Source organism: Medicago sativa, chromosome 2, assembly GCF_051527215.1.
Source record: "Medicago sativa cultivar Bolivia chromosome 2, Bolivia_mono, whole genome shotgun sequence".
In the NCBI taxonomy this organism is placed as follows: Eukaryota; Viridiplantae; Streptophyta; class Magnoliopsida; order Fabales; family Fabaceae; genus Medicago; species Medicago sativa.
Genome location: NC_140750.1, coordinates 22613782 through 22757960, shown reverse-complemented (window position 1 = coordinate 22757960; position 144179 = coordinate 22613782). Strand labels below are relative to the sequence as shown.

Genomic DNA, 144179 nt, shown 5'->3' with positions numbered 1-144179 from the left:
ATTCCTAGATTACAAAGGCAAAGATTTCTTATCTCAAGCATTTATAAATTCCACTTCCGTATCACAATATAAACCGTAATTCAATTTATAGATGGCCAATCAATAAAAGCATTAAGAACAGAGATAAGAGAAGCAATTCAATGAAATTCATCAATAAATAAAACTAGGTCAAATAACAATCATGTTCATCTAGGGTTACTCATCTCCAACAATGGAGGATTTAGTGACACATAGCAGCTAAACAAAAAGAAAGAGTGAAAGAGAGATTACAAGAACAATTCATGAACTCTTCTTGATGAATCTCCTCCAATAGTGCTCCAAAATCCCTTTCCTTGAGTTTCTATGTCTTTTTATCTCCAAAAACGTGAACACTTAATGAGAAACACCTCTTTTCTATTTATAAGAAGCTTAAAATCGGCCCCCGAGTGCCTAAAATCGGCCCCCGAAGGCCGAAAACTCGCGTCCTGAAAACAGCAAATCGGCGCCCGAACCAGGAGGGTCGGGGCCCGATTTTTCCAGAAGCAAAGCTTCTTATTTTGTGCTGTGAAATCGGCGCCCGAACCAGGAAGGTCGGGGCCCGATTTTGACTTGTGCTGGCAGCCTGAAATCTTCATTTTGAGTGCTTTTTAGCTTCAATATCTTGATGAATAACCCTAAAAATTACATTAAAAGTGTCTACAAACATGGTAATGACAGAGAGTCATCACAACCCCAAACTTGCATCGTTGCTTGTCCTCAAGGAACACACTAAAAATGAAAAATAACAGTAAAATAACACTTACTCCACCAAGGGTCATGTCAAAAGTTCACTCCTTAGTTAGCAATTGATGAGCTATCTTGCTTGGCAACACATCCAATCCACAACTTCTCGCAACAATATTGAAACAAGGTTCACACAGTCGACATGCAAACTACTATATTACCAAGACTTGAAAAGTTTCTAAGCATCAATCAAAGTTAATATCATGCACACACTTTTAAGGACTTTTTCGGTTATAACGGGGCTTAGGTTCGAGGTGGGATAATTTGGAAAGTAGGCTCAAGAAAAATAACTTGGAGTTAAGCATCATCCTACGGTTCTAAAAATTGAAAAACAAAGTTTATACCACAACAATTTTCAGGGACTAGAGATCATCAACATTAAATAAAAACAACTGATCACTTGTTGCAATTATGCATTCATTCAACGGCGCCAAAAACTTGATAGCAATTTTCGCAAGTGTACGAAATCGTTCAAGTAGTAAAATAAAACGGTAAGACCGAGTGTCGAACTCGAGGATCGCGTTATACTATTGAATTGTATTTAGACTTAATCGAACAAAAGGTTACGAAGTTGGTTTTTAGTGCAATAATTGAAATTGAACAATATAGAGATGGTTCAAATTAATAAAGAGAAAAGTGTTGGAGATGAGTTTTACTAGATGACTTATTTCATGTTATTAACCTAATTCTCATTATTGAATTGACTCACCTAATTGCTACCGAATCCTCTATAAAATTCGTGCCCTAATTCCTTAGTGACAGAAACGTTGACTCTAAAATAAACACCTAATTCCTTAGTGAATTTTAAGATTAGAATCAAGCATGAACGAACAAGGATTCATAATTGGTTCCAAGGGTTTGTATCTATTCCTAGATTACAAAGGCAAAGATTTCTTATCTCAAGCATTTATAAATTCCACTTCCGTATCACAATATAAACCGTAATTCAATTTATAGATGGCCAATCAATAAAAGCATTAAGAACAGAGATAAGAGAAGCAATTCAATGAAATTCATCAATAAATAAAACTAGGTCAAATAACAATCATGTTCATCTAGGGTTACTCATCTCCAACAATGGAGGATTTAGTGACACATAGCAGCTAAACAAAAAGAAAGAGTGAAAGAGAGATTACAAGAACAATTCATGAACTCTTCTTGATGAATCTCCTCCAATAGTGCTCCAAAATCCCTTTCCTTGAGTTTCTATGTCTTTTTATCTCCAAAAACGTGAACACTTAATGAGAAACACCTCTTTTCTATTTATAAGAAGCTTAAAATCGGCCCCCGAGTGCCTAAAATCGGCCCCCGAAGGCCGAAAACTCGCGTCCTGAAAACAGCAAATCGGCGCCCGAACCAGGAGGGTCGGGGCCCGATTTTTCCAGAAGCAAAGCTTCTTATTTTGTGCTGTGAAATCGGCGCCCGAACCAGGAAGGTCGGGGCCCGATTTTGACTTGTGCTGGCAGCCTGAAATCTTCATTTTGAGTGCTTTTTAGCTTCAATATCTTGATGAATAACCCTAAAAATTACATTAAAAGTGTCTACAAACATGGTAATGACAGAGAGTCATCACAACCCCAAACTTGCATCGTTGCTTGTCCTCAAGGAACACACTAAAAATGAAAAATAACAGTAAAATAACACTTACTCCACCAAGGGTCATGTCAAAAGTTCACTCCTTAGTTAGCAATTGATGAGCTATCTTGCTTGGCAACACATCCAATCCACAACTTCTCGCAACAATATTGAAACAAGGTTCACACAGTCGACATGCAAACTACTATATTACCAAGACTTGAAAAGTTTCTAAGCATCAATCAAAGTTAATATCATGCACACACTTTTAAGGACTTTTTCGGTTATAACGGGGCTTAGGTTCGAGGTGGGATAATTTGGAAAGTAGGCTCAAGAAAAATAACTTGGAGTTAAGCATCATCCTACGGTTCTAAAAATTGAAAAACAAAGTTTATACCACAACAATTTTCAGGGACTAGAGATCATCAACATTAAATAAAAACAACTGATCACTTGTTGCAATTATGCATTCATTCAACGGCGCCAAAAACTTGATAGCAATTTTCGCAAGTGTACGAAATCGTTCAAGTAGTAAAATAAAACGGTAAGACCGAGTGTCGAACTCGAGGATCGCGTTATACTATTGAATTGTATTTAGACTTAATCGAACAAAAGGTTACGAAGTTGGTTTTTAGTGCAATAATTGAAATTGAACAATATAGAGATGGTTCAAATTAATAAAGAGAAAAGTGTTGGAGATGAGTTTTACTAGATGACTTATTTCATGTTATTAACCTAATTCTCATTATTGAATTGACTCACCTAATTGCTACCGAATCCTCTATAAAATTCGTGCCCTAATTCCTTAGTGAGAGAAACGTTGACTCTAAAATAAACACCTAATTCCTTAGTGAATTTTAAGATTAGAATCAAGCATGAACGAACAAGGATTCATAATTGGTTCCAAGGGTTTGTATCTATTCCTAGATTACAAAGGCAAAGATTTCTTATCTCAAGCATTTATAAATTCCACTTTCGTATCACAATATAAACCGTAATTCAATTTATAGATGGCCAATCAATAAAAGCATTAAGAACAGAGATAAGAGAAGCAATTCAATGAAATTCATCAATAAATAAAACTAGGTCAAATAACAATCATGTTCATCTAGGGTTACTCATCTCCAACAATGGAGGATTTAGTGACACATAGCAGCTAAACAAAAAGAAAGAGTGAAAGAGAGATTACAAGAACAATTCATGAACTCTTCTTGATGAATCTCCTCCAATAGTGCTCCAAAATCCCTTTCCTTGAGTTTCTATGTCTTTTTATCTCCAAAAACGTGAACACTTAATGAGAAACACCTCTTTTCTATTTATAAGAAGCTTAAAATCGGCCCCCGAGTGCCTAAAATCGGCCCCCGAAGGCCGAAAACTCGCGTCCTAAAAACAGCAAATCGGCGCCCGAACCAGGAGGGTCGGGGCCCGATTTTTCCAGAAGCAAAGCTTCTTATTTTGTGCTGTGAAATCGGTGCCCGAACCAGGAAGGTCGGGGCCCGATTTTGACTTGTGCTGGCAGCCTGAAATCTTCATTTTGAGTGCTTTTTAGCTTCAATATCTTGATGAATAACCCTAAAAATTACATTAAAAGTGTCTACAAACATGGTAATGACAGAGAGTCATCACAACCCCAAACTTGCATCGTTGCTTGTCCTCAAGGAACACACTAAAAATGAAAAATAACAGTAAAATAACACTTACTCCACCAAGGGTCATGTCAAAAGTTCACTCCTTAGTTAGCAATTGATGAGCTATCTTGCTTGGCAACACATCCAATCCACAACTTCTCGCAACAATATTGAAACAAGGTTCACACAGTCGACATGCAAACTACTATATTACCAAGACTTGAAAAGTTTCTAAGCATCAATCAAAGTTAATATCATGCACACACTTTTAAGGACTTTTTCGGTTATAACGGGGCTTAGGTTCGAGGTGGGATAATTTGGAAAGTAGGCTCAAGAAAAATAACTTGGAGTTAAGCATCATCCTACGGTTCTAAAAATTGAAAAACAAAGTTTATACCACAACAATTTTCAGGGACTAGAGATCATCAACATTAAATAAAAACAACTGATCACTTGTTGCAATTATGCATTCATTCAACGGCGCCAAAAACTTGATAGCAATTTTCGCAAGTGTACGAAATCGTTCAAGTAGTAAAATAAAACGGTAAGACCGAGTGTCGAACTCGAGGATCGCGTTATACTATTGAATTGTATTTAGACTTAATCGAACAAAAGGTTACGAAGTTGGTTTTTAGTGCAATAATTGAAATTGAACAATATAGAGATGGTTCAAATTAATAAAGAGAAAAGTGTTGGAGATGAGTTTTACTAGATGACTTATTTCATGTTATTAACCTAATTCTCATTATTGAATTGACTCACCTAATTGCTACCGAATCCTCTATAAAATTCGTGCCCTAATTCCTTAGTGACAGAAACGTTGACTCTAAAATAAACACCTAATTCCTTAGTGAATTTTAAGATTAGAATCAAGCATGAACGAACAAGGATTCATAATTGGTTCCAAGGGTTTGTATCTATTCCTAGATTACAAAGGCAAAGATTTCTTATCTCAAGCATTTATAAATTCCACTTCCGTATCACAATATAAACCGTAATTCAATTTATAGATGGCCAATCAATAAAAGCATTAAGAACAGAGATAAGAGAAGCAATTCAATGAAATTCATCAATAAATAAAACTAGGTCAAATAACAATCATGTTCATCTAGGGTTACTCATCTCCAACAATGGAGGATTTAGTGACACATAGCAGCTAAACAAAAAGAAAGAGTGAAAGAGAGATTACAAGAACAATTCATGAACTCTTCTTGATGAATCTCCTCCAATAGTGCTCCAAAATCCCTTTCCTTGAGTTTCTATGTCTTTTTATCTCCAAAAACGTGAACACTTAATGAGAAACACCTCTTTTCTATTTATAAGAAGCTTAAAATCGGCCCCCGAGTGCCTAAAATCGGCCCCCGAAGGCCGAAAACTCGCGTCCTGAAAACAGCAAATCGGCGCCCGAACCAGGAGGGTCGGGGCCCGATTTTTCCAGAAGCAAAGCTTCTTATTTTGTGCTGTGAAATCGGCGCCCGAACCAGGAAGGTCGGGGCCCGATTTTGACTTGTGCTGGCAGCCTGAAATCTTCATTTTGAGTGCTTTTTAGCTTCAATATCTTGATGAATAACCCTAAAAATTACATTAAAAGTGTCTACAAACATGGTAATGACAGAGAGTCATCACAACCCCAAACTTGCATCGTTGCTTGTCCTCAAGGAACACACTAAAAATGAAAAATAACAGTAAAATAACACTTACTCCACCAAGGGTCATGTCAAAAGTTCACTCCTTAGTTAGCAATTGATGAGCTATCTTGCTTGGCAACACATCCAATCCACAACTTCTCGCAACAATATTGAAACAAGGTTCACACAGTCGACATGCAAACTACTATATTACCAAGACTTGAAAAGTTTCTAAGCATCAATCAAAGTTAATATCATGCACACACTTTTAAGGACTTTTTCGGTTATAACGGGGCTTAGGTTCGAGGTGGGATAATTTGGAAAGTAGGCTCAAGAAAAATAACTTGGAGTTAAGCATCATCCTACGGTTCTAAAAATTGAAAAACAAAGTTTATACCACAACAATTTTCAGGGACTAGAGATCATCAACATTAAATAAAAACAACTGATCACTTGTTGCAATTATGCATTCATTCAACGGCGCCAAAAACTTGATAGCAATTTTCGCAAGTGTACGAAATCGTTCAAGTAGTAAAATAAAACGGTAAGACCGAGTGTCGAACTCGAGGATCGCGTTATACTATTGAATTGTATTTAGACTTAATCGAACAAAAGGTTACGAAGTTGGTTTTTAGTGCAATAATTGAAATTGAACAATATAGAGATGGTTCAAATTAATAAAGAGAAAAGTGTTGGAGATGAGTTTTACTAGATGACTTATTTCATGTTATTAACCTAATTCTCATTATTGAATTGACTCACCTAATTGCTACCGAATCCTCTATAAAATTCGTGCCCTAATTCCTTAGTGACAGAAACGTTGACTCTAAAATAAACACCTAATTCCTTAGTGAATTTTAAGATTAGAATCAAGCATGAACGAACAAGGATTCATAATTGGTTCCAAGGGTTTGTATCTATTCCTAGATTACAAAGGCAAAGATTTCTTATCTCAAGCATTTATAAATTCCACTTCCGTATCACAATATAAACCGTAATTCAATTTATAGATGGCCAATCAATAAAAGCATTAAGAACAGAGATAAGAGAAGCAATTCAATGAAATTCATCAATAAATAAAACTAGGTCAAATAACAATCATGTTCATCTAGGGTTACTCATCTCCAACAATGGAGGATTTAGTGACACATAGCAGCTAAACAAAAAGAAAGAGTGAAAGAGAGATTACAAGAACAATTCATGAACTCTTCTTGATGAATCTCCTCCAATAGTGCTCCAAAATCCCTTTCCTTGAGTTTCTATGTCTTTTTATCTCCAAAAACGTGAACACTTAATGAGAAACACCTCTTTTCTATTTATAAGAAGCTTAAAATCGGCCCCCGAGTGCCTAAAATCGGCCCCCGAAGGCCGAAAACTCGCGTCCTGAAAACAGCAAATCGGCGCCCGAACCAGGAGGGTCGGGGCCCGATTTTTCCAGAAGCAAAGCTTCTTATTTTGTGCTGTGAAATCGGCGCCCGAACCAGGAAGGTCGGGGCCCGATTTTGACTTGTGCTGGCAGCCTGAAATCTTCATTTTGAGTGCTTTTTAGCTTCAATATCTTGATGAATAACCCTAAAAATTACATTAAAAGTGTCTACAAACATGGTAATGACAGAGAGTCATCACAACCCCAAACTTGCATCGTTGCTTGTCCTCAAGGAACACACTAAAAATGAAAAATAACAGTAAAATAACACTTACTCCACCAAGGGTCATGTCAAAAGTTCACTCCTTAGTTAGCAATTGATGAGCTATCTTGCTTGGCAACACATCCAATCCACAACTTCTCGCAACAATATTGAACGTTGGTCTGACGTTAAAACGATTTATAGAACTTGAGTTATGGTCAAATTACTGCACGTAGGTCACAGTGAATTTTTATGAATTTCAGCACAACTTTTTTCGAATTTGAAATGAAATCTGGTATTGATCGGTAAATAATTGGTCTTAGGTGTAAACACAAAAGTTGTAGGTATGGATGTTAGCTTTCTAATGCCGTTGGTTTGACTTCAAAAGGATTTATAGAACTTGAGTTATGGTCAAATTACTGAACGTAGGTCACAGTGAATTGTTATGGAATTTCAGCACAACTTTTTATATGAACCGTTAAACTTTCTCAAAATTAATATTAGGTTTAATGAAGTCTTTAAAGTGTATAATTGATAATATATTTATCAATTTGGGAATGTGAATGTTTGAGAAATGTTTTGGGTGAAATGGAATCGGAGAAAACGGGTTTTTGAGCTAAAATGTCGTTTTTAGTGATCACGTGAAATAAGCTATGTTTTGGCGATTGAACATGAGGTGTTTGAGTTTAAAATGATGAGTTATTTTTCTGTTTTGATTCATATTTTTTTTGCTGGAACATATTTTACATTGAATTAGGTAATTATGAGACAAACTTAGGATTTTCTCAAGTGAACCTTAGTGGAACATTGAACTAATGCTTGATAGTTTATAAGAGGCCTATGTTTATGCTTATGTGATTGATTAAGATTGAATTGTGATGAATCTAACTTGGTTTAACGTGAATATCTTTGATTGATGAAGTATTATATGAATGTATATGTTGTTGAATATGATGTTATGTGTTGTTCATGATTGATGAAGTATAATATGAAGGTATATGATTGATGAATATGATGTTATAAGATGTTGTTTATGATTGATGAATTATGATATTATCATGCGAAGATGTTGTTGTCGTCAAGTTGTTAAGGTGTTAAGATGTTAAGATGTTACGAAGTTGTTAAGATGTTATGAAGTCAAGATGTTAAGATGTTACGAAGTTGTTGTCGATGTCGTTGAAGTTGTTGGTTGTTGTTGCTGAGTTTTTGCATACTCATTTAAAGTTGGGGGCTTGATGCCCTGTTGAATGCATAGTCATTCATATTTAAGTTGGGGGCTTGATGCCCTGTGAATGTCTAATCACTCAAATAAAGTTGGCGGCTTGATGCCCTGATTGGTACCATATGCATAATTAAGTTGTCAAATTGATGAAGTTGATGTTAAGTTGTCGTTGATGAAGTTGACGTTGATGAAGTTGCCATTGATGTTAAGTTGTCGTTGATGTTAAGATTGTCGTTGATGAAATTGTCGTTGCATCTGTCGTTGATGTTAAGTTGTCGTTGATGTTGAGTTGTCGATGTCGTTGTTGTGTTGTCTAGTTGTCGTTAAAATTAACAAGATGAACCGTCATAATATTCCTAAAGGCTTAGAAGCCCTCCAGAAAGGCTCTAAGACCTCCAGAAGGGCTCAGGCGCCCTCAATAAGGGCTCTTGAGACCTTGGCGCTCTCGCCTTGAGGCACCGCCCTTCTAAACTTCTAGAAACCTCTAGAAACCACCTAAAATACACAAATACCCCTGTTGCTTGGGAACCAAGCAACCGAAACCCAAGCCCATGGCAGACTATAAATACTACTCTTGAGAGCATTCTCAAGGCATCCAATAATCAGTCTAAACTCTAGAATACGATACTGAACCCTAGTATCCCTTACCGTACTTTTTTTCAAGTACAGTTGGCGCCGTCTGTGGGAACCGGTAAAACTAACCCGGGCCACACCTCTGAATCGCAATCGCAGTTCAGTAAACAAAAACCCTATTCCCTGAATTGCACCATCGCCACCATCGCCTGAGTAGTGATGACAGTCATATTCCTGACCTTAGCATAATCTGATTTCTCTCTTCTCTCTCGTTTTTGTTTTTTGTGACTTTGATACAGCTGGGACGTTATTGGCGTAAAGGCATATACGACGCCAAAATACGATTTTCTACCGATCAAATGATTTATACTCCTTATATTTATATCGCACAATCAATTTTGAAAAAAACTTGACAGGTGGCATTCTTAAGGAAAAGAATATACAGCTGATGGTTAAATAAAGATCACGTTGGTTGGATATGTACCACACAAACTTGCTCTAAGTCTGGTTAAATTTTTTACGATTTGTGCTTTTTCAATTTGTGTTTTTTACTTGCTAAAACGCCTGCGGCGATCCCATTATTTCTTGCCCTCTCCGATGGATTCTTCTTTGAATCGTAATGATGCCGGTGCTATTAGTTCTTGCAGCAACTGATTATGTTATATTAATGATATCTCCAATTCTGTTTACAGGAATATTAGATGATTCGATTTTCATACCAAAATAGTTATTCTATTTTCTTATTTTAAATTTGATTGGCTTGATGTAGCCGGTGGAACAATTTAAATGATTCCTACTCACACAGTCTTGTCTGTATGGATTTTGCTATGTGAACTGATAATTAAAAATTGGTTTCTATGTGAAGTTACCTCCTTACCTTCTTAAATTGATATCTATGTGTTTTCATCTTTTTAGTTGGTGCATACCAGCACATGATGCTTTGATAGGTGTAAGTGTCAGCCTTTGAAACATTAACCCATGATTTTCTAGCCGAATAGAATTATTGAAATCATTTTCCCATTTCAATTATTTTATTTGGCCTAATTCGATCCGATTTTGTGGCTAGAATCTAAGTGTTTTCTTTTTTGGTTGGATTTCATGCTCTTTTCCAATTATCATTGAATGAATAAAGTTTCGGTGGATTAATGGACAATTTTTGGGGGTCCACATACTATAAATAATATAATGGACAATTTTTGGGTGTCCACATACTATAAATAATATTTTCTGGTAATATGGATGATAACTAACAACTTACATAGACAGCGTGCACACATATGCAGAAGAAGCTAATGGCAATATTCCGAACTTCGCCAACACCACCGAGGAAGATAGGTGGACGGATGACCACCTAAACATCGCATAAGTCATGATATCGTGTCAGGTGGTACCTTTCTAACACTGATATTCTCCGTTGATCCTTTTGTCGAAATCGGCTTCTGACCTGTATTATTTGAACCGAGTCGGACTTTAGTTCGTCATTTGTGAGATATGTATATAATTTGGCTATCCTATGCCTAGTATTTAATTTATTAGAAGTTTTCATATCTGCATTGGTTTTTCGGTGGATATATGCATTGTGATGCAATTGGCTTCTAGTTTTTTGCAATAATCATATACAATCAGGTCACGAGGAATGAACCCGGATAAATGCTCAAAGCAGCAAGGACCGAAGCGGCATCATTCAAAAGAAATTAACGACAAGGTTCTATATTCCTGATCTTTTATGTATAGGGCTGATATATGTCTTCTAACATTTCAAAAGTAATTAGTAACAACTCAGGACTTCATATTTTGTCTTCAATCGATATTATATTTCTCTAGCGCATATATGCATATTAAAGAAAACCATCCAGCTTCTATATTTCCTAAATTACTTAGTTTGATTATCATATGTTCCTCTCGGAGCATAAACGCTACACGTCACTGTATGATGTTATTTCCACTTTCACATATGTTTTCGGTGCATATATACTATAGATAATGACCTCTCAAAAAAATATGCTATCGATAATGTATATATATTATGTGGATAGTCAACTTTGCATTATGTGAACAGTAAAATAGGCGACTTAGTCCCAATTTAATAGGAAAAGGAAGAGAATAGCACAGTGGTAAGTATTACCTATTCGAATTACAGACTTTGTCAATAGCTTAATTATTTCAGCACCTTTTTACGGATAAATCAAGTAGATACAAGAAAAATTACTCTAGGTACCCCGAAGTAAAGTGTAGTATAGTTAAAAGGTCACTGTTTAGTAAAAACATAAATAATGGAGTAATAAGTCAGATTGGACAAAATCGACACACATAGAAGAATAAAGTTGAGTAGAAAACTTAGTTCCAACTTCATAGGAGGAAATAAAGACATAGAAATAGTGGACCAAAAATAAAGGGAAGGGCGAGATAGATCCAGATTAATAGGAAGAAGAAGAAAAGGAGTATAAAATAAAAGAACGAAATAGGCGAGCTAGTAAGGAAGTAGCGGGAAAACTTAGTTTCCAATCTAATAAAAGAGAGAAAAGGTTTCAGAGCACAAGATAATCAAATAGGAAGATTAGCAGTAGAATGAAAAATGTCGGAAGGGGAGTAGAAAATTTGGGCGAATTAATAAGAGAAGACAAGGAGTAATTAGTTCTCATTAAATAGGATGATGGAGACGCCTTTATTTTAGAAGTTCGAAAGTAACTTTATATTTAAGATTAACGATGATGTAATCGCCAATACGCATAGCCTGTTATCATCATAAATTTTTGTATATAAGTCGTATTTGTGATGTTAAAGAGTTTGACAATTGATTTGAAAGTGGCTAACATGACTTGTTCAAGTATGTGTGTAACATCTTTGTAAAAGGAATTCAACATAACAAGGTCGGGAGAGGACGTCAACGAAAGCGACAGGTTGGATGAACGGTTGGCTTGGTGAAGTAGCACTCATCCACATCAACATCAGTTTATAAATTGCAATAAAATTGGTTGGTGAATTAGCTCCAGCGGTGCGATAACATGGCGAGTTCTACAAAAACAGCTCCCTTGAAGCCATCTCGTATTAGGTATTATTGTTCCATTAAATTTCGTTGAGCACTACCTTTGCCAAGGCACGGTTCTACTTCTGCTATATGATAAAGGAAGCTTAGTTGTATTAAATTCGGTATTTCTACTAAAAGGTTTAGGAAGAGACTTTTTGTTGAAGAAAAGACATAGAAAATAATGGAGTGAGCGAATTAGTTCGGATTTAATGGGAGAATGATAAGTTAATAGGCGAGGTATTCAATTAGAAGAGTGGAGAGGAAAAGGAAGAGGAGTACAAAGCGTAGGCGAGCTAAATAAGAGCTAAATAAAAGAAGACAAAGAACAGTTAGTTCCCATTAAATATAATTGCAAATGATTAAAACTCTTTTATTTATTTATTTACTTTGGAAGTTCGGAAATAACGTTATATTTCAGATGAATAAAGTTTGGAAGGAAGACAAGCCCGCCAAGGGCGAGGCTAAACAAAACAAAAAGAACTCACCAAACAAGGCGCCATGATTAAAAATGCAAGGAAGCAATCGTCCCACCATTAAGAACATAAAGATGAAACACGAAGTTATTCTAACCTTTCTCAACCTTTGAGATTTGTTTTGCAGGTTTTTAACGAGGCGCCCTTTCCTTTTTTCATATATATGACTCTCTCCGCATTTTTTTCTTCTATTATGCAAACAGAATTCACTTACCAATGGCACGAAGATAAAGGATCCACGAGCCCCACAACGCCAACCTTGATAAAGGCTCTGGCTGGGTCGACACAACAACTCGCCTAACCTTCCATCAGAGTTGGAAGTGTAAAATAAAAGTCTTCCCTCAGAGTGGGAAGCAAAAGTCCTCCTTCAGAGTAGGAGGCGCCTTCCATCAGAGTTGGAAGTGTAAAATAAAAAGTCTTCCCTCAGAGTGGGAAGCAAAAGTCCTCCTTCAGAGTAGGAGGCGCCTTCCATCAGAGTTGGAAGTGTAAAATAAAAAGTCTATAAATATTCAAGCCACAGAAGAAAGGGATACCGCATCAAACATAGCTTGAATAAATATTCAAAGTCACAAACACCAAACAAATGAAGATCAACCGACAAAAGTCGCCAGGACATCACGCCAAATGTTGAGAATCTGAGCTCACACAGTCACCGGAGCATACGAGAAAATAAGCACGACAAAATTCAAATTGTTGCAAATCGCCGAAGCATCAAAAGTAATAAAATCGTTTATGTAAATCTCCAAAAACGAATTCAGCAAACAAAACCGACGCAAATTTAATGAGGAATCGCCATAAAAAAGTAAACTCGTCACAACAATACAAACCACTTCGCCTTGTTCCAAGACTCGTGCTTGGGGGGCTGTGAGTGATCAACCGATAAAAACAATTCGAATAGATACTCCATGGAGGTCTATAAAGAAAACGTAAAATCACCCTAGGGGGTTTCTCCAAGATTCGAACGAAAACGCCCAAAGGAAAAAGCATTAAGAAATTCAAACACTTCGCCTTGTCCCAAGACTCGTGCTTGGGGGGCTGTGAACCACCAAAACCTTTCTAAAGACTTAATGATCTCTAGGAGATCCAGTCCCATGTTGTCATCACTTCGCCTTGTCCCAAGACTCGTGCTTGGGGGGCTGTGAACCGTCATAATATTCCTAAAGGCTTAGAAGCCCTCCAGAAAGGCTCTAAGACCTCCAGAAGGGCTCAGGCGCCCTCAATAAGGGCTCTTGAGACCTTGGCGCTCTCGCCTTGAGGCACCGCCCTTCTAAACTTCTAGAAACCTCTAGAAACCACCTAAAATACACAAATACCCCTGTTGCTTGGGAACCAAGCAACCGAAACCCAAGCCCATGGCAGACTATAAATACTACTCTTGAGAGCATTCTCAAGGCATCCAATAATCAGTCTAAACTCTAGAATACGATACTGAACCCTAGTATCCCTTACCGTACTTTTTTCAAGTACACAAGATGATAATAAGTAATTATGTGAAGCATGGATGTTGTATAATTGTTGTTTAACATTGTTAAATTTGTTGTTATTTATGTTGTCAAATTTTGTTGAAGAATTATATGCTTATTATTAATAAATGTGAAATCTCACCCCTTCTATTTGAATGTTGCCCATACGTTGGTAACGTGCAGATAACCGGGATTAGCTGTTGATGTGAGTTGACTCTCTCACGCGTCGTCTTAGGGATGCTCTGATACGTAACAGGATGGGGATCTTGCTTTGTTTCCTTTTTGTTACGTGTCTTTAAGAATTATGTTGATGAATTGAAATGGATTGTTTAATAAGTTGTTTTTGATGTTGAGGCCTTTAGTGCCAAGTATTTGTGTTTAAACATTTAAGAATTTTTCCGCTGCGACATATTTGAAGTTATTGACAGCAGATGTTTTAAATAAAGAGTAGACTTTAACTCTATATATATTTGATTTATGTTTTAAAGAAATGTGACATCCTGTTTTAAGTTGAATACTCTGATTATTATGTATTATTTTACATGTTGGGAAAACGGGGTGTTACACTCCACCCACAGGCAGGCCAACCCCAACACGGTGGTGGACAAGATCCGCCGCCGTAGAATCCACAGCAGGTCGTCTCTGCCGCACAAGAAGAAAAATGGCGCCGATGGGTGAAATTCATATGATATCTAATCGTGTATGAGATGATCAGAAGTGTTGTTATCTTTGTTATAACAATGCTTTATTCTTCAGCAGACAGGCGAGAAACGAAGAAAGACACCCGACCTCCTCGTCCTCCTCGTCGCCTATAAAAGTGTCAGAGTAGAAAATGTTAAGAAAGTTTAAGTGTTTTGTTTCACTGACTGACTTTCAACAATACCAAATAATTTATGTGTATCCGAAACTTGTTGGTTCTGAATTCTGAATGAAAATTTTGAGCTTTATTTCTGAAGAAAAAAAAATAAAGAAAAAATTGTTGTATAAGTATAAATACTTATAAATAGTAAATATTCAATCAACTTCAAATCCTTCTTCCCACCTGTCACGGCTGAAATGGGGGTGAAAATGTTTGCCATCTTATCAATTGAAAGAAACAGTAATGTGCTAAAAGAACAGAATAGTTGTATTCTCACAACTAAGTCCCACTTATATAGTTAAGAGTTAAATGTGTTGTTGGCTATATGATTTGGCCTTAAAGGAAGATAACACTTGTCTGGTTTTGGTTTTGAAAAAACCAAAATAACGTGCATGGACATTAAACAACAGTAACACGCTAGTTATTTGATTGGTGGTGTAACACCCCGTTTTCCCAACATGTAAAATAATACATAAATAATCAGAGTATTCAACTTCAAATGGAATGTCACATTTCTTTAAATCATAAATCAAATATAATTAGAGTCAAAATCTGCTCTTTATTTAAAACAACTGCTGAGATCAACTTCATAATATATCACAGCGGAAAAATTCTTAAACATTAAACAAGTACTTGACACTAAAGGCCTCAATCATCATAAACAACTTATTAAACAATCCATTTCAAATGGTCCATCAACATAAATCATAAAGACACGTAAGAAAATGAAGCAATGCAAAGATCCCCATCCCGTTACGTATCAGAGCAACCCTAAGACGACGCGTGAGGGAGTCAACTCACATCAACAGCTAATTCTGGTTATCTGCATGTTACCCACGTAGAGGCAACATTCAAACAGAAGGGGTGAGATTTCACATTCAATAATAATAAACTTATAATTCTTCAGCAGAATTTAACAACATAAATAACAACAGATTTAACAATGTTAAACAACAATTATACAACATAAATGTTTCACATAATTACTCATTAATCAACTCATTAAATATAATGGCAACTTGACAACACGACAACAACATCGACAACTCAACATCAACGACTTATGCAACGACAACTTCATCAACTTGACAACTTAATATCAACGACAAAATGCAACGACAACTTCATCAACTTGACAACTTATATGCATGTGGTACAAATAAGGGCATAAGCCCCCTTCTTTAGGGTGAATGACAAAGCATTCCAGGGCATAAGCCCTCTTCTTTAGTTGAGCATAAGCTCCAGGGCATAAGCCCTCTTCTTTAGGGGTGAATGACTAAGCATTCCAGGGCATGAACCCTCTTCTTTATTGGTGATGCATGGACTCAACATCAATACTTTGACGACCAACAACTTCAATGACATCGACAAACAACTTACAACTTAAACGACATTGACAAACTACTTACAACTTTGAAGACATCGACGACAACTGTGGTAACGACAACGACATCGACTTCACGTCATAATTTCATATTCATCAATCATAAACAACGTCATATAACATCATATTTAAACATCAACAATTCATCATATAACATCGTATTCAAACATCAACAATTCATCTTATAACATCGTATTTAAACATCAACAATTCGTCATATAACATCGTATTTAAACATCAACAATTCATCATATAGCATCGTATTTGAACATCAACAATTCATCATATAACATCTTTGTAAAAACATAATAAATTATACACAACAAATTTTCAAGTCAACCAAGGCAACTGGAAAGATATCACAATTATCAACAACTTTCATGTTTATACCAAAGACCAATTCAAAACAGAAACGTGTGAAACAGACGCAAAAACATGAAACAGAGAATGATGTCACCGTGCAATTTCGCTAAGACCTCCTTGGAGTATTTTCATCATAACTCAAAAACTAAAATTCATTTTCACGTCAAACCAAAAGCCACTGGAAATCTAACAATATTATCTAAAACTTTCATGTTTACACAAAAGGCCAATTCTGTACCGATCAATACCAATTTTCATTTCAAATTCGAAAAAGTTGTACAGAAAGTCCATAAAAATTCACTGTGACCAACATGCAGTAATTTGACCATAACTCAAGTTCTATAAATCGTTTTGACGTTAGACCAACGACATTAGAAAGCTAGCATCCATACCTACAAATTTCGTGTTTACACCTAAGACCAATTCTGCACCGATCAATACCAGTTTTCATTTAAAATTTCGGGCAGAGATGAAAAAAATCAGAAAAAGCAACTTATATTATTCAAACTTCACATTCATTCAAAATCATCACAATCAACAACAACAACTCAACATAATTCATACCCAATTCATAATATGACATTAACAACAACAATCATCAACAACCACAACTCATAATCATGAATCCAACCACAAATCAACAACAACATAACATAAATCATCATTTGAGCATAATTCATCAAGTATCCAAATATATATACCAAGAGCATGCAATTTCATCATCAACAATTCATTTATCAATAAATTAACATACCCAAACATATCACTACAACTGGAGCATGAATTTCATCAATTAATTTGCAATTCAAAACCCTAACTTCTTTTCAAAACCCTAACTTCTCTAATCATCAAAATAAAACAACAACAAACATGTTAAACCCTATTTCAGAATTATAAACCCATTATTAGAGAAGTTAGTCCCACCCTTACCTTAGATTGGTTGTCAACAAGGTTCTACAGACTTCTCCTTTTCTGACTCTTCTCTTCTCTAGGTTTCTCCTCTTTCTCCAAAACAGTTATGCACGTAATATAATTTTCTAACTCTAGCTCTCCTTTTTATATAAACCTTAACCTATTTATTTTCTCTTAATTCCAATTCTGCCCCAAAGCCTCATTATTCTAAATAATTATATTTCTCCACTGAATATATTCTTCCACTAAATATATAAAATAGGGGCTACTAATAAATATCAACACACAACGAAAATATCACTTATCAAATATATCAATCAAATTATAAAAAGACTCTAAACTCAATCAAATAAATAAATAAATAATAAAAATTGGGCGTTACCGGTGGTAAGTGAAAAGGCAATACAATTGATATCTGATAAACCTATTAAAGATTGTGGCACACTTGATAAATGATTAATTGCAAAACCTGAAGCATTTATGACTATTTAAGTAATTGTGCAATTTGTCTGCACACTTCAAAATTTAGTTTTGGTTTCTCAGCCATTGCACGCGCATTACTAACCTCAATAAATTCAGAAAACACCTGCACCAAATGCATTAATTGAGGTGACTCTGTATATTCACTACATGTAAGAAGATATGCACAAATACAATTAATGTGACTCTTGAAAATATATGCAAGCACATACACCACACACAAGATGATATTCACTACATGTAAGAAGATCTGCACAAATCATTTCATGTTCTTTGATTTAAGATTACATCATAAGACAAATGGAGAGAATTAAAAAAGTGACATCATAATATATAATGGAAAGCGACAAATTCACAAAAAAGCTATTGATAACTATTTTGTTAATCAAAGTTACTTATTTCAAATCACAATCATAGCATTATTTCCGTGATCTATACAATATGAATTGCATGAAGGCTAGTTAAAACTAAAAGTGTCTTATTAAATAACATATCTGTTTTATATCATCTTATGATGTAACATCTTCCAATTGATTTGGACTTGCTGTCTATATTTAATATGAGAATTATAATCTTGTTATGTTTGCTTTTTCGATTGGTTTGAACATCATATATCGTATTGTGTCTTGCACTCACATTTTAAGATGATATGCGTGAGTTATAAAAATTTGATGAGAGTAATTTTCAAATTAAGAATTCAATTATGACTATGAATTAGCGAGGCTTATGCACTGTACTGTTAATAGTTTATGACATATCCTTGTTCATTTTTTTTATGGCTGCAAGGGCTTATAGAACAATATAAATTACTGGTAAACAATCATCCATAAATTGCATTTATATTAATAGTCAAACGAAGAAACATTTCAATACCATAAATTGCATTGAAATTAAAAGATAGTACATTAAACTGGAAAGATAATACCATAAGTTGCATTAAAATGAAAAAATAATTCAAAAACATCTAAATGAGATATACGACTGAGATTGAAGGAGTGGTTGGCATATGGGATTAGCATTAATTACGTATTAGGGAGGGAAAATGAGGAGGGATTAGGGCTAACATGCCAGCTTGGCAAATCTAACTTTTATAATAAAGGATTTTACATTCAATTGATCGTATGGTAGAATGTAAAGAAAAATTGTTGTATGAGTATAAATACTTCTGAGTAGTAAATATACAATTCAATTAAATCTTGAGAAAATAATCCTTAAACCCCATTGAGTTCTTTCTAACGATAACACCATGGTGTTCAAAGAGGTTAATTAGATTGCTAAATTAAGAAGTCATTCAAGGCATGGGAAACAATATATTCTGGAGTTGGCCTCGATGCTCAAAATTTTGGAGAAATCCATGTTTGCTATTTTGATTATGATAATTTAAGCTATTTATTTTTAGGGTTTGCTAACAAGTGCCCCCGAGACAATCTCTAAGAATTCTAAAATTATAAATTATTATTTAAAAAATCAAATGTTACAATTTCCAATATGTTTAATATACAATCAAGGAAATGGAAGCTCAACTCAAAAACATGTATGCTCTTTAAGAAAATGGATCTCTCCATTTTTCTTGTCTCATATTTTCTCAAGTGTCCACATCTCTATACTTAAATCTTCGCTTTTGTAAACTCTCTCTCTCTCTCTCTCTCTCTCTCTCTCTCTCTCTCTCTCTCTCTCTCATAATGGATGGTGAAGATTTCAACGGATTTTATTTAACATTGGATGATTCGCTCCAATTCTTTGAAAATGGATCATTTCCATGGCCTCTCAAAACAAGTAACAGATTACAACAAATTAAGAAAGAAATTATAATTTGATGCAACCACATACATATATATATATATATATATATATATATATATATATCATCATCATCATCATCATCATCTTCATCATCATCAAAACGCGCAACGAGCGGGTCTACATCTAGTTTAAATTGATTTTCTGGTTTTGTTCTATTTTGTTGTTTGTGTGGTTCACCAATTTTTTCCTATTCATAAAACTTTAGATAAATTAATGTTTTTCAATTATTTTAGTTAAGACACTATAATGATAATTTCAAAAGCAAATTAATGAATTTCAAGTTTGATCAGATAATTGAATCCCCAAATCATACTTGTGAATGCATTTCCTTTTCATTCCAATTTTTTTTGTAAATATAATTATCATAAAGTAATATTCTTATATTACATTTGGCTGTAACAAATGACATATCTTATAGATCCTGTACACATAAAATCTGAATTTTGAACAATATCTAAAAATCTGGAACTCTGCACAAAATGGCAGGCACAAAATAATAAATAATCTTATTGATCTTTATACAAAGTAAAGAAAGGAAGAAGGGACTATACATAGAAAACTTGACCAACATTTAAGAGACTCTCATGAGGAATATTGAAGATCACACTATTATCTCTGCATATCTTCCTAAGAAATGCATATATATAATCAACAACTATTTTCTTGTAGAATCTTGAATCCCTACTAGCCCTCACAACTGTGTTTCCTAGAATGTGAACAACACCAGCTTCTCTAGAGTTGTTTAAAAATTCAAGTTCATCAACCTCAGTACAGTGACTGTTAGAAGATTGAAAAGTAACATTCACATTTGTTGGAGATCTAGCAGGACCTATTGAATCTACTGATGAAATTGAATAATCCGTATTGCTCAATGAAGTTGTGTTTCCATTGTTATTCAACATGAAATCTCTTGATTGTTCGGTTTGCGGTTCACATGGACTGTATTCCGAATCAGAGCAACCTCCCATCATTGACTCGAGTCGAACAAACATGAAAAGGTTGTCAAAGAGTTTTTTCTCGAAATCATCGTCTTTCTTATGTAGGTCTTTATATCCATATCGTGCCACACAACGAAAAATGTGGTAATTCTTTGGTCCAATACGCTTGACAAGGAACCGCTCTTCTTCTGGGACTGTGTAGACAGGAAGATATTTGACACAAACGAAAACAACAACGGAATGGATCGCTGGTAGGTTTGTAATGAAATGAGAAAATATGTGGGGAACTCCACTTGCAAGCTCTGTGTAGACTAGGCCGATTCCAGGGACACGGACTAGTCCTAAACTGGGACCGAGCCCGAGAATCCATGCCATTGAGACTTTGCTATGCAATTCAAACTCGTAGCGCTTCACCGTAACGTAATGCCAAACATACATAACAATCAGAAATACTCCGGCAATTGCAAGGGGTGCCCAGCCACCTTGATTGATTTTGAAGAGTACAGCCGAAAAATATGTGCATTCCACAATCAATGATAAGCCAGTGAACACAACAACGAGAATCCAATGGCAGTGCCAAACTAATATCATGACCAAAATCATCAGCAGTGTTGTCACCAGCATGACTAACACAACTGCAGTGCCTTTCATTACAAGGACAAATTCGCTTGTTAATAAGCATAATAAAGTTCTTAAACTTTGTTTACTGGTGTAAGATCTAGTATATCTTCTTGGTTCACTTAAACCGTTACGTTAGTTATGTTCAGCTAGTCTTTTTTCAGTTTTATTTTTTTTATGAGCATCATATATCCCACTTTTATAGACAACATACGATCATCTAATGAGAAAGTAAGCCTTCCATTGCTGGTTGATGATAAACTGCATATTGTTGACAACATGTAAGCCTTCATTCAGCTGCATGATTATTTCTGTACCACTATACCCCTAATTATGTTACACTTTGTGTGCGACCTGTACTAAATACTATGATGGAAACATAAACTAATTATGTCTCCTCAAGGGTAAACTTGCAAAACAATACTAGTTGTCAACAAATTTGATGTTACTAACAACTTTCTTAGTTCCCGTGATTTGGTCAACGAGTCCTATATTTAGGGACGAAGTTAGTAGTTCTTAGACCCTTCAATGTAAAGAAATTAGGAAAGGCCCTTTTTAATGTCGTAATGATTAGTTCCTATGTTCCAAATTTTCAATGTATTTTTCTATATCTCCTTTAGATGATTTCATATCCTCCTACAAGTTGCATTTTCTCTCTCCCTTATAATAAATTTATTTCTTAATAAAAAAAAACATGAAAAAAAATGGCTCACAACCTTATGCGAGGGAAAAACTTACCATAAGCATTTCCAATCTGGTTTTGATTTTTAAAACCAGCAGTAACAGCAATGCAAAGAACCATAAGGATCCAATTGATATCTGGAATATATATCTGGCCGAGGAATTTCTTTGATGTATGCACAACTTTGACTCTTGGAAAACATCCATGAGCAAGGGCTTGCTTGATGACTGAAAAGGTTGCGGTGATTGTGGCTTGGCTTGCAACTACTGCTGCTAGTGTTGCAATTACAAATACCGGCCAGTATATTTTTTCTGCAGAACTAAGGATAATTAACATCTAACTGATGAAAATCATTGCATGAAGAAACAAAAGCGCATCATTCTAAATAAAACTGCACCCAATTGATATGCTTGCGGTGATTGAAAAGGTTGCGCATCATTCTAAATAACTTGCTTAATTGCTTAATGATTGAAAAGGTTGTGTTGTTTCCAATAGGTTTATGATATTCTAAATGCATGGCTATTAGTATCTTACAATATATGTGTGTTGTATCTCAATTCAATACAATTCAATACAAAACTGAACCCAATTGATATGAATCCCTACTATGTAGAGATTTTGAATCCTATGTAGAGAAGATTTTGAATCCTATGTAGAGATTTTGAATCTCAATTCATTGTATCTCAATTCTATCTCAATTCACTATCTCAATTCAATACAAAACTGAACCCAATTGATATGAACCGGCTTGTACGGTGAGGAGTGCCTCCTCTTCTATATAAACTCTTCTCAGGAATCCTATCTATCCGATGTGGGACTAAATCCTACCGAGTGTTGGCTGCTAACACACCCCCTCACTCTTCAGCCCAGTCCAATGGGCCTGAAGCGGGGACGATGCAGGAAGCCCAACGATAGACCCGATAGGCTTTGATACCATGAAACGAAAATCGGGGACTAACTCATCCTTACAAAACCGGCTTGTACGGTGAGAAGTGCCTCCTCTATATAAACTCTTCTCAAGAATCCTATCTATCTGATGTGGGGCTAAATCCCACCGAGTGTTGGATGCTAACAAGAATCACTACCTAAACTTAGTGTATCCATCTTTTTTTTTTTTTGTCAACTTTGTAATTGTATACTTGGTCACTTTTCTTTTTCATTTGATTTACGATTTGAATATTGAATTATTTTGAGGTTCTATATGATATATCAGCTTACAGTTTTGCTATACCATTTGTTTTTACTTAAAATGTAATTATTTTATCGGTGATGCATCTTACGATTCATAAATAAGATTCTATTCACAATTCGAAAAAAATAGGTCTCCCAATTCTTGATTTGAATCTCGATTTGATAACTATGCTCAAACAGAAATTTCGATGTAGAGTGTGACAGATATAACAAACCTGGAATAGAACGGTAAAACACATCTTGTGAATGATGCAAGTTATTCACCAGATATGCAGCCTGTCCAGAATATGCTAAAAGAAGGCAAGGAAACACCACGAGAGTAAACGCAATTTGTACAGATGAGACTGGAAAATTGGCTAAGTCGGCAAAAAGAGCTTCTGTCCCTGAAAGCAATCATCACAAGTTTTCGATTTTGAATTAACCGTTTACCTTATTGAATAATTTTAAAACACAAGAATCAAATCAAAAGCTATCAAAATTAAACAAACCTGTTATGCTAAGCAAGATTCCACCAAGGGAAAGCCAACCATCTATGTGTCCGTTTCTTAGATACCGATACACGTAGAGAGGCGAAAAGGCTCTTAAGACACTGCCACCAAATCTCCACAAGTTGTAAATACCTATACCTCCAATAAGAAGAAACCAAAGCAGAACAATTGGAGCAAAGAGCCAACCAACTCTATCTGTACCATAACGTTGTATGCTGAATAGTCCAACTAATATTACAACAGCAACCAGCACAACTACTCCTGTAACACCAAGGCGGAAAAAAAAGAGAAAGAAGTTTTTCAAGACCAATGAAAAAAAACTAGAAACTATAATCTCATATTCATAGTGGAAGACATAAAAGATTAATGTATGTTAAAGGTGTAGTAGCATACCGCTATCGACTTCAGGTTTGTTTACCTTGATGCCACCAGCAGCAGATAAAACTACATAAGAAAATTTCATAATGAATATGTTGAAGAAAAAAAATAGAAACAAATTTTTTCAGCAAAAAGGAAAGAAAAATGATCGGAGGAAGTATCAAATAAATAGGAAGAAGAAGATGATTCCGACAGAAAACATACCAGATATAGCTGGGGCAAGAATACCATCTCCAATCACCATGCAGGTACCAACAAGGACAAGAATAAGAATGGTACTTTTAATAAATTTGTGTTGCTCTAACCATCTTTGAGTTTTAGCAGCAAATGACTTCTCATTGAAGGTAGTCCGGCTATATGTTGTCAACTTTTCATCGGTATGATGCTGGTTGGGAATGATCTTTATATTTGCATGTCGGCAGAGCAAGGAATAAAGAGCCAGTGTTCCACCTGCTCCATAGATGTAAGCTTGGTTAAACTTAGTTACACAACATATGAAATAGCTTATTTACAATGTATTTGAGTGCATGTTATGACATAAGCGATTGTGTAGCAAGGAAAAATTTATCTAGGCCCTCCAAAATCCTCCTCGAATACATTTTTTGAATTCCTCCAAATTAGATGGATTCTGTATTATGAAGGGAAAAAAATGAACTCCTCAAAGCCCTCCACTTACCCCTTCCTTTTTTCTAAACTCCCAAACAGACCCTAAAGTTATAATAGTATTCCTTAGTCCAACCATTAATATCCAAATTAACCAAACAGTTGGAAAACAATACATACCTTGACCATTGTCGTTTGCTCTTAATACAATGAAAACGTATTTGAGCAGCGGCACAAGAGTAAGAGAGTATATGATCAAAGAAAGAGCTCCAATCACTTTCTCCGGATCATCAACTCCATAAGGAAATGTGTTATAGAAAACGTATAAGGGTGAAGTTCCCAGATCTCCATAAACGACACCAAGACTTTGATATGCCAGTCGTAGAAGCAACAGCGCAGAAAACTTCTGAAACAAATCGAAATAACATAGATCGAAGAAAATTACTTAAAATCACTTAAAAGACATGTTGTAGACATCAAAATTTCAAAGTTGCAAATTGCAGTACCCTATCCTATGTAAACAAAATAGAACTCAGAAAAAGAAAAAATGTTAAAAGAATTTGCATCATACTTTTTCTCGGTACATATTTCTGAGCTTTCCTGCTTCTGCATCCATTGGCTGGTCAAATTTCTGTTGCAAATCCCACATACTACCTTTGTTATCATTCTCTTCATCAATCTCTAACGGTGAAGTCATTTTGAACTTTCTTCAATAACTTCCAACTACTAATTTCTGTCTGAAATCTCACCAATTACACAATAAAGGAAAAGAGAGAACTAAGATGCAGGAATTTGAAAAGGAGACGAAACTATCCAAATGGGATGGGATGGAAAATCTCTTAAATCATTCAGGCAGAAATTGAATCTTCCATGGTGAATTGATGCATACACGTGGGTGTAATTGATGGAAGATCCGATTGTGATTCAAGAGGAGACGGAAAGAAACAATAATGAAACGGGACGTTACAAGTGTAAATTTCAACACAGCTGCATGCGTAAGTTTTCTCCTAAACTCTGAATAATATATAATATTAAAACTATATTGTTTAAATTATAAATATTAAAACTATATTGATTAAATTATAAAAGTAGAAATTTTAAGAACCACAATAATGGTTCTATTCTGGTATTGTTTAATTTTCTGATATTGTTTGATTTGTTGCTTTTGTTAAATTTTGGTGTTCTATTTTGGTGTTAGATAAAATATTTTATAATGTTAATATATTTTAGGTTTATTAGCAGTTTTGGCCCCTTAAGTATCACGAAGTTGCAATTTTAACCACTAAAAAAACAATTACAACTCAACCTCTTAAATATTTGCCCCTTTTGCAAATCAACGCACATGTAGTGAGTAGTCGATCTTTATTTAAAAAATAAATATAAATGTCATTCGTGTATTTGTAAAATAATAAAAATAAAAAAAGAATGAAAGAGTGAACCACGTGAGCTTCCTCTTCATGAGAAAAATCTTCATCCATTCCCTTCATCACCGTTGCTGGTACCGGGGTGAAAGTGACATCACCGTTGACGGAAACTCGCCGGAATCTTCATCCATTCGGCCATTCCCTTCATGAGCTTCATCAACCAACCCAGAATTCCAAAAAATTCATCAAATTTATCACCTCCCAATTTTTCCTAAATCAAATCACGTCGGAGAAAGATTAAAACCTAATGGAGAACTTACTTTCTCACCATTTTAGCTTCCTTCTGGGCAGGTAGCTCCTTCATGACGTTTCTCTCCGCCGTCGCTTCGCATGTAATGCTTTGGTTTCACTGTGATGTTCCTGCGAATGCGATTTTGGGTGAAGAGGAAGCTCAGACAAAAGATGATCAGATGGTGATTTATATCTATACTTAGGAGGTTAAGTTGTAATTGTTTTTTTCAAGGTCAAAATCGCTCCTTCGTGTTACTTAAGGGTCAAAATTACTATTTTTTTTTTTTGTTACAAAAAGTTTAGGTGGGTTCGGCTCCGGTCACCACCAGGGTCAGGGCACGCCTCCGGGCCCAAAGGGCACTTATAGAGGTACTTACAGATCACCCACCAACACTGCCCTCACATCGGCAGAGGGAATCGAACACACAACCTTCTGCAAGGAAGTGGCCCGTTCCTTACCAACTGAGCCAACGTGTGTTGGTGTCAAAATTACTATTAAACCTATATTTTATTTTGGCAGAAAAAAAATACGATAAACCAATAATGCAGAGGAGTACACACTCTCACGATTTTGTGTGTATACATGATAATGATAAATATGATTATTGATAATGATTGTAATGATAATTTGGTCTTTACCTTGTTAAAAAAAAATAGTTTAGTCCTTACCCTTAACTTCCCTCACGTCGTACTATATGTAGACATTTGGTAAAAAAAATCAGAAATATGCATGACATTTGGCTTTTTTTATTTTATTTTTATGAATGGAAATCGAACAATAAATACTTTCTATAGGTTACAACACTCACATACATTATACACAAACAACATGTGATAAACCATAATAGTCAACGTGCCTTACTTCGATAGCTCTTTCAAAAGAATACATGTATAAGTTTTGTCTAAAACTTATTTGATTTCTTATTCTTATAAAGTCAAACACTTAAGATTTTTTTCTTCGGTTTAATTGTACTTTTGGTTCCATTATTTTACTAAACTTAAAAATGATACTTTGTTTTAATTTCAACATTGAGACAATAACCTACCTTTTTTGGCTCCAAAAATCATCATCTTTTAAGGCAAAAAACATTGGTTGGGACAAACATTAGAGGGATGAAAAAGTTTGATTTTAAAATAGAAGATCAAAAATGCAATTAAGCATATTTTCTTAGTTTACCTCAAAACAACTTAGTTAGCATTTTCAGGTGTTTAATAATGGATACTATTACTTTTTTGGGTTAATTAAGTAATTGGTCCCTGTAAATATTCAGAATTTTGTTTTTAATCCCTATAAAATAAAATCACACTTTTTAGTCCCTCTAAAAATTTTCATCAGTATTTTTAGTCCCTATAAATTTTTTCCATCAGCATTTTTAGTCCTTACAAAAATTTTCATCAACATTTTTGGTCCCTAAAATGCTTAAGGAAAATGCCACAGGGACTAAAAATTGTGATTTTATTTTGTAGGGACTAAAAACAAAACTGTGAATATTTATAGGGACTAAAAACTTAATTAACCCTACTTTTTTTCTATGCTGAAGTTTAAATCTCTACTGATATTTTTTATAATTGAGTCTTCAAGGTTTCATTATTTATTTAAATTTAATAGTTATCATAATATATATTAATTGTCCAACAAATAGTAATTTGAGATCTACATCCTCATCGTACCTCAAAATGCTGATTTCATTTTTAATTAAAGAAACCACATGCAAGAGCAGTCACACCAGAATAATCCAAATAACTATTTTTTTTTTTTTTATGGTACAAGCTAATTACTAATTTTCTATCATTTCTAGGAGCAACGTTGTCTTCTAAGACCAAAAGCGCTTAGATGAGATGGCGTAGATCTCTTCTAATTTAATTAAAGTCTTAGGTTTAAATTCAGTCTTGGGCATGCAGCAGCGTTGAAACTATTTATGAGAGTTTGTCGTCCATTTGAATCTCACATTATTCGAGGGATTAGTTTCTACACTTGAACGCAGAAGATATTTGGTTTGCGCAAAATAGAAAACATTGTCCTCGACTTCAATAAAAAATATATAATAATTTAACTTATGTTAACTTTTTCTAATGTTTCAGGTAACTAAATATTGGTATGCAAGAGAAAGATACTAATTTGAAAATGTACTTACATGAGCTCCTGATATATATTACATTTACAATTTTATCACATATTGCTATTCTGCCATCAAAAAAACACTCCCTCCCAACTGAAAGAACGAAAGTACTCCCACGTTAGTTAATTCACGCAGGTTATAAACTTAGCGTGACTTAACTCACGTTGGGTGTTGATATTAAACAGCAGAGCTAGAAACATAACTCATTCACTTTCAAAACATCCAAATACGATTTTAATTATTTTAGGTTAAGACACTATAATGATAATTTCAAAAGCAAACTAATATATTTCAAGTTTGATCAGATAATTGAATCCCCAAGTCATACTTCTGAATGCATTTCCTATTCATTCCAAAAAAAAATTTATAATATAATTATCATAAAGTAATATTCTTATATTACATTTGGCTGTAACAAATGACTTATCTTATAGATCCTGTACACATAAAATCTGAATTCTGAACAATATCTAAAAATCTGCAACTCTGCACAAAATGGCAGGCACAAAATAATAAATAATCTTATTGATTTTTATACAAAGTAAAGAAGGGAAGAAGGGACTATACATAGAAAACTTGACCAACATTTAACAGACTCTCGTGAGGAATATTGAAGATCACACTATTTTCTCTGCATATCTTCCTAAGAAATGCATATATATAATCAACAGCTATTTTCTTGTAGAATCTTGAATCCCTACTAGCCCTCACAACTGTGTTTCCTAGTATGTGAACAACACCAGCTTCTCTACAGCTGTTTAAAAATTCAAGTTCATCGACTTCAGTACAGTGACTGTTAGAAGATTGAAAAGTAACATTCACATTTGTTGGTGATCTAGCAGGAACTATTGAATCTACTGATGAAATTGAATAATCCATATTGCTTAATGAAGTTGCGTTTCCATTGTTATTCAACATGAAATCTCTCGACTGTTCGGTTTGCGGTTCACATAAACTGTATTCTGAATCCGAGCAACCTTCCATCATGGACTCGAGCCGAACAAACATGAAAAGGTTGTGAAATAGTTTCTTCTCAAAATCATCGTCTTTCTTATGTAGGTCTTTATATCCATATCGTGCCACACACCGAAAAATGTGGTAATTCTTCGGTCCAATACGCTTGACAAGGAACCGCTCTTCTTCTGGGACTGTGTAGACAGGAAGATATTTGACACAAACGAAAACAACAACGGAATGGATCGCTGGTAGGTTTGTAATGAAATGAGAAAATATGTGGGGAACTCCACTTGCAAGCTCTGTGTAGACTAGGCCGATTCCAGGGACACGGACTAGTCCTAAACTGGGACCGAGCCCGAGAATCCATGCCATTGAGACTTTGCTATGCAATTCAAACTCGTAGCGCTTCACCGTTCCGTAATGCCAAACATACATAACAATCAGAAATACTCCGGCAATTGCAAGGGGAGCCCAGCCACCTTGATCGATTTTGAAGAGTACAGCCGAAAAATATGTGCATTCCACAATCAATGATAAGCCGGTGAACACAACAACGAGAATCCAATGGCAGTGCCAAACTAATATCATGACCAAAATCATCAGCAGTGTTGTCACCAGCATGACTAACACAACTGCAGTGCCTGTCATTACAAGGATAAATTCGCTGGTTAATAAGCATAATAAAGTTCTTAAACTTTGTTAACTGGTGAATGATCTAGTATATCTTCTTGGTTCACTTAAACCGTTTAGTTATGTTCAGCTATTCTGTTTCAGTTTTTTTTATTATGAGCATCATATATCCCACTTTTATAGACAACATACGATCATCTAATGACAAAGTAAGCGTTCATTTCTGGTTGACGATAAACTGCATATTGGTTAGAGAAAATGTATATATGTAGGGCTCCCTCCGTTTCTAAATATAGGATCCTATTTCCCAGTCCCGTTTTATAGGCCCCCTTTAAATTTTCAGCTGCATTAATTATTTCTGTACCAATATACCCCTAATTACGTTACACTTTTTTCTGCAACCTGTACTAAATAATATGATGGAAACATAAACTTATCATCTCTCCTCAAGGATAAACTTGCGAAACAATACTAGTTGTCAACAAATCTGATGTTACTGACAACTTTCTTAGCTCCCGTGATTTGGTCAACGAGTCCTATATCTAGGGACGAAGTTAGTAGTTATTAGACCCTTCAATGTAAAGAAATTAGGAAAGGCCCTTTTTAATGTCGTAATGATTAGTTCCTATATTGCAAATTTTCAATGTATTTTTCTAGATGATTTCATATCCTCCTACAAGTTGCATTTTCTCTCTCCCTTCTAATAAATTTATTTCTTCATTAAAAAAAAAAAAACATGAAAAAAATGGCTCACAACCTTCTGCAAGCGAAAAACTTACCATAAGCATTTCCAATCTGGGTTTGATTTTTAAAACCAGCAGTAACAGCAATGCATAGAACCATAAGAATCCAATTGATATCTGGAATATATATCTGGCCGAGGAATTTCTTTGATGTATGCACAACTTTGACTCTTGGGAAACATCCATGAGCAAGGGCTTGCTTAATGATTGAAAAGGTTGCGGTGATTGTGGCTTGGCTTGCAACTACTGCTGCTAGCGTTGCAATTACAAATACCGGCCAGTATATTTTTTCTGCAGAACAGAATAATTAACCTCTAACAGATAAAAATCATTGCATGAAGACAGGGACAGACCCACATTTTGCTCCTGATGAAGAAACAAAAGTGCATCATTCTAATCTAAGTAACAGAAATAGAAATTTTAATGTAGTGTGACAGATATAACAAACCTGGAATAGAACGGTAAAACACATCTTGTGAATGATGCAAGTTATTCACCAGATATGCAGCCTGTCCAGAATATGCTAAAAGAAGGCAAGGAAACACCACGAGAGTAAATGCAATTTGTACAGATGAGACTGGAAAATTGGCTAAGTCGGCAAAAAGAGCTTCTGTCCCTGAAATCAATCGTCACAAGTTTTCGATTTTAAATTAACCGCTCACCTTATTAAATAATTTTAAAACACACGAATCAAATCAGAAGTTATCAAAATTAAACAAACCTGTTATGCTAAGCAAGATTCCACCAAGGGAAAGCCAACTATCTTTGCCTCCGTCTCTTAGATACCGATACACGTAGAGAGGTGAAAAGGCTTTTAAGACACGGCCACCAAATCTCCACAAGTTGTAAATACCTATACCTCCAATTAAGAGAAACCAAAGAAGAACAATTGGAGCAAAGAGCCAACCAACTCTATCTGTACCATAACGTTGTATGCTGAATAGTCCAACTAATATTACAACAGCAACCAGCACTACTACTCCTGTAACACCATGGCGGAAAAAAGGGAAAAAAAAATTTCAAGACCAATGAAAAAACTCGAAACTATAATCTCATATACATAGTGGAAAACATAAAAGATTAATGTATGTTAAAAGTGTAGGAGCATACCGCTATCAACTTCGGGTTTGTTTACCTTGATGCCACCAGCAGCAGATAAAACTACATCAGAAAATTTCATAATGAATATGTTGAAAAAATTTCTACAAAAAGGAAAGTCAAAAATGAAAGGAGGAACTAACAAATAAATAGGAAGAAGATGAGTCCGACAGAAAACATACCAGATATAGCTGGGGTAAGAATACCGTCTCCAATCACCATGCAGGTGCCAACAAGGACAAGAATAAGAATGGTACTTTTAATAAATTTTTGTTCCTCTAACCATCTTTGCGTTTTGGCAGCAAATGACTTCTCATGGAAGGTAGTCCGGCTATATGTTGTCAACTCTTCATCAGTACGATGCTGGTTCGGAATGATCTTTATATTTGCATGTCGGCAAAGCAAGGAATAAAGAGCCAGTGTTCCACCTGCTCCACAGATGTAAGCTTGGTTAAACTTAATTACACAACATATGAAATAACTTATTTACAATGACTTTATTTGAGTGTATCTTATGACGTAAACACTAGTGTAGTTGTTTGAGACGACATATAAACATAGTTTATGATATGTTCATAAGCTGATTTTTGCTTATTTCAATAAGCTCTCCAAAATAGCTTCTGAAAAATAACTTAAAACTTGATTGAAAATAAGTACCTATTCAATAAATGCTAAAGGCTTAAGTCAAAATCCACTCTCTTACTCTTGCATCAAATAATTACTTAATATTCCTTAGTCCAACCATAATATCCAAATTAACCAAACAGTTGGAAAACAATACATACCTTGACCATTGTCATTTGCTCTTAATACAATGAAAACGTATTTGAGCAGCGGCACAAGAGTAAGAGAGTATATGATCAAAGAAAGAGCTCCAATCACTTTCTCCGGATCATCAACTCCACGAGGAAATGTGTTATAGAAAACGTATAAGGGCGAAGTTCCCAAATCTCCATAAACTACACCAAGACTTTGATATGCCAGTCGTAGAAGCAACAGCGCAGAAAACTTCTGAAACAAATCAAAATAACATAGATCGAAAAAAATTACTTAAAATCACTTAAAAGACATGTTGTAGACATCAAAATTTCAAAGTTGCAAATTGCAGTATCTTATGTAAACAAAATAGAATTCAGAAAAAGCAAAAATGGAGTAAAAGAATTTGCATCATACTTTTTCTCTGTACATATTTCTGAGCCTTCCTGCTTCGGCATCCATCGGCTGGTCAAGTTTCTGTTCCAAATCCCACATACTACCTTTGTTATCATTTTCTTCATCAATCTCTAACGGCGAAGCCATTTCGAACTTGATTCAATAACTTCCAACTCCTAAGTTCTTTCCGGTACCTTCACAAAAAATACAAGAAAAAAACATTGGAATCAGAACAAAAACTTATGTAGTTACCAAAACACATAAAGTTAACTCATGATATCACTGCCAAGTCAAACCAAGGCTTCAAAAAAAAACCTGTTGACTTCCATTTCAAAACGAGTTTCAAGAAAAAATTCTGGCAAAACTTATTTTACAATCAAACTAGATCTTTTTTCAAATTGAAGAAGGAAATTTGAACTTCGTCCCTTCAGGTTAAAAGATAAAACCGTCTCCGAGGGAATTTGAACTATGTCACTCGAGGTTGAAGTTATAAGTTCAAACTCTTACTGGAAAGAGTTCATTGAGTAACTCCACACATCAACAAAACTTTATAATAATAAGAATAAATTTGATTAAAAATTGTCAATAACAAGATTTTAGCTGAATAATTTTTTTCTAATCAATAACAACATGAAATATAGAACTAGTTCTGTTGTTCAACATGCAAATACACTGCTAATAATCTCAAATCCATAAATGAAAATTCAAACAAAAAAAAAAATACTACACAAGCTGAAATTCAAAACCTTACCTATAAAACAACCTGGTACTTGTGACACATAAGTGTGTAACCTTGTTTTATTGAAAGAACCAAAATTCAAAGGTTGGATACATGAAAAATTCAATCATGAACATAGAAGTACACAAACTTGTTTTAGTTCGGTTATTTTCTGAGGAAGAGAAAATCAAGTAGGTAACTGAAATACTGAACATAGCAGACAAAATGATATCTGACCAGGAAAATGAAAATGTATAGAGACAAATTGGACCCCACTGTACAACTTGTTCTTCTATTATTTTAATAGAATAAATGCTATTATGTTGATATTTTTTTTGTTTTTGTTTTTATTTGACTATCATTTTTCATTATTAATATTAAATTATTATTATTATTATTATTATTATTATTATACACTATTTTGCTGGTGCACATATTCCTTGGATTGGGATCACTAATCAGTTCGATTGCTGACTATATATATTTATCTTCACATCCTAATTATTTTAACATTTATGAATTGAATTCTTCATCAAGATAATTATTATTCAAATTAAATTCTTATTTTATTTGTTGAAGGGTTTATTTTTTTATCTGTGATGTGGTGTTTTGTTTTTTGGTACAATATTTTATATATTTTAACACGTACGTGACGCGGTGTAATTAAAAGCACTAGGTAGTGCAGCTTAATGCTATTGTCAAATGTCAATGGATGATGATAAGAATCATATAATATATTTTTTGAAGGGGAATAGAATCATATAATAATCCTGTAAAAAAAGTATCATATAATAATTAGTATAATAAATATATATAAATTTTAAAAGGAGGAGTTAGTTGACAATTAATTTGGTAAACTATGTACTAGGTTCATCAAAATAATAATATTAAACTTTTTTTCTTTAAAAAAAATAATATTAAACTTTTTTTGGCGGAATAATATTATTAAACTTATATATTGGTTAGATAATAATAATAATAATAAAACCTACCAAAAAATAATAATATAATTGGTAATATAATAATAATAATAAAATAATAATAATAATAATAATAATAATAATAATAATAATAATAATAATAATAATAATAAAAACCTTTCTTCAAAAAAAAATAATAAAACCTACCAAAAAAATAATAATAAAAGTGGCAATAATTATAATAATAATTGTGAGACCATAAAAAGCCAATAATGCAGTGGAGTACTCACTCTAACGATTTTGTATGTATATCTATAATAATGATAATGATTGCATTGCAATGATAATTTGGAGTTATGTGTATGTCATAGATAGATTAAGATAGAAGAAAGATTGAGATTATCTGTCAAAAAAAAAAAAAAAAAAGATTGAGATTAACTGACAAAATATACACAACTTACGTAAGAATTTTTTTCGTCAAAAATATACGTAAGACTTTTTGTCAACAGTAATTTTAAATATGTTTTTTTGTCTCGACAAAATTAAGAATATTTTTAATCTTTACAAATCTCAGGTTTTACTGTTATCAATGTAATTAAGGATGAGATTATCTTTTTGAGGAAATTTAAGGATGAGATTATTATTAAACTTTAAAAAAGTAAGATTTTTTCTAGTTACACCCCAAAATTATCAGGTTACACCCAAAATTCTATTAATATTTTATGATAATACCCAAACAGCCCTTAGTCTCCCAAGTAAAATCAATTCCCGTAATCATATTTTTGCAGGTAGTAAGTGAACTTAATTCACGTATGTAAACGTGAAACCAATTTGCGTATATGTACATGTAAATTGAATTAACGTATTTTACTTCAAGGCAAAATTAAACATAAATTCATTTTTAAAGCAACATGTAAGTTTATGGAGAAGCTTTCAAAAAAAACATGTAAGTATATGGGGAAAATTACCTGAATCAATTAAGTCAGTTGTTGTCTACTTGACAATCACATTCTCCTCCTTTGTTCTCTATTATTCAATTGATAGGTTTCTACGATTTTGGGATAAAAAAAATCTATAACCCTAAACTACTTTCTTTTTCTTTATTATTTTAAAAATCACATAAATTAACATCTCTATTGGAAAAAATGTGTAGCAAATGATTGTGAAAGAACATGAAATGAAATGTGAAAATTGGATAGAACAGATTGCATTTTGAATTAAATATGAGAGAAAGGAGACGGTCAGGTAGATCAAATGGATGGTGGTGCGATGAGGATTTCTATCCTCCACACCACCGTACCTTTCCGACGTACGGTTGCTCTCTCTGTCGTCGTAAAGGTTGGTTTGTGTTTTTGGTGTTTTTTTGTTTCGCTTGGTTGGGACGTTGGTGGGTTTCGTGGTGTGTCGTTGGATGCTTGTCGGTGGTTGTTTGGTTTTATTGGGGCTACTATTTGATTTGTTTTCTCTCTTGGTTGTGGTGGAGGTTATGTTTGCTCACAACATAGGTGGTGATGGTTTCGATGGATCTTTGGTTGTGTTGGTTGTGGTGCCTCATGGCGATTTTCATGGTGGTGCTGATTTTGGGTCTTTTGTGGTGGGGCTCGTGGTGATTTTTGGTGGTGGTGTTTGTGGTGGTTTTTGGTGGTGATGTGCGTGGTGGCTGGTGTTGCTTTTTAGTGATGGTTAATGGTGGTTTTTGTGGTGGTCAATGGTAGTTTTGGTGACGATGGTGGTAGGGGTGTTGATTTTTGTGGTGGTGTTTGTGGTGGTTTTTGGTGATTGTTAGTGATGGCTATGTTTTTATTTCCTTGTTTGTATGATGGTACAAGGGTTTGTGGTTGGCTTTTGTGGTTCTTTGAGGTGTGTTTTGGATGAAGGTGCTTGGGAGAGCTAAGGGTGGTGTTTGGGGTTTTATTCTCGACTGTTTTTCAAAGGTTGTTGTGTAGGTTTTTAAGTTGGTGTTCAGGGGTTGTGTGCGAGCAGCGGAATATGGGTGGTGAAAGTTGTTTTTGTGGTGTTGTGACGATGTTTGAGGATTTTGGTACAACATATGTTTATGTTGTTTCGTTGATCATGTTGTTAGCTTGGTTTTGGTTTTTCTATTAATTGATCTCAGAGATAACCCATTGTTAGGAGGCATTTTCTATAGTTTTTTTGGATTTTTTCTTTGATTCACGGGTGTATGGGTTTTCCATTGGGGGCTCCCCATCTATCCTTTGTATGTTGTTACTTTAAAACTCCTAGCCTAGCACTCCTTGTGCTGGTTAAGATTCATTGCGATTTTAATAAATTTCATTTTAGCTTTTTCAAAAAAAAAAAAAAAAAAAAAAAAAGAAGAGGAAGAGGAAGACAAAAGGTAATGAATGAAAATTTAAAAATAAGTTATGGGTACTTTTGTCAATTCGGGGTGTAACCAAAAATACTTGGGGTGTAATTAGAAAAATTCTTATGTTTTTTGTTATTTAAACTTTATTTTTTAGATTTTAAAATAATTAAGGATGAGATTATTATTAATTAAAGTGTCACTCATTATGAATTTACAACCATTCCCGAGTTTATAACACTCGCAGGCACTATACACCAACCACTTGTAATAGACATGAAGGTTCATGTACCTTTCATTTGTACACACTTTCAAAACAATACATATACATTAAGTGTCTAGAACTCAATTTAATTTAATTTTCTTGGCTTTGGAAAAAAGAATTGGGGAATATGGTAAAATTAATATTAATTGAAGTGTTAATATTAATTGGCAAAATTATATAAATAGTCCTTTAAATCAAAATTGAAACCGAATGCAAATACCTTGTATCAAAACAGAATCCTGTTTCCATTTCTTATGGATCACGTTTCCTCTTCTTCTTCTTCTTAAGGTTCGCGTTTCTCTCTTCTTCAGGATCGCAGTTTCCTCTTCTTCTGGATCGTTTTCCCTTCTTATGCGTTTACCTCTTCTTCTGCGTTTTCCTCTTCTTCTGTGTTTCTCGCTTTCACGTTTTCTCATTTTCCAGATTGTGTTTTTAATTTGCGTGAAAGATTAAAGGATTAAAAGGTAATTGTGGAAGGAAAATAGAAAAATAAAAGAATAATGTAATTGTGTTTTTTTAACTGAACTAATATTGAATCTATTTAAAAAGATAAATGATTAAAATGAGGAAAAAATAGATAAAGGACCAAAATGTTACCTAAAATTAAGTTAAGGGACTAGTTATGTTAAAATTAATATTAATATTAATATATACTTTAATTGGGAAATGGTAAAATTAATATTAATATATGCTATATATGTTGAAGTTTAAATCTCCACTGCAATTTTCTATGATTGAAAATGCTTCATCTTCAAGGCTTTAACTAGATATTGGTTGAAGTTTTCTTCTGACAAATGCTAGTATATATTAATTGTCCTGCAATGATCTGATTTGAGATCTACAGTCTCATGGTACCTCAAAATGCTGATTTCATTTTTAATTGAAGAAAAGCACATGCAACTGATGCAAGCAGCCACACTAGAAGCTTCTGAATAAAGGAAATCACATTTCTCTGACCAGAACAAATAGAAAATAGAAGCTACAAAAAGGAAAACCAAATAAAAAGCCAAACAAGTATGTATGGATACTTTATTACTACTGTTCATGTAAGTTACATCATGTCCTAAGTCCTAACTAACACTAAGAAGGAACATTTTTTCTGTTACAAATATTTGACAATTACAGAAAATTGAGTAGGTAAAGAGGCTATACAAGAGTAAATGACATGTATATAGCAACTCAAACAGCAACTGCTGAAGGAGTTGAAGTAGGGACCACATTTTCGGGTGGAATTTCAACAAACTCCGAAAGGAGAGATCTGAATTCGTCTCCGGTAATTGTCTCCTTCTCCAGTAGAACTTCCACAATCTTGTCGATGGCTTCACGGTTGTTCCTTATATGCTTCAATGCAATTTCATATGCTTCATCTGAGAGCCTCTTGATAGCAGAATCAATGTCTTCGGCAAGCTTTTCTGACATTGAGTTTCTTGCCATCATTCTCATGATGACGTCGGCATTTTGAGATGAGTCCATAAGTGACCAAGGACCAATATCAGACATTCCAAATGTGGTTACCATCTGCAAGAGTATCATTTCATTTATTAGTATGACAAAGTTGTATCAGAAGCATAATGGGGGAAAATGGGGGAAAAAAGGATCTGTTGATAACTGAAATTAAAATCCATTCTTTCGCTTAAAGCGGAACTTTTCAGGTATTAAAGAAATCTTTAAAGATGACCTGATCACAAAAATACTCAGAATGCCATCAGAAAATATAACCAAATTAGATTACCATCAAAACAATGACTTATAGCATTCATCCCTACCAAAATAAAATGGAAAATGAGTGAGATGAATTATGGAACAACAGAAAATAATGTGATTATAAGAGACCTGTTTAGCCAAACTTGTTATTTGCTGCAAATCACCAGCCGCTCCAGTTGTAACTTCAGGCTCACCAAAAATAATTTCCTCTGCAGCTCTGCCGCCGAGTCCACCAACAATTCTTGCAAAGAGTTGTTGTTTGGAGATTAGAGTTGGGTCGTCAGAAGGAATGAACCAAGTAAGACCCCGAGCTTGACCACGTGGAACTAGGGTTACCTTTTGTACAGGATCGTGACCAGGAGTCAATGTTCTGCAAGTACAGATTGATATTTCAGAACAAAATTTCTTGGAACTATTAGTTAAAACAGCTCATAAATTTGAACATTGTTTTCCTCGATTCTTCTCGTTTAGAAGTGTAACATGAATTCATTATGGCAACGGTAACTAGCTTTCGTTGCAATGGTACACAAGTCTTACATGAAAGAAAACTACAGTTTACCCGCAAATGGCATGCCCAACTTCATGATATGCCACTAAACTTTTGCTCTTCCCATCTGTCATCACGGTTCCTTCCATTCCAGCCACAATCCTATCAATAGAATCATCAATCTCTTTTGATGAAATCCCCGCCTTTCCACGCCGACCAGCTAATATAGCAGCTTCATTCAAGAGGTTTGCAAGATCAGCTCCACTAAAGCCAGGTGTTCTCATGGCAACCACCTCAAGAGAAACATCACCATCAAACTTCTTATTGCTGCCATGAACCTTTAGTATTTCAGTCCTTCCCCGAATATCTGGAACGTCAACTGATACCTGCAAAACATTATGTTCAGTAATTTACTCATTAATAAGGGGTTTGTTTGTTACAGATTATAAAATAAGCGACTTTGATATTCAATACTTTATAGATTAATTTGAAAAATAAAACTATCGTGTGTTTGTTTACCATAATAAAAATCATCAATCGAAAATGATTTTCAAGAGAAGCTACTCAAAAGTCAAAACAGGTTCTCATTTATATTGATTTTTAGATTCTCGTTCTTTTAAAAAAGTTGCAACAAACATATGAAAACTCATAAAGATTGTATATATTTCCTAATACAATCTTACTTACTTGTCTATCAAAACGTCCCGGTCTCAATAAAGCAGAGTCAAGAATATCAGCCCTGTTGGTTGCTGCAATGACAATGATTCCAGTATTACCCTCGAATCCATCCATTTCTGTCAAAAGTTGGTTGAGGGTCTGTTCTCTTTCGTCGTTCCCTCCACCAATTCCAGTGCCTCGTTGCCTTCCCACAGCATCAATTTCATCAACAAAAACAATACAAGGAGCATTCTCTTTGGCCTTCTTGAATAAATCGCGAACTCGAGAAGCACCAATACCGACAAACATCTCAACAAACTCAGAACCTGAGATTGAGAAAAATGGGACACCTGCTTCACCGGCAATAGCCTTAGCTAATAGTGTCTTCCCAGTTCCTGGGGGACCAATGAGAAGAACTCCTTTTGGTATGCGAGCCCCAATAGCAGTGAACCTCTCAGGCTTTTTTAGAAACTCCACTACCTCCATAAAATCCTGCTTGGCTTCATCTACCCCAGCAACATCGTCAAATGTCACTCCAGTATTTGGTTCCATTTGAAATTTGGCCTTAGATTGACCAAAACCAAATAAACCAGACCCACCGGGACCTCCCGTCCCTCCAGATGAACGTCGTGAGAGAAGGAACAATCCTCCAATAACAATTAAAGGGAAAGCGAGATTTCCAATCAGGTTGGAAAAGAAGGAATCTGACTCTTCTTGAGCATTATGAGCTGCAAAGTTGATGTTCTTTGTCCTGAATTTTTGAAGGAGTTCTTGGTTAAGTCCAGGGAGTTGAACTCGCACTCGCTGCACCCTATTACCTAACTCGGGAGAAGCAGCCTCGACGATAGCTATAGTTCCATTCTCAAACAGATCAACTTTTTTAACCCTGTCTTTGTCCAAATACTCAAGAAACCTAGAATAAGACATTCTGGAGGAGGAAACCCCTTCTTCATCAGCATATGCTTTCGCGCTTCCTAATAATACAGGTAAGCCAACTGTGGCATTCAACAATTTCAGAAATCCCCTTCTTCCTTTGTGTTCACTTTGATCTAACAATGCCTTTACTAATATAGTTTTTGATCCCCTCCTCAATGATGAATGTCTCCGAGAAAGTAAGAGACGTCTTCCATTTACGTCCTTGCCAAGCGTCATTTTATTACTTTGTGTAGTTAAACCACTCCCAACAAGGCATGCCAATGATGCTGCCATCTGTATCAAGAAGAGTATCGAAAATATTAGTTAGGTTAGTAAACATCGTTTTTTCTTGTAATTTGGAGGAAAAGAAATGTTTTATAAATACAATTTGTGATCGCCAACTAATTTCTGATTACAAAAACCAACACGGTTTATTCAGTTTAAACAGTCAATTAATTTCTTATCAAGCATACCAACACAACAAGTTCAGTTAATATTCTATACTCTACACACAAGCACGCGAGCATACCAGAAATTTTGTACATAAATTTTGTCCTTCAAAAAATTCTAGATATGAAAAGTAACAACCATAAGAACAAAAACTCGGATGAATGATCAAAAAGACAGATCAGAAGCCAAATTGAGAACTTAGATGCACCCTTAGACATGAAAATAATCACAAAAGTAAGAAGTCCAGCACATTAAAGTTATCTCCCAAAAACATCCAACTCTTTGTTTTTCTCCTTTCTTTGTGAATCAAAACCCGATAACATAATAAACTTAATCTAACTGTATGCAATGACCTAAACTAATTAGCTTTTGTAGTTACTCTTCTATCAAACCATTCAACAAGAGAAACCCATCTCAACTTTACACGATAAAACGATAAACATGTATACAAAACCAAGTGACAGCATAACCTAATAAAATATCAACAACTGGGTCTGTTTTGAATTTTTGATTGGCTTAATTGAGTTTATCTACAAACATAAGCATCTGTGAGGCTGTTTGGAAAATCTATGGATACAACTTATGACACTTCCATAAGCTATTTTAAAGTTTATTTTCATAAGCTCCTCAGGATAGCTTATGAAAACAGCTTATAGCTTATATGAAAACAACCTAACTTTATTTTATCCTTTGCTATAGAAGTAGCTTATAAATAAGCAGGGTCGTCTTAAACACTTTGGAGACCCCATTCTAATCTGAAAATTTTGATCCCTAACAAAAATAAAATGCAATTGGGCCCCTAATTATTTCAAAATACTATATTTTTACTAAATGAAGCACCAAAAACTCAAAATATAACTAAATTATTGGGCCATGTGTTGTTGGTCTGCTTGCACAACCAAACAGCCGGCGCTGTAAATAAGCACTTATATGATAAGTGTTTATGTTATAAGCACTTAATTCAGTTGTTTATCCCTTCCAGTTCTTCATCCACTACACAATAAAATATTTTCCAGTTGTTTATCCTATGAATCAATGATGTGACAAAGTTTATTTTTTTTTTACTTCAAAATAAACCATTGATCCATAAAAACATCATCTTTGGCCAAATAAACTACAAAAATACAAAATACACATTTGCTTTAACACACACAAGTATATACATAAGAACAAATAAGCGATTCATATAAGCTTTTTTTTTTCAAACAAAGCTCTCTCTAGTATCTGAAATTGTAAGCAACTAGTTGAACTGGTGAAAAGATATGATTTTTTTAAAATATAAGACGATTTAGCTAAAAGGGTCTACTATTAACAACTCTAACAATCAAATAATCAACAAAAATAAGAATTAAGGAAATTAACACCACAGAGATAGTTACATACCTTAACAAAGAGGATGGGAGAGAGAGAGAGAGAGAGAGAGAGAGAGAGAGAGTGAGAGAGAGAGAGGGAGGGAGGGAGGGAGGGAGAGAGAGCGAGCAGTGGTAGTGATGGTATGCAATGCAAGAGACGTGTGTTGAATGAAGATGGAGAAATGAATGAGACAGGAGAGAAACGTGTAATAACAAGGCTATGCAAGAAGAATGATGAATAATTGGAGTTTTTTCATTCATGCCATCATTTCTCTTATTAATCCAATTTATTTTTTTCTTTCATCATTTTGTATTTAAGGTTAAGCTGATTTTTGTAAAATAGATAGATGTAAATGCCGTAAGCACAGTTGACTTGCTAGCTACAAGGACAATATGTGTGAGTCATAATCGCTAGGTTATTTGATAAAAAAAAATATATAGATGTGTGATGTGTTAAGATAAATTTAGTTATAAGAATGCAATTATGTTTATTATCTTGAAGAGAATTTTATGATCTAATAATCATATCTAACTTTAAAAATCAATTTTCGTAGCTGCACGCAGAGAATATTTCATTGTGAAAAACAACTACACGAATATATTGTATGATTGGGAATGAGTTTGAACCTGTAATACTTATCTGTTAGAGTCGTGTTGATTTTTATATAATTGACCTTCATTAGTTTTGATGATAACTAAGCGTGAAAATAGGTTAGGTTTTGCAAAGTTTATGTTTGATATAATAAAGAAAAAAATTGAAGGCTCAAGTCTAGATTTGTTATCAATTATATGATTATTTGTTAGTCTAACTCAGATATTTTTGAAATGATGTCATGACTTACAATTCTATTTAGAAACCTTTTTCATATTAGTGTCTTCAAATAAATAATCTTAAATATATTTAAATAGATTAACGAGTCAATAAATCAACGAGATTAAAATATATTTTGATATTAAACATGACATTGAGAGTGTGACTTTGTATAAAGACGTATTTTAAATATATTTTATAAGAATACATTTATATATTGTTGGAACAAAATTAGATTTGTACAATGTCTCTGAAGTTTTGATGATAATAAAGTATTAAAAGAACAATTGGATATACTAGTATATATGTTTAAGTGTGTAGGACTATAGATTAAAATTTATCAAGGTCTGAACATATATAAGAGCATCAGAAGCACAAGATAAGCTAGAAGACTTAAAAGATCTAAAAAAAGGTCAACCATAAGTCAACACTGTGCATCAGAAGAGAATAAGTCACCCAAAAGCAATTGAAGACTAGACTCTAAGTCACCTATAGAGACTTTGTGGAATCCATACTCTGAGGGACACAGAAGTCATGTCAGCTTTGTCTTCTTCTGAGTATAATCACTTTCAGGCAGTGCAGTTTGTCTCTTCTGAATCACGTGTCAAGTAAAATTCAAGGACAAAAGGAATGAAACGAGTAATTCTATTTGCAGCAATGGATTTCGAATGTCTTTTCAAACGACATTAACCATATCAAACAACATTCTAATGTCTTTGAATTGATACTTCTCAACGACTCTTAATGCGCTGGCACCTCCTCAACGTCTCTCTAATCCTTGCCTATATAAGGAGCTGAAGACTTGAAGAACAAAAAAAAAACTCTGCAATTTTAACTGTTCCCTTACTCTATCAAATTTAAAATCGCATAAACACTTAAGAATTTATTACTAAGTTCATATTTTAGAAATTCTAAGTCTTAAGAGTATATCTGTTTTGTAATTGTTTACACATCTGATTGTATATCAATGGTAAAAATCAAACAATCTTTTATTTGATTAAGTTAGATTGTAGAAGTTTCTTTGAGTTGTGATTGAACATTTAGAAGTCTCTTGCTTGTGTGCTTGCGCATTGAAAGTCTCTTAGTTGTGTCCTTAAGCAATTGTAATCAGTGGTGATTAAGTTATGGACATGGTGCTTTGTCAAACGAGTTCCTTGTTCATTGGGCGAACAATCGTTCTTGCTCCAATGAGGATCTGCCACATCAATCAAGTGGAGTTTTAGACTGCCATTTCTCTCCAATTAAGCCATATTCTTGGATGGTTGAGCTTCCAGCTCATCCAAGTTGCATGCTAGACTGTCATACCTTGGTAGTTGAACCATCTTCTCTGGTGGGCAATTTTCTTTTGCTTTTAGGCCTTTGGTCTATGACTCGCTCTGTTGGACGAGTGTTTGGCTCGCTAGACGAAGACCCTGTAAATAGTAAAAGTGCAAGGCTGAGACCTTAGAATTACAAGAATTCAAAAGATTTTTTAGCATAAGATCCACTTTAGACCTTAGAAAAGAATGTAGTTGCTCATGGTTGTCATGAAAACTAAAATAATAAAAATAGTAATGAAACATAGAAATAGTTTGGTTTAAATGCAATATCTTAAACATGACAATGATGTCAGAAAGGTTTTTATTGGCATGGAACAATTAAAAAATGTAGCATACATTTAGTTTTCTCATGTTCTCCAATGAACAAATTTTTCCACTGCGGATATAGTTACTTTCACATGAAGACTTTTTATCCCATATATTTACAATCATTAAATATTTTCTTGTGCTTCTTTAGAAATTGAAATGCATCAATATTCCTCATTGTTGGTGTACGAATCAAAGCCTTCACCATACTGGTATGACATTTTTCACCTGTTTCCACAAGCTTTTTGCAACAATGTTTACTTATTTTCTTATCATTAATTAGTTTGCTGAATATCTCTTCTCCACAATCAACGCCTACTTTTTCTACGCACTTAGCTAGAAATTCTTCGTTTTCAGGTTCAATAACACGATTGCACTTCTGAAAAATATGATCGCTCTTGGTAAGATAATCAGTTCGATCAACATTTTTAAATTTTGGATCAGATTCCAAAATAAATACAGTCATTTTGTTGTGACAAGAATAACCTGTTTGAAGAATCTTGTAACAACAATCTCTAGTAATTGTAGTCTTGTTATGAGTGAATAATTTGCTATAAAATTGTTTTCCACATTGTTCTCCAACATTTGCTGCACAATTGTGCAAATAGTTTTGTTGAGTAGTTAGTGTAGCTAGTGTTGTAGTAAAAAAGGAAGCCACCAAAACAATATAAATGCTTGATCTTTCCATGAGTTTTTTTTTTTTTTTAAATGTTGTATTATTATTTGTTGGATGAAAATGTTTACCTAAGCATTTGGTTAAATAATGGACTAAATTAAGTACTTTTGAGATTTTTTTTTTAACTGATGATGCTACGTTTGCTACTCATTCAAAGTAAAACATAATAACAATGAGAACTATGTTGTAACTACTATCAGTTTCTCATTATGATTATAAATTATGACTTAATATTGATAGAGTTTGCATTGAAAAAAAAAACATTGTTTCTTGAAAAATCAGGTTAAATATATTTGCGGTTACTTAGTTTTTTTTTTATGGTAAGCTAGTTTTTTGTCCAAATTGTAACTTGTAAGTTAGTTTTTTTTTTTTTTACAACACTAGTAAGTAAGTATTTTAACTTATGAAAATGACAATTTAATCTTCTAATATAACAAATTGGATCCAAGCTAGTCCTTGTATCAGTTTACTTACTTTGGATGTTAACTTTTTTTAACGTCGCATGCACTTGATGAAACGTAAGCAAATGAAATTATTATTAATTATTTATTAAATTTGACTAGGTGCAAGACTGACATTAATGTTGGATCTTTATACAATTGCACAAATATATCTATAGGGAGGGTGAATAGATACACAATTTTCTTTATATATATTTTATAAAGCTGGTGCAACGAAAAGTGATTATTTTTCGATTATGCTTATTGAAACAACACAAATGAGAATATGATTGTTATTGAATATCAACGCAAAGCACACTGAATAAAATAAAACAAATCTAGTTAATCAAATTAAATATTAGAGATAATCGCTTAATTTGGAGTTATTGATGATAAGATAAAAACAAAAAATCTGTTATTTGAAAAATCACTTAACTTCTTCATATCACTTAAAATGAGGTTTTACAAAATAAAACTAAAACTTGAATCAATATTATAGCCAAATTTGTATAAGGATTCCTGGAAGTGAAAAAGTTACTCCATTGCCATATTATATATATATATATATATATATATATATATATATATATATATATATATATATATATATATATATATATATATATATATATATATAGAGGAGTGATCCATTGACTCCAAGAGTAAGTCTAAACACTTACTCTAAATCATGACCCTTCATTTTAATAATAATCAATGGTTGTGATTAATTCATAATAATTGCTAAGATGGGGTGTTTTCCTCTTTTTCAAGTCCAGATGTTACATTTACACCATAAGAGTCGTTCCTTTTCTTCTTCATATCTCTCTCTCTCTCTCTCTCTCTCTCTCTCTCAATTTGCATAATCATTCATTTTCTTCTTCTTCTCTCTATCAATTTGCAAAAGCATTGCTTCTATTTTAGGGTTTTTCTATTAACATGTTGATTCCTAAATCAACGTTGCTTCACAGTGAAAATTCTGTGTTTATTTCCTCCAAAAATCTAGTTAGGGTTTATAATTTGATACACAACCTTTGATTGTTATTTTATAAGAAATTGAGTTTATGTGCATCGAAAAGATCGGTTGTGGAATATTTAAGGAGCATAATGTTTTGAATTTAAGCATGAATAGAGAGAAAACGGATACAAACACAAAATAAAGGAGAAGCATAGTTACAGGGAGAGATTCTAAGAGGGAGAAAATTCAACACCATTTTTTTTTTCAATTGATTAATTCAACCTGTTTGCCAAAAAAATTGATTAATGTGCTACCTTTGTAATGTTGCCAAAAAAATTGATTAATGTGCTACCTTTGTAATGGCAGACAACAACATATATGAGAAAATACAATGGCACCTGTTTTTTATAAAGGTCATCGATTATCAAAAATTAACATCAGAAATTAGGAAAAAAAAATGGCCAGAAAGGCATCGATTTATCAAAAATAAGGTTGGAGGTTATAAAGCACATGAACAATTGACGATGACTGATGTGTTTTGTGAGAAAGATAAAAGATAATTGTGAATTGTTGTGTATTGGATGATAGATGTGTGCTGCTGTGGAGAGAAGAAAACATCCCACCTTAAGAATTATTATGAATTAATCACAACCATTAATTATTATTATTAAAATGAAGGGTCATGATTTGGAGTAAGTGTTTAGACTTACTCTTGGAGTCAATGGATCCCTTCTTATATATATATATATATATATATATATATATATATATATATATATATATATATATATATATATATATATTAGCGTTCAGAACAACACTTTGTGTCTGTCTGTTTGCTCTTTTTATGTATAAATTACGAATAATAGTTTTTGTGAAATTTTAATTAAAATTATTTTGATTTTGATTAATATTATAGATATAGATATTTTGCACTTTCATATAGCAACAAACTATACTTACCTTTTTTAATGACACCCACAATACAACAAATATAATATAAATTCTTATTTTTTCAATGTCACATACATATAGCATTTTGATGGGATAAACCGCAAGTGTACGGTTTAACGATGTAGTAATAAAAAGATATCGTTCCGACAGGGAGTTATGAATTCAATTAACTTTAAATAATGATTAGATGAGAGTTTGAGGTTAAAGTTTGGATTTTTAATTAAAAGAAAATAACAATAATAAAATAAAAGAGAGCCTTGGGATTATTGGTCCTTCATGGTGACAAACCCTTCACAAACCAAACCCTTAAGCTTATAACTTTATGTTAGATATAATTTCTAAAGACAAGTTTCTCTTTGGCCTATCACATCTCCTTTCGGTCTCAGTGAGTGTGTTCCTCCAACAACCACGCCTATTCTCATGGGTGATTGTCTTTGGAAACCTTGAAGCTCGAAACTTTATGTGTCTCAAGGTTTGCTAGACTATTCTCATGTTTCACAATCCTTGTCTAAATTCACTTGTTCGAATATCAAAACTCCACTTTCGTTTTATGAATTGATATTTGGGATAATGAATTAACAATTATCAAACCCTCCACTTTCGCTTCTACAGTTTGATAATGGTTAATTCATGTTAAAACGGTGAATTTAGATTAGAAATTAAGGTTACATAAAATTAAGGTTTAAGGCTTGGTTTGATTCAGATTATGTCATTAGACTTATCCAACAATCCCAAGACAAGAGAACTGATATAAATCTGGCAAGTGTACCAAAAACTATCGAAGTAGTAAAAATATCGATCCACAAGGACTGTGTTAATTTCAATTGTAGCAAGCGCGTTATACGTTAGGATGTGTAAAGTTTGTATTTGGTTGCCCTAGGCAGTAAGGTTTGGTTTTAATCAGATTTGATTAAAGTAGAAAGAGTTTGAAAGAAAATTAGATTGAGATGAATGGTTAAGCCGGTGAATCCACTATTGCTTTATATGAAAAAGTCTTCCTCTATCTCTACTCTCAATTACTACTTAGTTTTTACGATAAATTAACTAAGTGACTTTGATCAATCTCTCGCATCAAAGCCCTTTCCTAGGTTATAACCCTATTAATCTCTTAACGTGATTGAATAACAGCGGAAGCAATTTTGGAACGTTAATTCATGTATCATAACCCTTAATTTCCTATCTCTAGGCTCCTAGTGTTGAGTTAAACAAAATTACTATTTCAGGATTAAAAGCTAGGGCTAGTAGTCATTCAATTTCTCAGATCAATTCATGTGATTGCAAGAAGCTAGGGCTAGTAGTCATACAAAACAATAATAATGAAAAGCAATAAACACAAGTAATTCTGAATAAAAACTGAATAGCATTGATTATAGAGAGAGTTCAACTACAAAATCATATATTACAAAAGTTTCATCATGGCTTAACCAAACTAAAGGTTTAGCTACTCATAGCTAAACAATCATAAGAAATAACAAGAGAAAACATACATAAATCTAACCAACGAGGTGTTGGTATGAGATTCAGGGCTCGTTCCTTGGTCTCCTGTCGTCCTTAGTGCTCAAAATCGCAATAATAATCCGTACCAAAACCCTTGCTAGCAGCTGGCTATTTATAGAAAGAAATTAGGGTTTCAGAAAAAGCCCATCATCGTGCCACGTTACGAGATGGTCGTGGCACGATGCTTCATTAATCCTACGTGGCAGCAGAGAAAATCAACCATCGTGGCACGTTGCATATTGCTTCGTGCCACGAAATTTCCAGAGCTGAATCCTTTGTCCCACGCTTCCTTCAACGTGCCACGAAAGTGATAAACGTGGCACGATGCTTGTGTTTTAGGCAATTTTCCTTGGTTTCTTGAACTTTCTTCTTTTGAATAGGGTCACACAATCATCATGCAGGTCTGCTGTATTACCATAAGCTTGAAAAATTTCTAAACTGTCAATCAAAGTCAGAGTCAAGTACACACTTTTAAGGTCTTTCAGGGTTATAACGGGGCTTAGGTGAAAGGTGGATATAATTTGGGAAGTACTTTTATAAAATAATGAAGTTAAGCTCATACTACTTGGATATCTTTGGTAACAACACAGAAAACCAATCTCCTTCCTTTCAAAATTAAAACAGAAGAGTACTAGAGAACTTATTCTTTTGAGACATATAAACATTGTTGGTCTCATACACAAGATTCTTTTCTTTTCATTCATTCATTTCATTTTTTTCTGCACATTTTCAAGTGCTTTTCAAGAGATAAAATATAAAACTTTGCCATTTCCTTTCTCTTGGTTCTCTAGTACCCCCACCCCAAACTTAGTAAGTTGCTAATTCCAGAAGCAACCCCAAACTTGAACATTTCACAACCTAAAGAGCTTACTTCAAACAAATAATTGGGACATTCCTTCCTAAGGTCTTCTAGGTTTGTAATGTGGCTCGTCACCGAACAAAAAGGATCTATACCTAATGGCTCAAATTGGCTTTACAAAGGATAAATAATGCATAAATCAAGGTAGGCTCAAAAAGGCTCAAGGTACCAAGCACTTTGCCTTAGTGTGTACAAAACAAGACCAATCAACAAATAGAGAAATATCGCAAGTTCTAGAAACAACAGTTGCATGGAACACTCATATATGTAAAATTGAAAAAATAAAAATTTGGCTATGGACCTTACAAGTTGAGATATCTGGGAGTTGTGGCTACCTATTGCCTTTGCCGAACACTTCCCTTTGAATCAATTAGGCATCATCCTCCTTGAACTCTTTGGCATATCATTGGTATAACACTGTTATGAAACTGATAAATTTCCACAAGCAAACAGATTCATTAATAATAAACAAAGGAAAGCATCACAAACGGTGGGGATTAAAGTTAAACAACGTTACCAACATAATGTTTAAACAGAATAAAAATTACATCAAAATAAAAGAAACAAAAGACAGAAAACTGAAAAAGAAATTTGGACTCCAAGTCCATCACTGCTCATCATCATCAGTGGCCTCTGGATCACCCTGCAAGCCAGCATAAAATTCATTCACGCTCTGATCACTAGCTGCCTTCCCACGAGCAAAGTCGGATCGAAGACGACCCTCTCTCTCACCAGCACGTCTCCTCTACTCCACAAAGTAATCTTCCATGTTGGCCTCAGTGCCAAACCGGTCAAAAGCATTGCTCTGCAGCGACCTCTGACGGTGCTGATCAGCAGCAAGAGAAAGCTCCGCTCCAAAGTAGGGACCGTCCACATACAGCTGTGATGATGTGTCCTGAGCCCAGCAAGCCATACCTCCTAAGTAATCCAGCATCATCGGGTGTAGCGGTGGGTACTGAGGCACATCCTCCTGCATAGGTTGTGCCTGAGATGGTCCACCATGCTCTCTCTGAACCGGTGGTCCTTCCCGACCCTTCTTCTTCTCAAACTTCACCATAGTGGTGTCATCAATGTCTCCCTTTGACTTCAGCATGATGTCCCCAAGCTCCTCCGGGACACCTTCTTCCTTACACAAGGCATTAATCAAACACACATGCCCCAAATGCACCGAAGTCCCGCAATCCGCCATCTCTTGAATACTCATGCTGAGCAGTCGCCCAACATTGATCCCATAGCCAAAGATAATAGCCTCCAGGATGTACAGCCTCTCCATTGGTAACTCAGATGTTGCAGAGACACTCTCAATCGTAGAATGTATGAATGAAGCACAAGCCTTGTATTGAGGCTTAAGATCCACCACATCCATCCTAGTGGGCAGTCCAGTGGCCCTAGACCTCACATAATTAGTCCCCTCTATCCCAATTTCCTGCAGAATCTGTTGAAGCACATCATCAGAAGGAAAATTATTCGTACTTCTCTGCCTTCTAAACTCCACATGACATTATCTCGGTGGCTTTAGCCCTAGAAATGCATTAATGGCTCTAGGGCTGTAATCAACCTGCTTCCCACGAACGAAGGCCACACGATCTTCATTTCCGAAAGCATTAGCAAAAAATTCAAGAGCGATAGTGCGATTGCTCTCTTTTGTCACCAAGTTGTTAAGCTTCTGCCACCCAAGAGTTCTTATGGTTGTTTCAAATTGTGGGTATCTTTGAAGATTGATGAAATCAAACCTACGTTCACCAGTGAACTTGAAACTCTTAATCTTTTCAAAACGCTTGGCATGAACGTCATCCTCAAATTTCTCGTATGTGGGTTCTGGTGGGGGTTGGGTTAATCTGGTGTTGCGAGTTGTTCTAGAACGTTTGTGGGATGATGAGGCCATTTGTGAGGTTAGGTTAGATGGTTTGGATGTTTTGGGATAGGGGAAGATGAAGATTGGTGGTTAGGGTTAGTGAGAAAAGGTTTTGGTTGATTTTGTGGTTAAAGATTAATGGGTTGGTGATATGTATGGGTTAGGTTGTTTGTAGGGGTTAAAAACTTGATTGTATGAGGGTTAAGAACAAATTTGAGAGGATGAAGATGATTAGGGCGAAATTTGGGCAGAGTTTCCGTAGAGAGAATGGAATAATGAAAAATTTTGTGAAGCATGTATATATATGGAAGGGTCATCGTGCCACGTTGGGTGATGGACGTCCTACGAAACGGTCTGTAACGGTCAAATGATTTCAAAACTTCCCACTCACGTGCCACGATGCAGAAAAACGTGGCACGATCATCGTTCTAGGTAGAAACGTGCCACGATCATAGAACCATCGTGCCACGTTCTTAGTTCTTCCAGCAAACGTGCCACGTTTTGAGAGTGTTCGTGTCACGAAATTTCCAGTGGCGAACCATGTTGAAACAACTCTCAAAACGTGCCATGTTGAAAGGTTTCTTGTCTACCAGATTTCCTCAGCTCCATAGTTTCATAAGAAGGCTTGTTCCTTACCAACCCTTTGTTACCATACCTCCCAGCTCTTTCTATTGTATCAGAGAAAATTGAAAGCATACACCATTGAAAGGTAGCCGGCCCATTATGCATCCCAAAGGGGATCTTCTTATAAGCAAATATACCACATGGATTAGTGAGAGTAGTCTTCGTCATATCATTCCAAGTTTCCAATCCCCCATACTTGTTGTCAAGGATGTCTCCTGATGATTGTTGTTGCATTTGTTTGGTGCTCACTTCAAGTTGCTTAACACCCTCTTTCACCCCAACATCTTCAACCACTTCTTTACTTTCTATAGACTTAACAATTGCTCTTTCCATAGGTTGAATGTGTTGAAATTCAAAGGAGTTATCTTCGACTGTTTCTTCAACAACGTCAATGCGGTAACCCTTGTGGTTTTCATCTTGGTGCTTCATTGCCTCAAAGATATTGAACACCACCTGCTCCTTATGGAATCTCAACATTAACTCTCCCCTTTCAACATCAATCAAAGCACGACCAGTTGCAAGGAACGGTCTTCCTAGAATGAGTGGCATTTCTTCATCTTCTACCATATCCAAGATCACAAAATCTGCTGGAAATACCAAATCATTAACTTTGACTAGCACATCTTCAAGCACACCGAAAGGATAAGAGATTGACCGATCAGCTAAGGTAATCGTCATTCTTGTTGGTTTTGGTTCACCACACTTAAGCTTTTTCATCATTGAAAGAGGCATCAAGTTAATACTTGCTCCCAAATCACATAAAGCTCTATCAATGTCTACCGGTCCAATGGAACAAGGGATAGCAAAAGCACCAGGATCCTTCAGCTTAGGTGGCAACTTCTTTTGGAGAATAACACTACAGTTCTCTGAAAGTGCTATGTTCTCATCATCTTTAGGCTTCCTTCTTTTAGTCAACAAGTCTTTCATGAATTTAGCATATAAAGGCATTTGATCAAGAGCCTCACCGAAAGGAATGTTCACCTGAAGTTGTGAGAAAAGTTGCATAAATTTCTTGAATTGACCTTCCTCGTTCTTCTTTTTCTTGGCTAATTGAGGGTAAGGAAGCTTCACATATGATGGAACAACTTGTTACTTATCTCCATCCTTTAATATTTGACTCTTCGACTTCCTCAAGATTGAATCTTCATCAATTAACTTCTCACTTTTTTCTCCCTCTGTTTTTTTCTTCATTTCGTTTTCAACTGTTCCATGATCATTTTCTTTTTCAACTTCACCCTCATTATTTTTTTCAACTACACCATCCTCCTCCTCCTCAACTACTACATCATCAACTTTCTTTGGAGCTTTTGGAACTAAAGGTGTCAAAACCTTTTTGCTCCTTAATTCAATAGCATTACAAGACTCATTCTTAGGGTTGTCTTTAGTGTTACCTGAGAATCCGCCTTTGCTTTGTTCAGCCAATTGCTTAGCTAATTGCCCCAATTGAGTTTCAAGCATCTTCCTAGAAGCTTGGTTGTTCTTTCTTTCAGATTCTTGACTCTTCTTCATCTCTTCAAAGTTGCCTTGAGTCATCTTCATGAAGTTCATCATAGTTTCCTCAAGAGCTGATGGCTTTCTTTGTTGTTGTTGTGGAGGAGCAAGCATCTGGGAGTTCAAAGCGTTGTTATTTGAATAGCTTAGATTGGGACGCTTGTTAATTCCTGGAGTGTAGTATTGATTTTGCCTTTGATATCCTCCCATGTAGTTAGCTTCTTCACTAGACCCTTCAGGCACACATTCACCATTGGGATGTTCTTCACCGCATAGATCACATTTGATTGCAGCCACTTGTTGTTGCTTGTGAGCCAAAGTTAAGCCTTGAAACTCCTTAGTTAGAGCCTTGATTTGTTTGTTCATAGCTGCTTGGTTAGCAAGGATAGCAGTTTGTTCACTCACCCCAAACACTCATCTTTTCTTCTTCTTAGCTTCAGCACGATACTCATTGCTAGCCATGTTTTCAATTAAAGCTTGTACTTCCTGATCAGTTTTACTCTTGAGACTGCCTCCCGCGGAAGCATCTAAGAACATCCTAGTGTTAGGTGTCACCCCCTCAGTGAAGATTTGGAGGTATTGTTTTTCAGTGAACTCGTGGTTTGGACATCTTTTAAGAAGCAAGTTGAATCGCTCCCAAGCATCATATAGTGACTCATTCTCCCCTTGCTTGAAGTTAGAGATCTCCATCTTCTTTTTCCAATACTTAGACATAGGGAAATATTTCTCTAAGAACTTCAGCTCTAACTCTTCCCATGTTTGGACATTCCCGTTTGGTATGGTTAGCAACCAATCTTTTGCTCTTCCCGTCAAGGTGAAAGGAAATAGCCTTAGTTTCTTTTGTGCTTCAGTCACGGTGGCTGGTTGCACACAAAATCCACAAGTTTCAGCAAAGCGGCTCAAGTGTTCATGAGGACTCATAGCTTCAGTCCCATCGAATTGCTTGTCCCTCAAACCGTTGAGGACAGTTGTCTTGATGTCGAAAGTCTCCTTTTAAGAAAACGGCATTAATGACGTGGGACGATCTCGAAGAACCACAACAAGAAGAAGAAGAAGAAGAAGAAGAAGAAGAAGAAGAAGAAGAAGAAGAAGAAGAAGAAGAAGAAGAAGAAGAAGAAGAAGAAGAAGAAGAAGAAGAAGAAAAAAGAAGCAAACATATGTTTGATGGCCAACTCAGACAATGAAGAGGTAATTCTATTCAACAAAACTCCTTTAAACAATGAATTAGAAAATACAATTGACAGTCTTTTATTTGACTCAAACTTTCTAACAAACAAATGTTATTCTTTACAAAAAGAAATGAACGAAATAAAAGAAGAAAAAGAAAAACTTCAAACTATGAACGATGATCAAAAGAAAATCATTCAAAGTTTGCAAGACTCATATTTTCAAATAAATGAAAAAATGAAAGATCTTAGCAAAACTTAAAATCCTATTAACACTAAAAATGAAAACATTTTTCTAAAAAATGAAATCAACAGTTTGAGAAACGATCTAACTCTTTTCATTAAATCAACTGAAACTTTTCAAAAAATTATAGGATCTCAAGTAGGAATGATCAATCATACTGGTATAGGTTTTGATGCTTCTAAACATCAAAAAATATATGAAAACATTTTTATACCAGGAAAAGACAAATTAAGATGTTCATTCTGTAACAAAAAAGGACATAGTGAATCTATGTGCTTTCAAAAGAAAAGAATTAAAGAAGATTCTCTTCAACACCAAGAAAGAACCTTCTTTAAAAAATGTACTTTTTGTAAAAGAAGTGGTCACTTAGATGTTGATTGTTTTCTCAAGATTAGAAATCTTGAGTTATTGAAAACTAACAAAAAAGGACCCACAGACTCTGGGGTACCTAAGAAACCACTAACTCAAAATGCAGGAATCCTCTCAAAATGCAAAGAAAAAGCCATGGTACTTGGACAGTGGCTGTTCTAGACACATGACAGGGGACGAACACTGCTTTATCTCCTTCATAAAAAGAGAAGGAAGAGAAGTAACCTTTGTTAACAATGACAAAGGTCAAATCAAAGGTAAAGGTATTATTGGTAAGAATAACTCTGCTAAAATAGAAGATGTTCAATATGTTGAAGGTTTAAAACACAATCTACTAAGCATAAGTCAATTATGTGACAGTGGCTTTGAAGTGACTTTTAAACCTAACATATGTGAAGTCAAAAAGGTTTCCACGGGAAATATTTTCTTCACTGCTTCTCGAAAGAAAAATCTTTATGTTTTATACTTAGATGACCTTCCAACTGAATCTTGCTTTATGTCCATTGACAAAGACAAATGGATTTGGCATAAACGAGCTGGACATGTAAGTATGAAAACTATTTCAAAAATATCACAACTTGACTTGGTAAGGGGTCTTCCAAAAATCAATTTTGAGAAAGATAAGATATGTGAAGCATGTACTAGAGGAAAACAAGTCAAGAGTAGTTTTAAATCAAATAATATTATTTCCACTAAAAAACCTCTTGAGCTTCTTCACATAGATTTATTTGGACCCGTTAGAACTGCAAGTCTTGCTGGAAAACAATATGGTTTTGTTATAGTCGATGACTACTCCAGATATACATGGGTTTTATTTTTAAAACACAAAGACGAAGTTTTTAATGCTTTTGAAAATTTTTGTAATCTTGTTCAAAATGAAAAAGAATCAAACATCATATCCGTCAAAAGTGATCATGGAGGTGAATTTGAAAATTTATCATTTAAAACATTCTTTGATAAAAATGGTATTTCACACAATTTTTCTTGTGCAAGAACTCCCCCACAAAATGGAGTTGTTGAAAGAAAAAATAGAACCCTACAAAAAATGGCAAGAACAATGATTAATGAATCAAATGTTGAAAATTATTTTTGTGCTGAAGCCATTAACACATCTTGCTATATTTTAAATCGTGTTTCTATTAGAAAAATTCTAAACAAAACCCCTTACGAACTCTGGAGAAACAGAAAACCAAACATTTCTTATTTTCATATTTTTGGTTGTTTTTGTTATATCTTAAATGATAAAGAAAACCTAGGAAAATTTGATTCTAAATCAGATAAAGGAATCTTTTTTGGATATGCAACAAATTCTAAAGGTTACAGAGTATTTAATCTAACAAATCAAACCATGGAAATAAGCATGCATGTTGTGTTTGATGAGTTTGATGATCTAGTCACTAACAAAGAAGATGATGAGGAAATTTTGAAAAATCAAGAAACTATAAGCAATATAGATCAAGCATCTTCATCTCAACCTCCTCCAAAAAGTTGGAAGCTTCTTGGTGATCATCCTCCAGAACAAATTATTGGAAATACATCTGATGGGATTAGAACAAGACTATCCTTCAAAGATAACGACAACAACATGGCAATGATCTCACATATTGAACCAAAAAATATTCATGAAACTATATGTGAAGAATCATGGGTAAATGCCATGAAAGAAGAACTTTCTCAATTTGAGAAAAATGAAGTATGGAATCTTGTTTCTAAATCTCAAGGTCATTCCATAATTGGAACAAGATGGGTATTTAGAAATAAGCTGGATGAAGAAGGAAAAGTCATCATAAACAAAGCCAGATTAGTAGCACAAGGCTACAATCAACAAGAAGGTATTGACTACGATGAAACATTCGCTCCAGCAGCCAGATTAGAAGCAATACGAATTCTTCTTGCATATGCATCTCATAAAAATATTAAATTATTTCAAATGGATGTAAAAAGTGCCTTTTTAAATGGATTCTTAAACGAAGAAGTTTATGTGCACCAACCACCTGGTTTTGAAAACACATACAAACCTAATCATGTGTTTAAACTAACAAAGGCATTATATGGTCTTAAACAAGCACCACGAGCTTGGTATGAAAGGTTAGGTACATTCTTAATCAAGAACAATTTTTCCAGAGGAAAAATTGACACAACACTTTTTAGAAAAGACGATGAGTCAAATTTTCTAATTGTCCAAATCTATGTTGATGACATCATATTTGGATCAACAAATGAAAAAATGTGTGAAGAATTTTTTAATCTCATGCAAAGTGAATTTGAAATGAGTATGATGGGAGAATTACGAATTTTTCTTGGTTTACAAATTAAGCAAGAAAATGATGGAATATTTATCTGTCAAGAAAAATATATTAAAGATCTTCTTAAAAAATATAAAATGAATGAAGCCAAAATTATGGCTACTCCCATGCATCCTTCTTCAAGTTTAGATAAGGATGAAAACGGGAAAAATATTTCTGACAAAGAATATAGAGGAATGATTGGTTCCCTGTTATACTTAACTGCTAGTAGACCAGATATTGTCTTTGCAGTTGGTTTGTGTGCACGTTTTCAAACTGCTCCAAAAGAATCTCATTTAACGGCAGTAAAAAGAATTTTCAGATATTTAGTAGGTACTACTGATCTTGGCCTTTGGTATAGAAAAGGCTCTTCTTTTGATCTTGTTGCCTACTGTGATGCTGACTGCGCTGAAGACAAAATTGAAAGAAAAAGTACAAGTGGAGCATGTCAGTTCCTCGAGAATGCACTTATCAGTTGGTCATGCAGAAAACAAAACACGATCGCTCTGTCAACGACTGAAGCAGAATACGTGTCAGCAGCAAATTGTTGCTCCCAGGTATTGTGGATCAGAAATCAACTCGAAGATTTCTCAAAAAGGTACACAAATATTCCTGTCTTTTGTGATAATACAAGTGCTATAAATTTATCGAAAAATCCCATTCAACATTCAAGATCAAAGCATATTGAAATAAAACACCATTTTATTAGAGATCATGTGAATAAAAGTGAAATCGAATTAATTTTCGTAGACACTAAAAATCAGTTAGCTGATATATTCACTAAACCTCTTGTTGAGGATAGATTTAATTTTATCAAAGATAAATTAAATATAATTCAAAATCCTCATAAAAAATAGGATGTTAATTTTTATAATGTCTTTAGAACATTCTTTTTGCGTGCTCTCTATGTGTGCATATGTGGGGCTCACGCTCAAAAAAAATTTAGTTGTACTTCTCTAGTTAAGTGAACTAAAATCATCATTAGATTGTTCTAAAAAATATTTTAACACTGCCCAACACAAGTTTGATGCTAATCACATCACTAAGTATGCCCACTTGAACTCTCTCATGTTTCCAATACCACTCTCAATCAAATCACTTTCACTTCCTTCTCTCTTCCCCTAAACCGCAACTCTTTCTCTCTTCTTCTGCAAAACCACCAAGAAACACAAACCTTTAATCTTCTATAAAACTCCAAAACCTTTCCAGAAAAATCAAACCTTTCTCTCTTACAACAATGGCAAGAACAAAAGGAAACCATGCAAACTTCAGAACACCCTCACCATCACCATCTCCACAGCGCTCTACTTCGCCACCCTCTCCACCATCTGCTCCGGCAAGCCCTCCTCCAGCCACACCTGAATCATCTGAAAACCAAACACTTATTGAAGCAACCCCTCACTCTTCTCCTCAAACCGAGCCTAACCCTAAACCATCCTCAAACCCTAACATTATTGAAGAACCTTCTTCACTTCCTGAAACCACTCCAACCGAACCTTCTCTTCCAAAAAGGATCATGCCTTTAAACTTCATGCTTCCACCACTCTTTCAAGCCTTTGCTCCTAACTTGAATCAAACCCCTCCTCATCTTAAATCTAAACCAAAGAAAGCGACCTCAGCCCCAAATTTGGCTCCAAGGAAATCGCAAAGGTTAATAGGAAAAAGGAAGACTAATGTGGTAGACAACTCAGTACATGTAATCAGCGATGATGATGATGATGTTGTCCAAAAGGAAATTCCTCAACAACCTAACCCTATTTCTGTTCCTGAGAAAATCACTCCTCTCACTACAAATGAGGAAACAATCGCTCCTCCAAAGGAAAAGGAAAGCAAATCTCTCCCTAATCCCTCTGATGTTGTTGAAATTGAAGCACAATCAACAGTTGCTCTTGAGAAACCCTTATCTCCAATCGAAATTCCAAGGGAAGCCTCTCCACCTCGGTGTGACAAAGAAAATGAGAAGGAAATTGGTCAAGAAGATTCTCCAGAACTCTCTCTTGCAAGGAGGAAGGGAAAAAGGAATGTTTCTGAAAGATCAGAACGTTCTCAAGAACGTTCTTCTGTCAAAGATGTCAGTTTCAACAAAAGGGTAAAACCTCGAAACTTATCTGTGTCTAAATCTAAGTTTCCTCTGCTGATTGATCCTTCCATGAACAAAATTTTCTATGACAAATGGTCATCTAGGCCCATTGGTGTAGGTAGATTCTATGACTTTGATAAGTTAGAAAGAGATAAAATCTTTGTCAAATAGTACCCTGATAAACTAGGATGGGTTTCATTTCTTCAAATTAGGGAAAGACATTATCCTACTGCCATTCAAGCTTTCTATCTTATGGCTAAATGCTATCCTGAGAAAGACTTAATTGTTTCAAATATTAAGGGAGTCGAAATTTACATCTCTTTGGATGAAATTTCCACAATTCTTAACATTCCCATTTCTGGACCAATTGTTTTTGGTGATGATTGGTACGATGCTCTAGGTCTAGATTATGACACTGTGTGCAAAACCATCTTTAAACCCGATGCACCAGACCACACATACTCTAGTTTGCTTCCCACCAAAAAAATTCTAGCAAACATGTGTCATTATAGCTTCCTCCCTAAAAATGGCAGCTATGATCAAATCTCTCACAATGACATTGTGCTCATTTATCACATGTTTCAAGGTGAGCTACTAAATTTACCTCACATCATCATTCAAAACATGATTCTTGCTGCCAAAAATCCCAGCAAAAAGGGCACTCTCCCTTATGGAAAGGCCTTGTCAAAAATCTTCAAGAAACTCAATGTTCCACTTGATGATGAACTCTCTAGCTTTAAGTTCTCAACCTTTGGACCTAAAAATGTTCATCAAATAAAGGATGAACCTGAGATGCACATTCCTCCTGCTGAAAATATGTCACAATCTCAAGGTATCAAAAGAAAAAGATAAAATCCTATTTCTATGGAATATCTCTTTCAATGTCTTCAACCTGAGTTAGAACCTCCTAGAGAAAGTTCTCCGGTGTCTAAAGACCATGCTAGGTTGTTAGAAAACTTTGCTAAAAATCCCATCTTTCCAAGGTTTCAAAACTTGAATGAGATGCAAAGTTTCTTTGGTGAAATTGCTCCTACAAACAAAGTGTCAGTGGCTGCTCCACTCTATGTGTCTCCTCCAAAACACAATTATTCAGCCTTGTTTCGATCTGAATCAATTGATAAGTTTTTTGTGGATCCACCTTTTTATGAGTCTCCTATTTCTCATCATAAATTTCAATCCACTTCTCCTTCTTTCAATGTGCTAACTGGCGCATCTCTTCCTCCTTCCATGGATGAACCTCCTCCTAAGAAGACAAAAGTTGAATGGGAAATAAGAAAGATAAGGAAGGATGTCTTGAAATTAATTGAAGCTTTTCATGGAATGATGAATCATACTGTGTATGATTCTAAGGAAAATGCATGCTTAAGGCAATGGTACAATTCTCTAAGTGCCAAATGGGGTGTTGAACCACCTATGACCAATCCTTTTCCTCCACCACCTGCTATTCCTATGCCGGTTCCATCTAATTCATCCTCTTCTGATGGATCTTCTCCTTCTAAGTGAAGCTAGAAGCTTTTGGTGCTTTATCTCCTTTTTTATGTGACAAAGGGGTAGATAATTAGAAGTACAACTTTTGTTTTTGGAATGGTGTTGCTGCGCACATGATGCATACAAGGATATATTTTAGGTTGCTAGCTTGCTGCTTTGAATATTATTATTGCCTTGTATTAAAAACATTCTTGTACTTCTGTATTATGCACTTTTTATATTTTGTTTCTATGTCATTTTGCTACTTTATGCTATTTTGATATATGAACCATGTATGAACTTGAAGTATGTATCATTATCTTTATATATGAAATGATATTTTCGGTTCATCATTTACTTTGGTGCATTATTGCATATATTCTCAATTTATTCAAAAAGATCTTGGATGCTAAATTTGAGGGGGAGTTATTGATAAAATTATTTCACAAATAAATTATCAAATCTCATATTTAATATCAAAATCAAAAACAAATTATAAATGTTTGTCATCATCAAAAAGGGGGAGATTGTTGAGGACAAAATCCTTATTTGATGTTTTAAAGATAACAAACATTTTATACTTGTTTTTTAACTTGTTATCTACTAATGAATTTTGTGAGAAATGTTTCATGAGAATGTTCTTAACATAAGAAGAAGGTTCTTTGCTCACAAGACAAGTTAAAAACGTCCTTATCAAAGCAATTAAGCAAAAGGACATAATTGGACTTTTTGGAACAAATTCAAGAAGCAAAATATTCTCTATGTCTCACCAAAAGAAGATACTTGGGATACATGACATAAATAGAATATCATATGATTACATAAAGGCTTTGCACTTAGAAAAGAAATGGAAAAGCACGTGCCATAGAAAAAGAAGAAACAAAGTTGTTTTACAAAGAAAGAATGTTCTTGAGAACATTCTGGTGAAACTACAAATATGGATAAGGATGTTGTCATTCAAACACAACCTCACGTGGGCTGTCTCAAAAGGCTAGAAAGCAGAGAATGTTCTTCAGAACATTCTTCACTTGGAATAACACATTTTTTGCAACACTTGTGCATCAAGCAACAAAAGCAAGAGCACATGGGCTGTTTTTCATACACGCTTAACAGATGTATGTTCATGTATAATTTCAAGTGAGCTTCACTACTTCAGCCTCTATAAATACAAAAAGATGGAAAGGCTAATTCTTTAAGAGCTTTCAACACACAAAGAATTCAATCTCTCTCCAAAGAATTCAATTCTCTCTCACGTGAATATTCAAAGAAGTATTCATAGAAGCTCTTCAACAACAACAAAGCAAACTATAAATATCTTTCTTCTTAGCTTAGATATCCCTGAGAGTTTGTATTTAAAATATCTCTTTGAGATATTATTTTGAAATCTCCACGTGAGATACTTTTAAAATCTCTTTTGAGATTCCATATTTTACCAACACCCACCACCATACAAATTGTAACTAGATTTCAAGTCTATTGGGCTTAATAGTTTGAGATAGAACTTTTCTTGTGTGATCAAGAATAGTAGAAGCCTGCTGAGGTTGATAATACAGAGTGTAACGGACTGATCTGGTGTGATCAACATATTATAGTGCTATTTAGAAGTTTCTGATAGCAGAAAACTATAGTGGATAATCTCACACGTAGTGTGGGGACTGGGCGTAGCCGGTTAGGAGAACAAGGATAAATTCCCTTGTGTTCTCTATCTTCTCTCATCTCTTAATTTCTGGCCGTCACATATAAACTATAACTAACTATATTATTTTTCAGAGTGCTCTGGTCCTAAAACTAAAATAAAATAATTAACCTACTACTTAATAATTATCCAGAACTTTCTCGTCCTATTTATTTTATTCTTAATATCTCCAGAGTTCTCTGGTCATTTATCGCTTTATTTATTTCAGTTATTTTTCCAGAGTGTTCTGGTCCTTTACTGCTTTATTTATTTTAGTTATATATCCAGAGTTTTCTGGTCCTTTACTGCTTTATTTATTTTAGTCTTTTATTCTAGAACTTTCTGGTCCTTTTATTTATTTTATTATCCAGAGTTCTTTGGTCCTAATATTATAATATTTTATTATTACTAACACTAACCAAGATTTTCTTGAGCATATATTTTTATTTAACTTCCAGGAATAATTTTTAAAAGGGTCACAATTCAAACCCCCCTTTCTTGTGACGCTTATTGCTACTTCATAAATATGTTTTTAGTCCCTATAAAATCGAGACATTTTAAGTTTAGTCCTTACTTAATTTTAATAGTTGTTTTAGTCCTTACAAAAATACTATGCATTCAGTATTAGTCCCTGCTCAATTCAAATTTGTTTAATTTATGCTTAAACTCTTAAGTTTTTTAACAATTTTTTGTACACGTGTTAAGAACATTACTAACAGTTCCTCCGCAAAAAATTATCGCAAAATTTGATTTATATGTCCAGATTTTATTACTTTTATCTTTAACTTTTATCGTTTTCAAAATTCATATTTAATTCGTTTCATGTTAAAAAATTCTAAATTTTAGTAATTGAATCTTTCATAGTGTTCTAAACTTGTCTCAAAAAAATCGTTCAAAAATTTAAGACTTTAAAGATAATTAAACAAACTTTGTTTTAGCAAGGACTAAAATAAGAAGTATTTTTTTTGTAGGGACTAAAAAACCTATTAAAATTAAGTAAGGACTAAACTATAACTTGAAAAGGTATTTATAAGTAGGAGGCATCCCTCACAATACAATCTGGTTTTGTAGAATTGAATTAAGCATTACTCTTTGGTTGATCTGTAGGCATCTTGTATACTCCCACTAGTTTTTGCATGAAATGGGAGCATATAAGTTGGTATGAATTAATATGGAATTATTTTCCCACGCTCATTTAATATTTTTCCCATGGTTAATGATATTAGGTTCTATTCAAATAATCTATGTCGCTTCAACATCTTTTGGTCAACGTATTTTTAAAAAAAGAATAACTTATTCTTCGGTATCTCATATGGGTTTCATAATTCTAGGAATTGGTTCTATAAGTGATATTGGGCTCAACGAGGCCGTTTTACAAATAATACCCCATGGATTTATTGGCACTGCCCTTTTTTTCTTTGCAGGAACTAGTTATGATAGACTACGTCTTCTTTATCTTGACGAAATGGGCGGAATGACTATCCCAATGCCACAAATATTCACGATTTTCACTATCTTATCGATGACTTCTCTTGCATTGTCGGGCATGAGTGGTTTTGTTGTCGAATTGATAGTTTTTTTTGGAATAATTACTAGTCAAAAATATCTTTTTATGATGAAAATACTATCATAACTAGTTTTAGTAGGTTTTTTAGTCCCAACAAAAATAAAATTACTTCTAATTTTAGTCCCTGCTGATGACATGCTGTCATTACGTAATTTTTAGGACTTATTGTGACATTTTGATAGAGTTCTCATGCAATTTATACTGTTCTGGAGTGCAAAAAGCTTAAATATTGAAGTCTGTTCGAAGGAAATCGCGCCACGCCAATTTCAAGCCGTGCTGCGATTTTTGAAGCAAAATTACATCCTCCCTGTTTGAGGGAAATCGCGGCACGCCTATATACATGGCGCGGCGCGATTTTGATGGGTCAGGCCCATGACTTCTATAAATACTGCACTCAATCTGAAGAACAAGGGTTACGATTTTGGCGAGCAAAGTGCGATTTTGAGACATCGGAGACGGCTAGAAGGGCGATTTCTTCAACCTTTTACCAATTCATGTATATTTTAATTATTTCATTGATTATGCTATTTGTAAACTCGATTATGAGTAGCTAAATCTCTTAGAGATTAGATCCGAGATGAATCTTTGTAACCCTAATTGACACATGTTGCTGTGAAACTCTATTTTGTTTATGAATTCAATTCTAGTTTATTCAATTCAATTGTTCTTAATGCTTTTTATATCTTGATCACATATAACTTGATTTCGTGAGAATGAATGACCACTGACCATGGCTTTCAACTTAGACCTAATTGAATTGTTCTAATAAACAGGATTAGTCTAGGAATAGATAATCGTTTGTTAGTGATAATAGGTTAACGTTCGGTAAAACCTTCAAGAATTATTAGACCACCTAAGGAATTAGGGGCTGTAGTTTAAGAAGAGGGTCCTAACTCAAGGGATTGATTAGGGCTATTTTGTTAATCATCGTAAATTAGAAGAGGATTCATAACAAATAGGTGCAGTAGACCAATTAGGGGAACTTAGAGGATTCGACGGATCTGATCTCATCTTTCTCTCATATTTTCTTATCAAATCTTTATTTTCTGTTACTTGATTTAATTAAAATCAAACCAAATCTTCTGCCTAGTGGCAAACTAAAAATAAACTTTACACATCCTATTTCTATAACGTAAATTGAATTATTGAAGTTAAAAACAGTCCTCGTGGGATCGATATTTTTACTATTTCGATAGTATTTGGTGCACTTGCCAAACGTCTATCAAGTTTTTGGCGCCGTTGCCGGGGACTGTTGATTTATTTCAACAAGGCAATTACGTTATAATATAGGGTTTTTGCAATTTAATTTTCTGTTTTTAATTTTTATTTTTCTGTTTTCATATTCACTTGATTACTTTGCGTTGTGCAGTGCTACTAAGGTATTTTGCTGTTTATGCGAGGTAAACAGAGCTCAGACGATTTAGAGTACGATCCGGAAATTGAAAGGACTGCTAGAGCACTTCAGAAAGCTGTCCGGTCGCAAAGGTTAGCTCAGTCCGTTCCACCGGGTGTTCGAGAACAAATACCGGAGCCACTCTCAACTGAATCTGAAACGATCTCTTCTCATAAATCTGCAACTATGGAAGGAGAATGAGTTGTACCACCGAGACCTAAGCTAGGAGACTACGGGTTAGCCACTCATCGCGGTCAACTGACCCATACTTTTCAACCAGCTAACCCCGTAGCTTTCGACATCAAGACAACTGTCCTCAACGGTTTGAGGGACAAGCAATTCGATGGGACTGAAGCTATGAGTCCTCATGAACACTTAAGCCGTTTTGCTGAAACTTGCGAGTTTTGTGTGCAACCAGCCACCGTGACTGAAGCACAAAAGAAACTAAGGCTATTTCCTTTCACCTTGGCGGGAAGAGCAAAAGATTGGTTGTTAACAATACCAAACGGGACTGTCCAAACATGGGAAGAGTTAGAGCTGAAGTTCTTGGAGAAATATTTCCCTATGTCTAAATATTGGGAAAAGAAGATGGAGATCTCTAACTTCAAGCAAGGAGAAGGTGAGTCATTATATGATGCTTGGGAGCGATTCAATTTGCTTCTTAAGAGATGCCCTAATCATGAGTTCACCGAGAAACAATACCTCCAAATCTTCACTGAGGGGGTAACACCAAACACTAGAATGTTCTTAGATGCTTCCGCGGGAGGTAGTCTCAAGAGCAAAACTGATCATGAAGTCCAAGCTTTGATAGAAAACATGGCTGGAAATGAGTATCGTGCTGAAGCGAAAAAGAAAGAAAGAGGAGTGTTTGGGGTGAGTGAACAAACTGCTATCCTTGCTAACCAAGCAGCTATGAACAAACAAATCGAAGCTCTAACTAAGGAGTTTCAAGGCTTCACTTTGGCTCGTAAGCAACAACAAGTGGCTGCAATCAAATGTGATCTATGTGGTGAAGAACATCCCAATGGTGAATGTGTACCAGAAGGTTCTAATGAAGAACCCAACTACATGGGAGGATATCAAAGGCAAAATTAGTACTACACTCCAGGAATCAACAAGCATCCCAATCTAAGCTACTCGAATAACAACGCTTTGAATTCTCAGATGCTTACTCCTCCTCAACAACAACAAAGAAAGCCATCAGCTCTTGAGGAAACTATGATGAACTTCATGAAGATGACTCAAGGCAACTTTGAAGAGATGAAGAAGAGTCAAGAAGCTGAAAGAAAGAACAATGAAGCTTCTAGGAAGATGCTTGAAACTCAACTGGGGCAATTAGCTAAGCAATTGGCTGAACAAAGTAAAGGTGGATTCTCATGTAACACTAAAGACAACCCTAAGAATGAATCTTGTAATGCTATTGAATTGAGGAGCAAAAAGGTTTTGACACCTTTAGTTCCAAAAGCTCCAAAGAAGGTTGATGATGAAGTTGAAAAAAATAATGAGGGTGTAGTTGAAAAAGACAATGATCATGGAGTAGTTGAAAACGAAAGGAAGAAAAAAATAGAGGGAGAAAAAAGTGAAAAGTTAATTGATGAAGATTCAATCTTGAGGAAGACGAAGAGTCAAATATTGAAGGATGGAGACAAACCACAAGTTATTCCATCATATGTAAAGCTTCCATACCCTCACCTTTCAAAGAAGAAAGAAAAGGATGAAGGTCAATTCAAGAAGTTCATGCAACTTTTCTCACAACTTCAGGTGAATATTCCTTTCGGCGAAGCTCTTGATCAAATGTCGTTATATGCTAAGTTCATGAAAGACTTGTTAACCAAACGAAGGAAGCCTAGGGATGATGAGAACATAGCACTTTCTGAAAATTGTAGTGCTATTCTTCAAAAGAAGCTGCCACCTAAGCTGAAGGATCCTGGTGCTTTCACTATCCCTTGTTCAATTGGACCGGTAGACATTGGAAGAGCTTTATGTGACTTGGGAGCAAGTATCAACCTGATGCCTCTTTCAATGATGAAGAAGCTTAAGTGTGGGGAACTAAAACCAACAAGAATGACCATTACTTTAGCTGATCGGTCAATCTCTTATCCTTTCGGTGTGCTTGAAGATGTGCTAGTCAAGGTTAATGACTTGGTGTTCCCAGCAGATTTTGTGGTCTTAGATATGGCTGAAGATGAAGACATGCCACTCATTCTAGGAAGACCTTTCCTTGCAACTGGTCGTGCTTTGATTGATGTTGAATGTGGAGAGCTAATGTTGAGGTTCCATAAGGAGCATGTAGTTTTCAATATCTTTGAGGCAATGAAGCACCAAGATGAGAACCACAAGTGTTACCGGATTGACGTTGCTGAAGAAACAATCGAAAAGAACTCCATTGAATCTCAACCTATTCAACCTATGGAAGGAGAAATTGTTAAGCCTATTGAAAGTAAGGAAGTGGTTGAAGGTGTTGGGGTGAAATAGTGTGTTAAGCAACTTGAAGTAAGCACAGATCAAATGCAACAACAATCATCAGAAGACATCATTGACAATAAGTATGGGGATTTGGAAGTTGGAACAAAATGCCTAAGACTACTTTCACTAATCCTTGTAGTGTGTTTGCTTATAAGAAGATCCCCTTTGGAATGCATAATGGGCCGGCTACTTTTCAATGGTGTATGCTTTCAATTCTCTCTGATACGATAGAAAGGGTTAGGAGGTATTATGACAAAGAGTTGGTAAGGAACAAGCCTGTTGATGAAGCTTTGGATCTAAGGAAGTCTGGTGCACAAGGAACTTTCAAGGGTAAGGAACAAAAGCTGAAACGGTACCGTACAGGAGGACTCCCAAACAATGAAGAGGGAGAGACATCAACTGATCCTTAGGGATCGTCATCAGTCAAGCTAGTGACGGTAAAGAAGCGCTGGGTGGGAGGCAACCCACTATTTATTTTTCAGGTATGATTTTATTGCTTTCAAAAACAAAAACACAAAAATATTTTTTCATTTCTTTTAATACAAGGCAGGAAAGTTTTAAAAAAATTTGTTCAAGGATACCTCTTGCCAAGAAAATCATGCAAGGTACTAATGTCTTGCATGATTCTCTCCTCAAAAGCTTTTCAAAAATTCAAGGAACTCAGACATTTTTCAAGAAAACAAAATTTTTGGCCTGAGGAAGCAAAGAATGCTCCCTGTTCATTCAAAATCGCGCCGCGCCTATATATGGCCGCAGCGCGATTTTCACAAGCAGCAAACAAGACCCCCTGTTTTACCAAAATTGCAGCACGCCCATTATCCACCGCGGCGCGATTTTGGCTGTTATGTGAAAAAAAAAAATAGCCGTTGGAACTATCCGTTACTAGCCGTTACAAAATTTGCCCGTTATTGACCGTTGCAACTCAAAATTGCGCCGCGCCTATATATTGGCGTGCCGCGGTTTTGGCCAAACAGCCCTATAAAAACCTCACTGTTCATCATCGTTTTCATTCCATTTTTCCTACCTTTCTCTAACAAAACTTCCCTAAACTTCCATTCACGAATTTTTCTCATCTTCATCTCCTTTTTCACTTCCTAAACATCATCTACCCACAATCCTATCATCAATTCATCAATCCAAACCACCATCATTCCCAACTTTCCCAAACTTCACAAAACTTCCCTTTCACCATCTTCCTAAACCACAAATGGCCTCCAACCAAAGAAACACCCGCTCAAAGAAAACCACCAACCCCAAACCATCCACAAGCAAATCCAAACGCCCTCGTGCCGCATCCGAACCACCCGAAAATGCCATCCATTTCATCAATGACCAAGCCCAAGAGTTCCATCAATCTATGAAGAGTTTCGAAGTTATAGGGGAGATGAAGTTTGATTTCACAAAGCTTGTGAAGTATCCATTCTTTGAGTCTGAATTACGAAGGAGGGGGTGGACGAAGTTGAATGAGATGATCGACGAAGCAAACAACAAAACGGTGATCGTCGAATTCTTTGCAAATGCAAGGGTGTCCGATACACCCTTTCAATCTTTTGTGCGAGGAAAATACATTGATTTCAACCCGGATGCTCTCAATGCATGGCTGAATGTTCAAGCACCGGAGGAGTGTTGGGTTGAAAAATTGAGGAGGGAGAGATTTGGCATTACGGAGGATACCTTTGATGAGATCATCACCACCATGTGTAGGCCTGGGTCGACTTGGAAAAAGTCCCGGATGCTTACCTATGCAGAGATGTTGCCGATACCCAAGGCATGGGTGTCCTATTTGGTCCAGACTCTTGAGAGTGCATCTTGCACTTCTGAAATTCCTCTCAAGAGGGTGCTTGCTGCCTACGCCATCATCAAGGAGCACCATATAGATATTGGCCGCCTCTTGGCCAATAGTCTTCATGATCTAGCAACCGGAAACACCACACAATTGGGGCATGGAAGTCTAATTAATTGGTTGTGTGAGCAAGAGCTTGTGCCGGCTTATGATAGTGATCTCAACACCAGCAATATGAAGCCAATCACCGACTCGGTAATGGATGGATTTGTGAAGAAATATGAGGGCTATATGAAGGAGAGAGAGAGAGGGAGGCAGCAAGGCAACAACAAATGGAGCAAGGAGGGAGTAGTAGCCAAGGGGTTTATGCTCCTCTTCACCCAAAGCTTGAGGAATTCATGCATGTGCAAGCTAATTGGATGAATGAGACTTCGGACCAGCTGTGGGTGAACCGTCCTAGGTTCTCAGCTGCGTTTGCTGCGGAGGCTCAATTGCATATGGGTCCAATTAGTGGGTCTTATGAGAGGTTTGGAGGCTCCCGTGAGCGCATGGAGCAATATTTTACACATCAAGAAGAGTATGGTCTGCGCATGAGGAGAGAAATCACTGATGATTTCAATGCCACCAAGCAAGATCAAGGGGATGGCATCTTTGATGGATTGAGGACACCGGGGGCTGGACACTCGGATGATGATGTGAACATGGGCTGATCTACTGATGGATTAGCATTTTCTGCTTTGTATTTTATTTTCAGTCATTTTTCTTTTGATGTATTTTCTTTATTTTCTTTTTAATGTCAAAGTCCATTGAACTTATTTCCCTATTGTAATTGCTCCTGCACTTGTTTATTATTAATGAATTTGTTTTGTTTCATGTGACCTATTCCAGTTTAGTAACAGTTGTTTGATGAAACGGTATTCCAAAAGTTCTAAAGGAGGGGTGACTTGATTCAAAGGCGAAGTGTACGGCGTTGCTAGGTAGTCACATACTCCCAGAAATCTCAGCCAAAAGGTTCATTGCCAAATTTGTTTTTCAATTTACTTATATTTAGATTAGTTTTCCATGCAACTACATTTTTAGAAACTTTTCAAGCGTATGGTAATATGTAGACCTGCATGTCGACTGGTAGAACCCTATTTCAATTTGATGCGAGGAGTTGTGAATTGGTGGATGCGAACAAGTCAAACTAGCTCATCTTTAGCTAGAAGGAGAATGAACTTTTGGGTACTATCGTTTTGTCAGGTAACTGTTATTTTACTGTCGTTTGTCACTGTTGCAAGCAAATTCCTTGAGGACAAGGAATGGTTTAAGTTTGGGGTTGTGATGACATGTTGTCATTACGTAATTTTTAGGACTTATTGTGACATTTTGATAGAGTTCTCATGCAATTTATACTGTTCTGGAGTGCAAAAAGCTTAAATATTGAAGTCTGTTCGAAGGAAATCGCGCCACGCCAATTTCAAGCCGTGCTGCGATTTTTGAAGCAAAATTACATCCTCCCTGTTTGAGGGAAATCGCGGCACGCCTATATACATGGCGCGGCGCGATTTTTATGGGTCAGGCCCATGACTTCTATAAATACTGCACTCAATCTGAAGAACAAGGGTTACGATTTTGGAGAGCAAAGTGCCATTTTGAGACATCGGAGACGGCTAGAAGGGCGATTTCTTCAACCTTTTACCAATTCATGTATGTTTTAATTATTTCATTGATTATGCTATTTGTAAACTCAATTATGAGTAGCTAAATCTCTTAGAGATTAGATCCGAGATGAATCTTTGTAACCCTAATTGACACATGTTGCTGTGAAACTCTATTTTGTTTATGAATTCAATTCTAATTTATTCAATTCAATTGTTCTTAATGCTTTTTATATCTTGATCACATATAACTTGATTTCGTGAGAATGAATGACCACTGACCATGGCTTTCCACTTAGACCTAATTGAATTGTTCTAATAAACAGGATTAGTCTAGGAATAGATAATCGTTTGTTAGTGATAATAGGTTAACGTTCGGTAAAACCTTCAAGAATTATTAGACCACCTAAGGAATTAGGGGCTGTAGTTTAAGAAGAGGGTCCTAACTCAAGGGATTGATTAGGGCTATTTTGTTAATCATCGTAAATTAGAAGAGGATTCATAACAAATAGGTGCAGTAGACCAATTAGGGGAACTTAGAGGATTCGACGGATCTGATCTCATCTTTCTCTCATATTTTCTTATCAAATCTTTATTTTCTGTTACTTGATTTAATTAAAATCAAACCAAATCTTCTGCCTAGTGGCAAACTAAAAATAAACTTTACACATCTTATTTCTATAACGTAAATTGAATTATTGAAGTTAAAAACAGTCCTCGTGGGATCGATATTTTTACTACTTCGATAGTATTTGGTGCAGTTGCCAAACGTCTATCACCTGCTAAAACAAAGTTTGTTTAATTATCCTTAAAGTCTTAAATATTTGAACGATTTTTTTGAGACAAGTTTAGAACACTATGAAAGGTTCAATTACTAAAATTTAGAATTTTTTAACATGAAACATATTAAATATGAATTTTTGAAAACGATAAAAGTTAAAGATAAAAGTAATAAAATCTGGACATATAAATCAAATTTTGCAATAATTTTTTGCAGAGGAACTTTTAGTAATGTTCTTAACACGTCTACAAAAAATTGTTAAAAGACTTAAGAGTTTAAGCATAAATTAAACAAATTTGAATTGAGCAGGGACTAATACCGAGTGCATAGTATTTTTGTAAGGACTAAAACAACTATTAAAATTATGTAAGGACTAAACTTAAAATGCCTCAATTTTATAGGGACTAAAAACATATTTAACCCAACGAAAAAAGTCAGATGTGGCATCCACGTGTGCTTCACCGTTTGCTCAATCAGCAACAATTAACAACGAGGACCTATTTTGCTAACGGAAAAAAACGTTGGGGACCAAAAATTTAATAAAATTTAAGTAGGGACTAATGTTGGAAACACGCCTATTTATAGGAACCTAAAACATAATTAACCCAAAAATTTACAACCGAGACATTTAATCTAGTCCATCTTAGTTTATCCTCGTCTTCATCCTCATCCCAACAATGGAGAGAATTATTTTGCTGGTTAAATTACACTAGTGGTCCTTTAATTGAGGTTTGTAACAGATTGATCCTAAGTTATTTTAGTTACACATAAGTCCTTTAAGTTTGAGGTTTGTAACAAATTGGTCCTTTTAAGTTATTTTGGTCACACATAAGTCATTTAAGTTTGTAAAAGTTTTCAATGAAGTCCTTCTGTCACATCATCGCTTTGGTTAGTAGAATGACTTAATTGAAAACTTTTACAAACTTAAAGGACTTATGTGTGACCAAAATAACTTAAAGGACTAATCTGTTACAAACCTTAAACTTAAAGGACTTATTTGCGACCAAAATAACTTAACGGACCAATCTATTACAAACCTTAAACTTAAAGGACACATATTGTAATTTAACCTATTTTGCTTGGAGGTTGACTAGTGATGGTATATTTTCCTTGTCGTTGGCTTATTGATAGAGGTTTGGCAAGTGCACCAAATACTATCGAAGTAGTAAAAATATCGATCCCACGAGGACTGTTTTTAACTTCAATAATTCAATTTCGTTATATAATTAGGATGTGTAAAGCTTATTTTTAGTTTGCCACTAGGCAGAAGATTTGGTTTGATTTTATGAAATCAAATAAAAGAAATTAGATTTGATTAAGAAAATATGAGAGAAAGATGAGATCAGATCCGTCGAATCCTCTAAGTTCCCCTAATTGGTCTACTGCACCTATTTGTTATGAACCCTCTTCTAGTTTACGATGATTAACAAATTAGCCCTAATCAATCCCTTGAGTTAGGACCCTCTTCTTAAACTACAGCCCCTAATTCCTTAGGTGGTCTAATAATTCTTGAAGGTTTTACCGAACGTTAACCTATTATCACTAACAAACGATTATCTATTCCTAGACTAACCCTGTTTATTAGAACAATTCAATTAGGTCTAAGTCGAAAGCCATGGTCAGTGGTCATTCGTTCTCACAAAATCAAGTTATATGTGATCAAGATATAAAAAGCATTAAGAACAATTGAATTGAATAAACTAGAATTGAATTCATAAACAAAATAGAGTTTCACAGCAACATGTGTCAATTAGGGTTACAAAGATTCATCTCGGATCTAATCTCTAAGAGATTTAGCTACTCATAATCGAGTTTACAAATAGCATAATCAATGAAATAATTAAAACATACATGAATTGGTAAAAGAATGAAGAAATCGCCCTTCTAGCCGTCTCCGATGTCTCAAAATCGCACTTTGCTCTCCAAAATCGTAACCCTTGTTCTTCAGATTGAGTGCAGTATTTATAGAAGTCATGGGCCTGACCCATCAAAATCGCGCCGCGCCTTGTATAATGGCGTGCCGCGATTTCCTCTTTACAAGAAGTGTGTAATTTTGCTTCAAAAATCGCAGCACGGCTTGAAATTGGCGTGGCGCGATTTCCTTCGAACAGACTTCAAATTTTAAGCTTTTTGCACTCCAGAACAGTATAAATTGCATGAGAACTCTATCAAAATGTCACAATAAGTCCCTAATATTACGTAATGACAGGATGTCATCACTTATCAACACTTAACCAAAATTGAGAATAATAATGTGATATTGTATATAACTACTAACTACATTTGGATTTGAAAATGTCCCTTTATAATCAAATGATTTCTCTGGAAATTAAGTCATGCTTCCTTGCCGACTAATACCAAGAGTTTGAAGAAAAAAGACAGTTATTGTTGTGTGCTCAATATGCAATAATATTTTTTAGGATCATTTCCATACTTTTAGAGACCGCTCGATGGTTAAAAATGTTTGGTGCAAATTTCCTCATCTCACCGGTGGTAGATTTTATAATAACATGGAGTGGGATAATTGGTTATGTATGAACCTTACTAGTTTACAAACCTTGATGTTTGTAATGGAGTGCCTTGGACAATTACGTTTGGGGTTATGTTGGATAATCTTTGGTTTAGAAGAAATCAATTCATTTTAACCAAGACTTTGTTTGCAAGTTTGGAGGGGAAAGGAGGGGAAGACTTGGAAGAAAAAAAATGAGCAAGTGTAAGAAATAGAGAAAAATGGGAGGGGAGGACTTTGGGGGTTAACTTTTCTTCCTAATACAAAACCCTCCTCATTTGGGGAACTAAAAATTGTATTAGAGGAGGGTTTTGGGGGGTTTGAGATGGTTTATATGAATTCAAATTTTAATATATGTTGTTATAATATTTTTAAAATTAAAAATATAGTAATCATATACATTAATTTATCATTTTCTAAAAAACCACTCTTTTAATTTTTTTGAAAGAATTCTCCTTTTCTCTATTTTTCTAAAAAATACATGATTTTAGGATGACTTTTTCACTTCTAGTCGTAACTTTAAATAAATTTGTCTATAAGAATGTTATATTGTTCTCTTAAAAAAAATGTTATATTGATGACGTCATTCAAAATGATAAAAATTTACATTATACAGAATTTACTATATTGTTTATGTTATTGAAAAAGATAGTTTGTTACAATACGAAATTGTAAAATATTTATATCTATCAATACGAAATTGTAAAATATTTATATCTATAATTTTAATTTATTGAGGGAAAATATTGTAACATCCCAGACTGCTTTTAGGATTGCCGACTGACCCTACAAATCAAGACAAGTCTTTTCAACGTGTTTTGCCCTAATATTGTAACATCCCAGACTGCTTTTAGGATTGCCGACTGACCCTACAAATCAACACAAGTCTTTTCAACGTGTTTTGCCCTAATATTGTAACATCCCAGACTGCTTTTAGGATTGCCGACTGACCCTACAAATCAACACAAGTCTTTTCAACGTGTTTTGCCCTCACTCGTACGCTTACAGGGAAACTTCCCAGTAGGTCACCCATCCCAAAATTGCTCCAAGTCAAGCACGCTTAACTGTGGAGTTCATATGAAATGAGCTACCGAAAAGAATATGCATCTTGTTGATATAGGTAGTATTAAACAATTCTTATAAGCCTTCCTTCAACCATGCATTCACATACCTGCACGGCCTCATAATCCCTCTTATTTGATGTGATTCTGTTTTTGCCTAGAAGCTACCAAAGTCGGACCGCTCCCCGCCCTCATCAGTCTTGGGCTTTACATGCCCACCAGCTTCCGCTTGGTTCATCCTCGAACCACATTGTACTGGGAGAGGTATGCTCTGATACCATTTGTAACATCCCAGACTGCTTTCAGGATTGCCGACTGACCCTACAAATCAACACAAGTCTTTTCAGCGTGTTTTGTCCTCACTCGCACGCTGACAGGGAAACTTCCCAGTAGGTCACTCATCCCAAAATTGCTCCAAGTCAAGCACGCTTAACTGGAGTTCATATAGAATGAGCTACCGAAAACGAAAACAAGATGCATCTTCTTTTCAGTAGCTCATTCCATAAGAACTCCACAGCTTGACTTGGAGCAATTTTGGGATGGATGACCTACTGGGAAGTTTCCCTATAAGCGTGCGAGTGATGACAAAACACGCTGAAAAGACTTGTGTTGATTTGTAGGGTCAGTCGGCAATCCTAAAAGCAGTCAGGGATGTTACAAATATTAATCAATTTAATTAAAATCAAAATTCACAAAAAAAAAGAGCAAAGATTAATTAAAATCAAAATTCACAAAAAAGAGCAAAGATGCGCAGTATAATAGCTCATTCATTATAACTTTTTTGAGATTTTTTTTTAAATAACCACTTTTAAGAGTATTGCATCCGATTGTTATTATATTATAAAAAATTAGAATCTAAAAATTCTAAAAACATCTCTAAATGAGACAAATGAGAAGCTGTTAAAAGTTGTTTCAAAAAAAAAATTTAGAGGAGAGTGAAAAAAGGTTGAGGTAAAAATCATTTTTATATAGTTGTATCCAAACAAACTAATTTTTCTTTTAAAAAATGATTTTAATTACGATAAACAAACACAAAATTGCTTTTGTTTTTTTATATAAAATCTTTAAATTATTTAATGTCAAAATCACTTTTAATTTTAATCTATATCAAACGGGTCCTACATTAAATTTATAGATGAATAATATTTTTATTGACAAAATTACTCCATCCGTCATTTATATTATTTATTTTTAAGACTTGAATTTTTTATCTTTTTTTTGTCTCGTTCAAGTAATTTATCTCTTGTAATGTTTGCTTAGTCCTTTTCATTAAAAAACCTTGATGTGGCTTGCCACGTATGATTATTAGAGCCGGTGTTTTCTAGGTCTTGATTGAGACAACGGTGTTTTAATTTGAATTTTATGAGTTTGATGTAAAAGATGACGATGAAGATTGAAGATGATGATGGTGAAAATGATGAACATATGAGAAAGAAGATGAATATTTGTTTTTTCCGAGTTTTTTTAACGATAAAAATTATTTATAATTAAAACAATTACCTCAATGCTTTTTCAATAAAATAAAATGAAATTATAACTAAATGTACACTTTTTTTTTTTGAGCAAAGACAAGATTAATGCATTTCATTCATAATCAAAGGGTACAAAGTAGACGGTACATCATAGAAAATATGGGGGCTAGGATTGGATAAGGACGCTCTAGCAATACTATGAGCAACCTTATTTGCTTGCCTCCGAACATACGACACTACAAAATCGGGATTATCTAACAGTAGTTTCCTACATTGTGATATGATATCTTCAAACTCATTGGTAGGAACATTTGAAACAGCAAGTGCATCAACTAGGGACTTGCAGTCTGATTCAAAGCAAACAATGTGCAATCCCTTTGATATTGCCATTTTGATAGATTCAAGCGAACCCACAGATTCTGCTTCTAGTATCGTGGCGGTGAAATGCGACACGTCTGATTTTCCAAATAATAGCTGACCCGAGGAGTCTCTAAAGCACATACCGTATCCCATGATAGAGTTGTTGTTGAAGGTAGCTGCATCGACGTTACACTTTATCACACCAATCGGAGGTTTTGACCAAGTAAAGGTATGATCTAAGTTGTGTTCCTGAATTTTGACTCTTTGCATATAAGTCCATTCATGGAGAGCATCCTTGGCACGATTGACAATGAAGGTGGGAGAGGTGTCAGTGGACTCCCAAAGTTTAGTGTTGCGGCTCTTCCATAGGCTCCAAAGGGTCATAGCGGTTAGTGTTTGTTGTTGCGTCGATAGCCTGTCAAGTAAGTCAAACAACATTACAGTAAAGTCATTAGCCTCGTGGAGTAGCTCACAGACAATATTATCAATGCCAATTATGTTCCAACAAGTTGCAGCTTTTGAACAAACGAAAAACGTATGCATGTGCGTTTCAGCCAAAAGATTGCAAGACACGCAAGTATCATCACAAGGAATACCACAGTTGATAAGATTGGTGCGTGTAGGTAGACATTGGTGAGCTAAGCGCCAAAGGAAGGATCGAACCCGGTGTGGGACTTTCATGTTCCAAAGGGACTGCCATGGAACACTACCTTGCGGAGGGACAGATGCATGAAGAAGGTCGATGCAGATTCGGTAAGCTGACTTGACCGTATAGGACCCATCTGTTGTTACCTTCCAAATGCGAGAATCTTCTCTTGAGCGTGCATAAAGAGGAGTGGCGAGAACAGCAGCTGCATCTGATTGATTAAAAGATTTACACTTTTTAAGAGATAAAAGATTTGAATATGGCAAAAAAAGATAAAATACTTAATTGTTACAAATAAATAAAAGAGTAAATTACACTCTCCTCTCCTCAAAGATGTTTGAATTACACTTTCCTCCCCTTTTATGTTAAAATATGTACTCCTCTCCCCTCTTATTCAAAACATATTAGAAAATATTTCACTCCCCTCCCCTAAGAGAAGTTTAAATTACATTCTTCTCCTCTCTTATGTTAAAAATATACACTTTACTCCCTCAATTTTATTTTTATTTCTAACAATCTAACATACTTCGAAAAAAATAGTATAGCAGGTCTATATTAATATAATCAAAATTTGAATACATATTTATCACTATTTTTTAGTCACAATTTCATTAACATATAGTTTTAAACCCTATTATAAAATATGAAATAACCCAAAATAAAATTAAAATATGTGAAAAATATTTAAATTTAATTATATTGACATTTAAATTATAAAAAATGAATGTATATATCGTAAAAATATTTATTTATGTTAAAATAGATTAAAATGTAGTCCATATTTAATTATGAGTAAATTACACTCTGCTCCCTTGAAAGATACTTGAATTATACTCCCCTCCTCTCTTATGTTAAAATATACACTTCCCTCCTCTCTTATGCAAAACATATTAGAAAAAAATATTTCACTCCCCACCCCTGAAAGAAGCTTGAACTATATTCCCCACCCCTCCTATGTTAAAATCTACAATTTCCTCCCTTAATATTTTTTTTATTTCTAGTAATTTATCAATAAAAAAAAATTGAACACATTTCGAAGAAAAATAGTATTGTGGGTCCACTTTAATATAATCCAAATTCAAATTCATATTTTTCTCTGTTTTTTATTCGCAATTTCATTAATATCTAGTTTTAAACCCTATTATAAATTATAAAATATAAATCAACACAAAATAAAATTAAAAAGAGTGAAAAATTACTAAAGTTGATAAAATATGATTATTTAAAAATGAATTTTATATTCTAAGTTATAAAATTAATAACAAAAGATTTAACTTTAATCATCACTAGAACGCCGACTCGAGCATCGCACGGGTCTCACGGGCCGGAATAATTTGATACATAATAAAACGAAGAATTAATTAAGTTTTTAGTCCCTATAAATATATCAAATTTCGTTTTTAGTCCTCATAAATTTTTTGATAGATTTTGGTTCCTATAAAATTTCAGCACGTAGTTTTAGTCCCTATTAAATTAAAATTTGTTTAATTATGCTTAAAATTTTAAATTTTTTAATATTTTTTACATACTTGTTTAAAACATTATAAAATGTTCCTTCGCTTAAACACATACTAAGCAAAGGCAAGCATACTAACTTGGTTTTGTCAATCTGTACTTTTAATTTAAACTGTGAATGCGCGGGAACTAGTTACTCAAGTCAAATCAGTATTGAGTTTTCTTCATCAAGCATACCAACTTGGTGAATGACTATCTAACATTCAGAAAAATATTAACACCTTCCGGAGGTAGATCTAAAAATAAATTTCGTACATTTAGAGGTCGAAGCGCTAATAAAAGACAATGATAATAATTTTTTGAAATAATACTTATGCCAATGAATAAATTTATTTAGGTGGACTGGAAAAAGTTTCCTTAGCTAAGTAAATATAGCCGACACAACAACTTGAAGAAAATTAAAAACCAAACTCTAAAAAACAAAAGGAAAAAACACAGATTATTTAATGTCTGATTTATGCAGATTGAAGGAATTCGATAACAAAGCAAACGACTCCAGCATTCGAGCAAGCTAAACAACTTTGTCGTCCTTGTGCTCAATTTTGACACGAACAAATCTGTTAGGTTTTGTGACCGACGTCTGGCCAGCTTCATCATCATCAACAGCCACAAAGTCAATGCTATTAGAGGACCTCTTAGCACCTGTTTTGGTGGTTGGTGTGTCAATCACGCATGTATTGCTACATGAGTCCTCAGCCTCTGGTACATCCTGCAGACATTGGCGACAAACAATTTGATCAATTGTGTTACGGATTAAACCTTTACGGACTCATGAAAGATTAGTGTAATAATTACCATCTAAACATTTGAATTGTTTGGCGCAGCACCATCCACACTAAGCTCAACAACAGATCCATCGTCGGGTTTCTATCACGTATACATCAATAAAGGGAAGCAATTAACAACACGATTCTTCCTTTATGTGCATTATTCTATAACAATTATAAAACCGTAATATCAGTTATGTTCTACCTTCAAATTATACTTAAACATAAACTGCTCAATGACACCAACATCATCAGATGCCTTCTTTACGACATAATTCCGATACTTCTTTACGACATTTCCTTCACCAACCTCAACCTTGAAAAGAATTTGCTTGTCAATCAGCACATTAAAATCAACAGGATAATCATTGCCTACTACTCCCTGCTCATAAATAATAAAATGTTAGTACAAATTTTCGTCGGTAGATATACCTCATATATAGACCACACATTTATACAATTATATAATACACGACTACCTCATCACGTTCATTGATCAAGTCTTGCACATTACGCCCAATAAACTGGGTCACCTGGCGATCAAAAAGAACAAAAGTAGTGGACCCTGTGTCGTCCATCACGATGAAATGCAGCTTGAACCTATCAAATAATCAACTATATCAATACAATTCCACACATGATAAAAACAAAAATTATATTCGGATAAACTTTGTTTACCTTGGGACTGCACCCTTGCAAGTTTTACACTTGCGACAACGGAGCACTCCATTGTCAACGGTGGCCAATGAAGCACACTGGGTGCATGATCGAAAGTACCAATCAACCCCAGTTTCGATCTCACATATAGTGGCAAGCACCGAACCTTGACAGATATGTAAATATTTTGTAGCCTTTTGCATAAAAATATTGAACAAAAATAACAAAGATGAATCCAAAAATACATCTAAAAATTTCATTAAACAGATAGCCACCTCAGTTGACTCAATCATGCTTTCAATTGTCATTCGGTTGGTGTTGAGCAAGTCATCTGATAAAGACGCGGAGCTGTTCGTTGAAATCTGGCTAACACTTCGGGTTAACTGCATTGATGCATTTTTCATTCTAATAAAAGGGCACCAATGTCAATAGAAGAGTAGCGAGACTAAAGTAGCAAGGTAAGGGACGACAACATATAACTCATGTAACCTATTAATAATAATTGGACAATAATATTTGACAGTGTTACTATTAATATTGTGCTGCCCTTTTCTTTGTGCACATCTTCTCAAACTTTCTTACTTATTACAAATTCTAACATGCCATCAGAAAACTATTGTTAGTGGATATCATTAGGGTCGTATGCCAAATAAGCTACCCATAAACGATGGGAGGACCTCTAGACAACTTAATTATGACAAAAAAAACTTGCCTTTATTCTATAACATATAAAAATGTAAATGGTTACCCTGTCATGTACGCAGCGACTTCAGGTAAATCGCCATTAAGTATCAGCTTAGTCCCATTAAAGGCATTAGTAACTCCCATAGCACCTAATTTTTCAAAAATTCAACAACAAGTGAACATAATTTCACATTTCATTCTTGATATCAGCAGAAAGCACAAAATTAAAACATGATATACCTAAATACATGCGTGTCTTGCAGAACTGCAATATCAATATAGTAGGTGTGTGGTTGTCATGGTTGCCAAAAAAGGTCACAATTTTGTCAGCATGTTCACCCCAAAGAGAGCAATGCAAGTGGTTGTTTCTGTAATAAAATATTACCAAAATATCAATTCAGGAACATAAGGTATATTAAAATTATATTACATGAACCAGCTACAAAGAAACAGACAAAGCTTACTCAAGATCCTCTAAAGTGAGATCAATAACCCTGCTTTTCCTTCCATCCTTTTCAGTTTCCCTTATATCACCTCTTTCAATTACATGACCAATAACATCTGAAATTACGTATACAAAAGCAAAAACATATAACAAATGTATGAAATTCCTAAAGGAATGCTTATAGGTAGTAATAATGTACAACACACATTCAGAATTGAAGTCTTTGAAGTCTTACCCGTAGACACTTCCTCGACAGTTGAAGAGAGAATTTCATTGAATGGCTTGAACTCAAAAACGTTCATAGGGATAGCAGACAAGTGTACTTTGGTAAAAGCAGAATTGTGCATCATACTAAGCTTATGTTTGTGTGAAGTTACCTTATAAGGACCTTCATTAAAACCTACAATTGCATTTTCAAGCTGATATGTACCCCCTTCTTCAACCATGGACCTGAACTTTGCCACCAAATCTTTTCTAGCTGTGGCGTGAATACGCCCACCCTATTGACGACAACAACATCAGTAAACAGCTGGTTAAATTACATAACTAAAAAACAACGATGACATTAGTTTAATTTTAAAGCTAAGAGTGCAAACATGTAAAAACCTTTTCATCGACCAGTAACATGTTCATGAAAATGATGCTAGTGGGGACCTTCTTCTCTCGAATCAACCAAATGTGAGTAACTCGCACACACATTTTGAGGTTCTTTCTTCCTCCAGAAACAGCTGAGATTGGAGTGTATTTGGCAGACATCATTGGCCGGTTTTTTCCTTTCCAAGAAAGAGAATGCTTGCTTAGATTGAGAAGGTCTGGCTAATAGGTTATGATGTATTTATAGAAAAAGGTGCAATACGTGTGAGTAGGATATGATGGTTGAGCAATAAAGAGTATTACTTATCACGTTAAGCACAAAATAGTGGAACAAAATTAGGAAATGACCAACATTTTAGGATAAGGATTAATATGAATCAGCCTGAAATTAATATTGACATACTGTGTTTACTAAGGATTGACATCTTGATAAGCATGAAAGATTGAAATACTCGCTATTTTTAGGAAATAACATAATTTGTTATGCACATTGTGTTGACTTCTCTGCATAAAAAATAGGCGATTTTGTTTACTAAAGATTGACATACTGATAAGCATGGAAAAATAGGACATTCTGTTAACTAAAGATTGACACATTGATAAGGATGAAACACATGACACAAATTAATATGAAAGAGTTTTTGCGTAAAACAGAAGAGATAATATGGCCAATTTGTTTCGGAAGTAGAGATAAATATGAAATAGTTGTTTCGGAAAACGGAAGAGATAAATATGAAATAGTTGTTTCGGAAAAATAGGGCTATAGATAAATATGAAATAGTTGTTTCGGAAAACATAAGAGATAAATATGAAATAGTTGTTTCGAAAAAATAGGGCTATAGATAAATATGAAATAGTTGTATGGCCAATTTGTTTCGGAAGTAGAGATAAATATGAAATAGTTGTTTCGGAAAATAGAAGAGATAAATATGAAATAGTTATTTCGGAAAAGAGAAGAGATAAATATGAAATAGTTGTTTCGGAAAATAGAAGAGATAAATATGAAATAGTTGTTTCGGAAAATAGAAGAGATAAATATGAAATATGATCAATGGCTAAAATTGAATGGCGCCTAAATGTGCAAGATCCAATGGCTTAGAAAAGTGGAGGGAAAAATGGGGGGAAAATATTAGGGTTAGGGTTAACTTTAGTTGTTTCGGAAAAATAGGGCTATAGATAAATATGAAATAGTTGTTCCGGAAAACAGAAGAGATAAATATGAAATAGTTGTTTCGGAAAACAGAAGAGATAAATATGAAATAGTTGTTTCGAAAAAATAGGGCTATAGATAAATATGAAATAGTTGTAGGGCCAATTTGTTTCGGAAGTAGAGATAAATATGAAACAGTTGTTTCGGAAAATAGAAGAGATAAATATGAAATAGTTATTTTGGAAAAGAGAAGAGATAAATATGAAATAGTTGTTTCGGAAAATAGAAGAGATAAATATGAAATAGTTGTTTCGGAAAATAGAAGAGATAAATATGAAATATGATCAATGACTAAAATTGAACGGCGCCTAAATGTGCAAGATCCAATGGCTTAGAAAAGTGGAGGGAAAAATGGGGGGAAAATATTAGGGTTAGGGTTAACTTTAGTTGTTTCGGAAAAATAGGGCTATAGATAAATATGAAATAGTTGTTCAGGAAAACAGAAGAGATAAATATGAAATAGTTGTTTCGGAAAAATAGGGCTATAGATAAATATGAAATAGTTGTAGGGCCAATTTGTTTCGGAAGTAGAGATAAATATGAAATAGTTGTTTCGGAAAATAGAAGAGATAAATATGAAATAGTTGTTTCGGAAAATATAAGAGTTAAATATGAAATAGTTGTTTCAGAAAATAGAAGAGATAAATATGAAATATGATCAATGACTAAAATTGAATGGCGCCTAAATGTGCAAGATCCAATGGCTTAGAAAAGTGGAGGGAAAAATGGAGGGAAAGTATTAGGGTTAGGGTTAGCTTTAGGGGTTAAGCTTTAGTAAGTAAGATTGACATTTAAATTACAAATAAATGATTTTTTTCTTTCTGACATGGTGTTTTAAAATTTGTAAATATCGTATAATTATTAAGGGAGGGGGTTGTAATTCAATCATCTCATGGGAGGGGAGTATAAATTTTATTTTTCAAGGAAGGGGAGTCTATGTTTTAACTTAAGAGGGGAGGAGAGTGTAATTTAAGCTTCTTTCAAGGGAGGAAAATGTAATATACTCTTTAATTATTAAAGAAAAAGATCGTAATTCAAACATCTTATAAGAGAAGGAAGTATAAAATTTACTTTTCGAAGGAGAATAGTGTATATTTTAACATAAGAGTGGAAGTGTAATTCAAACTTGTGTATTTTATTTTATTTTATTTTTTTTAGGAAGGAAACTTGTGTAATTTATTCTAAATAAAATAAATAACAGTAGAATATATATTTTTTTTTGTTACAGTGTAAATAAATCAAATCTGTAACAAATAAAGAAAAGATAAACCAAATATATTCAGGAAACAATTTACTCTATTATTTTTATTCATTTGCATCCTTATTGATTTTTTTGATTGATTCTAAATTTCTTTCTGTATTTTTTTTCCCTTATTTTTTGTACTCTCTTGATATTTGTTTCCTTTTCTTTAGGAAGTATGTTATGTCTTGAATTGTTCTTAAAGAATCTGATTGAATTTATGCAAAATCACATCTATGTGTCTTTTGACCATTTTATGACATATCTATTGATCTAAAATTGATACTTTGATTATCTGTCTTTTGCAGGTTTAGTGGTTTTTCGGTAGCCAAATTCAATATAGTGAAGATTGAAAGAAAAATGATTATATAGCTTGAAAGAAAAAATGTACTAATTGAAAGAAAAATGATTATATCAGATTTTTTTTAGGAGTTATTGATATTGAGATCTGCAAAGTAAATTGTCTACAGAGTGTCTAAAGAATTACAATATCATTTTTGTTTATTGGTGCAAGTATAGTGTCATAGTGGATCTCATGATATATGTGCAGGGTGTCTAAAGAAGTATGTGTTAGTACAGGTAATTGTTGAACCGATAATGAAAAAGTATTCCGCAATTTGTAATGAGTCCTGCTGTCTGACTGCTATGCTACTTTGTCAATTAAATAGGTAATTGCTGAACGGATAATAAACATTATTTGACATTATTTTTTTTTCTCCAAGCCTGCAAATGATAACTTTATTTGCTGATGTGTTTGTCCAGGTCAAGTTCAGTATGTAGCATAAGTTATTGGCTGTTTGTGCATCATTCAGAATCAATTTTCTAAGGTACCTTCTGCTAAATCGAATGGTAGATATTGAATGGCATATTACTTACTGTAGTTTTCAAAGATAATAGGCAGATTGCATAATAAAGCATGTTAACGTTAATGGTTAAATAGGTATGTTGCTGTTGACACCGTTGCCTCTAATTGGATTTCTCTTTGGTGGTTGTTGTATTGCAGATGAATTGGGAACCAATTGACAGGACTTTCATGCCACTGTTGTTACAAGAAAAATCCCACAGCTTATGAGATTGCTATCTGTTTAATGACTTTGAAAATTTAATGTGGATAGGCTTCCCATGTTGAAAGTCTATGTTTCATTTGTTAGAGGCAACATGTCTGTCTTCGATCTCATGAAGTTGTTTTTTGCTACAAGTATTTCCTAATTAGGTGTATTGGAAGACTAATTTATGACCATGACCCCATTAATGCATTCTGATATGTTTCAATATTAACTGCATATGTTTACTATTACCATGTGCATCTCATAGCAGGTTAATGTTTTTCATGAAAAATCCTTCAATACATGTATTCCAAGTCTATATAATGACATAGTTGATGCATTATGTTATGCTAAATTGTGAAAGGCACATGTTCACCGTTATTAAGTGCCGTATTTAGTTGTTACAATCCTTAACGTGCAATCTTGAAAAGTTGTGTATCCAATAGAAAGTAGATCGTGGTGTAATCAATGTACTTTAATCACACTCACATTAAATAGACCGTGTCAATTTCTCAAATAACAGATACGATTATTCTTTATTTTTTAAGTAATAATGCTTTAAACTATATATGACCCGTGCGGCAGCACGGGTAGACGAACTAGTATGAAATATGATCAATGGCTAAAATTGAATGGCGCCTAAATGTGCAAGATCCAATGGCTTAGAAAAGTGGAGGGAAAAATGGGGGGAAAATATTAGGGTTAGGGTTAACTTTAGTTGTTTCGGAAAAATAGGGCTATAGATAAATATGAAATAGTTGTTCCGGAAAACAGAAGAGATAAATATGAAATAGTTGTTTCGGAAAAATAGGGCTATAGATAAATATGAAATAGTTGTAGGGCCAATTTGTTTCGGAAGTAGAGATAAATATGAAATAGTTGTTTCGGAAAATAGAAGAGATAAATATGAAATAGTTGTTTCGGAAAATAGAAGAGTTAAATATGAAATAGTTGTTTCGGAAAATAGAAGAGATAAATATGAAATATGATCAATGGCTAAAATTGAATGGCGCCTAAATGTGCAAGATCCAATGGCTTAGAAAAGTGGAGGGAAAAATGGAGGGAAAATATTAGGGTTAGGGTTAGCTTTAGGGGTTAAGCTTTAGTAAGTAAGATTGACATTTAAATTACAAATAAATGATTTTTTTCTTTCTGACATGGTGTTTTAAAATTTGTAAATATCGTATAATTATTAAGGGAGGGGGTTGTAATTCAATCATCTCATGGGGAGGGGAGTATAAATTTTATTTTTCAAGGAAGGGGAGTCTATGTTTTAACTTAAGAGGGGAGGAGAGTGTAATTTAAGCTTCTTTCAAGGGAGGAAAATGTAATTTACTCTTTAATTATTAAAGAAAAAGATCGTAATTCAAACATCTTATAGGAGAAGGAAATATAAAATTTACTTTTCGAATGAGAATAGTGTATATTTTAACATAAGAGTGGAAGTGTAATTCAAACTTGTGTATTTTATTTTATTTTATTTTTTTTGGGAAGGAAACTTGTGTAATTTATTCTAAATAAAATAAATAACAGTAGAATATATATATTTTTTGTTACAGTGTAAATAAATCAAATCTGTAACAAATAAAGAAAAGATAAACCAAATATATTTTGGTACCATAGTAATAGTATAAATAAATTAGCAAAAGGCCTTTTAGCTCCCAAACGTAAGGCGTAGCTTATTCGACTTTCTAGGGCGAACACAAAAAAACTCGTCTCTCAACCAAACCTTCTTCCTTCATCTCGGCGGCGATGGCGACAGCTTCTGTGGTTCCGGCGAATCGCCGACGAACGGTTACGGCGAACGAGGACATGGATTTCGAAACTACCGAAGGCGTGAAAGCAATCGGAAGCTTCGAAGAGATGGGGATAAAAGACGATTTGCTTCGTGGAATCTACCAATACGGATTTGAGAAACCTTCTGCGATTCAACAGCGTGCTGTGGCGCCGATTATTCAAGGAAGGGATGTTATTGCTCAGGCGCAATCTGGTACTGGAAAGACTTCGATGATTGCCTTGACGGTTTGTCAGGTTGTTGATACCTCCGTCAGAGAGTGAGTTTCTTCTTCAATCTTGCTTTTGATTTTTGTTGTTAGTTAATTTGTTTGGATTTGGAATTTGAAGAGTAGAGATTAATTTGAGATTGATTTTCTTGATTAGGTTTTTTTTAGGGTAATTAGGGTTTTGAGGTTTGATTGGTGTTTGTTTTATGTTAATTTGTTTGGATAAACAATTGGAAGAGAAAAGTATAAATAGAGAGTAATTTGAGGTTGAATTTGTTGATTAGGGTTTTCAGGGTAATTAGGGTTTTTGAGTTAGTATTGGTCTTTTTGTGATATGGATTATGTGGATTTAAGAATTATGAAGACATTAGAGAAAGTTTAATGAGGGACTTGGGCCCTGTTTTCATAACAAACGATAAATTAAAGTCAAACTGTTTTTAATTAACCTATAAGCTGAAAACAGATTATGAAAATAAGCTGAAAACGGCTCATGAACATGTCATAAGTCGTTACATAAGATGTCCCAAACTGTCTCACAAATGCTTATGCCAGTAGATAACCTCAAATAAGTCAATCCAAACAGGCCTTGTATTTGGATTTGGCTCATCTAGAGTGAGTGTAGAGTAGAGTGAGGAAGTCAATGATTTATATTTCAAGACATTCTTGATTTGTTATGGGTGCATGTGATACTGGCATTTGGTTTGTTAATGAATGGTTAATAACTTAATAAGCTGCTTGCATTACAGATACTCGGAATTATTTTTTTATTTTATTTTTTTAAATTGAAGTGAATGTTGTAGGAATTGATGATTATTTTTAGAGTAGAAGTAATAAAATGATTATTATTTGTTGTTTGTATAGACTATATACTACTGTTGCTATTCGGATATAGTTCTTTTAATTTATAAATGGAAATCTGATGTTTTTTGCTTTTTGTTCCGGAGATGTTTTTAATCATCTGGTATATTCATAACCTTAACATAACCTTAACGATGTGTGGTTTGCTCGGAACAAAGTACATCAGTTTATTAATTTGTGTTCAATTTTGTTATTTGTTGACAGGGTGCAAGCTTTAATTGTGTCTCCGACAAGAGAACTGGCCTCACAGACTGAGAAAGTTATATTGGCAATTGGGGATTTTATCAATATACAAGCCCATGCTTGCATTGGAGGGAAAAGTGTGGGAGAAGACATTAGAAAACTTGAGCACGGAGTTCATGTCGTGTCTGGAACTCCTGGCCGAGTCTGTGACATGATAAAGAGGAGAACATTGCGCACCAGGGCCATCAAGTTGCTAGTTCTGGTAATTAATTGCTTCTACTTGCCGATGCTCGATTGTATGTTTTTTTTCTTCTTTGCCGTCATGTGTCAAGGATTGTCTCATATATTTTTCTTTTCAAATACAGGATGAATCTGATGAAATGTTGAGCAGAGGGTTTAAAGATCAGATTTATGATGTGTACAGATATCTCCCACCGGATCTTCAGGTTTCTTTACCTTGATGCCCTCATCTTTGTCATTGTGTTTTGAGTGGAATTTCTGCAATTTGAAATCTTATTATATGCTTAAAACAAACTAAGGTGACAGGGTTAGTTAGTTTTTTGTAGGAAGACTTCACAATGTCTTAAGGATTTACCGTGACAATGAACAAAAATAGTATTGAATATTGGATTTTAGACATAACAATTTCCAATTCAGACAAAATGTGCTATTAAATAAGGATATAAGAGGTTTATAGTGTTCCCATTTGATAATTGGATTTAGTGACCTGACATCATATGGAGTCACGTTAATGTTTCAACCAACCAATGTAGCTGCTTATTTTTTCGTAATATAAGCTGTTAGCAGTAACCATTTCATTTTTGTGATCTTGAATGAAGAACCTAAGTGAAGTGATAAGATTCTGATACAGATTTTTATTAATATGTTTTCTTTATTTGGTTTTCAAACTTATGTCACCCAAATTACCTGAAATTTTACCTCATTTTATAACTCAAGTGTGTGCATCTTTAGGGTCCTTGATCCCGGTTACTGAAGTGATGTTTGTTATGCTCGATTTAAATTTGTGGAACAGTTTTGTCTTTATTCTTTCCAAAATTATGTAGTCTCTGAATCATTTTTTTAATACCGTGTAGGTTTGCCTGATTTCTGCTACGCTACCTCATGAAATTCTGGAGATGACAAACAAGTTTATGACAGATCCAGTGAGGATCCTTGTAAAGCGTGATGAATTGACATTGGAGGTAAGCAATTGCTTTTATTGTCCCTGTGCTTTCTGATTTTTTACTGGATATTGATACAATAACCCTGCCTCCTTATTACAGGGCATTAAGCAATTTTTTGTTGCGGTTGAAAGGGAGGAATGGAAGTTTGATACTCTGTGTGATCTATATGATACTCTCACCATTACTCAAGCTGTTATATTCTGCAACACCAAGCGGAAGGTATAAAAGAAAACTATCAAGGATCCGTAGGATCAGTATGGTAGATTATTAGATTCGATACTCTATATTTGCACATGTTGATCAGTTTACAGTTTTTATCTTATCATTATATTGATTCAAGTTAATATATATTCCCCTTGGAACAGGTGGACTGGTTAACTGAAAAAATGCGTAACAATAATTTCACTGTTTCATCCATGCACGGTGACATGCCTCAAAGGGAAAGAGATGCCATTATGGGTGAATTCCGTGCTGGAACAACCCGAGTATTGATAACAACCGATGTTTGGGCTCGTGGCCTTGATGTACAACAGGCAAGTTATCTGTCCAGTGTGCATTTTATCATTATTATTATTTGTGCCTCTAAAATATGATGAATTCACATTCTTAAATATTTGGTAAAGATACTGCATGGATTATGAAATGTTTCGCCAATATCTCTTGAGCCATGTTGTTTCAGTTGCTTAGGTTTTGTTTCTGTTTCTATGTGAGTGTTTGGATTACTGAAGAAGGGTGTCAGTTGATTTTGTCTTCTGTCAAACGCTATTTGATGTAGTAAAAATAATGATGTTTGATTGTTTTGATTCAATAATTATCTTCTTGTCAAAATCTAGTCCCAGCAGAATGTGGTAAAAACGTGCTTTTGCATTAGGTTAAAAAATTTGCACCAAGATTTACATAAAACTTGCAGTAAAAAAAATATCCAAACATCAAGTTTTGAAATAATCAATTAAAACTCAATGTTAATGGAATCAGTTTTACAAAATCAAGTTTGTTCAAAATCATGTTTTTGACATTCTCACCCTAACAGTGGAAGTATTAAAATTAACCGGTGATATTGATCATGCAATTGCTTCTGTTATCAGGTTTCTCTAGTTATCAATTATGACCTTCCAAATAATCGAGAGCTCTACATTCATCGGATTGGTCGTTCTGGACGTTTTGGACGAAAGGTATTTAATTGTTTCTTAACTCAAGTAGTTAGTCTAATTTTCATATCTGTAACTGTTTTACACTGGAGGATTTTTGCAGTTATCGATTTATTTCCATGTCTTATATGGTACTGACATGCTCTGATTTGGTTTCCTGCTCTTTGTTCGATATACATTACTTATAGTCGGGTCAATCATGGTTTTGCAGGGTGTTGCAATAAATTTTGTTAAAAGCGATGATATCAAGATTTTGAGAGATATTGAGCAATATTACAGTACCCAGATTGATGAGATGCCAATGAATGTTGCTGATCTTATATAAAAGGACATGTATTCTGCTGAGTGGAGTGCGTTTGTCAAATTTGTGGTAGGAATTAGTGTTTGATTGTGGTTTCTTTTTGATACTCTGTGATGTTCTTCTGAAACTTTTGACATTTGGTGTATTAGATTTTTAGTGTGCTCGACTGTACCGCAGAGATAACGTTTTTCTTTGCTGAAATGGTTGAGACTTGAGATCAATTTGTAAATTGAGTTGGAATGATTTGTCCATTGCTTACTTTCGATGTGGAATATCTAATTTTGTGATTCAAATGATATGTGATGTTTTGACGAGGTTTATTATTTAGCTAATTTATGTGTAATATTTATGTTATTTATCTTATTTTAGATTATGAGAAGTGGAATTTAAGAAGACCACACCCAGTTAAGTTTGAATCACTGTTCAGGGATTCCTTCTTAATACTGCGACTTTGAATTTGCTTGTTGGAAGATTTCACTCTGATATGCAAATGAATTGCAACCATTTGATACGAGAATGAGTGAGTATGGATGGATGTTGCACTTTGTTGACTCTAGAGAAGCTATTTTTGATATGCTTCGGTTGTAGGATTGTTTTTCACTTACCTGTTACCTCTCTACCGTAAGGTTAGGACAGTTAAGAGTAGTTAGTTTTTTTCAATTAAAACAAATTAATTGCTAACAGAATATTATTTGCAGCACATAAACCCACAGACCAAACAATATTTTTTTTTTCTAAAACTTTTCTTTGACAAAAACATAGATTGAATAAATATAAGATCATTATTGAAATAAAAATAAATTTTGAGACTGTAAAAGAATAAAATATTTTAACCGAAACATTTTTACTAAAAATCAAAACTTTCTTTGAGATCTATACATACTATGACCCAATCTATCATTTTCGTAAAGGAATGTGCCAAAAAAAAAATAAAATAAAACCTCACACCTGGAAATGGCGCTCGCCCACAAAACAACAACAAAAGGGGAAGTTTTCTTGAAACACCCTTGACGAAGAGGATAATTTTGATCCTAGACGGGCTAATCCAACAATGGAAAAGCTTTGATAAAAAGGTTAGTGAAAGAAATTTTTAGAAATGGCGGGGTATTGTGGTGGTGGTGGTTGCAGGTTTGAGAGAGAAGAGGAGAGAGGATTTTGTGTTGAAAAAGCAAGGAAAAAAGTTTATATAGTAAAGCAATATTATTAAAAAATTATAAATTGAACTGATTCTAAGCATATCTCGCTAACAATATTCTAATTTAAATCCCAATATTCTAAGTTTATATAGTTCTCGGTTGAATTTTGCCCGATTTTTCTTAACTACAAAATTTAAATATCTTTCTAGTAGATAGAGTGATAGACAATTAACACATCATACGACATAAAACATATCAACAAATATTCATCAATGTTAACATAGAACACACAATCTTATTCAAGTCAAACATATGGATTTAAACAACAACAGATAGAAACAAAAATCCTAGCTATCGGTATACCATAAGTTTTACAATGGTGCAGTTAGTAGTTGAACCATTGCATGAGTTGTGCTACTTACAATATCTCCGACCTTTGATTTCCTGCGTAGGAGGAATTTTGTTACCATTTAACAACCAAATCTTCTTGTCTTTAAGCAAAAAATCAAATATACAACCAGTTTTAGTGATATCAAATGCATATTTAACTTCTTCTTTTTCTTTCAAATTCATGTCATTCCCTTTAGTAGGCCTTATGGCACGATACAAATAATATTTCCCTTTAAAGATTATATATATTAATATATCCACCGTAATATGATGACATATCTTCTTCAGACTCTTCCATTTTGACTGTTTAAGGATTTAAGCTATTGAACAAAAATGAATTCAAAGTAAAGTTAAGAAAAATGATAAATGGATAAATTGCGTAAAATGCCTCTTGTATTGAATATGTGTGTTCTGAAAAATGTACACGTTTGGTATTTATTGACAAACAGTAGTCCTACTGTTAAAATAATATGGCCTGCATAATTTAGCATTACAAGTTAATTGCGCCAATGTAAAATGTCACTAATGAAGGAAGATCAAAACAAAAATGGGGCGCCATTGTACCAATTATAAACATCATATGATATTGAATGAGCATGTTATCATGAGTGAACAAGTGAAACATTTATTGCAAGGAATCATTAAGGATGCACAATGTCATGTTCATACTAGTCGTAAGGTAGTATGTTCAAATGCATTGACAAATATTGACACTTAGATAATTAACATGTGATGAAACATGTGAGACATTTAGAAAACATGCAAGTCATTTTCTAACATGTTATGAACTAGATGTAGCAACAAGTTATGAACTAATATAAAAATATAAGCATGCTTTCCTTTTCCCTCAGTCTTTATTTATAATTAGTTCTTTATGTCTTTTCTATATCTATCCCTTTATCAATTATTCTAAAGGAAGAAAAACTCTGATAAAAAACTTAAAAAAAAGTTTTTAAACGGTTAACACAATTCAACTCTCCTCTTTCTTGTGTTTTCAATACCTTCAAACAACCTCTTTCTAGCTACGACTTCTAATCGGAATCATAGTGTTTCAATATATTTTGGTGTTTAAAAAAACTTTAACAAACAACAAATTAATAGTATAATAAAGAGTATATTTGGAAAAGTAATATGCATCTTGTGATTTGAAATGAGACTTAAATATAAAGACAAATATATTCTAAAGTGGACCTGTATTTAGAGAAAGAGATAATACAATATGATTACTGATAAATTTTAGGAGATTAAATAAAAAATATTTTAGCTCAACTACAATGGATTTATAATATTTTTTTATATGTAATCCCTCTGGCCTCTGATATAAAATATATGAAATGTGTATATTTGGTGATTTTAAATAGAAATAAAATCTAATTATTTTTTCTCAATTTTATTTTAATTGAGAACTATACAATTAATATACTAGTATTTGAGTGTGTGTGTGTGTATATATATATAAGGCATATCAAGTGATAATGCTTATCTTATATGAGAATGGTAGGAGTGATTCTCATCCCTCATATTAAAATCCGCCAAGATTAGAACTTTTTTAAGTAACTCAAGTGTCATAGTTTCTCCTTTTCTTGTCTTGTGTTTTCTTACTCGCTCTGCACCTCGACGCCATATCTTCTAAACACGCATAACTCCATCATTGGATTCAAATACATTCATAAATATACAGTGAGAGAATAAAAGATACTATCTCGTTGTTAATCATAAGCAAAAGTTGGTCAAATAAAATTGATGTATTTAGTTTGAAATTTGGAACAGATACACCACCTTTCAGTTTGAGATTTTAATTAAAATAATTATATTCCCTCAAAAAATTAAAATAATTAATCATTGATACAAAAAATTCGAACAATTCCTAATAATGATGTGGATGGTTAACAACATGGAATTCGGTCTAACGAAAGAGTTAAAACTTCTACTTCGAACTTCAAACCTCCACCAAAATTTAAAATTATGTCCAATACATGCTTCAAAAATATTACCTCCTTTTTTTTTTGAGGGAAAATATTACCTCCTTTGAAGAGTCAAAGAATTTGTAAAAAAACAAAAAAGTAATGTGGCTGAAGTCTGAAGTCCAAAGATGCTCTAACTAATTTACATTTTGAAGTTTCTCATTTATGTTGGAAAACATACTAGTACAGTAGTACTCCGTACCAACTAGACCTTGCACCCGTGCTGCCGCACGGGTCATATTGATTGCAAACAAAACATGCTATTACGTTGCAAATTAATAATTTTTTGGTTCCAAAAACAATGTTAAAAATTATAATAGACGTTATAAGTAACAAACATTCAAATAGAACATTCAAATAAATAGAAAATAATGTAAACGTAGTAGACAAAAGAGAAGTTTAATAGCACAATTATAACTTATAATTTTAATGTCATCATTTTGAGTATAAATATTCATTCGGTTTTTTCATTACAAATTACAGAATACTTCGTTAAACACTACATTCGAAGTACTATCAATATAATGACCATTTTCATCTAGCAGCAAAATTTTCAGACCATTCCTTGAAGTTACTCTTGATGTTGATATGCGAGAAAATTGGTTGTGGAAGAAATATTCCAACTTGTTTGAGTGACTGCCCTTGATTTAATAGTAATTGCAAAACATACATATATAGGAAATTGTGTATGTTGAAATTTAAATGGAATTCCTGTATCAATAGATTAATACTACTCTTTTTTCTAAAACTATAGTTGGGGTAACTATAAAAATAAAATATAAAAAAAAAAGTATATTTGGGGTTGTTATAACTTATTGTGTAAATTTCGATAAAGAAAAAAAATTGTTCATTATATAGAGCAGTTTTGGTGTTTTTGCACATGCGGAAGAATTCCATAATTTAATAGCATTAAGATTTCGTAAAATAAGCCGAATCCCTTCTGGATAAAGACCTATATATATCAAACAGTTTATGTAAAGATGAATTTCAGTTTTTGTTAAAATACAAAGAAAAAAAATGGCTGTGATTTTAAACTAAATATTAAAACAATATAAAATTTGAGCAATTAAGTGTTCAATCGCAATTGAATAATAACAACAAATTCAAGAAATGTTACTTAGTAGTTGTGAAGTTACCTTGACTTCTGAAACAGTAAGAACAAATGCTACATTAATAACTGAATTTAACATGAATATAAGGCAGTGTAATCATAAAAAGGCAAATGTGTTTTTTAATATGCATATGAACACACAAAAAGCATCAGATTGAATAGTTGCCGCAATTTAAGATATTCGGCGGACTTAACGCATAAATAACATGCAATAAGGTAATTGAATAATAAGGTAATTGAAGCTAGAACTGATAAATTGATCGACAATAATATCCATATTAAACAACATACGGCTACGAATTACCATACACCTGAAAACAGAAGAATGGAATTAACCAAAAATATGATACTTGTTATATCTTGATGGATAACAAACGCATCAGGATTAGAGGCTTGGTGCAAGCTCTCATCGTCATCTATATTGGTATGGGTCGTTTTGCAAGCATCCTCCATCGATACTTGTAGATTTTCGCAGAGATGACTGGCCTTTGAAAATTGCGGCGACGTAGGGAATGCACCTTCTGAGATTGCGACAGCAGTTATTTTAAAGTAATACGTTTCCTAGAGACTTATTAAAATATGGTCACTACTAAAATCTGACCATTCCTAACCTGCAGTAGTTTGCATCTCCGGTTGCGAATTGTTAAATCCATATGATGATGAGCAATATAGTTCTTTAACTAAATCATATTTTCCGTGAACTGTTGGCACAAAAATTTTCAACTACCCATTAATATATAAAATATGATCAATGCAAATGTTATTGGACATTTAAAAATACGTTTCACCACATACCATGAACATTCTCAAGGACATCGTCATCTTCACCATTCTCATTGCATTGTTGATATTTGCTTTCGCTATTCTCTTCATCAATTATGATATATATTTTATTCACTATCGTACAGTCAGCCTTGGATACATTTGCTTCCAATTTATCAACTAAATTGCAGCGAGGTACAAAACAGATAATTTCAATAATCAGCATACATCTGATATGTTAATAAATTATGCAGAATATACAAAATGCTTCCAACCATACCTGAAACTGATTCACACATAAAAGGCTGATGAGTCTCATTGTTGCTCCTAAGTTTATGTGGATTATGGAGCTGATAAGGGGTTCCATTCTTGTCCAGTAATGTACGGCCTATACGACTTGTTAAAACAAACTTTCCAGGAGCAACTGGGGAAAACCGAGTTAGGTGGGATTTTGTAGCAACATTCGTGTGAATAACTGAGTTTTAAACTGCAAAATCACGTACGTAGGTTAGACTACAAACAGTATAAGATAGTTTTGGGTTATAGAACATAAACAGGTTCAAACATACTCACCGTTGCTAATATCAGACAAAGGACGGCCACCATTATCTGTCTTACGCTTCTTATTGGGCAACATCACCTGTATTGTTCTGATAGTTTCAAACTCAAAGCATGTAATAATGGTTGTAACTCGTGTGCTTGTGTCTTAGCATAAGGACATCAGCATTACAGTTGGATACTATTAGGACAATCTTATTTGTCTGATAATTACAACATGCTTCCCAACTTATGTGAAAGATAAAAATGCATTGAGCACAGAGTTGCATGCTTTTAGGTTGGATAAGCCTAATAGTAATGAACAACATCTCAATTAATTAGAGGCTAATGAATCATATAACTTCATTGAATGCATGCAAGGAACACAAATTAGCATGTGTCAATAAATTGTGTTGCTTTTCAATGTGAATAAAAAATATAATGTGCATTTAGTACCGTACAGCATAGTTTGTCCTCATTGCACTTCTCCCAGTCACTGGCATTCAGTTTGGTGTAACTGAACATGTACATTCACGTGCACGTAGATGATATTTTATTTAATCCTTGGGTACAATTGGTTAAAATGAACGTATCAAAGTGTTTGTTAGTCATTTTTACCTATACATCAGTTGTAATTCAATAGCAAAACTATCATATTAGTTCCTGATTTTGCAAAGCTAAACAGATATGGGTAATGACATGAGTTAAACTGACATGTGACACAATGTACAAAAAGCTTAATAATCATAGGTGTTTTTGAATATGCTTTCCTGTTCTAAAAAAAATATCAGTTTTGAGGAAAAGTGCAATTTCATGATTTAAGGGAACTGTCCTTCCAAACCAAATGCTGTTTAGAGATTAATGGCTTATAATAAGATGCAAAAAATATCTAGTACTTGTTAAGTGAATATAAACTGCAATATTTAACTTTGGCAGCCTTTTAAGTTATTAGCTCAATCATAAACAAAGCTAAAATGGAATTGCAGCTGTCTTATTAAACAATGAGATTCAATGTTAGACGGTCTATGATGATACGTCCACAGATCTCTGTGTTATCACTGATGCAGTCAATAATTGCAACAGTTGTCATGACACCGCGATATAGTACAGGTCATCTCTATGAAAAGCATCTCAATCATTGAAATGGCAGCAATTGTTACGACACTGCAATATAGGAAATAGTTATAGCCACCGCTTTTTAAGGGGTTTAGACACTATATAAGCATATGAAGTGGCCTTACAAATAATGATGTCAGAAACATACACTAAAATATAGTGGTGTAAATAACAAAATGGCAGACCATTCCTTCATGTGCCTACAGACGCAAAAAAAGCTTCAGAATGAATGTTCACCGCAATTTAGAATATTAGGCGGACTTCACTCATATGAAACATGAATGAAGTTAATTGAATAATAAGGTAGTATATACTATATTTAATAAGAATCTTGAGATAATATTCATAAATATCAGCATATGGCCAAGAATTCTCATACACCTTAAACGGCGGTTAACAGGAAACGAACATAAAGTACATGAAACAACAAAAACAATTGCGGTAAACACGGAAATGACAACATCCAAAAAAAAGTTCAAAATAAATTAGCTGATGCAACATAGTAGCTGAATAACTGGGACATGAAACGTTCTCCTATTCATGAGGCTCAACTTTCACGCATTTGAGCAAAATATACCATCATTCCTTGTGATGAAGAATCTGCTATAACCGTAAAAATAACAGAATAAAATGAAATTGAAATTTGGAAGTGGATGGAAGAGATAACAGAATAAAATAAAATGACAGAATTGAAATAACAGAATAAAATAAAATGAAATTGAAATAGCAAAATATACCATCATTCCTTGAATTTGAATTTACCTGAGTTTGAATTGAAAATCCATGATTTGTCGATGGAAGAGATTGAGATGAATTATTGAAGTAAATTAGAGTGAAGTGAATATTGTTGTTCTGTTTCTTCGTCTATTCCCAACCGAAATTCCTTTTGTTGAGAAGGATTTGGATTATCCATTGCTGAAAATTTTCTGCTAAAGAAAGTTTGTGGGTTTAGAGAGAGAGAGAGAGAGAGAGAGAGAGAGAGAGAGAGAGGACATGGAAGTTCATTAGTATTTGGCACCTTGGAAAGACACCAACATTCAATGTTCTTGGAATTCTGAAAGTTAGTAGGTGCACTTGGTTCGTTGCAACTATATAGTGGGGGAATTTGAATTTCAAATTTGAGAGTAAGTGCATTTAAAGCAAATTTTTCCCGCTCAAAATCAAGGATTAGGGTTTTTTAGGTCTTGTGTGCATTGTACATTAGGATTAGATAATAAGGATAAGGATAAGGATACGTGCATTAGTATCATCTAGGGTTTCATTTTCGTCCCTCACCCCAACCAATCCAACCGTGCGAACAATTTTGGGTTAAAACATGTTTACTTCTTGTAATATTAGTGATTTTTGGTTTACCTTACGTAAAAAATTAAGTAATTTACTGCTGTTTGTGAATGATAAATTTAATTTGATACAATTTTAAATTTATTAGTGTCAATTAATTTTTATAATTAGAAGAAATTATTGATTACTTTTTCTATTTTTAATTAAAAAAATGAAAAGTTAATTTTTTCTTCTTCTAAATATATTTTGTCAATTAAATATATACGTTTTATCATGTCACTATCAAGTATGTAAAAACACATGAAATAATTTCTTATCACGCACGTACCAAAAACATAATAGGATAATTGATTATCCTATCATTACCATATCTTATTCTTATCTAGCATCTTATCATATTATGTGCATCAAACAGACCTTAAATCTCCACCGAAATTCAAAATCAATGTCCAATATATGCTTAAAAAATATTTACCTCCTTTGAAGAGGACTTATAAAAAACAAAAAATTAACGTGGTTTCCTTCAAAAAAAAAAATAACGTAGTTGGTTAAAACTCAATTAAAATGAGGTAAAACTTCTCCTAAAAAAATGAGGCAAAACTTGATATTAATTTTAGCACCGAAGTCTGAATATGCTCTTAGAGCATTCAAAATTGTCGGTGCTTCACTTATTTAACGCTGGAATAAATAAACACTCTCGTTGTAGAGAAGGATGACTATCTTACTCATATCTAGCACCTTATCATATCATGTACATCAAACGGACTTTAAATCTCCACCAAAATTTAAAATCAATGTCCAATATATGCTTAAAAAATAATTACCTCCTTTGAAGAGGACTTATAAAAAACAAAAAACAAAAAACAAAAAATTAATGTGGCCTCTCTCTCTCTCTCTCTATAATTTGTGGGGTCATTCGTAATAATTGTACACAAATCAAGAAACTTTGTTGAAATACTTTGACATGCATTGAATAAATGAGGAGGTCCCTTTAAAAATTAACATTTATGGAATCGACTACCTGCAACTCACAACTTAATTAGGACCAGGGAAGGGTTCTTCAACCGAACACTCAATATTGTTCAAATGGATGCGGCTCTTCAGAGGATACTGATCATCTCTTCCTGATATATGATTATTTTGGTCAAATTTTGTTCGATATATACCATTGGCTAGGTTTAAAAACAGTCAACCCAACACATGTTAAAGATCACTTACTTCAATTCTGATTGTTGGGTGGCTTTTCTGAAAATATTTGCAATGCCTTTTACTTGATTTTGCTCTCTTGTGTTTGGATTGTTTGGCATGACAGAAATGCAAGAATTTTTCAACAACAAGGGGAATCAATTCATCACCTTATAGACAAAATTAAGCTTCAGGTGGCCGAAGACAAATCACCCTAATTTTGCTTTCAATTACCATATGTGGTGAATTAACCCACTCTTCTGTTTGTGAGTTCTTCTTTAGCTTCATTTGCTCTTTTGCATTCTTTTCGTTGCCTGATTTATGGCTTTACACTTTTATTTTCTTTGGTTTCTTGTTGTAACAAATATTTCTTTTACTTAGTTCTTTTCTGATACTTCTTGTACTAGAAAGACTAAGATGGTTGATTAATATATTTCATTTTAACTTCTTTAAAAAAATCAAAATTAATGTCCAATATATGCTTCAAAAATAATTACCTTCTTTGAAGAGGACTTATAACAAAAAAACAAAAAATTAACGCGGTTGGCTGTAACTCACTTAAAATGAGGTAAAACTTCCCCTACAAAATATGAGGTAAAACTTGATATTAATTTTAGCATCGAAGTCCCAAGATGCTCTTAGAGCATACACAATGGTGAGTGTTTCACCTATTTAACACCGGAATGAACAAACACACTTATTGTGGAGAGAAAATGTTTGGTGCTTATAGAGAAGCGTGACTATGTAATCACCCTCTCTCTCTTTAATTTTCATGAGTCATACGTAATAAATTGTATCAACAAACTTTGTTGAAATACAATGACATTGAGTTATTAATATGACCTATTCATTAACTATTTTCCTGAGGTGCTGGGTTGGAGAGATTTTCATCCTGAAGTTTCTTATTTATGTGGAAAACATACTAGTACGAGTACGTGCATGTTTTCACTTTCGTCCCTTGAAGCTTCTCAGATATGTTGGAAAACTTACTAGTAATGGTACATGCATGTTTTCATTGAAAATTGTTGTTCACACATTAGAGAAGGTTGGGACACACATGTAAAATACGCTTTTGTCCCCTCGGCAGTTAACTGCCGAGGAATTTAAAATCCGGCTGCAGTTAACTGCCGAGGATTTACTCGGTAGTTAACTGCCGAGGATCTTCTGCTACAAGTCTGGCAGAAGCTCTCTCATCTCCATTATTCATCACATCTTCAAAAAAATCTTCTCAAATCTCTCTCACAAATCTCTCTAAAAAACCCAACCAAATCCAACCAAATTTATTCAACAAAATCACAAGTAAGTAATTATAATGCTATTAACTTAAATTTTAGTTGTTATAAATGTTTTTATTTTTTAGTTTTTGAGTAGATTTATTTTATTTTAGTTTTTGAGTAGATTTACATAGTATAATTCATTTTTAGAGTAAAATGTTTGTATGATGTTTATGTTATAGTTTAAAGTTTATTGGTTATATTTTAATTTGGTGTTTTAAATTAATTTTTTATTTTAGTTTTTAATTAGATTTACATGTTATAAATCATTTTTAGATTAGATGTTAGTTGATTAATTTTGTTAAAATGTTTGCATGATGATTATGTTATAATTTAAAAAATTTAGGGTTATTTTTTAATTTGGTGTTTTATATTTTTTATTTTATTTTAGTAAGACTATATGATTTATTTTAATAGTAAATATAATTTGAATAATTTTGCTATATTTTACGTTAATTTTTTTTTTAGACAATTACATTTTAGGGTTATTTTTATGATTTTTAGAGTCTATGTATAATTTGCACATTAAGTGTTTGATGAAATGTTTGAATGAGTTTTTCATTGATTATTTTAAATTTCTATGTGCGTAGATTTGAAACAATGGCCGGATGGATCGACGTTCATGCAACATTCAACGGAGGAGAACCTCAAAGGTTGAAGGTTCGGTGCCTTGATGTAACGTTAAGAGATCTCAAGGATCAACTGAATGAATTCAACCAAGGAGTCAACCCAAGAGACACAAGAAGGGTGCAAAATGTTCGGTATAAACGTCCAAAGCTCGACGAGGGGAGCGTATCATTCACTTGGGTGGAGTTAAAGAACGACGAAAACGTGACGAGTATGTTTTGGGAGCACACCAAGTTCCAGTGGATCGATATGCGGGTGACGTTGCTGAGATCAACTGAAGATATCATCAACAACTTGATTCCGCTAGAAGATCGTCATTAGTTAGGGTAAGGTGCATTCAAACTACAACAATTGTCTTACCTCTGAAATGGGGTGATTCAAACTTGGCAAACGGCTAGGACTCAAGCATTTCGCCTCGCGTTCATGTTTTTCCTTTGAAAAGGTTAAATTCTTGTTAGACTGATTTAGATGATGGTATTAAGTGTCAAGGAATGGACCTCATTTCGTTGGCACTTGAATACCATCATCTAAATCAAATCTGACAAAAATTTATTCTTTTCAAAGGAAAGCATGAACGCGAGGCGAAATGCTTGAGTCCTGTTGTTTGGCAAGTTTGAATTTACCCCATTTCAGAGGTAAGACAGTTGTTGTAGTTGGAATGCACATTCCAACTGCAACAATTGTATTACACTGGATGAGGCAATTCAAACTTGTTAATCGGCAGGTCTCCAACATTCGATGGGCATCTCGAACGATGGTATTCAAGTGTCAAGGAATAGACCTCATTTCGTTGGCACTTGAATACCATCGTTCGAGATGACCATCGAATGTTGGAGTCTTGCTGCTTAGCAAGTTTGAATTTGCCCCATTCAGTGGTAAGATAATTGTTGCAGTTGGAAGGTACATTCAGGAATGTAATGTAATTGTTTTTTTTTAAATACGTCGTTTATGTAATGTAACGAAACCTGTATCGCAATATTTATTCGAACGAATTCATGCTATTGTAATATTTATTGGAATTCACTCTATCGCAATATTTTAAATAACATAAAATAATTTTTAAAGAATTTCTAATAAATTTCTACCACAATTCTATTCTAAACAAAAAAAAACAAAAACAAAATTTAAAAAAAAAATCGGCAGTTAAGTGCCGAGGAAAACCTCGGCAGTTTAGTACCGAGGAAAACCTCGGCAGTTTACTACCGCCGGTTTCATCATTTCCTCGGCAGTTAACTGCCGAGTCGTCCTGAAGCCAGAATTTGCAGAACCTGTTGAAGGCAGAACCTGTTACATGTATTTTTACACATTGTAAACACATTGTTTCGATGCCAAACCATAAAGCTAGTCAAATAAAATTACAAACATAATTGAAATTGAAAATATAATACGAAAACGAGCAATTGTCATAAAAAAATGTCATCGAAACAACGTAACTACAAATGTACTGGAAGTACTAACAAAACGGCCAAATGTCATGAAAATACACCAAGTCCTAAAAATAAATCCTAAAAATAAATCCTAAAAATAAATCCTGAAAATACATGCTGTCCTATTGCTGGTCCTGGTCATGCTGGTGCTACTGGTGCCTCCTCCTCGGTCTCTGGGCTCTCCTCCTGGTAATGATCGGCGCGATCTGCTGCCTAACATCCTGCAAGGCCGCATACAACTCCTGAGGGGTCATGCTCGTCACCTCCTGACCCAAAAACTGATCAGCATGGGCAATAGCGCCGCTAACCATGTCATAGGTGTTAGGGGAGCTTCTCGCCTCGTACCGCTCCCACTGCTCTGCAACGATCTGCTCCTCATTTGGAGGCCTCGGAACATCTCCCGGGAGAAGTGGCAAAATCTGAGGGTGAGACACAACCGTGTACCATCGTACATAGCCCTCTGCCATACGCCATGGTTGCTCTCCTGCCTGCTCACCCCAATCAGCCGCCTTAAGCGTGCGAGGGCGGAAGTCGATGAAGGCCTGCACAATCTCAGCCAGTGTCAGCTCTGCAATATCCGTCGGAGGTCTAGGGACCGACTAGACGTATCCGTACTGCCTCAATAACCTCTCCGGGAGGTGACGGTACACCCTAATATCGCCGCACATGATCCAGCCAGAATACCAGAATACCTCCTCGAACGACTGGAACTCCCTGTGCCCTTCGTACGGCCTCCAGCATACGTCATCAAACGTAATGCGATCAAGCAATGACCGATATGTGGCCCCCTCTCCATGACCCTTCTGAAGAGTCCACCTCGCCGCAACCGGTAAATTTTCAATGTAGTCTGGGTTTGGATCAACAGTGTAAAACTTAGGGAAGTGCGACAAAAACCATGCCTGCATAAACCATACAAATCACATATAAATAAATTAAAGTTAACTAAAAAAATAAAATTTACAATTAACAAAAAAATATAACAAAATATAACAAAATAATAATAGTTAACAAAAAAAAATTAAAGTTGACAAAAAAATATAACAAAATATAACAAAATAATAATAGTTAACAAAAAAATTAAAGTTAACAAAAAAATATAACAAAATATAACAAAATAATAATAGTTAACAAAAAAATTAAATTTAAATTTAATTTTTACTTACAGTGAGCAGTGTCACGCTTCCCCCAAGCTGCCTGTCTCCGGGCAAACAGGCATGAGCTATCTCATCGTACATGTATGCAAGTGCCATCCCTCCCCACGAATAAGCACGCATCCCCGCGTAGCCGTCCACCATAGTCGTCAAATAGATCAATTGGATGCGCTTGTTGCTTCTATCCCCAAACAACAGGCATCCAACCAAGTATAGAAGGTAGCACTTCACACAATAAGTCCTAACCCTCTCCAGCTCCTCCAGCTCCTCTGGATCCTCTGTATCCGCCAACAAGTTAGCTCTACCAAGGTGCGTCGTATAGAAATCCCTCAGCTTTGGATAACTAATGTATCCACCATACTCTGTATTGCAGATTTTCTCTGCCTCCTTCCTCGACGCACCCAAGTGAGTCATCAGTAGTGCCTCTCCCTCATGTCTCAGCATCTTCTTCCGGTGGCCCAACATCCGCCCTTCAATCGGGACATGCATAAGACATGCGACATCGTCCAAAGTCATAGTCATCTCCCCCATGGGCATGTGAAAAGTGCTGGTCTCGGGATGCCGTCTCTCGCATAGAGTCATCAGCAAAGCGTGAGGCACAGTGGTGTAGCCCAAGTAGACCAAGTCATGTAAGCCACTCGCCCTAAGCGGATCCCAAAACCATCTCTGATTGGGGTTTGGACGTCCGAGACTCAAAATCTTAGGGTCGTGATTAATTGGCTTTACAACACGCTTCTTGCGGCACTGAAAAAATAGAAAATTAAACATAGTTTAAACAATGTAAACATTTAACTGATAAATATAAAACTTGATAAATGCTAAAATAAAAATAAAGAAAACATATAAAGAAAATCACATATTAATAAAAGTTGATATAATAATTAAGAAAAACATATTAAGAAAACATATAAAAAAACATATTAATAAAACATATAAATAAAACATATTAATAAAAATGAAACAAACACACACATAATTAAACATATTAAACATATAAAATGGAGAAAACATATTAAATCAAGAAAGAAAAAATAAAGAAAATAATTAAACAAACACACATATAATTAAACATAAAGAAAGAACATTTTAAAAAAAAAATACTTACGTCATCCTTATTATACCAAAGTGGCAATGCCACATGATTGGCATAAGAGTGAAGCAGATCAATGATCTGCGGTCCTCCAGGAAAGGGAGCGACCGTAGGCAACACTAGAGCTGTCAAAATGGGCCGGGCCGTACGGGCCGGCCCGAAAGCCCGAATAAAATGTAGGGCCTGGGCCAAATAATTGCAGCCCGAATCTGTTACCGGGCTTTTTAGCCCGGCCCGAAAAAGCCCGGAGCCCGGTAGGGCTAGCCCGGTCGGGCCTCGGGCGGCCCGCAAGCCCGCCAAAAAATACAATATTTTTTTTTGACTTTAGAACAAATATATCACATACTAGCATTTGTAAAACTTACAGCCCCACAAAGACATTGAAAGCATCATATATTACCCACTGGGCTCCGGTAAGTGTTCCAATCATAACAATACGGAGAGGGAGACCTCTGGTGAAGAGACCAACCACACCAAACTTACTAACAGCCTGCATCAAACAGTAGATAACATCATCATATTAGATATACTTGTAGAAAACATACAAAACGCAAAACAATTACATAGATATGACCTAGTTGAAACTCACATCACCAACTGTTGCTCCTTTGGCGTTGTTCAGAAAAGAGACAAGGTTATCAGCAGAATGAGACACAATTGCACAAAGTACACCAGCAATGTATCCACCAGCAAAACTGACACCAAGTTGCAGGCCTTTGCTGCACTCATTCTTTGGTTGTGGGATGGCATGCTTATAGGTTTCAACTCCTAAGGTTCCACCATAAGTTATCTTCCTATTCGTAACACATAATGACATGAACAAAACAAGCTTCAAACTTAAATTGCAGATCAGTAAACTGCACCACCAACATTCATACCAATGAGTTTCATCATTTCTCAGCAAACAACAATATAGTAGAAGATATATGAGTAAGTAGGAATGCAAAAAAAATAACAAAAAAGGATTATGGTGATAAAAAAAATAACAAAAAAAAAAATAACAAAAAAGATACGGGCCAGGGCCGGCCCGTTAGCCCGGGAGCCCGTGCAGGGCCGGGCTCGGGCCCCAATTTTCCAGCCCATATTCGAACCGGGCTTTTTAGCCCGGCCCTAAAAAGCCCGTTGCCCGACCGGGCCGGGCCTAAACGGGCCGGGCCGCCCGTTTTGACAGCTCTAGGCAACACCTCCGGGGCAGCCGCCATAACAATGTCATCATCGTCTGGCTCCCCTGGCATATGCGGCTGCTCTGGCTCGTCGTACCCACCATCAGTCACATCATGGTGATCCTGATAGTTCAGGTACTCCACCGCATGGGTCGGGTCAACCACCTGCGACTCTTCAGGCCGTGCCTGAGAAGCCTCAGAAGGCTGAGAAGTCCTTGAACCATCCCCCCCCCCCCTCCGACCTCTTCCCCTCTTTGGGATATGTGCGTTTCTCCTCTCCTTCTCCTTCCGGTAGCTTTGTGTCTGAGCACGCCTACCACCAATCATCTTAGATGGATCAATGGGCTCCTGATTGGCCATATCTACACAAATTTTTAATAAATTAACATCATTTTCCATAACATAATCAAACACATTAAACACACTAGTCATAACTTAATCATTAACATTAACAACAATCAACATCATTTCCATAACCTAAAATCATTCATACAATCATCATTACAATAAAATCAATAACCTTAACTAATCATTTCTATACACTTACAATAAAATCATTCATACAATCATCATTATGTCCATAGGGTTGGGAATAGGCCAGGCCGGCCTACAGGGGCCTACGGCCTGGCCTGTTTTGGCCTGGCCTGGCCTGGCCTGTTTCGTAGATAGGCCTAGGCTTAGGCTTTTTAAAAAGCCTGTTTAGTTAAATAGGCCAGGCTTAGGCTTCCAGAAAAGCCTATTAAGCCTAATAGGTTGGCCTATTAATACTATTTATTAAAAAATGTTTTTTTTATATTAAAATAATTGCATACATTAAAAATATAAATATCTTTTTCTCTATCTATTAGTCCCTTAATAGGCTTTGTTGTTATAGGCTTTTAAGTAGGCTTTAATCTAGTTAAAATTTACTTGTAGTTAAATAGGCTTTTAAGTAGGCTTTAAGGCTTGTTTAACTTATTTACTAGGCTAAATGAACTATTTGATGACCTTAATATAAAGTAGGCCTGTAAGTAGGCTTTCAGGCCAGTCCAGGCTTTTAAATAGGCCAGGCCAGGCCCAGAAAAACGGCCTATGATAGGCCATAGGCCAGGCTCAGGCCTGTAAATTTTTTCGTAGGCCAGGCTCAGGCCTATCAAAGCCTGGCCTGGCCTGGCCTATTCCCACCCCTATATGTCCATCATTTCCATCATAACTTAATCATTTCTATACACTTAATGATTCACATCATAACCTAAATACACTAAAAAATCAATATACACTTAATCAAACTATAATTAACATCACTTCTATCATTTCCATAACCTAAACTAACTAAATAATCAAAATAATTTTCATTGAGGCATTTGATCAAACACTTTGTGTGCAAAGTATAAAACATATTCAAATTGTGTTCATTTGCCACCATTCAAAGCCACATTATCATTTAAACAGCATAGGCAACATCTACATTCATTTATCAATTCAAAAACTACACATGCAATCATCAAATTGTCAATTTTAATCATCAAATCATCATTAACCTAACCACATGCAAACTACTCTAATTTTTAAAAAAAATAAACCTAACAAACTAACATTAACATTGCAATGATTAAGGGTACTTACTTGTGATAATGTGGTGATGATTTGCTTGCAATTCGTGAAAATGTGCTTTTGGAGAGAATTTGGATGTGTTTGAAACAAAATATTGAAACTGGAAACTGCTTCTGTTCGTTCTGTTTATGTTCAGAAAACCTCGGCAGTTAACTACTGAGGAAATCCTCGGCAGTTAACTGCAGCCGGATTTTAAATTCCTCGGCAGTTAACTGCCGAGGAGGCAAAAACGTATTTTACATGTGTGTCCCAGCCTTCTCTAATGTGTGAACAACAATTTTCGTTTTCATTTTCGTCCCTTGAAGTATCTCAGTTATGTTGGAAAACATATAAGTAGTACTAGTGCATGCATGTTTTCATTTTCGTCCCTCACCCCACCCAACCTAACGTTGTCTGCTTTTTATGTTTAGATCCGTCGTTACTCTGCCGTCTTTTATGTTCATTCCGATGCCATTGAGATAGGTCAACGCTAGTCATCTCAATTCTAATTAATTTATGAGCTGGATGGAACACATATTTCCACATCAGCAAAATATTCAACTTTATACCTTGACTACAAAAGATTCGTTTGTGTTTGAACCATAACAAAAATAAATAAATGGATACTGGTTTGTCCACAGATATAGGATTCCTTTAAGTAAATCAAACAATTAAGAAAGTTGGTCGTAAATTCAATTGAGTTGGTTTGACGGTGTTGACGTGAGACTTTAGAGTGTATTTCTCTTTAATGTCTCTGATTCACCTCGATACCAATTTAAATGACTTAGTACTAGTGTGGTATTGGATGGCACCAAGATGAGGTTTTGAGATCTTTTCATGTTAATGCATCCAATTGAACCAAAACTAAACAATACCAATATTTCCATTGCCCTTAAATAAAAGGAAAAGTAGGTCAAAAGTGATTGGTTTATTTTGTTCATTTTGTGGACAAAGTACGTCAATTTTCTTTAACTAACTTTTGCTTATAATTAATACTGAATAGTAGAATTATAAAAATATTATTTAGTGCACATTCAGTATCCTCAATGGATAAAAATCACACTTTTGTAGGTTTTGTAAAATTAAAGATTTTAGAACACTACGGTGTATAGCTTTGTTTGATTCTAACAAGTTTATCATGACATCGTTGAGGATCGGTTTAAAGGGGCTGTCACTAAAAAAAGAGCTTTAAGCTCCTAAATTTTTTAGGCGTCATACTAGGCCTCCGAATCTTTTTTCGTTTTAAATATATTTTCGTAAGTCAAATCTTTAAATATTATTTTTAACATATATTAGTAGTTTAAACTTTTGTTTTTAAAAGTTCTTGTACTAATAAGGTTGAGTCTAATGGAAGAAGTTAGACCCTCACAACCTAATGAATCAATATTCGAATATTGACTAAAAACGATACTCATATTTAATATCTGACATGCCTCAAATAAAATTATAAATTTATTGTTCTTAATTTTTATGTTTCTATGTCAACACACTTAAAAGACCTCATTTTAAAATTCGTTTTAGGCCTACAAATACATTGGACCGGCCCTGACATCGTTATCTCTTATTTGGCTAAGAAAGACTTACCACCAACCATGCATTTAGACTGCTTTACCTAATTTTTAGGCGAATTATATTATTATGTGATCATTTAAGTTAGATGTATGCACTAAATTAATCTTTTTTTTTTTTGGTACCAAATGGTTATCTACTTCATAAAACTTGTACAATGTTACCTTTTTATCAGTAGTTTTCCAGCTACGTTAGTGTTCTTCAAACTCATTGTCTGTTTGGAGAAAATGAGGTTTTACTTTTTGGCAATCTTGGTATAAAAAACAAGGCTTTAATTGCACTTTTCCCCTCTAATTTTTGTTAATTGTGCGATTTTGCATCCCCTCTTTTTTTTTGAGCGATTTTGCACCCCATCTTTCTGCCCCATTTCTAGTTAGATGGACCTTCTTGTGTGTAATTGCACTTTTGCCCCCTATCTTTTTGCTAATTGTGCGACAAAAAACAATATAGTTGGAACCCAAAGTAGAGAAGAATAAATCAAAGGTGCAATCTTGGTTCATAATGACTAACCAATTTTCTAATTATTTTTCTCGGTTTTTAGGTATATTCATCAAACTCAGAAATTGAAAGCCAAAACTCGTTTTATCTTTTGGGCTGTAGTTTCTTGTATCAATATGGATGCACAAACCAAAATCAAGAACCGAAAACAAAGATGCAAGAACCAAAGTTCATTTAATCTTTTAGGGTTGTGGTTGCAGTTGCATGAAACAATGATAAGAATCAATAATCACCAAGAATCAATAGAGATGCAAGAACCAAAAAAACCTATTATACATGTCCTACATTTCAACCAACAAATTAAAAATCTATTTGATTATCAGCTGGAAAATAAATCGTTATGTGTTCAACATTAATTCATGATAAATTTTCTTTCTACTTTTTTTTAAGCCAAACTGGAATTCCCTGGGCACTCTGAAGACTACCCTACGTACCCTAAGCCATTAACAGGAGGAAATTAAAGAACACATTGAATTGAAATGACAACTCATACCTGTTATACTAATTAATGATAACTATGCTCTTTTTGTTATGATTCCTCAATTTAAATCTTACTTCACTGGACTACTGAAAAAAATGAAAATGATCATATACATATACTAGTATAATATGTTGCTGGTTCAAAAAAGAAAACTATATAGATAATTATACGTACAAAACATGTTATCATATATAAATCTTTATTGCATAAACTAAAATTTCGATGAAACATACATCTGAATTTGAACTTTTCTATCCATACAGCATATATCCAAAAACAATACATAACCATATTATTTCCATAGCATCCAAAACAAAATTGGTGGTTTAATCAACAGCCATCCCAAGATGATAATGGAAAATCCTAGCTTTGCATGCAAATACCATTACCTCAGCATAATTTTTTTTTTTTCATACACATATATGACATAAATAATAATTTAAACATTCTTATTTAGCCATAATAACTTTTATGCCAAATAATTAATAATATATATTATTAATAAAAATTTACCATTTTTATTATAATTTAATAGTAATAGTAGTAATAATGGTTTAGGATAGTGGGGCCCTTTGAGGAGCACCTTTTCTTCTGCTTCCAAGAGAGAGGACAATGCCAGGGAGGAATCTGTTGGATTTGTTCTTCTTGGTGATTTTGTTGCTGGTGGCCTCTTCTTGGTGAGTGATGGAGTAATTAGAAGAACTTGGGCCAATGTGGTTGTTATCTTCATCAATTACCTCAGATCCATCCATTCTTAGTCCCTCGAATTGCGATATTCCTAAGTCAGATTCATCAAATCGATGTAAAATGTTGGACAAACTTTGACCCTCGTATACCATGAAATCCACCTGCACTTATGTATTTATTTATTGTTAGCAATTTTGTATTTTCTTTCATGTTAGAACTTAGAAGTAATTACTCCCTCTTTAACCAAGTATAGACAAAAATGAGTAAAAAAAGTTGACATATTTTGTCCATTTGGACTAAATACACCAACATTATACATGTTAGGTTAAAGTATGACTCATATATACAAGACATTAACGTTTTAGGTGTAATATTGTAAACTGAATCATATTAATAATATTATATATATTGCTTGTAACACTGAAACCCTAATTCATCATAGTAATACAAACGGAACAATAATTGCTCTATAGTCGTAGAGGTATACACCATTGGTCAAACTACGTTAACAAAAATCATGTGTTCATAGACTTTTGTTTTCGTTTTTATTAATCTTCTATTACCAGTTGTTGTTCTAACAGGACACTCTCTAGCACTCATCCTCTTATTGTGTGTGAAATTCACGTGGATACTACACTATGAAAATAGATCCCACACAAAATAGTGAGACCCACGTGAGTTACCCAATATGATAGTGAAGAGTGTTAGAAATAGGCAATTGAATCCTCTCTTTCCCCAATTTTCTCCTTCAGCCTCCTTCCACAGTTTGTTTCTATCTCTTCTAGAGAATGTTCATAACATTGGTCTTTAATCATTACACTCTTCTCTCCTCAAATGTTAACAATTAACTACTCTCTCCGTCCCGGTATACATGCACCTTTTGCTTTTTTTCACGTTTCTTAAGAAAAGTAGTTAATGCAATTAATATGTTTATTTTGTTTGTTAATATTACCAAATTGTACTTTGTTTGTATGTGTATTAAATTTGATTTTTCATATTTTAAGATAAAGTTAGTAGTATTAATTAAGAGTATGTTTTACAAATGGAATTTTTCATATTTCAAGATAAAATTAGTAGTATTAATTAAGAATATGTTTGTATGTGTATTAAATTAAACTTTTCAACAAAAAACTTCATATGTAAAACTATTTTACGCAAATATAGAGTAAATTACACTATCATTCTCAGAATGAACCTTAAATTACATTTTTCTCTCCTCACATATTAAAATATATACACTCTCTTCTTTTGAGAAGTAAATACTGAGAAAATTATAGTCTCATCCTTTGTGAGATGCTTGAATTCTATTAAGGGGAGTTAAAAATTAAATATGTATTACGTTATAAGTTTGATTATATTAAAATGGACTAAAATATTCAACAATTTTATTTTAATTAAGGAAAATATATTAAATAAAAAAAGGAAGTACAAAAAGTTGGTGGACATAAACCTGACCCAACAACCACAAATCAACCCTAAGGGCTAATGCAACAAAGATTAACATTAGTGGTATAAAAAAACCAATTGAACATAAATCCAGTAATAAACCCAAATGTGTCGTAGACAAATACACACCATAAGCATAGAAATTTTGCTCTCCACCCAGCACATTTTGCTCGCGCCCTGCACTGCTTCCAAATATACCCTTGCGTTAGTTAAGTCACGCAGCGTGACTTAGCTAACGCACGTTGTAAGCCATGCGTGACTTAAGTCACGCACCATTGGCCTATGCGCGAGTTAACTCACGCACGTTGGCCGGTGGTCTGTCCTCAAGAACACACGTTTTTGTGGACGGTGGTCACATTTTCAACCTTCAATCCACACGTTTTTAACAAACTTTACACGTTTTTTTTACCACATTTATGGTAGTTACAACCTAGGCTCCCATTTCTACCTATAAATACCCCTCCATACTTCCCTAATTCCTCACACCATACTACTTTCTCCCCCTCCTCACTCTCTCCTTCTATTTCTCTTCTTTCTTTCTTTTTTTTTTCTTTCTATATTCTCTGTGGTAAAAAGTGATCAATTTTCGTCGGGGTAAAATAGTGAGTAGCTGACTTGGGGAAGTGATCGACCCTTGGGATAATTTTAAACCTGTTTTTTTAACCGCATAAACTTTTTACCGTGGGTAAAAAGAACTTCTTGTGGTAATAAAAATAGATTTAAATTTAGCCCAAGGGTTGATGATGTATTTTCCCCAAGAAGGCTGCTCACTATTTTACCCCACGAAGATTGTTCACTTTTTACCCCAAGGAGAAAATAAGTAGATTTAGTGAATAAGTTCAAACTTATTGTATGAATTATTGTAATGTATGAATTATTAATAAAATGAGATATTATTTATGCCTCAATTTTGTTTCTTTATTTTATATTTGCTTTTAGTTTCTAATGTTGTATTTACCTTTATTTATATTTGTATTTATTTAAAGAATAATATCGAATCAATAATTTAGAATAAAATTAAGAAAATAATTTAGATTAATGTAAACAAAATAATTTCAAAATAAAGTTAATAAAATAATTTAGAATAAAGTTAATAAAGTTAAGAAAATAACATAATTTGAATAAAGTTAATATAAACAAAATAATTTTGAATAAGTTAATAACATAATTTGAAAACAGTAAATAAATTAAAAAAAAAGTACCCTTGCGCCACGTGACTTAACTTGAGCAGTAATTTACACTTGCGCAAGTTAACTGGCGCATGGGCATTTTCGGCATCGCTGCAGGGCGCGAGCAAAATGTGATGGGTGGAGAAATCAATCCAATTTGTATATCTCACAAACACCAACATACTCTTAGGGTTTATAGAGACAATCACACCAAACCATAACGAGCAAAATGAAACCGGATCCAATGACCACAAAACATTTGGAACTTGCCCATGATAGGTCAAGAACCATAAGCCACCACTCAACCGCGAGAGAACAAAGCTAGCAGAAACTAGAGACTCATCGGAGCTGCACGGACAAAGTGGTGCACAACCTCTGAAGGGGTTTGAGGTGAAGCAAAGAGTGGAGATGTGGTCCCAACACCTCGTCGTCTCACCGCCAACATGATCTACATCATGAAAGAACGAGATTTGGACTAGGGAGGGAGGGAAGAGGCGGATGGGAGTGTGTAGATTTTATCAAAAAGGGAAGTACCATATAATTCAACAATGAAACATTTTTCTTGTGAGGAGAATGAAATTTTTTTCTATTATATTTTGCGTAAATAGGAAGGTGTTGTATATTTTTTATGGTATAAAGTGAGTATATATTTTAACATTTTTTTTTTTGAAACCCAGTATATATTTTAGGGAACTTCTACGGTACACCCGCAAATTAAGGTGTACCGGTACTCCTACTTCAAAAATCTTTAAATTAACTATTATTTTTATGGAATAAAGAGTTATTTGTTTATATTTATATTTTAAAAAATGTCATTTCATAAGAAAAAACATCATTTCATTGCTTATAAAAATCATACTAATTTTTTTTACATTTTATTGTATAAAATAATCAAAATTCTCTATTATGAGTACTAAAAATTCAAAAAAATTAAATTTTATTTCGTCGACGTTTTTGGTAAATAAGATTTAATTATTATAATTATAGGTGTTAGAAAACAATTTCTCTCTTAAAAAAATAACACATTTAACTATTAATTTATTAATTGGGTGTACCAATGCACTCAAAATTTTAGATGTACCATAGAATCTGCCTATATTTTAACATAATAGAGAAGGGTATTGAAATTTAGTATCTTACAAAAGTAGAGAAGGGTATTGAAATTTAGTATCTTACAAAAGAGAAAAGTATAATTTACTCAAATATATTATTATGTCTCAACCCGCTAGATTTAGTTAAAAAAAAGTACCAAATATGTTTTTATAAATAATGTAAAAAGAAAAAAGTTAATGCAAAATGTATCACACGTTGAAATAAGATTGACAATCCATGTAAACATTTATATGCCTAATTGTTTTTTTTTTTTACTAAGTTTTTATGCATAATTGTTAAACATTTAAAAAAATCATTTGTAATAAGCAATTAATTTTTATGCACCGATATGATAATTTTTTTTTACGTATATATAATTAAATTACATTTTGATACCATTTTAGTGTAACAAATCATAAAATATCTACACAAATATCAAATAGTGTGACATTATTAATGAATATTTTTTAAAAATTACACCCACAATTTTTACAAATGATTTAAACTTTTCTTTTTTTGAAAAAATTAATGAAAATCTTATAATAATAAAATATAGTTTTTTATGCACTGTATAGTTCACATCATTCCCTTTTCTCCTAAATAAAAAAAAGATTTTAATGAAGTTTTTTGATAGTGACTTAAAGCTGTAAAAAATAAATACATTTATCTATAAATGGTAATTTTAAGTAGTTGGAAAATTAATTTACCTCATACAATTTGTACCTGTCATACTCATATCATATCATGACAATTCATCCACTGCTATATTTTTTTTTACCAGTCCTCCTCATCATTTCTTTACCTCGTGTCAAATGACCAGTGTCCTCCTTGTGATTTGTGAGGTTTTCGTGCAAAGCATGAACTATTTTACTACTTCTAGCATGTTTGTTTTAGCGTGGATTTTTCACTTCAGCGGTGGAAAACCACGTTGGAGGAGAAGCTTGCTTTTACAGCTTCTTTAAATCACGAAGAAAAATGCCTCGCGCAAAAATGCCTCCAACCGTGAATCCAAACACAGGCTTCATGTATTAAATATTAATTTTTCAATAATTTGTTTTGGAAACATCTTCAAATTAGTATTACTATTACTATTAACCACACCTTATGTTATATTATTTATAAAATACATTTGATCCACTATACAAATATAAATTTTTTATGTTTTCAATCAATCACAAATCCTTTCAAAAAAAATTATGGAATAAGTGTACTGTCTATCACAAGTACTCAAAAGTTAAAAACGCTTAACTATACAGCTCTTATAATTACATACCTTGTGAAACGAATTATTATCACTAGACTTTGGAACCGTGCGTCGCACGGGTTTTCTCGACTATAATAGAGACTAACAAATAATCTTTAACTCGTAAGATCATTAATATGGTAAAAAATATTTTCTTCAAAAAAAAAAATGCAAGCGGATAGGAATGAAATTGGTGTGCAATGCATTTTTTTAGATGGAATTTGTTAGGTTAAATAATTGCAAACCTAATAAAGCAAATGAGCGGGAAAAAATTAAGTTAAGTTGATGCAGACGTAACAAAATTAATAAATAAGGATATGTGAAATTTTCCGAAAAAAAAGGTTTAAGAAATATAAAACATGTTGAAAGACATACCAAACTGTCAATAATCACACCTCTTTATCTTCTTTTATCATCATAAAATTTACTATTTTACTAAAAATAGTAAAAATTCACCTAATATCATGAGGTTAATATTAGACGCACCCGAAAACTTTATCTATGTGATCATGTTACTGAATAATTGGTAAGTTACTTTTTCCATGAGTTATGACATCGAAAAAAGGATTGTCTCATTTTGTGTTAATTTATGCTGTAATTATATTAAATAAAACTTTTTCATTTGTAAAAAAGACTCAAATCCAAGACTTAGGACAAAAATGGATTATCTTACATCTGCAAAATGGTACGGTAGTTGTATTGTAATAGTTGGCTCATTGATTGGTACTTCTGTCCGGTTTTAACACAATTTCTTCATTATAGTGCAGGCTTGCTCGTCGTCGTAATGCGATATTGTTTGAATTTCCCGTCTTATTGTAATGTTTGTTTGGTGCAACTTGACATATCAACTTCGATAAATTTCAGATTCAATTAATGATATAATCGTCAATGCTACAGATCTGAAGATATGTTGTCATTTTATGCTATTAACTTAAATGTTGTTAGTTTGTAAATTGATCGTTTACGTTTTTGCCGATGTTTTGTGTATTTGTTTCCGATGAATTCTACCGATTTGAATAAATGAATTGATATTAATGAGCAGTGTATTTATGTAAATTGAGACCAAAAAAAGAAAGGAGAAAGAAAAATGGGAAAACAAACCTTGCATGAGAGAGAACAGAAATGGAATGGGTCCTGAAGAATCCTGTCACAAGTGAAGCAAGCATTGGTTGTAACTTTGCATGACTTTGATTGTGGCCTCTGATTTAAAAATATCACTTTTGCACTGTTAATAGTATAGGGCTGCAATCCAATACAACACAATCAAAAACTTTAATATTTTGACATACTAAGTTCCTCACAAAAAAAAAAAAAATACAATTTTGACATATTATCTATATTAATATTTTTTTTATTGAAGAAGCCAAAAACAATGTATAAAAAACGAAGAGTTCCAATCAAGCATAAAATGTGCCTAAAAAGAATCCGATACAAGCATTTTCCTTTAAATAACTATAATTTAGTAGCATATATTAAATTGGTTAATTATAGTTTAAACATTAACCAACCCACTTAGGTCACTGGTTGCAAGGCCAACTTTTGTACACTAATGTGCCTAATGATCTCAATTTTGATTTTTGAAGTATAAACCAATAAACAATCTCACTTTGTTGTCTAACCTGTATATTAGAACAATCAATGAGCTTTTCCAGATCATCCAATCGAATTACGTTGTTGTAAACATACCTTCTCACCTACAGCATCATGATATATATGAAATGAAAACTCTCATTATTGGTAAGTCAAATAAGGAAGGTCAATAGTAAACAAATAAATTTTTCAATGGGTATTTTGGTGTATTTTTATTTTCTTTTTGGTGTAATACTTGGGATTTAATCCCCTATTATATATAATATATTTTGCCATTCAAAAAAAAAAAAATAGTAAACAAATAAAAATAAAAAATGAAAACAAAAACAACCACTTTCCATTTTTATATATATCAACATAGTTAGCTTCTGTTAAAAATAATCAACAATGTTGGCTCAAATTTCTATAGTCTCCTCCTTTCTCTATTATTTTCTTCATGTGGGGGCAAACATAACTTCACTAGTTACTAGCATAATTAATGAAATCTTGTAAACTTGGACGTCTTATGTTTACTGTTTTTTTTTTTACAGAATGTTTGCTGTTTTCTAATCACAAATCAAAATTAAATTTAACAATAAAATAACTTACAAGAATTTAATTTTATACTAGTATACCATATAGTCATTATTATAAACAAAAATTCACATTTTAAATTCATTTAATAAATGATGTATGTGTTATATAATAAAAATCATATATATCATTGAATAAATCAAAAATGTAAATACTTTAATCAAAGTCAAACATTTTTAATGATCAAACTAATTGACGTGAATTGATTTCACGTCATAAATGATGAATATTTATAGCACAAAAATGATTGAACCGAATAAGAGAAACTACACACAAAAACCAAATGATGTTAGAAAACCAATCAAAATCGATCGGTAAAAAGTCGGACAAGACTTGTAAAAAAAAATTATACTATTAAGATTATGCTAACATGTGTCTTAAAAATACATATTAAGGACTCCATAGATAGCAAACTATTACCGAGAAAAATTAATTTTTGACTTTTTAAATAATAAATTGACAAATTATATATTCTTAGGCACAAATTATATATTCTCTTCGTATTACTTCCTCCGTCCCTTTTTATAAGACTACTTTACAAAAAAGTTTTGTCCCTAAATATTACTACCTCAGTCCCTAAATATAAGATTGTTTTGAGAATTTTTTTTGTCTCTTTTTATAAGACTCATTTGGTATTTCCAAGTACATTATTTAATTTTTCAACATCATACCCCTATTTATTTTATATTTTTTTCTTCGATCAACATTAAATACTATATTGGAAACATAAATTAACTTTATCTCTTAAAGGATAACATTGTAAAAACAATATTAATTACAAACAAATTTATTATCACTATCATTTTTCTTAATTCCTATTTTTCCTAAAGGGCCCTATAATTATGGATGGATGTAGTAGATTATTTGCAAATTTTTAGATTCATTTATTACTTTTTTTTTTTCAAATACATCCTCTCATCAATATTATCAATGTATACCTTGAAATATGAAAAATTAACATTAAATATCTCTATAAACAAATGATAAATTTATTACTTCAGACACTTTTCTAAATACCTACTATCTTTGTACTCCCTCCGTCCCATATTATAAGTAAAAAAAAAAAACACTTATTAAGAAAACTAAAACATAGTAGTTTGTAACATACACCCTCCGGTCACTATTATAAGCAAAACTTTGCATTTTAGATTCATTCATTAAATGATGTATGTGGTCTATAATAAAGACCATATACATCATTAATTGAATGTATCTAAAATGCAAAGTTTTGCTTATAATAGTGACCGGAGGGTGTAGTTTTTTGTGTTATCTTTGAAATAAGTTTTATAGGAAAATGTAAAAACAATTTTCATTGGTAGTTGATTATAGAGAAAATGAAAAGGAGAGCAAATTGAATGCACTTTGCATTTAATTTTCCTTTGAAAAAGATAATTTTTTGAAAAAACAAAATTAAATATGATAAAAATTGATCTTTTTTGCTTATAATTTGAAACAAAGAAAATAAGTTTTTTTTTTGTTTATAATTTAGGACGGAGGGAGTAAACTATTACTAGTACTATAAAAAAGGACCGAGAAAGTATATGATCCATGTTGGCTTAAAGCATTTGTACAATGATTTTACTCAATGTTTAATATCTTTACATAAATTTTGTCTTTAATGAAATGCAACATTTTTTGGGAGAAGCAAATGAAAATTGAGAGGATTTAAATGAAGGGAAATGTTAGCCAAACCAACCAACCCATGGTGGTGTAGAAACCTTCCATAAATTCAAGAGGAAAAAAAATTAAATGAAGTGTGAAATGAGGAATAATTTAAATAGAAGTGGTGGGTTCCTGTGCAAAAGATTAAATATAGGGCCTCAACATGAATTGGGAATCAATGGGTCAAACTTTTCGCTTTCAATGAAAGTAACAGCTGATAAACCTTTGCAGGGAGAAATGGATAAAAAAGAGATCTTCTATTAATGGGAAAAAAACCAAAACCAAAAAGTAAGAACCAAGTATAAGACATTTGGTGAACCCTTATGGAAACCATATATAAATATGCATAAACATAGATATGGGGACACACCAAATACAATGAGACAATACTGGTGATTTTTTATTAGACAATTATTTACTACTTAATGAGAAACATATAAACAAATTGTGTGTTTGGAGGAATTGCTAACAACTCTTTTAAAAAAATTAAATTATAAAAGGGTTTTGCTAACTTATGCCCCAAGGACATAAGATAATAAACTAAATGTAGAAATTTAGTCTTGAAATTGTGTATTCATAACCTCAAGAACTTAAAAACTTATAATTTCAATGTAACATTTATTTTTTAATTCTATTTTTAAGTCCTTATCTTGTGAGTACAAGTTAGCATTTTTCATTATAAAATTATCCTTTTTCAATTTTCAATATAAATACATAAATTTTCATAAAAATCTTATCATTAAAGGTTCTTAAATAGTGTATCGAATACGTTCGTTAGCATTTTTATTTTATTTTTAAAAATAAAATAGTTTATTTTTTTATAGATAAAGTGACAAATTACATATGAAATTCACACACGATTGTTAAGTTTGCGATTAGAATTTAGATGAAGATGTTAAACCTAAGGACATCAACATTGTCAGTTGATTAGACTTTAAGAACTTTAATAAGAGATAGTTGATTCAGTTTATACGATTAGAAAGAATTAAATCTATTATCTAAATTATCATCTATAACTAATAGATTTATTCATTGTAAATACAAAAAATTGAATTAAATAAGAGATAATATGATCAGTAAAATTTATCATCTATAACTAATAGATTTATTCATTGTAAATACAAAAAATTGAATTAAATAAGAGATAATATGATCAGTAAAATAGAAGTTGTTCAAAAATTACGATGCAAAATTTGTTTATAATTTATTCTGGAAGGATATAGAAAAGATCTAGCAGAAACAACCCTGTAACCCCATTAATTGGCATAATTGTGGAAAGTTTACAGAAGAGAAAATTGCATGGACCAAATTAAACCCCAACAATTTCAACTTTACAACTTTTTTACTGCCTCATTTCCTCATGAGTGAAATTAAGAAAATACAACCTCACTTTTTTTCTTTCCATTATAGTATACTTTAATTTCCAGATTGGGTGAATCCATGAGAGACATAATTTCAGTGAATTTTGTTTGCAGATAAAAAATATGAGGTGAAACCAATAAAAACATCCAAAAATAATTTTACAATAATTTCATGTAAATTGCTTTGAAATTCATAAGCTATAATTGAACCATGTTCAATTAAATATTCCAAAAAGGATTTAAAAAAAACCCTTGAAACTGCCACCAAGGTAAATCCTCCAAAATTGCATGTCAGAGAGAAATTATAATCAAAGAAGGTCACGAGAAATTGATTATAAAGATAGAATTATGACAAAACCAAATAGATCCAGAAAACTCTCAAAAGAAGAACAAAAATTGTAGAAAAAAAAGGACTAATTAGTAATTAGGTAGCTAGGTAGGAACAAGTGAAAATCCAAGAATTTCCAAATATCCATCAAACAATAAAAGGACCTAAAGATGACAAAGTTCCAAGAACATGAAAAGATAAACAAATCAATTAAAAAAAAATTGTATACTTGAAAATTAACACCATCACGTGAAACTTTTCAATTACCCTTTAATCAATTGAAGTTGACAAGGGGAAAGACATGAATAAAGCAACTCTTTTATATTAGAAAAACCATATAATATAACCAAAAATAAGGGTTTACATATAATTACAAATTAACAATTGAAGAAAGTGAATTGAATTTAAGAAAGAATTGTTAATTATATATATGTAAAAAATTGTGTGAAATTAATAGGGTATGATATAATATAATACCTGGAGAAGAGGATGAGAAGCATGAGAAGATAAGCAGTGGGGGCAGATGCTAAGACAACAGTGTAAGCAAAAAATGTTCTTCTCGTTCTTCCTTCGATTCTTGTGGACCCCACAATCACCAAAGAATGTTTCATCCATCAACCTCTCTAGCCATGCAGGTTTCATATTCATCATACTCATGTCCATGTCCATGTCCATGTCTCCTCTTGATGATGACGATGAAATTGAGTTATATGTACTAGTTCCCATCATCATGTCTCTCACCATATTATTTTTTAATAATAATAATAATAATAATAATAATAATAATAATAATTTGTAATTCTCTCTATCTTCAAACCTTACCTAGCTATTTATATATATAGCTAGCTACCCTTCTTATAGCTACTTATCTTTAATTTCAAATATTTATTATGAGTTCAGATGAGACTTTGTGTTTTGCTTTTACCAAATGGTTGTTGATGTTGATCTTTTTTAATTTAAATAATTTTTTTGGGGGGTGATGAAGGATGAGTGAGCGAGGAGAGAAGAGAAGTTTATGTTTATGAACCCTAGTAAAAAAAAATACAAGACCTCTCTATTATTCTGGCTATTTATAGAAGAGAGGAGTGTTGTGTTCTCTTGGAGAGAGAAAAACATATAGTAAAAAATTTAATAAAAAAATATAAAATTTTTAAGAAATGTTGATGATGATGTGGTGTAGAGAGAGTTGTGTCTGTGTGGTTTTAATGGAGGGAAGACAGCCCACCAATATGTACTATCTGTGCATACTAACAATTTTTGCTCTCAGTAGTCATCTGATCATCTGAGCACTCCACTATGACACCTTCATTTATTAAGGTCTCCCACCTTCACATTTGACCAAATGTCCTTCACCCTCCCTTCTATTTTTACAAACTATAAATATACAGTATGTTTTGTTTTCTCTCTTTTGTAGTATTTGGGTAAATGTTTCCCATTTTAGTTTTGAAACTACTAAGTACTAATATCTTATCACATAGTTATGTTTTTGCTTTCAATTTTGAGACATTATTTGTGTAATTTTAGTAGAATCAATCATCTCATCTCTGTCCCCGTAAACTTAGTTCAGTTGGTAAGGATAATGTATAATATATACAAAATTTAGGGTTCGAATGACGGACACCACCAAAAAAGTAGAATCATCTCATATTTTTTGAAGATATTGATCCTTGTAGAATTTTGATTTAATTGCACCTTTTTTAAAAAGAGGAATACACTTTTGAGTATTTGATCTGGATTATATTAGAATTATATAAGTTTCTTTTATACGAATTAGAATTATAAGTTTATTTGCATTTTGATCTCATTGTTAATAAAAATGTGTTTTTGGTTATACATTTTTTTTTTTGGGTGCAAGGAATGCGGTTTTGGTTCAAATTCAAGACTGACTGATTTATCGAAATTATGGTGGTAAGAGAGACAAATTAATGAACCACCGTCACTTTACACGTGCAGTAAATTTTTAGTTCAAAACACTTATAAAATTTTAAAAAGGTTAATGCTATACAATATTACAATTAACATGTGATATTATATATTTAAAAAAAAAACACGTGATCTTGTATATAATTGTTTTTGTTTGAGAATTGGACATCTCCATCTGATTAATTGAACAAGAAAAATTGTTGGTCCTTTGTATAACCCTGGGACACATTTGACAACATTCATGAATGGCAACTCGAAATGATTGTGTTTGGTTATGCGATTACGAAAATTGATTTTGATTGAATTGATTTTGAGTAAATGTGAATTGAACAAAAATTGATATACATTTAGTTATATTAAAGTAAAAATGATTCTTATGCCAAATGTAACACTCATATTAAATTTATCTAAAATATTTAGCATGTGCGTTAACTTAATACTGGATATATTAAATTTTACAGTAGAATTTCGACCGAATGAATATAAACATCAAAGCAAGTTCGTACATCTGATAACTTAATACATCTGTCAAATACATAAATCTGTTACATATTTGAGACCATAAACGTGTTTCCAAACTAGCACAAAGAATGGTAATGAAAGTATGATTTTTCCCACAATCAAGTTGAATGGGTGTTGGTCTCTACCTTTGGGATGAGTTTTTCCAGCTCCTTTGTGCAAAATCGACCTACAAGATTGGTAAAGTGAATGTCATATAAGGTGAAGTTGTTAGAAGAATTTAGATTGTGTGCAGTGTGATTATATACATTCTATTACATTTGAATTATTTGATCTAGATTAGATGGTTGAGATGTGAGTAAAGTTATGATTAGATGGTTGAGATGTGAGTAAAGTTATGAGATTTTGTCTTGATAGATCCCTTTTTAAACTCAAAAAGGCCCATAATATAAACTAATTAACCCATATTATTATTATTATTATTATTATTATTATTATTATTATTATTATTATTATTATTATTATTATTATTATTATTATTATTATTGAAATATACCACCAATTGATTGTTGAACATTTGCTTGATTACAAGTTGATGAATTTGGAGTTAAAAGCATTCTTAATTACACAATATAAGGAGGGGTTAAAAACGTTTTTTATAACTATAAATATTTCAATTTTTTATTTTAGTCCCCTAACTTCTTTTTCGACTTTAAGTCCCCAAAAGTTTCCATCGACAATATTGGTCAATGCTTTAAAGTCGTATCATATATACCTTCAGATTTTTTAATGATTTTTTACAAGAGTGTTTAGAATATTATAAGAATATCTTTCAAACTCTAATATATTTTCTTATACAAAAAAATGAACTTAATACAAAATTTTAAGAGTCAAAGACACTAAAGCTTCATATTAATTTAAAAAAAAAAATTAAACGTTTGCAAGAGAGAATTATATAATGTGCTAAACATGACTGCGAAAAAAATTTAAAATTTGGAATGATACACCTGAATTGACTTAAAATAAGCGATTTAAAGTAGCGATGGTAAAGTAAATGTCATAGAAGGTGATGTTGTTTGAAGAATTTAGATTGTGTGCAATGTGATTATATACAGTCAGTTACATTTGAATTTTTTAATCCAGATCGAATGGTTGAGATGTGATTGACTGGGTAAAGTTACAAATAGGCCGGGCCGAGCCAGACTTTGCTTAAATAGGCCAGGCCTAGTTGAAAAAACTAAAGCTTAAGCCTGACCTATTAGTCTGTCAAAGGCTTTATTTCAAACTTGGTCTAGCATTTTTAAAAGTCCGACTTGGCCTATTAGCATGTTTCATTGGATGTATTTGTACTAATAAATTTAAATGAGCATTTGACCTATTTATAAAAAGGCTAATATGTTCTGTAAAAAAAAAAAAAAAGGCTAATAAGCATATATTTCTTAAAAGGCTAATAGGTCAATAAAATTTTGTAAAACATGTACATGCATTTTTTTCCCATTTTATAAGCATATATTGCATGTATATCCAATAAAATTTTGTAGAGCTTGTACATCCAATGACAATAGTAAGAGATAAAGAGGGTGATACCCAAAAGTATGTGTACACATTGGAATTGAAATTTTGAAGGAACCAAAGATTTATTAATATATTGGAGTATACATAATTAGCACATACATGGGCTGGCCTGGTAGGCCTAGTAGGCTTTTCTATAAGCCTTGGCCTGACCTATATAAATTAAGACTATTACTTTTTCCACCCTATGTTCTTCTCACGCACCCTGCAAAAATTATCAAATTGTCTTTCGAAAAACAAAATCCAGAAATTTAAATATGGGTCCGGAATATATATTCCGGACAGATTCGAAGTATAAAAGGACTTCCCCCCTGTCATTTTTAAAGTTTCACTTTTTACTCCCTCCCTCCCTCCCTCTAATCCCAAAATTCGAACTACAAAAATCCAACAAAAATTGGTGTAATCTTGCTCAAACAGACCGCATTTCAACCCTTGATAAACATCACATGGAAGGTTCGATTTCTCCATGCATGCAAGTAATTTGTACCGTTTTTTCCTTATGCACTGAAGCAATATGGATTTCGTTTTCCGGACTATATTGTTGCAATCCCGAAAATAAATTCCGGAAACACCAGTATTTGTTTTCAGCGTCTGTTTTGTACTATGTTTGTGCTGATTGTGTTGTGTGCATGTTACAGAAGGTTCGTCCTCTACTCGGCACGTAAGGGAGGCAGGGCATGTTTCCCGTAGGAGAGAGCGTACCCAGCGGATGGAGGAGGAAGGTGTTGTTCCTCCGAGGCGTCGAGGTGCCAGAGGACGCCGTGCTGATGTCGAGCATCAGCCAGAGCGGCATGAGCAAGAGTATGATGAGATGGACGTGCAACAATTGGAGGAGGATGAGCTTCAAGCAATGGACGATGATATGGAAGACGCGCAGCTGCAGTGAAATCGGATGAGGAAGAGGCGTGTGGTGGACCCTGACTTGATGACTATCCCGGTGGCCCACAAGACACTAGCCTGATGTGGAGGTACCATGTGCACGTTGCCAGGAAGGCGTCTGATGACGATGTATTTATTAATGTTAAACTTACTTTAATATGTTGTTAATCTTTGTGAAAATGATGTTTATATTCGTGAAACTGATGTTTATTAATGTTACTTTAATAAATTGTTGAACTGCTCTGTTTGTGATGCCATGAGTGTAAATTGATGTTTAGGTATTGTTTTTTATTATTTGCAGTGGCGTGGCAATATAAAATGCATCAACAACGGAAAGAAGATTATTACGATGCATGATAAAGATATCACCCCTATCATGGCTGCACGGTGGTGGCGTCACAGACTGCAGGGCACCGGTCTTTCATGGCTTCAGGATACCAGCTACAGCCCGATTGACCACGGTCTGATTTGTGCTTTTGTGGAGAGGTGGCACGAGGAGACTTCGAGTTTCCACCTTCCGTTTGGGGAGATGACAGTGACACTTGATGATGTGTCCTGTTTGCTGCATCTCCCCATTGATGGCATGCTTCTGTCCCACGAGGCTACCACACGGGATGACGCGGTGGAGTGGATGGTGGAGCAGTTGGGGTCTAATCCGGGTGAAGCTCTAGTTGAGGTGACTCGTACCAAAGGTACACTTTGCCGATTGAGCTACTTGAGGAGGATTTTCAAGGAGCGTATGTTGGAGCAGTTGGCGTTGGAGACTGAGCATGGTGTGACTCAGGAGGTGCGGAGGTTGCGGCACCAGGTTGTCCGCATATATTTGCTATACTTGGTGGTTATAACGCTCTTCACTGACAAGAACGCCACTTCTGTGGATGTTGTATACCTGATGTACTTTAGAGACCTTGATTTTGTTGCTGTTTATTCATGGGGAGTCGCGGCACTTGCTCACTTGTATAAGGAGCTTAAGAAGGTTGCACATTGGAATTGCGGTCAGGTGTCAGGATACCTGACTTTGTTGCAGGTATAAACTAAAAATTATGTTTTGTTTTTTTAAATGTAAGTCTTTATTGTTTGTATATTTATATGTGGTTGTCTTTGTTGCAGGCTTGGGTGTATCAGTACTTCCAAGGTATGGTAAGCAAGGATATTTGGGCCCCGTATCGGGAGGATCGGGATCCACGCGCGATGCTTTTTGTACCACTGTCTGGTTTGGGCACACCAGACAACTACATAAACCATCTGGATAGGCTGGATCTGAGTGGCGTTGTCATGGCCCCATATGGAGAGCACCGTGAGGCACGTCCGTTTGAGCGGGTCAGCCTTTACTCTGGATGGCTCAGATATGGAGACCGCATGGTGAGATATCTGCCGGAATGGGTTCTTCGTCAATTTGGGAGGGTTCGGACGATATCGAGACATCCCGCTAAGATTGCACCTCCTGTGACTAATTTGGGGGAGATTTCACTCCGCTTTCAGCATGCTCTTGATTATGCGCTGACACCTGAGCAGTTGGGGTTTCGTGCAATTCATGGCGTGGAGGCAGTAGATGGATACATCAAGTGGTTTTATCACCATTCTCATCCACACATGATTCTTTCTGACATGCCGGTACTGGTGCCGAGGCCATTAGAGCGTGAGGTCCATGATGTGCTTGCTGCTCAGGAGGATGGAGAGCATGGGTACTTACAGCTTAATGGAAGGATGAGACACATCAGAGACTATGTGTATGTTGTGATGTCCAGTGGTCTGGTGCCGCGAGGGTTTGAGGAATGACAACATTTGGAGGATGTGTTGAAAGAGGTGCATGATGGGAAGGTTTACCGTTGGCGGGGAGCTACTGAGGGTGGCAGGGGTGCCAAAGGTGGTGGCAGTGGTGGTGGCGGTGGTCCGGGTGTAGTTATTAGGGGTTGATTGTAATTTTTAATCATGTTATGTTATATTTGAATATTTTAGATGATTTTTAATTATGTAACACTTGGATAATTTTTATTTGTATGTTTTATTAATGTTTGAATGTTTGAAAATTATACTATGTCGTTAATTGTTATGTTATAAGTTGAATTTTCTATTTGAACAACTGGTCAAAGGCCAAAATGTTGGACTACATGCTCTAAAACAGAGGCTCAGCCAAAACCGATGGCTTCTGCCTTTGTGCTGATGCAGTTCAGAATACATAATCCGGACATTTTTTACACTTTACGGATTTATTAATCTGGAAACATCATTTCCCACACCAGTTGCTGACTTTCAACGGGGTGATTTACACATTTCAGATTAAACAATCCGAAAAGTGTCCGGATTATGTATTCTGAAATTCAACATTGCCATCAACATACATCAAGGTTGTTTAAGTGCCAAAATCCATTATAATAGTATTAGCTTTGAAGCCTGCATAAACTATTTTCAGTCTACTAGCTCTGCCGCTAATCACTACCCGTGCAATTTCCATCTAAGACACTCCTAGATAAAAAAACCTCCCTCTCACTTCCTCTCAATCACTCTACCCGTGATAAGGACAAATACAATGAAAATGGAGATACACTCCGAGAAACATAATTCACTTTTGCTTAAAAGCTTACAAGTGATTCACAACTTACAACTCAACTACAAGTCCAACTCAAGCATCAAGGAGATACATGAGTGGCTCACAAACAACAATGGACAGACTAAAACCCTAAATTAGTCTTTTGCAAATGACGACTTTAATAGTTCTTTAGGTCTTGAGTCTTCCAATATATAGCCTGAATACATAATGGGCTTGATGAGCAAATCGGGTTAAACACACAGCTGATCCAATACGGTCTTCAGCACAGTATTCTGGAAGCATATATTGTTTCCTTAAATGTTACAACATCACACTTAAGAAATAAGTGTCCACGTGAATCAAATCTTCGTAGAATCTTCTGAGATCTCACGTTTAAAACAAATCTCCAACAAACCGAAAAAAGGTACGCTACGATGTCGTACCAACATGTCAAAACATTTTGTCCAACATCTTGCTAGAACACTTGTTTTAACAAAATGCGGTCAACTATAGTCTACAAACCTAACACTAAGTCTCTAGGGTATGTTTTATTTCTTTTGTATTTTGCCTTTAGTTACCATGAGTAACTAAACCCTATTAGTGTATGGTTCTAAGATGAACCTCTATTTTATTTGTTGGATTATTTAACTTAAGTTCTTTATTCATTTATTTTATGAATACTATTTAATTTTACTTTAGCGTAAGACTTTGTTTCTTCTGAAGTGAACCAACCTTAAGATAACAGTACTTACGAAGGTGACATACCTAATATTGATGCAAACCTATATGAATCAGGAAGTAACTAATAACAAACCACGTAATTAGGGAAACATAGTAACTCAAGGATTTAAATCAGCATAGTAACTTTATTCTTCTTACAACCTTTGGGCCTCAGTAAGGTAGACGAGACAGGACTGCTCGTTTGTAGAACTACCGAGAGGGAGAATATGTCGATTTCCTTCTAAGATTCAATAGATAAGGGAACCTTTAGGACATAGAAAATTTAGGAACCCTAATATCCGTCATTGTTTCAAATACATCTGAGAGAGTGAGAACCCACACGTACCTCTACGCGTGAAAGTGTATCTCGCTACAAGATTGACGACCCTAAACACTAACCCCGTGTAGAAACTCTAGTGTAAGGTTGAAACTCGACAGCTGGAGGGGAATAAACCCAGACTTCTGAGAGAGTAAGGGGGGAGTCTCTCTCCTCACTCAAGATTTTTCCAGGGTATTTTTTATTTCTTTTGTAATTTATTTTTAGTTACCATGGGTAACTAAATATTTTTAGGTTATGGTTCTAAGATGAATCTCTATTTTGTTTGTTGGATAATTATTTAATTTAAAATCTTTTATTCAGTTACTTTTTGTTGCCTATTTAGTTCTACTATAGTGCGTAAGATTTGTCTACTTTGAAGCATAACCCTGATTTAAGCACTTAGGTAGTGACAAAGCCTAATATTGATATTTATGTATGTCTAACCATGAATCAATTAATTAGTAACTGGCGAAACAAACTGAAAGCGAAAACAAACTGAAAGCGAGTGTACCCTAGTAGCAAGTACTTAGGGAGATGACATACCTAATATTGATGAACATATGCTGAAATCAGGTAGTAACTAGTTAGTAATTAAGGAAACATGTGACTTCACGACTTAAATCAGTCTAGTAACTCCGTTTTTCTTTCACCTTGGTAAGGTAGATGCTGATAGAGCTGCCCGTTTGTAGAACTACCAAGAGGGAGAGTGTGCTATGTACTTCTAAGATTCATAGATGAGGAAACCTTTAGGAACACTGGAATTCATAGCTTTGGAAATTTAGGAACTCTAATTTAAGTTTATGTTTCAATTACCCCTTAGCGAGTAAGACCCCCACCAATTGTCACGTGTATCAAAAGGTGCAACTCGACAGCAGAGGGATAAACTTATATCTCTGAGAGAGTAAGACCCCGTATGTAAGGATCACCGTGTGACCAGCAGGTGCAACAAGATAGCTGATTAGCTTATACCATCGCAGCAAACTCGTCACTTAAATAGTCTACTTAGAATAATTGAACTTGACTGTTAATTGATTCCAACCAATAAATAAAGGAAATTCAAATAATCATAACATTCAGCAATCAAAATAGGTAAAATTTGCTTTGTTGAAAACATATTAACTTTGCAAAACTCTAAACCCTTATCTCTTTTATTTCATTTTGTTCCCAAAAAAGTAACGTAAATTGTTTGGTTGAAACGACAATCCTTGTTGATACGATACTCTACTTATCATTTTATTACTTGGCAAACAATTTGGTACACTTGCTTAATCCGACCATCACTTGACCATTAATTTAATCCAACAAATGAATCGAGGGGATTCAAAGAATCTTAACCACCACTAACATTCTGTAATCAAAATAGGTTAACTCTTAAACTCTTGCTCTGCTGCAAACAGACTAAATTGCAAAACCCCCTTTTATATTTTATTTTATTTATTGTGTATTGTTCTTAAATAAGTAACGTGAATTGCCTAGTTGAAACGACAATCCATGTGGATACGATACTCTACTTGTCATTTTATTACTTGGTAAACGATTTAGTACACTTGCCTAAATCCAACCATCAGTTGTTGAGTTATGGTGTTTGTTGATGTTGTTGTTTGTTGTCGTTATTGCTGTTTTTAGAGAGAGAGAGAGAGGGAGAGAGAGAGAGAGAGAGAGAGAGAGAGAGAGAGAGAGAATGAAGTGTGGATGATGATTTATTCTTTGGGTTGGTTTAATCTGATGATGAAAATGGATGAGTTTGATGATGTTTATGATGAATGTATAAAGATTTTATATTTTAAGATTTATTTTTGTTTCAAAAAATAATGACATTTTATTCTATTTAATTTATTATAAAAAAACACTTAACCAAAAATGCCACGTGTATGCAAAAATATTTAAAAAGAAAATTCATTACACAACGAGCATTGGTCAAATTATTTTAGGGTCAAATTATATACTAGTATTAATTATTTAATGTTAGTCAACATTTCATCAAAAAACTTACATTGTACCCAAAAAATGTCGGTCAACATGAAAGGATTCTAGACTTTGTGTATTTGACCAAAAATTTGATTTAAAAATATTTTATTGACCAATGGATTTGATTTAGATTTAGAATATAAAATATATGTGAATTATGACTGAATGATTTATTTTACATTTTCTCCCTTTCCTACCTCTATAAATAGTTAGCCAGTTCCAACATTACCTCATACCAAATCCAATAATTTGTAATGATCATCCAATAATAAGATGAAGATTACTCATATACTTTTCCTTTTCACTGTTTTCTCATTCATTGTTTCCTATGCTTCTATCAATGATTTCTGTGTTGCGGATTTAAAGTCTCCAAACACCCTTTCAGGTTATGCTTGCAAACCACTTGCAAGCATCACATCAGATGATTTTAGCTTTCATGGCCTCGTAGTTGGAAACACCAACAACTCTTTCAAAATTGGAGTCGCCACTGCAACTGTCACCAATTTTCCAGCTCTTAATGGACTTGGAATCTCTGCGTTGCGAATAGACCTAGACCAAGGCGGGTAAGCTCCAATGCATACTCATCCTGAAGCAACTGAATTATTGTCAGTAGTTAAAGGTGAAATTACTGCTGGATTTTTGACAACTACTTCATTTTATTCCAAAGTTTTGAAACCGGGTGATGTTTTTGTTTTTCCACAAGGGATGTTGCATTTTGCAGTTAATTCTAGTAAGGGAAAAGCTACTGCTTTTGGTGCTTTTAGTAGTGAAAATCCTACTACTCATATACTTGATGTTCTTTTGTTTGGCAATAAGTTGCCTTCTGGTTTAGTTTCACAAACTACTTTGCTAGATCTCGCTCAAGTGAAGAAGTTGAAGGCTCAATTTGGTGGAAGTGGGTAGGAATATAAGGATTTTTTATGTTCTAGCTATACCAAATATTAAGATACTATATGATACAATGATTTAGTAAGTTACTTATGATAATTATAAAAAATAATAGGCTTAATTGCATTTTCCTCCCCTATATTTTGCTAATTGTGCGATTTTTCACCCCCTTTTTTTTTGAGCGATTTTGCACCCCATCTTTTTGCCCCCTTTCTGGTTAGATGGACCTTCTTATGTTCAATTGCACTTTTGCCCCCTATCTTTTTTCCAATTGTGCGATTTTGCACCCCCTCTTCTTTTTTTTTTTGAGCGATTTTGCACCCCATCTTTTACCCCTTTTCCCTTTTCCCCTCTTTTAATGATGATTTTGAACAAAACACAATTGGCAAAAGATGGGGTGCAAAATCGCTCAAAAAACGGGGTGCAAAATCACACAATTAGCAAAAGATATGGGAAAAAGTGCAATTAAGCCAAAATAATACATCTCTCTCTCTCTCTCTCTCTCTCTCTAAAATAATACATATCTCTCTCTCTTTCCCTCTCCCCTTATCCTAATTTTGAGAGGAATGACTAATGAGGTAAACTTCTACACTAAAATTGAATTGGAGATCAAATGAGCAAGACAACTACATTATGATTTAAGTAATTAAATATGTCAAATTATGATTGAATTTAATTACTAACAAATAAATAAAAAAACGAAATTTGCTAGAATTAGTCGTCATTTATTTGTGAAAAATACATATGAAGCTCTTTCATAGAAAATGTTAATATAACGTATCAATCAAACATGGTCTTTCACATTTAAAAAATTCGAAAAAATAAATAGACTCTAGTTTAATTTACAATAAACGAGTGCAGTAAATTCCATAGCTAATGATAACATTCACAAAGATCAGACACAAAGGATCACCAAAAAAAAAGTTCTCTAATTTTATTTTATTTCCATTCTAACTCATATCACATTCGATTTTACATTATTCTTAAAATATAACAACAAAAGAATTGAATTTCAGCATTTCCTCCCCTTAAGATCGTCAAACATGACTTGAAATACGTTTGTTAAAAATAACATGTTTGTTTAACTCTTAAACTCTAAAAACAATAATGTTAAGCATCACAAATAATATAGTTATATGCGGAAGCATACATGAATTCATGATTATTAAGTAGTATTACAGGTTGGCCCACTACACCATTTATCCTCATTTGCAACAGTTAAAAAATGTAGCCAATACTGTAAAAATCGTTGCCTAAAAGAATAGGGGACGTTTTTAAGGCGTGACCTGTTCGAGCGTAGCCTATTGTCTAAGGGGACGTTTTTTCACGCTATTTGGGCACACTTTCTGAAAACGTCGCCATTGGAAAAGGGGTCGCTTTTTTATGTCATTTTTAGCAACGATTTTTAACTGTGGCCATATGGGGCTACGATATTAATCGTTGCCTTACAGTGGAATAGTAAAAAAAAAAAAAAAGGAAAATTGTAAAAATAGCTTATAGGCGACATTTTTTTTTTGTATTCAAAAAAGATTTTACAATAATTGTGTAAATATTATCGTTTATAGCACATACAAAATTGATTTTAATTACATATCCACAAAAGTTGTGTTACAACAAATTTGAGTTAATATATAATAATAAGGAAAATGTCTAACATTACTTGATACTAAGTACAAGCCTAGCAAAATACATAGTTCGATCAATTTTCATGCTTTTAAGTGCCAACGCTCGTTTAATTTTGATGCTTTTAAGTGCCAACGCTCCTTTCAACGTCTCATTTACTTACTTCCTACACAACAATGAGAACAATTACACGATAAGGAAGTATACACATCTAAATATTACAAAAAAACAACCATGTTTCAACCAACACATAAGTAACATATAAAGAACCAAGAAACAAAAATATGGAATTTAGAAATAGAACATAAACCATTAGAAACATGTTATTTAAAAGATCTCTCAGCTGTCAACAAAATCCAATGATTATGACACAACAAAATGAAGAGAATCAAGTTGAAGCAGAAGCATGTGAAGCAAAACTTGAATGCATGTTACGGTATACATAAACCTTGGTAGCAAAGCCCAATGCGTCATAGCTAACCTTTTCTTAGGTGAAACTCATATCTCCTCTTATTATTACATTTCCTGAAAAATTCAATGAATGCAAGAAAGCAAAGCTACAACTCATTGATAAATTAAATCCAAATTGTTCAAAATCGATGAATCATTAAATAAAAATTAGGGTAAAACCTAAATTGATAAATTTATGTTTGTCTCTAATGATTTTGATTATCTCTCCGCGCTTCTGAATATAAATTACACGAACACTAACAAATAATATGGAGAGAAAAACACATCAATCAATCAATTAGACATGTAAATATAAAGTATTCTACAACCACAATTTTTAACTAAAATCAATTAACAAAAACAAAACAAATAATGTGAATGAATGAGAATTCACTTACCTTCTAACATAATTATAATAACACACCAACTTCTGATGTATTTCCGATACATGTCAGGAAGATTCTAAGCCAAAAATTCTTTTGGAAATTGTCACTGCTTCAACCATTAGAATTAGAGGAAAAATCAGGTTAGTGGATTCGCAGGTACATTAATTTATTTTTTTTAATGGCTAATCATATTCGTAAGCAAATCGTTGTAGCGAGAAATACTCGAAAATGCTCCTAAGAGTAAGGAACAAAATTGACCTCAATCGGAACCACACCAACAGTAACAAAACTTAAAACTCGCAAATAAAAACATCAGTACTCACTAAAAATCACACAAATTACCATACCAGAATACTTGATCCAAAACTCCCCTCACAAAACTAAATCAAACAATACATTTCAAGAGCAAAAAAAAAAAAAAAAACTCCCTCAAACAACAAAGTAAGCACCACTAACAAACTATCCTTACACAACTAGACCGGTCTCCTCTAATGGTGCCATAAAGAAATCTATGACAGCCTCCATCACAGCAAAAAAGCATAGACAAGCATCCCTGCTACACAGACATGATACCAAAAACACTACAGATACAGCTTCGACCACTAATAGGACCCAAAAAGCAGACATGATACCAAAAACACTACATACACAGCTTCGACCACTAATAGGATCCAAAAGGCAGGAACAACAACAAAAAAGCAAGGAACTAGCAGAAAAGTATTATCCATCATGTAGACACATCCAAAATCGGATTAACATGCCTCCCCCTTTCATAGAAATTTAAGAAATTTAAAAAAACTAGATTTAAATAATCAATTGATGTAAAACTTAAAGAATAGATATAAAACTTAAATAAATTTCATACCGTGAGTGGAAATAACGTTCGTCAACTTCTCAAACTTGAAGCTAGGTTTTCGTTTTTATCGCAATTTTGGGCGTGAACAGTGAAATAGAAGGATTGGGGGAAAATCGCTTTGAGTGTGAGGACAACAGAAAGAGTGGCTAAGCACGAAATCGATCTGAGGCATGAGATTAACAAAAGAAACAAAATCAATTGGGTTTGGTTGTTTGGAGAAAGAACGGCCAACTGGAAAGAAAAGGGGTTTTGGATGAAACTGAAGAACAAGATGTCGTTTTGGTTCTGTACGATATGCTTTCTAAGACCTTTTTTTTTTCTTTATTTTTAATAATATATAAAACTCTTTCTTCTATTTTCTCTTAATAAAAAAATGAAATAAAATTCTTTCTTATTTTTGTATATAAGATAAAATATTATAAAACTTTTTTTTTAAGGATAAAACTATTTTTTTGTATACGTATTATAAGATATAAGATATTTTTGAAAGAATAACGTCAAAAAAAAAAGATATTTTTGAAAGAATGATATATGATATATACACTAAATATATACTCCCTTCAAATAAATATACTATGTATTATATATCTTTCAAAAATAAATGTACTATATATACACTCCATTAAAAAAATATACTAAATAATTTTTCCTCAACTATTTTATTTTATTTCTAATAACCGCTTCATATAATTTTATACTATAACAAAATTAATTTATTTCTAATACCGCTCCACATCAATTTATCTTACAAATTAATGTCAAATCATATAACAAAATTATTTATCAATTAGGGGTATTATGGTTTGTCTGTATATAATTTAAAAAATAACAATCATTTTTATGGATTATATTTATAGTGACATATATTTGATATAGTTTGTTACACTTTTTTAAGGATTAAAGAAAAAAACAAGATATATACTCATATTGTGTTTGTTACACGATATATTTTGTGTGGTAACAAAAAAAAATTGTGTTTGTTACATTTTTTTAATATTTGAATTCACTCTCATCTATTTTTTTTACATCTATATCTATATTATGTATAAAGAAAATAACCTCTTTCAGCTTTTTAAGCTGATTTTTCTCTTTCAATAAAAATCATCATTTTTTAATAGAAATAACACATGTAAAAATAGATAAGAATAACTTGTCAAAAAAATAGATATGAATAGATTTAAATATTAAAAAAATGTAACAAACATGATATGAATATATATATATATATATATATATATGTTTGGTTTTTTTCCTTTATCATTTAAAAAGTGTAACAAACTAGATTAATACTTTTATAGTTACTTTTTCATTATCCCAATTATACCCTTAAACAACTTTTTTCTATAATAAAGATTGTTGTTAATGTCATAAAAAAAAAGAATTTAGATAATTTTAAAACACCGTTCATAATTTCCGAACGTTAGCGCAATAAAAAAAGCGGAAAGATGCATGTGAGTGTCTGTCTTTTCGCTAGTGATAAGAAAAAAAATTAGACATATATGGTTTGTTACATTTTTTTAATATTTGAATTTACTCCTTTTCATTTGTTATCTATGCTATTTGCATTCAAAGTTGAGGGTAATTTTGGAAGGAGAAAAAGTCAGTACAAAAGAGCCAAAATAAGTTATTTTCTTTATATATAGTATAAATATTGGCAAAATGACAGGCACGTCGCTCTTTTTATTGCGCTAGCACATGTATTATCAACGATATTTTATAGAAATGTTACATGTAAATTTCAAACTATATATTATATAAAAAAAAATTATATAAATTTAAATTATAAGTATAGATATTTGTGATTTTCAAATGTAACAACATTCATCAAACAATATAACAATTTTTTTTTATCTTTTTTAATAACACCAACAATAAAACATTACTATAGGAAATTTAATTAAGGGTAAAATTGAAATAACAAAAAAGTGAGTCTAAAATCCTCTATTTTCTTTATATATAGTATAAATATATATCACAATAAAAACTTATGTAGTACTCCCTCCGTTCCTTTTTAAGTGTCTTTTTAGGGTGAATTTTTCATTCCTATTTAACTGTCTTTTTAGTATTTTAAGAGTACGATTTGTCCATTATATCCTTTGTCAATTACTCTTATCTTACTAATTAATGTTATCTATTTAAAAAAACTAAAGTTATTTTTATTAATCAAAGTTTGTTTTTTTTAAACAAAGTTTGTTTCTTGTTATCTTTAGATCTAAACAACATTTTGTTACAAAGAATGGTTCCAAGAAGAGTTAAAATTCTATAAATATGATGACCAACTATTGTTAAAAAATTTAGTAAAAAAACATATTTGAGAGAAGAAAAATAAAAGACTCCATGATTGTTTAAAAGGAAGAAAAAGTGGAAGACTCGTTGGAACTATTACATGAACAAGATGACAATGAAGAAGAAGAAAAAGTTTCATCAATATATTTTTTATATTGACTTAAAACAATTAAAAATATGTGCACAATATTTAGAAAATTGATAATTGTTTATTATAAGAGAGAACGCGCAAAAAAATAAGAATTTGTTGGATAAAAAGATAATAACTGACAATTGTTTGTTACGAGAAAAAGATGACATATTAAATTTATTGGAAAAATAAAGTGTGTGCAAAAAAATAGGAATTTATTGGTGGATTAAAACGAGGGTATAATAGGAAGAAAATGTGCAAAAATACACAATGCTATTTTTGTGTTAATTTTCTAAAAAGACATTTAAAAAGGAACAGAGAGAGTATTAACCTAAGCTCTCAAAGGGGAAAGGGTCTTGGTAATCCATCAAACTAAAAAAAAACTCAAATCTTCAACATACACACATAGAAGTATCTAAGAAATAATTAATATAGTGATACATTAAAAACGTCCCCAGAAGTATATAAGGGAACAATTAACAATCGTTGTTAAAGAGATAACAGAGTAACACTCCAAAAACGTCCCCAGAAGTATTGTAGGGGATAATTAACAAGCGTTGCCAAAGAGATAACAGATTTACACTCCAAAAACGTCCCCAGAAGTATTTTAGGGGACGTTTTCTAGGGGCTGCGAAAATATTTCTGGCAACAGTCGAAAAGCGTTGCCTTAGCGACTTTTAGGCAACAATTTTTACATGTTGTCTAAAAAAGTGTTGCCAGAGACCACAAATGGTGTAGTGGCCTGATCAACTCACACTCTCATTGAGAAAACCCTTTAGTTATTCTCCCTGTCTCATTGTGTCAATGGGATGTCACCAAAGAAATGCTACATGTGTGTGTCTAGGGGGACCATGACCTCTTTATTTTTAGAACCCAAATAAGCATTAATGATTGGTATTTCTATGGCGTCATTTGATCCATGTAGCCGACCCCACTTAGTGGGATAAGGCTTGGTTGTTGTTGTTGTTGTTGTTGTTGTTGTATTGGTATTTCTATTTTAACCAATTACAAAAATAGAATTGTCTTTTGGCCTCTATTAAAGGCCCAGACCTAATATGTGTGATTTGTAGTATATCAAAGTATTTATAATTATTGATCCACGAAGACTTGGCAATTAAACAACTCAACTATTTTGACAGTTGAAAGTTATGGTTTTATAAACAGATGGTTGTTTAAGTGAAATATTTATAGAAGGGGGTGAGACTATTGATGGTAAAGTTGTGCTGAAATTAAGCTTCATTAGTTAGTCCTCTATTGTATTTTCTTTATGGAATACTCCCTTCGTCCCAAATTATAAGAAAAAAATCTCATTTTTTTATTGCAAATTATAAGCAAACAATACCAACTTTTAACATATTTGATTATGTTATTTCAAAAAATCATCCTATCTGAATTATTATGTTTTAGTTTTTTAATAAGTGTAAAATGACATTTTTTTTTGTTATAATTTGAGACGGATGGACATATCCTATCTGAATTTGATCTTCACATATCGACTTCCGTGCATATCGATGTCTTGCAAATAATGAGAGATCCATACTATCCTCTAACTTCTGATGAAAACCTAGATCGATGTCGCGCAACTATCTTCTACAATTCATCTACTTATGTCCCTTATGAAGGATGTCTATCTATAACACCCCTCATGTCAAAGATCAATTTTAAATTGCATATTGAAAAGGAATTAAGTCTGAAAATAGAGACATTTATATAACAAAATAAGATTTATATATAACAATCTAGACCAAGTATTTACAATAAATTCCGAACTTATTACATCTAATCCTAACACAAAGAAAGATTTAATTACACATGATTGTAAAACTCACGATACAAATTTATGAAGGAAAAGTTTATGGGAACTCGTAAGAATTTTTAAGCAATGTGATTACGAAATACGAGGAAGGGAGGACAAAAAAGTTTGATGAACTTTTTTAAGGATTTTGATTTTGTTGTGCTTGTTAGTAAAAAAAAGACAAGGCGTATACATATTACAAACATGTTGAGCAATTAGAGAAATTTGGATGTTGACAACTTGAACGGCTGAACAACGATGGAGGTTATAAGTGTTTCAAGATATATTTTGGATGTAGAATTTAAAGAGAAACATAAAGGTTAAATAAGAATGAGGTTTTGTATGAGTTGTCGAAATGATTTGAGAACGACAGTACGAGCTTATTCTAAGGACGAAAAATAAATATTAAAGAAATACATATCTTATTTATAAAAGTTCTTAAGTCTCTTAGACAACTTTTAGGAGCCAAAAAAGTTGTTCCGCATTTCCTTCCTAATTT

At 33.7% G+C, this 144179-nt stretch overlaps 10 protein-coding genes, 2 long non-coding RNA genes and 1 pseudogene across 18 annotated transcripts; 3 read left to right on the top strand and 10 right to left on the bottom strand.

Annotated features, from left to right (window-relative positions):
* Positions 1 to 20236: 20236 nt before the first annotated feature.
* On the bottom strand, positions 20237 to 26498 carry LOC146945590 (potassium transporter 10-like). Of its 2 annotated transcripts, XM_085743922.1 has the most exons (9): positions 26364 to 26498; positions 25251 to 26254; positions 24860 to 25085; positions 24281 to 24526; positions 24092 to 24142; positions 23699 to 23959; positions 23426 to 23593; positions 22076 to 22330; positions 20237 to 21363 (listed from the first exon to the last, which is right to left on the bottom strand). In XM_085743922.1, exons 2-9 carry the CDS (start codon positions 25374 to 25376, stop codon positions 20327 to 20329), a joined length of 2370 nt encoding a protein of 789 aa, XP_085600048.1. In that variant the 5' UTR covers positions 25377 to 26254; positions 26364 to 26498; the 3' UTR covers positions 20237 to 20326. The 2 variants fall into 2 exon arrangements, with proteins under 2 accessions (XP_085600048.1, XP_085600049.1); XM_085743923.1 differs by lacking the exon at positions 26364 to 26498 and having other exon boundaries at positions 24860 to 25082; positions 25251 to 25488.
* Positions 26499 to 28800: 2302 nt separating this feature from the next.
* On the bottom strand, positions 28801 to 33974 carry LOC146945589 (potassium transporter 10-like). 2 transcript variants are annotated; one of them, XM_085743920.1, is made up of 9 exons: positions 33786 to 33974; positions 33056 to 33228; positions 32668 to 32893; positions 32065 to 32310; positions 31895 to 31945; positions 31506 to 31766; positions 31233 to 31400; positions 30821 to 31075; positions 28801 to 30052 (listed from the first exon to the last, which is right to left on the bottom strand). In XM_085743920.1, the coding sequence occupies exons 2-9, from the start codon at positions 33179 to 33181 to the stop codon at positions 29016 to 29018; spliced, it is 2370 nt and encodes a 789-aa protein (XP_085600046.1). In that variant the 5' UTR covers positions 33182 to 33228; positions 33786 to 33974; the 3' UTR covers positions 28801 to 29015. The 2 variants fall into 2 exon arrangements, with proteins under 2 accessions (XP_085600046.1, XP_085600047.1); XM_085743921.1 differs by having other exon boundaries at positions 32668 to 32890.
* Positions 33975 to 38259: 4285 nt separating this feature from the next.
* LOC146945588 (ATP-dependent zinc metalloprotease FTSH 2, chloroplastic-like) lies at positions 38260 to 43114 on the bottom strand. Its single transcript, XM_085743919.1, has 5 exons — positions 42857 to 43114; positions 40139 to 41317; positions 39524 to 39837; positions 39094 to 39334; positions 38260 to 38778 (listed from the first exon to the last, which is right to left on the bottom strand). Exons 2-5 carry the CDS (start codon positions 41315 to 41317, stop codon positions 38440 to 38442), a joined length of 2073 nt encoding a protein of 690 aa, XP_085600045.1. The 5' UTR covers positions 42857 to 43114; the 3' UTR covers positions 38260 to 38439.
* A 2112-nt stretch (positions 43115 to 45226) lies between these two features.
* On the bottom strand, positions 45227 to 46056 carry LOC146945587 (uncharacterized). The gene has a single exon (XM_085748846.1). The coding sequence runs from the start codon at positions 45947 to 45949 to the stop codon at positions 45365 to 45367; it is 585 nt and encodes a 194-aa protein (XP_085604972.1). The 5' UTR covers positions 45950 to 46056; the 3' UTR covers positions 45227 to 45364.
* A 32616-nt stretch (positions 46057 to 78672) lies between these two features.
* On the bottom strand, positions 78673 to 79473 carry LOC146945586 (uncharacterized). The gene has a single exon (XM_085748079.1). The coding sequence runs from the start codon at positions 79471 to 79473 to the stop codon at positions 78673 to 78675; it is 801 nt and encodes a 266-aa protein (XP_085604205.1).
* Positions 79474 to 83215: 3742 nt separating this feature from the next.
* On the bottom strand, positions 83216 to 84896 carry LOC146945585 (uncharacterized). The gene is made up of 4 exons (XM_085748845.1): positions 83880 to 84896; positions 83664 to 83760; positions 83440 to 83567; positions 83216 to 83348 (listed from the first exon to the last, which is right to left on the bottom strand). Exons 1-4 carry the CDS (start codon positions 84088 to 84090, stop codon positions 83260 to 83262), a joined length of 525 nt encoding a protein of 174 aa, XP_085604971.1. The 5' UTR covers positions 84091 to 84896; the 3' UTR covers positions 83216 to 83259.
* Positions 84897 to 86805: 1909 nt separating this feature from the next.
* LOC146945584 (uncharacterized) lies at positions 86806 to 87897 on the top strand. Its single transcript, XR_015028176.1, has 3 exons — positions 86806 to 87356; positions 87451 to 87515; positions 87692 to 87897. It is a non-coding gene; the product is annotated as an uncharacterized LOC146945584 (long non-coding RNA).
* A 1493-nt stretch (positions 87898 to 89390) lies between these two features.
* On the top strand, positions 89391 to 93725 carry LOC146945583 (eukaryotic initiation factor 4A-3). Its single transcript, XM_085743917.1, has 8 exons — positions 89391 to 89788; positions 90800 to 91040; positions 91144 to 91224; positions 91873 to 91980; positions 92062 to 92181; positions 92328 to 92495; positions 93048 to 93134; positions 93322 to 93725. The coding sequence occupies exons 1-8, from the start codon at positions 89487 to 89489 to the stop codon at positions 93433 to 93435; spliced, it is 1221 nt and encodes a 406-aa protein (XP_085600043.1). The 5' UTR covers positions 89391 to 89486; the 3' UTR covers positions 93436 to 93725.
* Positions 93726 to 98173: 4448 nt separating this feature from the next.
* On the bottom strand, positions 98174 to 101451 carry LOC146945582 (uncharacterized). Of its 4 annotated transcripts, none has more exons than XM_085743914.1 (6): positions 101190 to 101451; positions 99348 to 101027; positions 99055 to 99261; positions 98808 to 98954; positions 98624 to 98713; positions 98174 to 98533 (listed from the first exon to the last, which is right to left on the bottom strand). In XM_085743914.1, the coding sequence occupies exons 3-6, from the start codon at positions 99071 to 99073 to the stop codon at positions 98313 to 98315; spliced, it is 477 nt and encodes a 158-aa protein (XP_085600040.1). In that variant the 5' UTR covers positions 99074 to 99261; positions 99348 to 101027; positions 101190 to 101451; the 3' UTR covers positions 98174 to 98312. The 4 variants fall into 4 exon arrangements, with proteins under 4 accessions (XP_085600040.1, XP_085600042.1, XP_085600041.1 ...); XM_085743916.1 differs by having other exon boundaries at positions 99348 to 99414; XM_085743915.1 differs by lacking the exon at positions 101190 to 101451 and having other exon boundaries at positions 99348 to 99414; positions 99773 to 101098.
* Positions 101452 to 106370: 4919 nt separating this feature from the next.
* Positions 106371 to 108321, bottom strand: LOC146945581 (protein MAINTENANCE OF MERISTEMS-like). The gene is made up of 3 exons (XM_085748078.1): positions 107385 to 108321; positions 106827 to 107120; positions 106371 to 106763 (listed from the first exon to the last, which is right to left on the bottom strand). Exons 1-3 carry the CDS (start codon positions 108138 to 108140, stop codon positions 106371 to 106373), a joined length of 1443 nt encoding a protein of 480 aa, XP_085604204.1. The 5' UTR covers positions 108141 to 108321.
* Positions 108322 to 113962: 5641 nt separating this feature from the next.
* On the bottom strand, positions 113963 to 126097 carry LOC146945580 (protein RGF1 INDUCIBLE TRANSCRIPTION FACTOR 1-like). Its single transcript, XM_085743912.1, has 4 exons — positions 125374 to 126097; positions 121002 to 121076; positions 120484 to 120624; positions 113963 to 114593 (listed from the first exon to the last, which is right to left on the bottom strand). Exons 1-4 carry the CDS (start codon positions 125638 to 125640, stop codon positions 114300 to 114302), a joined length of 777 nt encoding a protein of 258 aa, XP_085600038.1. The 5' UTR covers positions 125641 to 126097; the 3' UTR covers positions 113963 to 114299.
* Positions 126098 to 135533: 9436 nt separating this feature from the next.
* On the top strand, positions 135534 to 136169 carry LOC146945579 (auxin-binding protein ABP19a-like; annotated as a pseudogene).
* A 1558-nt stretch (positions 136170 to 137727) lies between these two features.
* Positions 137728 to 139908, bottom strand: LOC146945578 (uncharacterized). 2 transcript variants are annotated; one of them, XR_015028175.1, is made up of 3 exons: positions 139479 to 139908; positions 138626 to 138722; positions 137728 to 137943 (listed from the first exon to the last, which is right to left on the bottom strand). It is a non-coding gene; the product is annotated as an uncharacterized LOC146945578 (long non-coding RNA). The 2 variants fall into 2 exon arrangements; XR_015028174.1 differs by having other exon boundaries at positions 138626 to 138719.
* Positions 139909 to 144179: the final 4271 nt, after the last annotated feature.

Excerpts from the sequence above, each read along its gene's own strand:
- LOC146945590 (XM_085743922.1), bottom strand. The coding sequence starts at position 25,376 with ATGACTTCACCGTTAGAGATTGATGAAGAGAATGATAACAAAGGTAGT. Across the intron at positions 24,143-24,280 it reads TCTTGCCCCAGCTATATCTG|TTTTATCTGCTGCTGGTGGC; the intron begins GTATGTTTTCTG and ends TTTCTTATGTAG. Across the intron at positions 21,364-22,075 it reads CCAGATTGGAAATGCTTATG|GCACTGCAGTTGTGTTAGTC; the intron begins GTAAGTTTTTCC and ends TTGTAATGAAAG.
- LOC146945589 (XM_085743920.1), bottom strand. The coding sequence starts at position 33,181 with ATGGCTTCGCCGTTAGAGATTGATGAAGAAAATGATAACAAAGGTAGT. Across the intron at positions 31,401-31,505 it reads AATCTTGCTTAGCATAACAG|GGACAGAAGCTCTTTTTGCC; the intron begins GTTTGTTTAATT and ends GATTGATTTCAG. Across the intron at positions 31,076-31,232 it reads GTTTTACCGTTCTATTCCAG|AAAAAATATACTGGCCGGTA; the intron begins GTTTGTTATATC and ends TCTGTTCTGCAG.
- LOC146945588 (XM_085743919.1), bottom strand. The coding sequence starts at position 41,317 with ATGGCAGCATCATTGGCATGCCTTGTTGGGAGTGGTTTAACTACACAA. Across the intron at positions 39,838-40,138 it reads CGGGACGTTTTGATAGACAA|GTATCAGTTGACGTTCCAGA; the intron begins GTAAGTAAGATT and ends AATGTTTTGCAG. Across the intron at positions 39,335-39,523 it reads GTTGGGCATGCCATTTGCGG|AACATTGACTCCTGGTCACG; the intron begins GTAAACTGTAGT and ends CTGTACTTGCAG.
- LOC146945587 (XM_085748846.1), bottom strand. The coding sequence starts at position 45,949 with ATGGAAAGATCAAGCATTTATATTGTTTTGGTGGCTTCCTTTTTTACT.
- LOC146945586 (XM_085748079.1), bottom strand. The coding sequence starts at position 79,473 with ATGCATACGTTTTTCGTTTGTTCAAAAGCTGCAACTTGTTGGAACATA.
- LOC146945585 (XM_085748845.1), bottom strand. The coding sequence starts at position 84,090 with ATGGTTGAAGAAGGGGGTACATATCAGCTTGAAAATGCAATTGTAGGT. Across the intron at positions 83,761-83,879 it reads TGTCGAGGAAGTGTCTACGG|ATGTTATTGGTCATGTAATT; the intron begins GTAAGACTTCAA and ends ACGTAATTTCAG. Across the intron at positions 83,349-83,439 it reads CAAGACACGCATGTATTTAG|GTGCTATGGGAGTTACTAAT; the intron begins GTATATCATGTT and ends TTGAAAAATTAG.
- LOC146945583 (XM_085743917.1), top strand. The coding sequence starts at position 89,487 with ATGGCGACAGCTTCTGTGGTTCCGGCGAATCGCCGACGAACGGTTACG. Across the intron at positions 91,981-92,061 it reads GTGATGAATTGACATTGGAG|GGCATTAAGCAATTTTTTGT; the intron begins GTAAGCAATTGC and ends TCCTTATTACAG. Across the intron at positions 92,182-92,327 it reads TCTGCAACACCAAGCGGAAG|GTGGACTGGTTAACTGAAAA; the intron begins GTATAAAAGAAA and ends CCCTTGGAACAG.
- LOC146945582 (XM_085743914.1), bottom strand. Across the intron at positions 98,714-98,807 it reads TGTCCTTGAGAATGTTCATG|TTCACGGAAAATATGATTTA; the intron begins GTATGTGGTGAA and ends TTGTGCCAACAG. Across the intron at positions 98,534-98,623 it reads GGAGATGCAAACTACTGCAG|AAGGTGCATTCCCTACGTCG; the intron begins GTTAGGAATGGT and ends TCGCAATCTCAG.
- LOC146945581 (XM_085748078.1), bottom strand. The coding sequence starts at position 108,140 with ATGTTTAATTTTCTATTTTTTCAGTGCCGCAAGAAGCGTGTTGTAAAG. Across the intron at positions 107,121-107,384 it reads GAAGCGTGACACTGCTCACT|GCATGGTTTTTGTCGCACTT; the intron begins GTAAGTAAAAAT and ends TGGTTTATGCAG. Across the intron at positions 106,764-106,826 it reads TATTGAGGCAGTACGGATAC|GCCTTCATCGACTTCCGCCC; the intron begins GTCTAGTCGGTC and ends GAGATTGTGCAG.
- LOC146945580 (XM_085743912.1), bottom strand. The coding sequence starts at position 125,640 with ATGGTGAGAGACATGATGATGGGAACTAGTACATATAACTCAATTTCA. Across the intron at positions 121,077-125,373 it reads CTTCTCATCCTCTTCTCCAG|GTGAGAAGGTATGTTTACAA; the intron begins GTATTATATTAT and ends ATGATGCTGTAG. Across the intron at positions 114,594-120,483 it reads TCTGTTCTCTCTCATGCAAG|GTGGATTTCATGGTATACGA; the intron begins GTTTGTTTTCCC and ends ACATAAGTGCAG.